Here is a 144,179-nt window from a genome sequence, read left to right on the forward strand (position 1 = left end):
CTCTCTAACGCCCCTTTTCCTCCATGCTATTGGTTATGCTCCACAAATAAGTGAAACCATATGATAATTGACTCTCTCTGCTTGACTTATTTCACTCAGCATAATCTCCTCCAGTCCCGTCCATTTTGCTACAAAAGTTGGATATTCGTCCTTTCTGATGGAGGCATAATACTCCATAGTGTATATGGACCACATCTTCCTTATCCATTCATCCGTTGAAGGGCATCTTGATTCTTTCCATAGTTTGGCGACCGTGGACATTGCTGCTATAAACATTGGGGTACAGATGGCCCTTCTTTTCACGACATCTGTATCTTGGGCGTAAATACCCAGGAGTGCAATTGCAGGGTCGTAGGGAAGCTCTATTTTTAATTTCTTGAGGAATCTCCACACTGTTCTCCAAAGAGGCTGCACCAACTTGCATTCCCACCAACAGTGGAAGAGGGTTCCCCTTTCTCCACATCCTCTCCAACACATGTTGTTTCCTGTTTTGTTAATTTTGGCCATTCTAACTGGTGTAAGGTGATATCTCAATGTGGTTTTAATTTGAATCTCCCTGAGGGATAATGATGATGAGCATTTTTTCATGTGTCTGATAGCCATTTGTATTTCTTGATTGGAGAAGTGTCTGTTCATATCTTCTGCCCATTTTTTGATGTGTTTGTCTGTTTCGTGTCGGTTGAGTTTGAGGAGTTCATTATAGATCCTGGATATCAACCTTTTGTCTGTACTGTCATTTGCAAATATCTTCTCCCATTCCGTGGGTTGCCTCTTTGTTTTTTTGACTGTTTCCTTTGCTGTGCAGAAGCTTTTGATTTTGATGAAGTCCCAGAAGTTTATTTTTGCTTTTGTTTCCTTTGCCTTTGGAGACGTATCTTGAAAGAAGTTGCTGTGGCTGATATCAAAGAGATTACTGCCTATGTTCTCCTCTAAGATTCTGATAGATTCCTGTCTCACGTAGAGGTCTTTTATCCATTTTGAGTTGATCTTTGTGTACGGTGTAAGATAATGGTCGATTTTCATTCTTCTACATATAGCTGTCCAGTTTTCCCAGCACCATTTATTGAAGAGACTGTCTTTTTTCCACTGTATATTTTTTCCTGTTTTGTCGAAGATTAATTGACCATAGAGTTGAGGGTCCATATCAGGGCTCTCTACTCTGTTCCACTGGTCTATGTGTCTGTTTTTATGCCAGTACCATGCTGTCTTGGTGATCACAGCTTTGTAATAAAGCTTGAAATCAGGTAAGGTGATGCCGCCAGCTTTATTTTTGTTTTTCAACATTTCCTTAGCGATTCGGGGTCTCTTCTGATTCCATACAAATTTTAGGATTATTTGCTCCAGCTCTTTGAAGAATGCCGGTGGAATTTTGATCGGAATGGCATTAAAAGTATAGATTGCTCTAGGCAGTATAGACATTTTAACAATGTTTATTCTTCCGATCCAAGAGCATGGATGGTCTTCCATCTTTTTGTGTCTTCTTCAATTTCTTTCATGAGTGTTCCATAGTTCCTCAAGTACAGATCCTTTACCTCTTTAGTTAGGTTTATTCCAAGGTATCTTATGGTTCTTGGTGCTATAGTAAATGGAATCGATTCTCTAATTTCCCTTTCTGTATTTTCATTGTTAGTGTATAAGAAAGCCACTGATTTCTCCACATTGACTTTGTATCCTGCCACGTTGCTGAATTGCTGTATCAGTTCTAGTATTTTGGGGTTGGAGTGTTTTGGGTTTTCCACGTAAAGAATCATGTCATCTTCGAAGAGAGAGAGTTTGACTTCTTCATTACCAATTTGGATAACTTTTATTTCTCTCTGTTGTCTGATTGCTGTTGCTAGGACTTCTAATACTATGTTGAACAAGAGTGGTGAAAGTGGGCATCCTTGTCTTGTTCCTGATCTCAATGGGAAGGCTGCAAGCTTTTTCCCATTGAGGATGATATTTGCTGTGGATCTTTCATAGATAGATTTGATGAGGTTCAGGAATGTTCCCTCTATCCCTATACTTTGAAGCGTTTTAATCAGGAACGGATGTTGGATTTTGTCAAATGCTTTTTCTGCATCAATTGAGAGGACCATGTGGTTCTTCTCTCTTCTCTTATTAATTTGTTGTATCACATTGATTGATTTGCGAATGTTGAACCATCCTTGTAGCCCAGGGATGAATCCCACCTGATGATGGTGGATAATCTTTTTAATGTGCTGTTGGATCCTGTTGGCTAGGATCTTGTTGGGAATCCTAGCATCCATATTCATCAGTGGTATTGGTCTGAAATTCTCCTTTTTGGTAGGGTCCTTGCCTGGTTTCGGATCAGGGTAATGCTGGCTTCATAGAAAGAGTCTGGAAGTTTTCCTTCTGCTTCAATTTTTTGAAACAGCTTCAGGAGAGCAGGTGTTATTTCTTCTTTGAAGGTTTGGTAGCATTCCCCAGGGATTCCGTCAGGTCCTGGGCTCTTGTTTTTTTGGGAGGTTTTTGTCACTGATTCAATCTCGTTATTAGATATCGGTCTATTCAGGTTGTCGATTTCTTCCTGGTTCAATTTTGGTAGTTTATATTTTTCCAGGAATGCAACCATTTCATCTAGGATGCTAAGCTTATTGGCATATAACTGTTCGTAATAACTTCTGAGGATTGTTTCTACTTCCTTGGCGTTAGTTGTGATCTCTCCCTTTTCATTCATAATTTTATGAATTAGGGATTTCTCTCTTTTCTTTCGGATTAGTGTAGCCAGTGGCTTATCGATCTTATTGATTCTTTCAAAAAACCAGCTTCTAGTTTCATTGATACGTTCTACTGTATCTCTGGTTTCTCCCTCATTGATCTCAGCTCTAATCTTGATGATTTCCCTTCTTATGTGTGGAGTTGGTTTGATTTGTTGTTGATCCTCCAGTTTTTTAAGGTGTAGAGACAGCTGGTGTGTTCCGGATTTTTCAATTTTTTTGAGCAAGGCTTGGATGGCTATATATTTTCCCCTTAGGACCGCCTTTGAGTATCCCATAGGTTTTGGACCAAAGTGTCTTCATTCTAATTGGTTTCCATGAATTGTTTCAGTTCTTCTTTGATCTCCTGGTTGATCCAAGCATTCTTAAGCAAGGTGGTCTTTAGCTTCCAGGTGTTTGAGTTCCTTCGGAACTTTTCCTTGTGATTGAGCTCCAGTTTCAAAGCATTGTGATCTGAGAATATGCAGGGAATAATCTCAGTCTTTTGGTATCGGCTGAGTCCTGATTTGTGACCCAGTATGTGGTCTATTCTGGAGAAGGCTCCATGTGCACTTGAGAAGAATGAATATTCTGCTGTTTTAGGGTGGAATGTTCTGTATATATCTCTGAGGTCCATCTGGTCCAATGTGTCATTCAATGCTCTTGTTTCTTTGTTGAGTTTCTGCTTCGATGATCTGTCTAATTCTGAAAGAGGCGTGTTAAGATCACCTACGATTAGTGTATTCATATCAATATGACTCTTTATCTTGATTAACAGTTTTCTTAAGTAATTGGCTGCTCCCATATTGGGAGCATAGATATTTACAATTGTTAGATCATCTTGGTGGATAGTCCCTTTAAGGATTATGTAGTGTCCTTCTGTATCTCTGACTAGAGTCTTTAGTTTGAAGTCTAATTTATCTGATATGAGAATCGCTACCCCAGCCTTCTTTTGAGTCCCATTGGCATGAAAGATGCTTCTCCACCCCTTCCCTTTCAGTCTGCGTGTATGTTTAGGTTCAAAATGGGTCTCTTGTAGACAGCATATGGATGGGTCCTGTCGTTTTATCCAATCTGCAACCCTGTGCCGTTTTATGGGTGCATTTAGGCCATTCACATTGAGAGTGATTATTGATAGATACGTTTTTATTGACATCGAGTTACCTTTGAAGTCTTTCTTTCTGTAGACTGTCTCTATATTTCTGTTCAATGCTATTCTTGGGATTTTTCCTCTTTTCTAGATCCCCCTTTAATATTTCCTGCAGTATCGGCTTGGTGGTTGAATAGTCTATTAAGCCTTGCCGGTCTTGGAAACTCTTTATCTATCCATCCATTTTAAATGTCAGTCTTGCTGGATAAAGTATTCTTGGCTGCATGTTCTTCTCATTTAGTGCCCTGAATATATCTTGCCAGCCTATTCTGGCTTGCCAGGTCTCTGTGGACAGGTCTGACGTTATTCTGATGGGCTTCCCTCTGTAAGTAAGGAGCCTCTTTGCCCTGGCGGCTTTCAAGAGATTATACCTACAGTTATAATTTCTCAATTTGACTATCAGGTGTCGTGATGTTTTTTTGGAGTGTATAATCTTGGGTGGAGACCGTTCCGCCTCTAGTACATGAACGCTGATTTCATTCGCGAGATTCGGAAAATTTTCATGAAGGACTTGTTCCACGATATCTTCTAGACTTCTTTCTTTCTCCTCCCCTTAAGGAATTCCAATAATTCTGACGTTGGAACGCTTCATGGCATCATTTATTTCCCTGATTCTGCTTTCGTGGGATCTAAGCTGTTTGTTCCATGCTTCCTCCTGATCCTTTCCCTCTATCTGTTTGTCTTCCAAATCACTAATTCTATCTTCTGTCTCAGTTACTCTAGCTTTGAGAGAGTTTAGATTAGATTGGAACTCATTGAGAGCATTGTGGACCTCCTCCCTGGTAGCTTTAAGCTCCGCCCTAACATTGTGAACATCGTGTCTGGTCGCTTTCAGTTAGGCCCTAATCAATTCTGTTTGGTCATCCATGGCTTTCTCCATCCTAGCTATTGCCGGGATAATTGTTAGCCTGAATTCTCTTTCCGACATATTGTCTATGTTGATAGCCGTTAGCTCTGTTGCAAAAGGTCCATCCTCTGTATTTTTCTTCTGTTGGGCATTCCTCCTCCTAGTCCTTTTGGTGGGAGAAGACTGAACAGATGTAGCTGGATGTATCAACTCTGGTGCAGCCAAGGTGCACCCTGGAACACTTCTGAGCAATCAGGATTCCCCACGCAAATGAGAGACAAAAGAAAAGAAAAAGAAAAAGAAAAAAAGGAAAAGAAGAAAAAGATGAAGAAAAAAAGATAAAAGAGAGAGAGAGAGACAGGGAAGATGAAAGAGAAGATTCAGCCCAGATGGGCCCTAAGGTAAGATTTATGAAGTAGACAAACAAAAAGAGATAGAAAGACTGATACAATTATATGGCAAGAGAAAGAAAAAAAGAAAAAAATATATATATATATGCAAATAAAGAAAGAACCTCGTCAAAAAGAACCACAAGTGTAAAATTTATATGCTATCAGGACAAACTTAAAAAACACAGAAACACTGGTGGTAGAAGATGGGAGAGTTCTTATAAATTCTCAGTGTGTGCGAGGAAGGTTGTTTTTATTCTTCCTGGATGTATCTTGATATCTTTGTTAAAGGACTCAAATTTTCTAAGATAAAGGGGATTAAAAATTGGTTTACCTATAGGGGTAGTATTCATTGGGGAAAGGAGATTACTTTGAAGTTAACTCTATATGAATATTAGAGGATAAAAAAAATAGGAATATACCAGACTAAACTAAACTAAAATTTTAAAAAAAGGAATTCAAAAAATAAAAATGCAAAAGAAAAACATAGGTGTATGTATCAAAAAGTTCAGGTTAGAAAGGTATTATGGAATTTGATGTACTGTGCAGCTCGCTGTGGTGGTAAATAGGTTAAAAAAATTACCTATGTGTAATATATATATATATATATATATATATATATATATATATATATGAACCGGAATAGTGGAAACAAGTGAATAATACAAGTTTTCCTATGAAGTAGTGGTGGTTCTCTTGTAGTCCTTTTTTTTTTCCTTTCTTGGTTTGTTTTCTGGGGGAGGGGCCTGCCACGTGGGTTGTCTGTCAATGATGTTTCCTGAGATGAGTCCCCCCGCCCCCCTCAAGGGCTGGGCTCTGGGGAAACTGGTTTTTTTCAGGCTTTTGTTCTCTGGCGGGTTTTTTTTTTTTTTTTTGCTTCTTCACTTTTTTTCCTCTCACCTTGACCGCCTTTGATGGTTTTTGTAGTATTAAAAGAAATCAAACCGCACCCTGATTTCCGTCTCAGAGAGAAGCCTCCGTCTGGGTGCAGAAGCTGAATAAATTCCCCCTTGGATGCTGGCAGCGCAGGTTCCAAGTTGCAGACCCTGGGGGCGCAGGATCTTTTGCTCGTCCCCAAAGCCAAGGCAGTGGCGGCTGTCTGTGAGCTCCTGACCGCCAGAGAGGTTCCAAGCAGCAATCGCACACTGAGATTTTGCCACGGGCCCAGGCTGGGAGTGCCCGGCTTGCGCGCACCTGTTTTCAAGGGCGGCTGTGTGTCGGGCGCGCGTCTGGGGCACTGAGAACGGGGCGCTGGTCCATAAGCTGCAGGCTGGGCTTTTGCGCGCCTCCGTCGGGGGAAGAGTTTCGCGCGCGCGGCTTAGACTTTGAAACAATGGCGCAGGTCAAGAAACGCCCCCGGGCCTTAGTAACCCAGGAGAGCTCGAGGGACGTGCGCGCGCATCTCAAGCTTTGTGGTAGGGCTAGAGCGCATTCTGCAGACCAGCGCAGCTCCCATCCCCTCACAGGAGACGGAACCCACGAGCTCTGGGGTGCGCTGGTGGCTTAGGGACCAGGAGCTGGTTTCTCCGCCGCACTCTCTCTGCCTCCATGCTGGGGAGGCCGTCTGGGACTGGGGAATTAAGCCCCTGTCCCTAGCCGCCCCGATTCCCACAATTTCCCCCCACAATCCTTTGCTCTTTTGGAGTGCTTTCAACCAGTATCCAAGTTAATGCTGGTCCCCAGACGCAGGGCACTCTCGCTCGTATTGGGGTATCACTTTCGCACCGGTCCCCTCTGGTGGCTCCCTCCCCCTTTTTTTATCTTCTGATATCAGTCCGCCGTTCCCATTCTGCGTTACCTGCTCACTGGCGTCTTCTGCCCCTGTAGAGATCCAGACGTGTATAATTCTGATCTCAGGCTGATTTCATGGGTGATTGGAGTTCTTTGGAAGGTAATCAGCTCACTTTGGGGTACCAGCTGAAAAGACGCCTCTTCCTAGTACCCCGCCATCTTGTCCCCCCCATAACCCTACTTCTAACCCTAATCCTAACTCCAAACCCAAACCTTTCCCCTAAACCTAACCCTGACACTGAACCGAATATTGACCCTAAATCAAATCCTGACCCTGACCATAAACCAGACCCCGGCCCAGACTTTCACCCAACTCTGACCCTAAACCTAACCCTGACAATAGCACTGACCCAAAACTAACGCTGTCCTTGAGCTGAACGTGGACCCTAACCCCAAACCAGATCCTGACCCTAAACCTGACACTGGCCCTGAACTTCACCCTGACCGTGACCCAGACCCTGACCATAAACCTAAACCTGACCCTAACGGTGACCCTACCCTGAAGCTGACTGTGATTCTGACCCTCAATGTAACCTTAAACGTAACCCTGACCCTGACCCTGACATGGACCATGACACAAAACATAACAATGACCCTAACCCTACAACTAACCCCTAAACCTAACGCTGACCCTGACCCTAAACCGGTCCAACCCTAATCCTCAAACTAACTCCAATACTCACCCTAACCACATACTTTAAACCTAACCCTGAACCTATCCCTGGATCTGACCTGAACCTAAAACTGAACTTTGCCAAAACTTGACACTTATCCAAACCTTGACCCTAAACAGAACCCTGGCCCTGACCGTAAACAGAACCCTGGCCCTGACCTAAACCTGACCCTAATACTTTCACTGACACTGACCCTAAACCTAACTCTAATCCAGATCGTGAGCGTGTCCAGAACACTAACCCTAATGCTAAATTAGTCCTGACCCTAATCATAAACCAGAATCTAAAAATAAAGTAGACCTTACCCTAACCTTAACACTAACCTTGACCTTGAACCTGACCCTAACACTGAACCTGACACCAAACCTATCCCTGACCCTGACCCTTATTCTGACACTAACCCTAACCCTGACACTGACTGTGAGCCTGACCATAATCCTATCACTGAACCTAAACCAAACCCTGACGCCTACCCTACGCCTAATGATAATCCTGAACCTAACAATGTCTATTTCTAACCCTCAACCTAACTCTAATCCTAACCTTAACCCAGAGCCTAAAACTAAATGAAAACCCTGACCCTGACTCTGACAGTGAGCCTGACCATATCCTAACCCTAACCCTAACCCTAACTCTAACCCGAACCTTAACCCTAACCCTAACCCTAACCCTTACCATGACTGTGAGCCTGACCATAACCCTAACCCGAATGTAACCCTAAATGCTGACCCTAGTATGGACCCAGAACCTAAAACTAATGCAGACCCCGAGTAAAACCAAACACTACCCTAACCCAAAATCTAACCCTGACGCTACCACAGTCTAACACTAACCCTAACCGTAACCGTATTTCTAACCCTAACCCTAAAACCAAACCCTAACCTTTCCCCTGAACCTAACCCTATCACTGACCCTAACCCTAACCCTAAACCTGACCAAACCTAACTCTGACACTGACCCGAACCTTGCCAATAAAACAAATCCTGAATATGACCCTAAATCTACCCTGTCCATGAACTTCACCCTGAACCTAACACTGACGCTGACCCTAAACCTAACGCTCACCCTAACACTGACCCAGACCCTGACGCTCACACTAACACTGAACCTGCCTATGCGTCTGACACTAAACCTAACCATAAACTTAAACCTGAACCTGACCCTACCAGGGGCCATGACCCGAAACCAAATGCTGACCCTAACCCTAACACTAACCCCTAACCCTAACCCTGACCCAACCCAAACCCTGTCTAAACGTAACCCTCAACCTAACTCTAACCCTAACCCTAACCCTCCCATGAGGTTTGCCTGCAGGATGAGAGCTCCTAATAATCTTGGGGAGAGCTACCCACCCTTTCCCATGTGGGGACATGACCTCTGACATCACCAGACAGCAAGAGGCTTATGTGTTTGAGCACTCGCATGAACACACACACACACACACACACACACACACACATCTCTGCCCAGCGAGGGGTCAGAGGTGGACAGCAAGGGAAAATGGTGGGTAAAAAGGGTGAAAGAAGAAAGAGGTTGGAGACAGCTCGGCCATGGGGACAGCTGCCCATCAGGACTCCTGGCCAGGACCAAAATCCAAAGGCGGGGGAGGGGAGACAGGATGGGATGATGGTCAAGGGGTCCCCAAGGGGACCAGGGACTCAGTAAGGGCACTGGGTAGGGACAGTGTTTGGGGTCTGTTGTCCATCACCACCCTAGACTACTGGAGTTTGGAAGAGGTACCCAACCTGTGTGAACAAAGCAACAACACTGAAGGCCTCCCCTTACACTTTTATCAATGGGGGCATAGCTACAGGGTGTCCCTAGTCTCCCACAGGCTTGTAGAAGAGCATGTAGGCCTTGAATCTCTATCCGAGACCCACTGTGCTCCCAGTCTTGGGTAAATGCTTTCTAATCCCTCGAGGTCCTTCTGAGCAGAAGACAGGCTGGAGGATAGGGGGGTTCACATTGTGAGCTTGCAGAATGATGCAGAGCATTAAGCCCCTGGCCTGGGGACCAAGGTCAGGACCCTCCTTGTTGCAGCTTCAGGGTTCCGTTTGGGAAGAGGTTCCAGAGTCCATGCTCCGCTCAGGGTGAGAAGGCCTTACTAAGCACGGAACCAAGCGCCAACACAGGAGAGGGCAACAGGGACAATGGAGAGTCCAACGGAATGGAACGCCCGCATCCAGGCACCCACATTCCAGAGACAACCACCCTGCCCAGCTCATTTCTGGGAAGAGCCTGAAGGAAACGACAGGTTCTTCTGATGTCTACCGAATCCCAGAATGTGCAGGCAGAGGAAAGCTTGCCCGCCAGACAAGTTCCCTCACTGGGCAGGTCATGTCAGACTTCCCCGGAGCCTCTGGCCCTTTTCGCAGAATAATCGCGAGGTGACACTGAGGGGCTCAGATTCAGAGAATCCCACACCTTCTGATTGACCCGTGTAGCCCTAGGACTCCTCCCCGAGTGTGTGTGTGTGTGTGTGTGTGTGTGTGTGTGAGTGTGTGTGTGTGTGTGTGTGTGTGTGTGTGTAAAGAGAGATCATCGGGGGTGGAGATGCCCTGAGCAGGAGCAGGCTTATGAGGGGACTGATGCCTGGTTGGCAGGTCATGTTCACGCCCCAGGTTAGGGCAGAATACTGGGAGTGAATGTGTGGGCTGCACACTTTTGCCCAGGGTTTATCATGAGACCCTACAGGGACGGGTCAATGACCCAATTGAGGCGCTAAGCCTAATACTAACCCCTGACCCTGACCCTCACCCTGACCCTGACTGTGAGCCAGACCCAAAACTTAAACCTAGCCGTGACCTACTCTGACCCTTACCGAGATACTGACCCAAACCCTAATCATAAATCTAAGCCTGATGCTGACCCTGATCCAGACCCTGAACCTAAACCTAACCTGACCTTACTCTAACCCTGACTCATCCATCATCGTGACCCTCACTCTGACCCTAATCATAACCCTGACCGTAACCAAATCCTGACCCTAATCCTAACACTGACCAAACTTTGAGCCTAACCTTAACCGTAACCATAAAGGTAATCCTAACCCTGACCCTAATAGGACCCTGAACCTCAAACTAATGCTGACCCTAACCCTAACACTAACCCCTACCCAATCCAACCCCTGACCCTGACACTATGCTGTCTAACCCTAAAACTAAACATAACCCTACTGCTAACCCTAACCCTAAGCAAAAACTCAAACGGCTCCCCTGGAACTAATCCTGAACCTGAACCGAAATTTGACCCTAAAACAAAGCCTGACCCTGACCCTAAACTGACTCTGGCCCTGGCCTTCACTTTGAACCTGACCCTGCCCTGACACTAAACCTAACCCTGACCCTAACACTGACCCAAAACTAACCCTGCCCCCGTCCCGAACCTGGACCCTAAACCAAAGCCTCACCCTGATCCTTTATGTGACCCTGACACTGACCTTCACAGTGACCCTGACCCTGACCCTAATTCAAAGCCTGACACAGTCCTAAGCTTGACCCTAACCCTAACCCTGACCGTGAATGTGTTCCCAACCCTAACCGTAATCCTAAAGGTAACCCTATCCCTGATCTAATACCGACCATGAACCTAAACCTAAGGCTGAGGCTAACCCTAACACTAAACCCTACCCTAACCCAAACCCTATCCCAGACCTTTACGCTGTCTAACTCTAACCATAACCCTAATCCTAACTCCAAACCCAAACCTTTCCCCTAAACCTAACCCTGACACTGAACCGAACATTGACCCTAAACCAAATCCTGACCCTGACCATAAACCAGACCCCGGCCCAGACCTTCACCTGACCCTGACCCTAAACCTAACCCTGACAATAGCACTGACCCAAAACTATCCCTCTCCATGAGCTGAACGTGGACCCTAAACCAAAACCAGATCCTGACCCTAAACCTGACACTGGCCCTGAACTTCACCCTGACCCTGACCCAGACCCTGACCATAAACCTAAACCTGACCCTAATGGTGACACTGACACTGACCCAAACACTAACCCTGAAGCTGACTGTGATTCTGACCCTAACTGTAACCCTAAACGTAATCCTGACCCTCACCCTGACATGGACCATGACATGAAACATAACAATGACCCTAGCCCTACCACTAACCCCTAAACCTAACGCTGACCCTGACACTAACCCAGTCTTACCCTAACCCTCAAAGTAACTCTAATTCTCACCCTACCCCCATAATTTAACCCTAACCCTGTCCCTATTTCTGATTCTGATCTAACCTTAACCCTTAACTTTGCTTTAAATTGACCCTGAATGAACCCTGAAACTAAACAGAATCCTGGACCTCACCCTAAACCTAACCCTGGACCTGAACCTAAACCTGACCCTAACACTGACACTGACGCTAACTTTAAACCTAACTCTGACCCAGTCCGTGAGGCTGACCAGAACCCTAAACCTAATGCTAACCTGGTCCTGACCCTAATCATAACCCAGAATCTAAATGTAAAGCTGACCTTATCCTAACCATGACTCTAACACTGACCCTGACCCTTACACTGAACCTGACCCGAATCCTAACCCTGACCCTGACCATTATTCTGACACTAACCCTAAACCTGACACCGACTGTGAGCCTGACCATAAATCTAAACCTGAACCTAACACTAACCCTGACCCCTACCCTAAGCCTAACGTAACCCTCACCCTAACAATGTCTAACCCTAAACCTGACCCTAACTCTACACCTAACCTTAACCCTAAGCCAAAAACTAACCGAAAACCTTGACCCTAACTCTGACTATGTGTTTGACCCAAACCACAAGCAGCCCTGACACTGACCATGAACCAGACCGAACCCTAACCTAAACCAAAGCCTAACGCTGACCCTGATTCGGACCCTGAACATAAACCTAACCCTGACCCTACACTAACCTGACTCAGACCCTAACCGAAAGCGTGACCCTGACCTAACCTTGAATCTACCCCTAACCCTGACCATGACTGTGAGCCTAACGCTAACCATAACCCTAAATGTAACCGTAAATGCTGACCCTAGTACGGACCCAAAAACTAAAACTAATGCTGACCTAATGGTGAAACGAAACCCTACCCTAACCCAAACCCTAACCCTGACCCTAACACAGTCTAACCCTAACCCTACCCTTAACTGTACTTCTAACACTAACCCTAAAACCAAACCTTAACCTTTCCCCTGAACCTAACCCTCTCCCTGACCCTAACCCTAACCCTGACCCAAACCAAACCCTGACCCTGAACCGAAACTTGCTCCTAAACCATACTTGACACTGAACCTAAATCAGACCCCATCCTTGACCGTCACCCTGACCCTGAAAAAAAAAACCTGACCCCAAACCTAACATGCACCCTAATACTGACCCAGGACCTGACACTCACACCAACCCTGACCCTGACTGTGAGCCTGATTCTAAACCTAACCATACACGTAAACCTGACCCTGACCCTAACACGGGCCATGACCCGAAAGCTAACGTTTACACTAACCCTAACACTAAACCCTAACCCTAACCCTGACCCAAACCCTGTCTAAACCTAACCCTCAACTAACTCTAACCCTAACCCTAATCCTCCCATGAGGTTTGCATGGAGGATGAGTGCTTCTCAGATCCTTGGGGAGAGCTACCCACCCCATCCCATGTGGGGACATGACTTCAGACATCCCCAGATAGCTAGAGGCATATGTGTTTGAGCACTCGCATGCAAGACACACATACACACACACACACACCCCGCTCTGCCCAGCTAGGGGTCAGAGGTGGACACTAAGGGAAAATGGTGGGTAAAAAGGGTGAAATAAGAAAGAGGTGGGAGACAGCTAAACCATGGGGTCCGGGACATCAGGACTCCTAACCAGGACCGAGATCCAAAGCATGGGGCGGGAGACAGGACGGGCTGATGCTCAAGGGGTCCCCAAGGGGACCATGGGCTTTGCAAGGGCACTGGGTGGGGACAGTGTCTAGGGTCTGGTGTCCATCACCACCCTGGACTATTGGAAGTAGGAAGAGGTAACCACCCTGTGTGGACAGAGCTACAACACCGAATCCTCCCCTTACTCTTCTATCAATGGGGCCATAGAGACAGGGTGTCCCTAGTCTCCCACAGGCTTGTAGAAGAGCCTGTTGGCCTTGAATCTCTATCCGAGACCCACTGTGCTCCCAGTCTTGGGTACATGCTTTCTACTCCCTCTAGGTCCTTCTGAGCAGAAGACAGCCTGGAGGCTTGGGGGACTGACATTGTGAGCTTGCAGAATGTGGCAGAGCACTAGGCCCCTGCCCTGGGGACCAAGGTCAGGAACCTCCTTGTGGCAACCTCAGGGTCCCCATTGGGAAGAGTTTCCAGAGTCCGTGCTCTGCTCAGGGTGAGAAGGCCTTACTTTGCAAGGAACCAATCACCAGCACAGGAGAGGGAAACAGGGACAAGGGAGACACCGGCGGTTTCGCCCATCAGCCCTGTAGCCAACAGATCCTACTCCTGTGAGACACACATGAACAGAGACAGACGCAGACACAGAGACAAAGAGACGCAGACACAGAGACAAAGACAAAGACAGAGACAGAGACAGACACTGAACACAGGAGAGAGGGAACCAGCAGAACTGCCAGACTTTCCTCCATCAGCTTGGAAATCACAGCCAAACATTTTGTCCCCTTATCAGTCCCACGGGCCATCCATCCTCGGAGGACGGATCCAGGAATGCCCGTGGACCACTGTGGGGGCTGGCCAGTACATGGGAGCAGACGAGGCCCTTGGACCTCAACCTAATGGAAGTCCCGGGAAGTCTGTGTCCACAAGGACAGAAGCCATGCACTGCAACCTTGTCACGGTGGATGGGATTCAGGCAGGAGGAGGGTGGTTTTGCTGGATCCCAGAGCAGATCCAGGACTCTCTGGGCTATGTTACATTCCCCCGCTCATCCCCAGGCACACCCGTGCCTTGGCAAGTGTGTGCACCAGACTCCTGTGAGAACGGGGATGGAATTCATGGAGAGGACCTACCCCTGATGGCATCCCCAGAAGAAGAAGCCAGAACACCTGCCATGTCCAGTCAGGGAGGCTGAGGAGGCCCTGAGAGCCACAGGGTGTGTGCGGGTTCACAGTCCTGGGCAGGAGCAGGAGCCTGGCCTGAACCCAGCTCTGTGCCCTCCCAGCGGGGACAAAAGCTGCACCCAGGCCTCCCAGGGATTGGGGGCAGTCTGTGTTGGTATCACTGCATGGACAGGCATGGGGTAGAGTGTTTGCCTTGAGCAGCTGGGGGAGGGGAGCCCTCAGGGAATTGTGGTGAAAGCAGGAAGTCCGTTAAGGAGCCCCCAGGCATTCGGCTCAGGTCATGATCCCAGCGTCCTAGGATCGAGTCCCGCATCGGGCTCCTTGCTCAGCAGGGAGCCTGCTTCTCCCCCTGCCTCTGCCAGCCATTCTGTCTGCCTCTGCTCGCTCTCTCCCTCTCTCTCTCTGATAAATAAATAAAATCTTTAAAAAAAAAAGGAGCCCCCAGGCAGTGGTGAACTCACTTTCCTGACGACAGAGCCCAACAGAATTGGAACCCACATATCCAGGTACCCACATTCCAGAGAAAACACCCCAGCGCAGCTCATTTCTGGGCACATCCTGAAGGAAGCGACATGTCCTTGTGCTGTCTACCGAAGCCTAAGAGAATGCTAGCAGAGGAGAGCTCACCCGCCAGACACGCCCCCTCACTGGGCAGGTCATGTCAGACTTTTCCCCATGCCTCTGCCCTTTGGCTAAAAGAAACAAAAGGTGACACCGGGGGGCTCAGAGTCAGAGAGTCCCACACCTTCTGATCTACCCGTGTAGTCCTAGGTCTTCTCCCAGTGTGTGTGAGTGTGTGTGTGTGTGTGTGTGTGTGTAGAGAGTTCATCGGGGATGGAGTCACCCCGAGCAGGATTAGGCTGATGAGGGTTCAGATGCCTGGTGGGCAGGTCATGTTCACACCGCAGCTTAAAGCTGGCTAGGTGGGATCGGGTGTGGGGGCTGCACTCTTCTGCCTAGGGTTTATCCTAAGACCCTGCACGGACGGGTCAATGACCCAGGTGTGGGGCTAACCCTAACACTAAGCCCTAACCCTGACACTGACACTGACTGTGAGCCTAACCCAAAACCTAACCCTAGGCCTGACCCTGACCTTGACGCTGACCGAGATCCTGACCTGGACCCTAATCCTAAATCTAAGCCTGATGCTGACCCTGATCCGGACCTGAACCTAAACATAACCCTGACCTTACCCTAACCCTGACTCATCCGTAACCGTGACCCTGACCGTGGCCCTAATCCTAACCCTGACCCTGACCTAACCCTGATCTTAACCCTAAACCTGACCATGACTGTGAGCCTGACCCTAACACTAACCTTAAAGGTAAGCCTAACCCTGACCCTATTACGGAATCTGAAACTAAACCTAACGCTGATCCAAACCTTAACACTAACCCCTACCCTAAACCAAACCCTAACCCTGTCCCTAATGCTATCTAATCCTAACCCTAAACATAACCCTACTTCTAATTTTACACCTAACCCCAAGCCCAAATCATTCCCCTGAACCTAACCTTGACCATGACCCTAACACAAACCTAACCCTGAACCAAACCTAACCATGACCCTGACCTGAACCTTGCCCGAACCAAAACCTGACCCTGACCCTAAATCTGAACCTGGCCCTAAAATTCATCCTGACCCTGACCCTGACACTAAACTGAACCCTGACCCTAACACTGACCCTAACAATGACCCTGACCCTAACCTTAAACCTAAACCGAACCCTGGCCCTGACCCTAACACTAACCCTGGCCCTGACCCTGACCTTGTCTCTGAACATAACCCTGGCCCTAACCCTAACTCTAACCTTAACCCTGACCGTGAACCTGACCCTCACCCTAACCCAAACCCCTAAGACAAACCCTAACCTTCCCTGTCCTCCTTCCCACCCACTGACTCAAGCCAGGGCTAAATCTAAGGACAGGCTGGACCTCTGTCTCAGGGAACAACCAGGAAGACCAAGCAGGGGGAGAGAGAAGTGGAAGGGGCCCACTGATTTCCCTGCCCTGACTTGGCCTCCACTGATGTCTCCAAGTCCTCTGGTTCAACCCCATCTTGAGCGGGACCCTGGGAGGGATTCTGAATTCTAGGCCAGCTGGGTGGGGAGTACTCGATGACCTTTGCATCCCCAGATGTCCAACCCGCCTGGCCATGTACCCTGAGCCTTGCTTCCCAGAATAGGCATGGTTTCGGTGCTCAGCAGACTATGGGGCCACAGACCACCTGGCAGTGGTGAGGGACCATGGGGAATCAATCGGGAACAGTGCCATGGTTGCATACACATCCACCACAAGGCTGGGTAATGTTACAGGTGCTGTGTACATGTCTCCTGTGCACACCTGGCCCTCTCGGAATGGAGGTCTTTGAGCCTGGTGCACCAGTTAGGGGTCAGAGGCAGAGACATCCTGGGAAAACGGTGGGTAACAAGGGGGAAAGAAGAAAGAGGTTGGAAATAGCTCGGCCATGGGGTCAGGGGCATCAAGACTCCTGGCCAGGACCAAGATCCAAAGCATGGGGAGGGGAGACGGGAGGGGCTGATGGTCAAGGGATCCCCAAGGGGCCCAGGGGCTTTGCAGGGCACTGGGTGGGGACAGTGTCTGGGGCATGGTGTCCATCACCACCCTGGACTACTGGAAGTAGGAAGAGGTAACCACCCAGTGTGGACAGGGCTACAACACTGAAGGCCTCCCCTAACACTTCTATCAATGGGGCCATAGAGACAGGGTGTCCCTAGTCTCCCAAAGGCTTGTAGAAGAGCCTATTGCCCTGAATCTCTATCTGATACCCACTGTGCTAGCAGGCTTGGGAAAATGTTTTCTACTCACTCAAGGTCCTTCTGAGCAGAAGACAGCCTGGAGGTTCGGTGGGCTGATATTGTGGGCTTGCAGAATGTGCAGAGCACTAGGCCCCTGGCCTGGGGACCAAGGTCAGGACCCTCCTTGTGGCAGCCTCAGGATCCCCATTGGGAAGAGGTTCCAGAGTCAGTTTTCTGCTCAGGGTGAGAAGGCCTTACATAGCAAGGAACCAAGCACCAGCACAGGAGAGGGAAACAGGGACAAGGGAGACTTCGGAGGTTTCTCCCATCAGCCCTGGAGCCCACAGATCCTGCTCCTGTGAGACACACAAAAACAGAGACAGACGCAGACACAGAGACAAAGACAAAGACAAAGACAAAGAGAGACACTGAACACAGGAGAGAGGGAACCAGCAGAAGTCCCAGACTTTCCTCCATCAGCATAGAAATGACAATCAAACATTTTTTCCCCTTCTCAGTCCCACGGGCCATTCACACTGGGAGGATGGATTCGGGAATGCCCGGGGACCACTGTGGGAGCTGGCCAGCACATGGGTGCAGACAACGCGCTTGGACCGCAACCTAATGGAAGCCCCGGGAAGTCTGTGTGACCAAGGTCAGAGGCCATGCACTTGCAACCTTGCCACGGGGCAGGAGGAGGGTGGCTTTGCCTAGATCCCAGAGCAGATCCAGGCCTCTTTGGGCTATGTTCCATTCCCCCGCCCAGCCCCAGGCTCTCAGGTGCCTTGCCAACTGTGTGTACATGCCTCCTGGGAGAGCGGGGATAGAACGTATGGAGAGGTCCTACCCCTGATGACATCCCCAGAAGAAGAAGCCAGAATACCCCCAATGTGCAGACAGGGAGATTGGGGAGGCCCTGAGAGCCACAGGGTGTGTGCGGGATCACAGTCCTGGGCAGGAGCAGGAGCCCGGTCTGAACCCAGGTCTGTGCCCTCCTAGCAGGGACAACAGCTGCACCGAGGCCTCTCAGGGACTGAGGGGAGGATGTGTGGGGGTCACTGGATAGGCAGGGCATGAGGTGGAGGGTGAGCCTTGAGCAGCTGGGGGAGGGGCGCCCTCAGAGAGTTCGGGTGGGAACAGGAAGTCCGGTAAGGAGCCCCCAGACAGTGGTGACCTCACTTCCCTTTCGACAGAGCCCAACAGAATTGGAACCCACGTATACAGGCATCCACATTCCAGAGAAAACCACGCTGCCCAGCTCATTTCTGGGAACATCCTGAAGAAGCGACATGTTCTTGTGCTGTCTACCGAAGCCCAGAGGATGCAGGCAGAGGAGAGCTTGCCCGCCAGACACGCCCCCTCACTGGGCAGGTCATGTCAGGCTTCCCCGACGCCTCTGGCCCTTTGGCAAAAAAAATCAAAAGGTGATACCGGGGGGCTCAGAGTCAGAGAGTCCCAAACCTTCTGATCGACCTGTGTGGGCTTCGGTCTTCTCGCCGTGTTTGTGTGTGTGTGTGTGTGTGTGTGTGTGTGTGTAAAGAGAGCTCATCTAGTTGGAGACGACCCAAGCAGAAGCAGGCTGATAAGGGGTCAGGTGAAGGCTGGCTAGGTGGGATATGGTGGGGGGGCCACACTCTTCTGCCCAGGTTTATCAAGAGACCCTGCAGTGATGGGTCAATGACCAGGTGCGGGGCTAACCAAAACACTAACACCTAACCATGACCTTGACCCTGACTGTGAGCCTGACTCAAACCCTAACCCTAGCCGTGACCCTGACCCTGTCCCTGACAGTGATCCTGAACTGAACCCTAAGACTAAACCTAAGCCTGACGCTGACCATTATCCGGACCCTAAACCAAACCTAACCCTGACCTTACCCTAACCCTGCTCATCCTTAACTCTGACCCTGACCCTGACCCTAATCCTAAACCTGACCCTGACCTAACCATGACTCTAACCCTAACCCTGACCGTGACTGTGAGCATGAAACTAACACTAACCCTAAAGGTAACTCTAAACCTGACCCTAATACGAAACCTGACCTAAATCTATGCTGACTTACCACTTACCACTAACGCCTACGCTAACTCCAACTCCAACCCTAACACTTACCCTAACACTGTATTAGCCTAACCCTAACCATAATCCTACTTCTAACCCTAAACCTAACCAAACCTTTCCTCTGAAACTATCCCTGACCCTGATATGAAACTTGACCCTAAACCAAACCTGACCATGACCCTAAACCTGAACCTGACACTGGCCTTTCCCTGACCCTGACCCTGAACCTGAACCTAACCCTGACCCTAACAGTGACCCTGACCCTGACACTAACCCTGACCGTGACTGCGAGCCTGACCCTAACCCTAACCCTAAATATAACCCTGACCGTGACCCTAACACGGGACCTGACCCAAAACCTAACGATGACACTAACCCTAACACAAACCCCTAACCCTAACCCTGACCCTGACCCTAACCCGGTCTAACCCTAACCCTCAACCTAACTCTAACTCTAACCCCAAACCCAAAATTTACCACTAACTCTGACCCTATCCTTGACCCTGACCATAAACCTAACCCTGAACTTTGCCTAAACCTGATGCTGATCTTAACCCTGAATCTGACCCTAATCCTAACCATAACCCTTTCTCTGACACTAACCCTGACACTGAATGTGAGCCTGACCTTAAACCTAACCCTGAACCTGACCCTAATCCTAACCTAACCCTAACACTAATCCCTAACCCTAACCCTGACCACCACCCTAACCCTGTCTAATCCGAAACCTCAAGCTAACTCTATCCCTGACCCTAACGCCAAACTTTAACCCTAACTGTGACCCTATTCCTGACCCTGACCATAAACCTAACCCTGAACTTTGTCTACACCTAACCCTGACCCGAACCTTGACCCTAAACAGAACCCTGACCTTAACCCTAAATAGAACCCTGGCCCTGACCCTAACCGTGACCCTAACACGGACCCTGACTGTAAACCAAACTCTGACCCAGACCCTGAGCCTGACCTGAACACTAACCGTAATGCTAACCCTGATCCTGACCCTAATCCTAACCCAGAACCTAAACGTAAAGCTGACCTTACCCTAACCATGACACTAACAATGACCCTGACCCTAATCCTAACACTGAACCAGACCCTAATCCTAACCCTGACCATTACTCTGAAACTAACCCTAACCCTGACAGTGATGTGAGCCTGACACTAAACCTAACCCTGAACCTAACCCTATCCCTGACCACACCCTAAACCTATTGCTAACCCTGACCCTAACGATGTCTAACCCTAACCCTGACCCTAACTCTAACCCTAAACTTAACCCTAACCCTAACACTAACACCTAACCCAGACCCTGAACCTGAGTGTGAGCCTGACCCATATCCAAATCCTAGGACTGACCCTGACCCTGACAGTGAGCCTGAAACTAACCCTAACCCTAACACTAACCCTAACCTTGACCCAGACTGTGAACCTGACCCAAACCCTAACCATAAACCTAACCCGGATCCTGAACCTAATCCTAACCCAGAACCTAAACCTAACCCTGACTTACCCTAACCATGACCCTAACCCTGACCCTGAGCGGACCCTAACACTGAACCGGACCCTAATCTTAACCCTGAACTTAACCCTGACACTGACCCTAACCCTATGCTAACCCTGACCATAATGACGTCTAACCCTAACCATGACTCTAACTCTAAGCCAAACCCTAACCCTAACCCTAACACTAACACCTAACCCAGACATGGACCCTGACTGTTAGCCTGATCCAAACCCTAATCCTAGCCCTGACCCTGACCCTGAACGAGATCCTGACCTAAACCCTAACCCTAAACCCAAGCCAGACGCTGACCCTGATCCAGACACTAACCTAAACCTAACACTGACCTTACCCTAACCCTGACTCATCCCTAACCATGACCCTGACCGTAACCCTAATCTAAACCTGACGCTGACCTAAACATGACCATAACCCTAAACCTGACTGTGACTGTGAGCCTGAACCTAACACTAACCTTAAAGGTTTCCCAAATCATGACCCTAATATAGACCCTGAAACTAAACCTAAAGCTGACCCCAACCCCAAAAATGACCCCTACCCTAACCCAAACCCTAACCCTGAACGTAACGCTGTCTAACCCTAACCCTAACCATAACCCTACTTCTAACCCTAACCCTAACCAAAACACAAATCGTTCCCCTAACCTAACCCAGACACTGAACTGAAACTTGACCCTAAACCAAAGCCTGACCCTGACCCTAAACCTAACTCTGATCCTAACACTGACCCAAATCAAAACCTCTCCCTGACCCGAACCTGGACCCTAAACCAAAGCCTGACCCTGACCGTCAACCTGACCCTGGCCCTGACCTTCACCCTGAACCTGACCCTGACCCTGACCCTAAACCTAACCCTGACCCTAACAGTGACTCTGACCCCAACTCTACCCTAACGCTAACCATAACCCTAATGACGTCTAACCCTGACCCTGACCCTAACTCTAACCCTATACCTACCCCTAACCCTAACACTAACACCTAACCCTGACCTTGACACTGACGGTGAGCCTGACCCAAACCCTAAACCTAGACTTGACCCTGACCCTGACCATGACCCTGACCGTGATCCTGATCCGAACCATAGCCTTACCTAAGCCTGACACTGACCCTGATCTGGACCCTGAACCTAAACCTAACCCTGAACTTACCCTAACCCTGACTCATCCTGAACCGTAACCCTGATCCTGATTCTAATCCTAGCCCTGACCATGACCTAATCCTGACTCTAACCCTAACACTGACCGTGACTATGAGCCCGACCCTAACACTAACCCTAAATGTAACACTAAACCTGACCCTAATACGGACCCTGAACCTAAACCTAATGCTGACACTAACCCTAACACTAACCCCTACACTAACTCAAACCCTAACCCTTACCCTAACACTGTCTAACCCTAACCCTAAACATAATCCTACTTCTAACCCTAACTCTAACCCCAAACCTAAACCTTTCCCCTGAACCTAACCCTGACCCTGAACCAAACCTCGACCCTAACAAAATCCTGAGCCTGACCCTAAACCTGACCCTGGCACTGACCTTCACCCTTACCCTGACCCTAAACCAAACCCTGACCTTAACAGTGACCCTGACCCTGACCCTAAAACTAAACCTGACCCTGACTGTGAGCCTGACCCTAAACCTAACCCTAAATGTAACCCTGACCCTGAACCTAACAGGGGCACTGACCCGAAAACTAACACTGACACTAACGCTAACATTAACCCCTAACACTAACCATGACCCTGAACCGAAACTTGACCCTAAACCAAAGCCTGACCCTGACCCTAAACCTAACTGTGACACTAACACGGACCCAAATCTAACCCTGTCCCTGACCCGAACCTGGACCTTAACCAAAGCCTGACCCTGACCCTCAACATTAGCCTGGCCCTGTCTTTCACCATGACTCTGAACCTGACCCCAAACCTAACCCTGACCCTAATATTGACCGTAACCCTGACTCTAACAGTAACCTTGACCCTGACTGTGATCATCACTCTAACCCTAACTCTAAACATAACCCTGACCCAGACCCTAACACGGGCCCTGACCCATAACCTAACGCTTACCCTAACCCTAACACTAACCCCTAACCCTAACCCTGACCCTGACCCTAACCCAGTCTATCCCTAACCCTCAACCTAACTCTAACATTGACCTTAACCCCAAAATTTATCCCCAACCGCTACCCTATCCCTAACTCTGACCATAAACCTAACTCTTAACTTTGCCTAAACCTGACCCTGACCCTAAACAGAACCCTGGCCCTGACCCTACCGCTGACCCGAACGCTGATTCTGATGATGACTGTTAACCTCACTCTGAACCAGAACTTGAGCCGGACCAGAACCCTAACCCTAAAGCTAACCCTGATCCTGACCCTAATCCTAACCCAGAACCTAAACATAAAGCTGACCTTACCTTAACCATGACCCACACCCTGACCCTGACCCTGATCCCAACATTGAACCAGACCCTAATCCTAACCCTGATCCTTACTCTGACACTAACCCTAACCCTGACACTGATGTGAACCAGACCCTAAACCTAACCCTGAACCTAACCCTATCCCTGACCCCAAACCATAACCCTAGCCTTGACAATGACCTTGGCCATGACCCTGACCATTATCCTGACCCGAATGCTAACCCTAAATCTAAGCCTGATGCTGAACCTGATCCGGACCCTGAACCTAAACCTAACCCTAACCTTACCCTAACCATGACTCATCCCTAACTGTGGTCCTGACCCTGACCCTAACCATAACCCTGACCCTGACCTAACCCTGACCCAAACACTAAACTTGACCCTGACTGTGAGACTGACCCTAACACTAACCCTAAATGTAACCCTGACCCTGACCTTAACTCGGGCCGGACCCGAAACCTAAAGCTAACCCTAACCCTAACACTAACCCTTAACCCTAAACCTGACCCTGACCCTAACCCGGTCTAACCCTAACCCTCAACCTAACTCTAACCCTAATCTGACCCTAATCCTAAACCTGACACTAATCCTAAACCATAAATCCATAACCCTACTTCTAACCCAACCCTAACCCCAAACCCAAAACTTTCCCCTGAACCTAACCCGGACCCTGACCCTAATCCTAATACTGACACTGACCCTTACTCTGACACTGCCCTAACCCTGACACTGAAGGTGAACCTGACCATAAACCTAACCCTGAACCTGACACTAATTCTAACCCAGAACCTAAATGTAAAGCTGACCTTACCCTAACCATGACCCTAATCCTGACCCGGACCATGACCCTGACCCTAACACTGATCCTGACGCTAATCCTAACCCTGACCCTGACCTTACTCTGACACTAACCCTAACACTGCCACTGACTGTGAGCCTGACCCTAAACGTAACCCAGAACCTAACCCTCACACTGACCCCTACCTTAACCCGAAGGCTAACCCTGACCCTAACAACGTCTAATCCTAACCCTGACCCTTACTCTAACCCTAACCTTAATTCTAACCCTAAAACTAACCCCTAACCCTGACGTGGATCTTGAATGTGGGCCTGACCCACACCCTAATCATAGCTGGGACACTACCATGACCCTGGCCATGAGCCAGACCCGAACCATAACCCTAAACCTAAGCCTGGGGCTGACCCTGATCTGGACCCTGAACCTAAACCTAAACCTACCTTACCCTAACCCTGACCCAGACCCTAGCCGTGACCCTGAACCGGACCTAACCCTGACCCAAAACCTAACCCTGACCATACTGTGAGCCTGACCCTAACCCTAACCCTAAAGGTAACCCTTACCCTGACCCTAATAGGGACCCAGAACGTAAACATAACGCTGACCCTCTCGGTAACACTAAACCCTACCCTAACCCAAACCCTAACCCTGACCCTAACGCTGTCTAACCCTAACCCTAACCATAACCGTACTACTAACCCTAACCCTAACATCAAACCCAAACCTTTCCCCTGAACTTAACCCTGAAACTGAACCGAAACTTGACCTAAACCAAAGCCTGACCCTGACACTAAAACCAAACCTGGCCCTGACCTTCAACCTGACCCTGACCCTGAACCTAAACCTAACCCTGACCCTAACACTGACCCAAATCTAACCCTGTCCCTGACCCGAACCTGGACCCTAAACCAAAGCCTGACCTTGACCATAAAACTGAACCTGGCCCTGACCTACACACTGTCGCTGACACTGACCCTGACCCTAAACTTAACCCTGAACCTAACAGTGACCCTGAACCTGACCCTAGAACTAACCTTGACCCTAGCACTAACCCTGACCCTGTGAGCCTGACCCTAACCCTAACACTAAAAGTAACGCTAACCCTGACCCTATCACGGGTCTTGAAACAAAACCTAAAGCTAACACTAACACTAACACTAACCCCTAACCAAAACCCTGACCCTGACCTTAACACGGTCTAAGCCTATCCCTCAACATAACTCTAACCCTAACCCTAACCCAAAACTTACATGCTAACTCTGACCCTATACCTGACACTAACCATAACCCAAACCACGAACTTTGCCCAAACCTGACCCTGATCCTAAACTTGACCCTAAACAGAACCCTGACCCTAACCCAAAACTGAACCCTGGCTCTGACCTAGCCCTAAACCTAACACTGACCCTGAAGCTGGCCATAAACCTAAATCTGACCCAGACCGTGAGCCTGACCAGAACCTTAACCCTAAAACTAAACTTGATCCTGACCCTGATTCTAACCCAGAACCTAAACTAAAGCTGACCTTACCCTAAACTTGACCCTAACCCTGACGTTGACACTGACCCTAACACTGAACCTGACCCTAAAACTAACCCTGACACTGACCTTTAATCTGACACAAACCCTTACCCAGACACTGACTGTGAGCCTGACCCTAAACCTTACCCTGAACCTAACCCTAACCCTGACCCCTACCCTAACCCTAACCTTAACCCTGACCCTAAAGATGTCTAACCCTAACCCTCACCCTAACTCTAACCCTAACCTTACCCTAACCCTAACACTAACCCCTAACTCTGACCCTGACTGTGAACCTGACCCAAACCCTAATCCTAGCCCTGACCCTGACCCTCACCCACTAAATCAGCCTGATATCAGAATTACACACGTCTGGATCTGTACTGGAGCAGACGACGCCAGTGGGCAGGTAAAGCAGAGTGGGAAAGTCAGACTGATATCGGAAGATAAACAAACAGGCGAGGGAGCCACCAGAGGTGACCCGTTGGAAAGTAATATCCCAATACGAGAGTGCCCTGCGCCTGGGGACCAGTATTAACTTGGGAGTCTGGTAGAAAGCACTCAAAAAGAGCAAAGGATCACCGGGGGGGAAATTGCGGGAATCGGGGTGTTAGGGTCGGGGCTTAAGTCCCCAGACACAGGACAGCCACCCCTGGCACAGAGCCAGAGAGAGTGTGACAGAGAAACCAGGTCTCGGTCCCTGAACCACCAGCGTGCCTGAGAGTGCATGGCGCCTGGCTCCCTTGAAGGGCTGGGAGCCTCGCCAGCCAACAGAAGCACAGCCTTTTTGCAGTCCCCACGCAAGCACCCTGCCGTGTCATCAGAGTCCGAGTCCTGCCTGGCGCCCTCCCGAGAGAGGTGCACAGAAACGCCAGTCGGGTGCTCTCCGGAAAGACGAGGCACTCCCAGCCCAGGCCAGCGGGAAAATCTCAGTGTGCGATCACTGCTTGGAACTTCTCTGGCGGTCTAGAGCTGCCCAGACAGCTGCCGCTGCCACTGCCATGATATTGGGTACAAGCAAAAAATCCTGAGTCCCTGGTGACCGCGACAGGGAACCTGCTCTGCCAGCTGCCAAGGGGGGATTTATATGGGCTCTGCAGCCAGACTGAGGCTTCTCTCTGAGAGGGAGGTCCGGGTGCAGTTTGCTTTCCTCTAAACCTACAAAAACCATCAAAAGCAGTCAAGGCGAGAGATAAAAACAAAAGTGAACAAATATAAAAACCTCCAGAGAACAAAACCCTGAAAAAACCAGTTTCCTCAGATCCCACCCCCTTGAGGGGGGTGGGAAGACTTAGCTGAGAGAACTTCAGGGACTGAAAACCCATGTGGCAGGTCCCTCCCCCAGAAAACCAACTGGGAAAGGAAAAAAAAATGACAAGAGAACAACCACCACTACTTCATAATTTTTATTATTAATTCGATCCCACTATTCTGGTTCATTTTTTTATATGGTTAATTTTTTATTATTATATAGATAATTTTTTAACCTATTTACCATCACAGTGAGATGTGCAGTACATCAAATTCCATAATAACCTTCTCACCTGAACTTTTTGATACATACACCTGTGTTTTCCTTTTGCATTTCTATTTAAAAATTTTTTTTAATTTTAGTTTAAGTTTAGTTTATTCTTTTTTAATTTTTATTTTCTAATATTCATATAGAGTTAAACTTCAAGGTAATCCCATTTCCCCAATCAATGCCACCCCTATAGGTAAACCAACTCCTAATTCCCCCTTATCTTAGGAAAGTTGAGTCCTTTAACAAAGATATCAAGATACATCCAGGACGAATCAAAACAAACTTCCTCACTCACACTGAGAATTTACAACCACTCTCCCATCTTTTTCTTCCACCATTACTTCTGGGGTTTTGTGTTTGTCCTGATAGTATATAAATCTTACACTCTTCTTTTTGACGAGGTTCTTCCTTTATTTGCATATATATTTTTTTTTTCTCTTGTCATATACTTTTATCAGTCTTTTTGTTTGTCTGTGTCTGTTTGTATACTTTGTAAATCTTACCTTGGGGACCATTTGGGCGAAACCTTCTCTTTTATCTCACTTTTCTTTCCTGTCTCTCTCCCTCTCTCTTTTTTTCTTTTCCTTTTCTTTTTCCTCTCATTTGAGTGGGGAACCCTGATTGCTCAGAAGCATTCCACGGTGCACCTTGACTGCACAACAGTTGATACACCCAGCTACACCCGTTCAGGCATCTCTCACCAAAATAACTAGGAGGAGGAATGCCCAACAGAAGAAAAATAGAGAGGATGGACTTTCTGAAACAGAGCTAATGGCTATCAACATATACAATATATTGGAAAGAGAGTTCAGGCTAACAATTACCCAAGCAATAGCTAGGTTGGAGAAAGCCATGGATGACCAAACGGAATTGATTACGGCCGAACTGAAAACGACCAGAGATCATGTTTTCAATATTAGGGAAGAGCTGGAAGCTAGCAGAGATGAACTTCACAATGCTCTCAATGAGTTCCAATCTAATCTAAATTCTCTCAACACTAGAGTAACTGAGACAGAAGATAGAATTAGTGATCTGGAGGACAAACAGATACAGAGAAAGGATCGGGAGGAAGCCTGGAACAAACATCTTAGAAGCCACGGAAACAGAATCAGGGAGATAAATGATGCCATGAAACTTTCCAATGTCAGAATTATTGGAATCCCTGAAGGGGAGGAGAAAGAAAGAAGTCTAGAAGATATAGTGGAATGAGCTCTTTATGAAAATTTTCCCAATCTCGTGAATGGAATCAGAGTTTATGTACTAGAGGCAGAAAGGTTTCCCCCCATGATTACAGATTCTCGAAAGTCCTCGAGACACCTAATAGTAAGGATGAAGAATTATAATTGTAGGCAGAACCTCCTGAAAGCAGCTAGGACAAAGAAGATCCTTAGGTACAGAGGAAAGCCCATCAGAATAATGTCAGACCTGTCCACAGAGACCTGGAAAGCCAGAACGGGCTGGAAAGATATATTCAGGGCACTGAATGAGAAGAACATGCAGCCAAGAATACTTTATTCAGCAAGACTGAACATTCAAAATGGATGGAGAGATAAAGAGTTTCCAAGACCGGCAAGGCTAATAAGACTATGCAACCAGCAAGGCGATACTGCAGGAAATATTAAGGGGGCTTCTTTAAAGGAGGAAAAAGCCCAAGAATAGCATTGAACAGAAATATAGAGACAATCTACACAAAGAAAGACTTCAAAGGTAACACGATGTCAATAAAAACCTATCTATCAATAATCACCCTCAATGTGAGTGGCCTAAATGCACCCATAAAAAGGCACAGGGTTGCAGATTGGATAAAACGACAGGACCCATCCATATGTTGTCTACAAGAGACCCATTTTGAACCTCAAGATACACCCAGACTGAAAGTGAAGGGATGGAGAAGCATCTTGGATCAACCAGATCAAAGAAGAGCTGAAGTAATTCATAGAAACCAATGAGAATAAAGACACTTCAATCCAAAACCTATGGGATACAGCAAAGGCAGTCCTAAGGGAGAAATACATAGCCATCCAAGCCTCCCTCAAAAAAATTGAAAAATCCAGAGCACAGCAGCTGTCTCTACACCCTAAAGAACTGTGGAATCAACAACAAATCAAACTAACTACACACATAAGAAGGGAAATAATCAAGATTAGAACTGAAATCGATGAGGTAGAAACCAGAGATGCAGTAGAACGTATCAATGAAACTAGAATCTGGTTTTTTCAAAGAATCAATAAGATAGATAAACCACTGGTGACACTAATTCAAAAGAAAAGAGAGAAAGATCAAACACATAAAATTATGAATGAAAAAGGAGGGATCACAACAAACACCAAGGAAGTAGAAACAATCATCAGAAGTTATTATCAACAGTTATATGCCAATAAGCTAAGCAACCTAGAGGAAATGGAAGCATTCCTGGAAAACTATAAACTCCCAAAATTGAACCAGGAAGAAATTGACAACCTGATTAGACCAATACCTAGTAACTAGATTGAAGCGGTGATCAAAAACATCCCAAAAAACAAGAGCCCAGGACCTGATGGATTCCCTGGGGAATTCTACCAAACTTTCAAAGGAGAAATAACACCTATTCTCCTGAAGCTGTTTCAAAAAATTGAAGCAGAAGGAAAACTTCCTGAATATTTCTATGAAGCCAGCATTACCCTGAACCCCAAACCAGGCAAAGACCCTACCAAAAAGGAGAATTTCAGAACAATATCACTGATGAATATGGCTGCTAAGATTCTCAACAAGATCATAGAAAACAAGATCCAACAGCACATTAAAAAGATTATCCACTATGACCAGGTGGGATTCATCCCTGGGCTACAAGGATGGTTCAACATTCCCAAATCAATCAATGTGATACAACAAATTAATAAGAGAAGAGAGAAGAACCACATAGTCCTCTTAATTGATGCAGAAAAAGCTTTTGACAAAATCCAACATCTGTTCCTGATTAAAAGCTTCAAAGTATAGGGATAGAGGGAACATTCCTGAACTTCATCCAATCCCTCTATAAAAGACCCACAGCAAATATCATCCTCAATGGGAAAAAGCTTGCAGCCTTCCCATTGAGATCAGGAACACGACAAGGATGCCCACTCTCACCACTCTTGTTCAACATAGTATTAGAAGTCCTAGCAACAGCAATCAGACAACAAAGAGAAATAAAAGGTATCCAAATTGGTAATGAAGAAGTCAAACTCTCTCTCTTTGCAGACGACATGATTCTTTATATGGAAAACCCAAAAGATTTCTCCCCCAAACTACTAGAACTCATACAGCAATTCAGCAACGTGGCAGGATACAAAGTCAATATACAGAAATCAGTGGCTTTCTTGTACACTGACAATGAAAATACAGAAAGAAAAATTAGAGAATCGATTCCATTTACTATAGCACCGAGAACCATAAGATACCTGGGAATAAACGTAACCAAAGAGGTAAAGAATCTGTACTTGAGGCACTACAGAACACTTATGAAAGAAATTGAAGAAGACACAAAAAGATGGAAGACCATTCCATGCTCTTGGATCGGAAGAATAAACACTGTTAAAATGTCTATACTGCCTAGAGCAATCTATACTTTTAATGCTATTCCGATCAAAATTCCACCAGTATTCTTCAAAGAGCTGGAAGAAATAATCCTAAAATTTGTATGGAATCAGAAGAGACCCCGAATCGCTAAGGAAATGTTGAAAAAAAAAATAAAAAGGGGGCATCACGTTACTTAATTTCAAGCTTTACTACAAAGCTGTGATCACCAAGACAGCATGGTACTGTTATAAAAACAGACACATAGACCAGTGAAACAGAGTAGAGAGCCCAGATATGGACCCTCAACACTACAGTCAAATAATCTTTGACAAAACAGGAAAAAATATACAGTGGAGAAAAGACAGTCTCTTCAATATATGGTGCTGGGAAAGCTGGGAAGCAATATGTAGAAGAATGAAACTCGACCACTCTCTTACACCGTACACAAAGTTAAACTCAAAATGGATAAAAGACCTCAACATGAGACAGGAATCCATCAGAATCCTAGAGGAGAAAGCAGACAGTAATCTTTCGATATCAGCCACAGCAACTTCTTTCCCAAGATTTGTCTCCAAAGGCAAAGGAAAAAAAAGTGAAGATGAACTTTTGGGAGTTCATCAAAATCAAAATCTTCTGCACAGCAAAGTAAACAGTCAATAAAACAAAGAGGCACCCGATGGAATGGGAGAAGATACTTGCAAATGACAGTACAGAAAAAAAGGTTGATATCCAGGATCTATAATGAACTCCTCAAACTCAACACACACAAAACAGACAATCATATCAAAAAAATGGGCAGAAGATATGGACAGACACTTCTCCAATGAAGACATACAAATGGCTATCAGACACATGAAAAAATGTTCATCATCACTAGCCATAAGGGAGATTCAAGTTAGAACTACATTGAGATATCACCTTACACCAGTTAGAATGGCCCAAATCAGCAAGACAGGAAACAACATGTGTTGGAGAGGATGTGGAGAAAGGGGACCCCTCTTACATTGTTGGTGGGAATGCAAATTGGTGCAGCCACTTTGGAGAACAGTGTGGAGATTCCTCAAGAAATTAAAAATAGAACTTCCCTATGACCCTATTTACCCCAAAGATACAGATGTAGTGAAAAAAAGTGCCATCTGTACCCCAATGTTTATAGCAGCAACGGCCATGGTCGCCAAACTGTGGAAAGAACCAAGATGTCCTTCAATGGACAACTGGATAAGGAAGATGTGGTCCATATACACTATGGGGTATTATGCCTCCATCATAAAGGACGAAACCCAACTTTTGTAGCAACTTGGACTGAACTGGAAGAGATTATGCTGAGTGAAATAAGTCAAGCAGAGAGTCAATTATCATATGGTTTCACTTATTTGTGGATCATAACAAATAGCATGGAGGACATGGGGAGATAGAGAGGAGAAGGGAATTGGGTGAAATTGGAAGGGAGGTGAACCATGAGATACTATGGACTCTGAAAAACAATCTGAGGGTTTTGAAGGGGCTGGGGGTGGGAGGTCGGGGTTCCAGGTGGTGGGTTTTATAGAGCGCAAAGATTGCATGGAGCACTGGGTGTGGTGCAAAAATAATGAATACTGTTATGCTGAAAATAAAAAATAAATTAAAATAAAACATGGGAAAAAAGAAATATGTTTTCATTCATCTATCCTGATTCGTCAGTGATATGGAATTCCTACAGGAGATGTGCACTCTATTTCCTCATGTCTTCTCTACTCTATGTGAGTGACCTTCTTACTGACTCTCTTGATTTTGGCTGAGATGATGATCCCAGCATTGTGCGATCAATCCCTGTGTCATGCTCTACAAAGTGTGTGACACCTGCCCAGTGTCTCCCTCTCTCTCTCACACCTCCCCCTCAAAATAGATAAATAAATAAATAAATAAATGAAGCATGTCCACTCAGAGATCCATTTGTAAAAATGCCCAATATTCTTTACTCTAGTTTACTGGCCCTAAAAAGAATGTGTTGACAGAAAACACTATTTTGGAGAGAATGTCCATTTATACGATAACCCTGCAATAACTCAGGATTCTGCTAACAGAAGCCACCTGAAGTTCAGATGTTTTGTTTGGAGCAGGGACTTGCAGAACCTTCTCCATATGTGCCACTAAGTAGTTTTCCCCAAGCAACAAACTCTAGATATTCTGGCTAAGGGTACATTTTCAATTTAATAAAAAAGAAGAGGGTATCTTTGCCTCCAGAAGAAAGATAGAAGCCAGCAAAAGAGGCACCCAAGTCAAGCCCTGGACCTCAACCCAGGCGGAAGTTTCAGAACCAGGACAACTTACTGCTGTAATGCACATCCATCAGGGAGAAGACAGGGGTCACACTCCTGTATGTGTTGCACTTGAATCTACACTGAAGAGACAGAGGCCGGATACATTGGATGCTGCCAAGGAGGCCAAGTGTCCTGATCCTTGAGGCACCACCAGTAAAAACAGAGATAGCATTTAGCTGTGGTGTCAGGACCCATACTCGGGAAGACACAATGTCATACAAAACTGAAAGCATGCTCCTCCCTTACAACAGAGAGCACAAGCTCAAAGAGGCCAAAACCACAGGAACCTGAAATTGTTGAAAGACTTAGCATTGCTGCTGGTAGACCTTCAAATAATACATGCATGGTAAATTGGCTACCAGGAGTTCCATGATATCTATTCCAGTCCCAAGCAGGAGGATGTTTGCGAGGTGATGGCCCAGAGGTCACTCACCATTTGCAACTAGTGACGAGAGTCTAAGTAAAGTTCCTGCTGCACCAAGAACCCGAACAGGAGATCTGTAGAAACCTTATTTCAACTGCATTTTGCATGATCATCCTAGGGTTTCTTACTTCTCTTTGAAAGTTCTTTCACTTTTGACAAGCATTCTCATTAATCTACCCTGTAACTTCAGTGACACAGAACTCCCATAGGAGATGTGCATATACTCTACCTTCTCAGTGTCCTTTCTACTCTACATTAGTGACTCTGTTAGTTAGTCTGTCTTTCTTTCTTTTTTCACAACTCTATTTGTCTGAAATGAGCCTCTGGTCTTTCATTTCTAAGACACGCCTCTCATGGACCCTGGATCTCAAAAGAAGAAATAAAAAAACCAACAACTAATCACCATCCAAAATGAATGTAAAGTATACCTTGGAGATTGAAGATTGTTTCACTCCTAACCAGCGACTATTCTACTGACCCAAAGGGCAAGCCCTCCAACAACCAGCTTCTAGAGGATTCTGGGACGATTTGGGGTATAGTTCTTATAGGATTTTCCCAAACAGAATACACTGCCAGCCTCCAAGGTGAGGTCCCCAAACCTGATTGTGAATTAAATAGATTCAGATCTTCACAGGACACATTGTGTGGCACAGAAATGCCTGGCAGTGGTGACAGTGGGTACCAGTCAACATAGGTGATGGATTTCAATTCAACGGATTTGGGATGGTTTCTTAGATGCCAGAAGGCAGCCGCAAGCACACATGGGTTCTTATCATCTATTCTAACTAAGCCTGGCAGGCATAGTGATGGACCATTCCATACAGATTTTGAAAACCTGTGTTGCTGGAACTTTTCATGAGGAATCTCTAGAGTGAAATTTCAGTAGTGTGTCTAAGCCAAAGCCAACCAAGATACTCCCATCAGACTTGACTGCAATACCTGTCAATTTGGGTTGATTCCTCTTCTTGAGGTCCCCCAAATATCCTGAGGTTCCTATACCTGCCAACAAGTAACTTTCCCTACTTATCTGGCAAGGTTCCTGGGCGCTGTGTCATCGAGGTGTGAAGCCTCTATTTCCAAGGGGCTCCACAAAGCCACCCTTAATTCCTGAAAATTGTCTGGTCATTATCTGAGTCTAATACACGTTACTCTCAAATTGGACATTTCACGCAATCCTTTGGTAAAATCACCAGTGTTTCCTGCGGTGTCCTGTTACAAGAAAAAGGTACTTGTGCTGAACCTACGCCAATAATCCTAAGAACCTTGGAAGAAAGAATTCTCCCTGAGAGTTTCTGAATGATGGAGGGTTCAGAGAGGGAGAGAAGTTAAATGCTCCCATTTGCTCACAAAGAAATATTTCATCACATTTCTGTAGATCATGGATACTTTCTGATACAGTTTCCCTCAATCTGGAAGAATAAAGATGAAAGAACCAGCAATGTTTCAAACAAGAGACACAAAGGTAGGCTCATCTTCCTCAACTCACTCAGTCCCCCCCCCTTATTAATTCTTGTTTGGCTTGAATGCAGCTTTTCCATGAGTTCTGCAAATCTGTACCCAGTTGAGTTTGAGGATTTTCATGACCAGACACTAAGACACCATGAGACACATCACGGTGTAAAGTCACAATCATTTAGTGGTAGAGTAGGAATGAAAGGCCTGTGGACACACGCATAATGAGATATATTTTCACCAAACATTGAAGGCAAGACATCAGCATGGAAGCAGAGAGGCCACAAGACCTGCATCTCAGTCCCTAGGGCATGGCCTGTCCATGAGTTTCCATATCTTCAAGCCAAACACACTCATATCTTCTGAGCTAAGGGTTCTGCTTCTAGAATTTTCTCCCAAGGAGAAAACCAGAGGGTTTGTAAAGGATTTGCAACAGTGTTCATGGAGGCTTCCTGGATGATGGTGACACCATGCCTAGCCCGAGGCCCACAAAACTGTTTAGCACCCACTTTGTATCCACCATGGTCAGGCAGGTCTAGCCCTTTCTCCCCTGGATGCACAGCACACCCTCTCCTGGAGTCCACCAGGCCACTCAGCCTCTGTGTTCCATGTCCTTGATGGATCTCTTTGGAAGATGGTAACCTGCATAGGCGTGGAAGGAGCAAATATACTCCTTCTCAACCTTACTCCCTCCTTGCACCCATCCAAGGTTTGTGCAGAGGGAGCAGAGCTGCAGGAACATGCAGATGGGATTCTTCTTCTGCGGAGCTTCCAAGAATCCCCTTGCACAGAGCCTGAGCCTTAATGCTTAGCAGGATATTTTGGTCTATAACCCCACCACCCACCCAAGCCACAAGGCAACATTCCACCTGCCAGCCTCCATAGAAAGAACTCCTGCACCCTAGCTAGCTTCCCTTGATCGAACGCCCAAGTGCTGACTGAAGCATTTGAAAGGAGACTGGATTAGGAGACACACACACTGTACCCAGGTGCCTGACTGTGCTCCACACCACACCTTCTACTTCAGGGTTGTGGTGATGGCAGAATTCCCGCTGTATGCTTATTGCCCTGAGACATGCCAACCCTCCATGTGTCACAGAGTGCAGAGCCGGGCTTCAGCCCCCCTGTGATCTGGCTGTCTGATGTGGCTGCCTGGGCCTGACCACCTCCCCCCCTGAATATGAGCATATGCCTGGGCCCTGAAACTCTGGCTCTCTCCTGGTGCCCCAGGCACTGGCTGCAGGCCGTCAACAGGCAGTTGAGGATCCACAGACTCTGGCTTGCTGGACCTGTTCTCCCATAAACCCAACCATCATGGTGACCAATGTGGACCCAAGTGACAGATAGGACTGCAGCCCCCACCTTCATGCTCAACCTCAGGGGGCACTTCTAAAGCAAGGCACATCAGACCCAAATACCTGCTCCCAGCCCCCTCCCCAGCAGCCAAATACCCCTAGGGACAGATGTATAGGGAAGCCAACACAATCTACAATCCAGGCTTTGCATATCACTCAGCCTCTCATGGTACACAGTTGAATCAGAGAAGGATTCAGCACAACAGCACAAACAACACTTGAGTTGTGAGCAAATGTGTTTCTCCCAGGGTGGCAACATTTCCAGATACCCTGCAGTCAGACTGGTTGTCAGCCTACCTGTGCTACAGTAAGAGCCCTGCTCTGACATTGATGAGCAAGCCACAGACCAAGAGTAACTCTGCAGGTAAATAGGCCCAAATGTATCCTGGATCTTTTCATTTTGTTGTTTTGATTTTACTCCAAAGTCCAGGGAGATATCTCTGGGCATGGATAGGGCTCTCCATTCAAGAGCACAGGAGGTAAATAAGCCATATGTTCCCCTCAACACCACTCCTGTGTTAGGCCAGGTCAAGCTACTACCTGTGTGCTACCCTGTGACATCAGCAGGGCCAATGCACAGCCTACTCCCTGGATGTGGAGAGAACAGGGATGCAGTCCTTGAACCACACATTCTGAAGCCAGAACTCTAAGGGATCAAGGCATTTGGGCAGGTTGTAGCACAGAAACTGGCAGGCATCATGCTGTTTTGAAAGCCACCCAGGCTCCTGTCAGCCTCAGAGAGGGGGTCCAGTGCCTGCTCTGCACTCCAGACTGCCCCTGCTCTTTCCTGACTCAGACCTAAGCTGGAACCCCTGTGGTCCCTCCAAGGTCAGGTGGCATAAAAAGGACCTAGAGTGTTTGGGGTGGCCCTGGGAAGGGAACCCACTGATGCAGATCCCAGAATGAGGATGGAGGACATGGCAGGGGCTCACTGATATGGGAATCCACAGCAGATTGCTGTGGGAAGAGGGAGCCCAGTGTCTGTGGAGGGTGTTCACATCACTGCCTCAACAGCTGTGTCCCTGGTAAATGACTGAATCTGTCTGTGCCCCACATCTTCTATAGAATTGGGCCTCACAGCCTTTTGTCCCCCATAATTTGGTGAGGAGAAACCAAGACAATGAGCAATAAGCACTTCACCAGTGCTTGCAAAAGAAGCGGCATCCATGAAGACATCTCTCCCTAGCATCGCTTGGTAGAAAACGTGTTTTAGAACCCCTGGCTCAGCTGGTCATGTCGTTTTGAACATCAGAGAAAAAGCACCTGGCTTCAGGAAGCCTCCCTCCAACATGGTGACTCAGAGCCACCCTGATCCAGTTAGACAACCTCCTCTCCAGGGACATTCCTACCAGTCTGGTAAATATCACGCTGTATAGTCACACTACCCTGCAAGCTCTGCCCCAGGAATCTGTGGATCCAGCAAGTTTGTGGCTCCCAATTGGGCCCAGCTGTCCACCCCGTGTCACCAGGACAGTGGACCTGGGCCTGTGGCCATACCTCGCTTGTCAGTGGTGATGATGGTGGCCTCTAGGGGCTCCCCAAGCCCTGCCTCATCTTGTTCAACAGTCTAAAGATGTACACTGACTCTGGAACCAGCTCAGTGGCCGTGAATCGCCCCACCATGGCACCCATCTCCACTGTGGTGGACATGCTGTATTTGCTGTTGGCCAGGCAGTAGATGATCTGATATCCTGTGGGTGGGACAGGAGGACCATGTATCAGTCTCATCATCCCCTTGAACCCCACATTCCCACCACCCTGCCACCACCACTCTGCCGTGTTTCTGCCATGTCCTCCTCCTCTGCCAGCATCTGAGAAGAATGGCACAGCCAAATTGGCAAATGGAGCCTCTTTGTTCTGGGCCTCCGTGACTCTCATTCCCCTTCATCCAACCCACCACCAAGATGTGGAAACAGTTTCATCTTTAGTGATTCAATACTTACATCAAACACCAGTACTTATCATAGCAATTTAAAATATCCCAAAAAACCAAGTTCCAGAAACAGATGCATTTCGTGCTAAATTCTACCATTCAGGGAAAAATTCATAGCAGTCATTTGCCCACTTCTACAAAAACTAGAAGAGAAAGCTTCCAAACTCATTTTCTGAGGCCAACATAACCCTAATGCAAAAATAAACGAATGTAAAAATAAACGAGGACCCCCCAAGAAAAGAGTCTTACAGTCCAATATCCCTGATGACCATATATGCAAAAATGTTCAACAAAATACTAGCAACTCAAGTTCACCAATATGCTGAGAAAATCATATACTATGATCAAGTGGGATCTTGCAGGAATGCAATGATGCTTTACAGGTACACACTGACCAAAGTGATACAGCACATTAAGAAAATAAAGAATAAAAATGATGTGATCAACTTGAGATCCAGGAAAGCATTTGACATAACTTAATATCCGTTTGCAATCAAAATTCTCAACAGTGTGTAGACCAGGAACATACCACAACACCGAAAAGGGCATATATGGGGTGCTTGGGTGGCTCAGGGGGTCAAAGCCTCTCCCTTAAGCTCAGGTAATTATCCCAGGTTCCTGGGATCAAGCCCCGCATCAGGTTCTCTGCTCAGCAGGGAGCCTGCTCCTTCCTCTCTCTGCCTACTTGTGATCTCTCTCTCAAATCAATCAATCAAATCAAATCAAATCAATAATGAATAAATAAAAGAAATAAAAATTAATTAAATAAATAGAATAAAATAAAATAAAATAAATATTTTTTTAAAAAGGCCATATATGACAACCACACTGATTACATCACATCCAATAGTGAAAAGTTTTAGCTGTTTCTATTTCCTCTAAGATCACCTCCATTAGGAACATCGCCTATCTTTCCTTGCCACTTTTGTTGAACACAATATTGAAAATCCAAGGCAGAACAATTATGCAAGAAGATAATCAGAAGGCATCAAAACTGGAAAAAAAGAAGTAAAATGGTCACTACTTGCAGATGATATAGAGTATAAGGAAAACCTAAAAGAAGCCATTGAAAAATTGTTCAAACTATGACTAAATTCAGTAAGGGGGCAGGATAAAATATCACTACCCAAAAATCTGCTGTGTTTCTATATGCTAATAACAAATCATCAGAAAATTAGGAAGATAATACCACCTGAAGTTACATGAAAAAGAATGAAACACCCAGGAATATATTTCACCAAGAGGTAAAGTCTTGTATGATGAAAACGACAAGATGGGAAGGAAAGAAACTGAAGGCAACACACATAAACCAAGAGACACCCATATTCATGGGTGAGAAAAACTAATAATGGTAAAATGTCCATACTTCTCTAAGCCATCTACAGTTTCATTGCAATTCCTGTCAAAATTCTAAGGACATTTTTCACAGAAAGAGAGGAAAGTTTCTAAAAATTTGTATGATGCCACAAAAGACTCTGAATACCAGAGCAATCTAGAGAAAGAAGAACCACACTAGAGGCATCGTGCTTGCTCATTTCAGACGAATGACAAAGCTAGAGTAATCTAAACAATCTAGCATTGTCATAACGACAGACACACACATCACCAGGAGACAGGAGAGGGCCCAGAAGTAAACACACACATCTATGGTCCGGGAACTTATAACAAAGGAGCTAAGAATAAACAAAGGGGAAAAAGAGTCTCTTTTATCAATGGTGCTGGGAAGACTGGAAAGCCACATGCAAAAGAACAAAACAACACCATACTCTTCCAACATACACAAAAATTAACTCAAAATGGGTCAAACAATTGAATATAAGTCCTGGAACTATAAAACCTGTAGTAGAAAACACAGGGTTTGGAAGGCCCTTGATGAAAGGTCTTGGTAGTGCTGCTTTTAAGTGGATACAAAAGTAAAAATAAACGAAGAAGCAAAGTGTGGGCCTACATCCAATTATACAACATCCAAACAAGAAAGGAAACCATCAACAAAATAAAATGGTAACCTAAGGTAAAACATTTGTAAATTATATATCGAGTCAGGGGTTAATATTCAAAATATAAATAACTCATGCAACTCAACAACAAAACAAAATAAAACACACAAAAGCACCAAAACCCCCACAAGTTATCTAGTGTATCACCCCACAAGTTATCTAGTGTATTAGGAGAAGTTCCAAATAGACATTTTCCTAAAGAAGACATACAGATGTTCTACTTGAACATGAAAAGATGCTCATCATTAATCATCAGGGAAATGCAAATCAAACCAGAATGAGGCCCTACTTCATACCTGTCAGAAGGGCCATTATCAAAAACAGGAGAAATAGCAAGTTTTGGTAAAGATGTGGAGTAGAGGAAAACTCTAAGCCATCATTACGGGGAGTATAAATGGGTGCGGCCATTATGGAAAACAGTATGGAAGTTCCTCAAAAAAATGAGAAATAGAGCAACCAAAGGAACAAGGAGTTCCCTTTCTGAGTATTTATCTGAAGGGAATGAAAACACTAATTCACAAAGGTATATTCACCCCTGTGTACACTGCAGGATTATTTACAACAGTGAAAATAAAGAAACAACCTAAATGCCATCAGTGGATGAATGAATAAAGAAATTGTGGTTGATAAACACAGTGGAATTCTACTCAGCCATAATAAAGGATGAAATCTTTTGATTTACAACATCATTGCCCTTGAAAGCATTATGCTAAATAAAACAGGCCAGACAGAAAGACAAATACTAGAAATCACTTACATGTAGAACCTTAGAACAAAACCAAAACAAAAATGTGAGCTCACAGACAGAACGGATGGGGTCTGGCAGAAGTTTGGGGTTGGAGCTGGGAGAAATGGGTGAAGTTGTCAAAAGGGAAAAAGAAAACAAACCCAAATATAGGATCTTTTTTTTCAATTAAGTAATCTGTACCCCCAACATGACTCAAACTCATAACCTGGAGATCAAAAGTCAAACACTCCACCGACCCTGCCAGCCAGGGTCCTGGAATTGTCGCATCTTTCGATACTCAGGGTATGGAGAAAGGGGGAACTAATTTAATTTATGGTATTTTGAGTGCTAGGTATTTTTTGGTAAATGTACAAATGAAAGAACACGTTCTTGAGGATCACACACTCAGGACTGTATCTAGTTCTAATATTTATCATGACACTGAGAAAGTAACTTGCCTTTTTAATTTAATTATTTATTTGAGAGACAGAGAAGGGGGGACATAAGCAGGGGAAGGGACAGAGGAAGAAGAAGACTCCCCACTGAGCAGGGAGTCTGAACTGGGGTTTGATCCCAGGAACCTGGGATTATGTCCTGAGCCAAAGGCAAGCTTCAACAACTGAACCACCCCAGTGTCCCTTCTTAACCTCTTTACTGCCTGTTTCCCCATCTCTGAGGATATTACGAATATTTGATTTTAGAAAAGCTTCTATTTTTAATTTAATAATAGTTTTTAGATTTGAATGAAATAGAGGTCACTTAGAATAATACGTATGAGAGTAGGCTCTCAAAAATGTTTTTAAAAATCTTATTCTGGGGGTATCTGGGTGGCACAGTCAGTTAAACAGCTGACTCTTGATTTAGGTTCAAATCAGGTTCCCAACTTCTGGGAGAGAGCCCCACACCAGGCTCCACACTCAGCGGGGACTGTGCTGGAGGATTCCCTCTCTCCCTCTGACCCTCCCCTCTCTAGCATATGCTTGTACATGCAATCTCTTTCTGTCTATACAATAAATAAATATGTCTTAAAAATCTAATCTTGAACATTTGGTGGTTGTATAATCATTTGCATTATTGGGCAGTATCTCCTAGTTTACAAAGCACTTTTATACATACTTTCTTAATGGAGTCAGGATATGGTCCTGGGAGAAGAATTTATTGTGTTTATTTATATAGGAAAATAAAGAAAACCAGACTTAGAGGAGGGCTGTGCTTTGCTCATGACTGCAGAGCTAAAAGATGATCTTCTGATTTTCAGTCCAATGGAGAAAGAAAAAAAAAATCCAGACACTGTAACAAGAGCCAATGAAGGGCACTAGAAACTGAAAATGGAATTAATGCAGTAAGATGATGCAATAACTATAAATATTTACCCACCCAGCAGTGGAGCAACTAAATATGGAGAGCATATACGAACAGACCTAAGAGAAGCAATCAACACTAATACCATAGGGAACTTTAATACCTCACTCTTCTCTCAATGATACACCATCCAGACAAAGATCACAAAGGAAACATCAGCCTCAGACAACCCGTTACTTAGATGGACTTGACAGATACACACAGAACCCTCCATCCAAAAGCAGCACATGGAATTCACTTCTCTCAAGTGCACCTAGAACATTCTCTAGCATAGGTCATATGTGAGGCCACAAGACAAGTCAATAAACTCCAGAAGCCTAGGATTTCCCCAAATGATGAGTGAAACAAAATCGACCGTCTTTTCCAAACACAGTGGTATAGAACTAGAAATCAATTACAAGAAGAAAACTGGAAATTCATAAACACAGAGACTAAACAACATGCTACTGAACAACCAATTGAATTCATGGGCAAACTGAAATAGGAATACAGGAATACTTTGATACGAATGAAAAAATAATACAATCTAACAAAAGTTATGGAATGCAGTAAAATGGGTTCTAAAATGGGGCACCCGATTAGTCAGTGTAACACTGTGACTCTTTATCTTGTGGTTTTGGGTTTCAACCCCACGCTGGGCATAGAGATCACTTTAATTTTTTGAAGATGTCATTTATTTATTTGACACAGAGGGAGAGAGAGAGAGACTGAGCAAAGTGGAAGGAGCAGCAGGCAGTAGAAGAGGGTGAAAGTGGCTCCCCATGCTAACCAGAGAGCTGATGCAGTGCTCAATTCCAGGACCCTAAATACATGACCTGAGCCAAAGTCCAATGCCTAACAGAACGAGCCCCACAGGTAACCCTTAGAGCTAACTTTTAAAAAAAGTGGTTCTAAGAAGGAAGTTTATAGTGATACAGGCCTAACTCAAGAAACAAGAAACATCTCAAATAAACAACCTAACTAGATATACGTCGAGGAAACAGAAAAAGAACAAATGAAGTCCAACATTAGTAGAACAAAGGAAGAAACACATCGGAACTGAAATAAGTGAAATACAGACTAAAAAAACAACAGAAAGATTTAAAAAATAAATAAATAAAACAACAAGAACAGCAGATCAACAAAGAGCTGGGTCTTTGAAAAGAACAAAGCTTATAGAGTCTCAACCAGACTCAAGCTAACAAAAAAGAAAGAGGACTCATCCTCAGAAATGAAAGAGATGTTCCCTGATACCATAGATATGCAAAGGCTCATAAGAAAGTCCTATGAACAATCACACCCCAACAAGATGGATAATCCCAAAGAAAGGATACATTCCCAGAAACATACAACCTGCCAAGATTGAATCCTGAAGAAACAGAAATTCTGAACAGACCAATGCCCATTAGGGAGATTAAATAAGAAACCAAAAACTTCCAACAAGCAAAAGTCCAGAACCCCATGGTTTCACTGGTGAATTCTATGAATCATCCACAGGGAAAAAAATGAATACCAAACCTTCTCCAACTCTGCCAGAAAAACAAGAGGAAGGAATGCTCCCCACCTCATTTTATGAGGTTAGCATGGCCCTTATCGAAACCTCCCAATGTGCCCCAAGAAAATGTCAGACTAGTATGTGTCATAAATATAAACATAAAAATTGTCCCACAAATCAAAGTAATGTGCCGCATTCACAAAACGAAGGATCAACATCATAGAACCATTTCAACATATGCAGAAAAAGCATTTGATAGCGCTGCTATCAAATCACTGCCCCCCCATCTGAGCTTCTGCTGCCTGGCTGGTCCCCACACACCATACCACGGCCACCCCACTGTGCCATCCCCCCACTGCCACCCTGCTGCACCCCACACACCCGCCTCTGTCCCTTCCACCCCCCACTGCTGACAGGACGCTGCCACCAGTGCTGCCACCCTCCACCCTGCTACTCCACAGCAGTGCCCCTTTGTCCCACAACAGCTAACCCTTGCCATAGCTGCCCTGCTGCCCTGTGTGTTGCAACAGATGCCCTGCTCTGTCACCCCAAGTGGCCCTACCACTCCCTTGTGCACTCCCAGGACTCTGCCACCCTGCTGCGCCACACTCCAGTGCTTCTACTGGCCTGTGCCTGTGTTTCCAACAACACCACCACTGCTACCATGGTCACCCTGCTGCTCCTGCCCGTCTCCACCGCCCCACCCTGCCCCCAAGCCATGCCATGCCACTGTCAGGCAGCTGCTGCCCCGCTGGTCCCTCCCAACCACATCCGGGCAAATCCCTCCCCGCTTCGCCTCCAGGTCTGCTGCCATCCAACTGCACTTCCTTAAGTCACTGCCTTTCTCAAGTCACTGTTGCCTGAGCCCATCATTGCCATTTCTTCACTGCATACTGTCCCCTTGCTGCCGCAGCTGTGCAGGGCACCTGCCCTGCCCACACAGATATTAACCTGATGCTCTTGCCCTGCTGGTCCCAACAAACACCACCGAAATGCTACCGCCTGTCGTGCCCCCATCCCTGCTCCAGTGCCTCCAGATTCCCTCCCCGTTGACCTGCTGCTGCCGCCCCACTCGTTCCAGCTTTCTCCCAATGCTGCTCCATCCTGGGTGCCCCCGCCTCGTGACCAGGCCGTCTGCAGCACACCCCTCATTGTGTCCACATTACCACCACTGCTGTTGCTAAGCTTCTACCCTGTGCCCCAGGCCACTGCTGACCTTCACTGTCCAGTCCCCACTGACATGCATTAAGGCCCTACCCCGCCCTTCATGCCCTTCCTGTGCAGTTTCTGTGCCACTGTCTCCCAGCTGGTTCTGTCCCCCCCTTCACCCCATGCCACCATCCACCTGCCACCCCACATGCACCCGTGCAGTCCTGCTTTCCCACCCCGCCCACCACCATGCTCATTACTGTCCTGCTGCCCCCACCACATTGCTGCCACCATCCCTCTATGCTCTCCCCGCACCTCTACCCTGCTGGGTGCCCCACACCCCCACTACCAATCCCCTGCCCTCACTGTCATTGCCCCCTTACCACCACCCTGCTTCAGATCTGCTGCCGCCCTGTGTCTCAGTCTTGCCCTATGTCCTGCTGCCGCCCTGTCTTCCGTTGCTGCTGGTCTTCATAGTTCAGCCCTATGCAGCCCTGCCCTGTTGACTTGCATGGCTGCCCCACCTGCCACGCTGCCCCCATGCTGTTCCAGCCACCCCTCCCCGCAGTTACCATTTAGTGCTACCCCGGTACCCCACTCCGGAGCCTTCCTGATTTTCTACCCCTGTTGCCACGCTGCTGCCACCCCACGAGTCCTACTCCACCTTTCCCGCACTTGTACCAACAAGCTGCCCCCACAACATGAACCGCTCCCATCGCGCTGCACCGCCGTTCACAGTGCCCCCACTTACAACCACCATTGCCTCTCTGCTGCTATCCTGGGTCCCCGGTGCTTCTGCTATCAGTGGTGCCGCCCTGTAGACATGCACCAAGCCCAGCAAATCCAGGCCCTTGCTTCGCTGCCTGACCCACCACACCACTGCCCCACATTGTTGGCAGGCACTATTAGCAGGCCCAGTAAGTCAGCCAGGCTGTCACTGTGCGGCTGCCTCAGGCTGGTCCCACACTCCCTACCCTGCCCTGCCGCCTATATTCCATCCCAACAGGTGCCACACAGCTGCCCCACTCGGGTGTCACGCAGCTTCCCCTTACCTCAAGAAGCTTCCCCTCCCTGTACCAGTGCTGCCTGGTGACACCCCCAGTCCCTCCCCCGCTGGCCCCGCCAGTTAGAACAGACTGTTGTAACCTCTCTGCCACCTCCTCACCCCCATGGAGCTTAGCAGCCTTGCCTGCCACACCATGACACTGACGCCTCGCTAATGCCAGGCTGGTCCCTCCCCTCCACCCACCATGACTGAGTACCTATTTTCCCCTCCACTGCTCCACTGCCTCACCGCGGACAAGCGCATTACTGCTTCGCACGCACGCCCCCCTGCCCCCCTCATGCTGCCACCATCTTTCTGCCCCCCTCATGTACCCTTGCCACCCTGCTGTGCCCCCCCACATACCTCTTTACCACTGCTGCCGCCACTCCACTGTTGCCCTGTGTCCCAGCCTCTACTGTGCTTAGGTGCCCCACCACCTTGACTTAAACAAAGGGCCCGCCCCCCACGCCTGCCCCACTGATGCTGCCCCGTCCACTTTACATGTACTATGGGCCCACCGCCCATGCCTGCCCCACTGATGCTTCCCCACCCTCTTTACGTGTACTATGGGCCCACCCCCCATGCCTGCCCCACTGGTGCTGCCCGTCCCCTTGATATGTATGATGGACCCGCATACCCCGCCCTCCTAACTACTGTTACCCCGAACCCATTGACGTGCACGCTGGGCCCGCCAACCACGCCCTCCTCACTGTTGCTGCCCCACCTCCTTGACCTGCACGATGGCCCCGCCCACCACACCCACCCCGCCGCTGCTGCCCCACCCCCTAGCCGTGCACAATGCGCCCGCCCACCACGCCATCCTAACTGCTGCTGCACTGCTGCCTGGGGCTGCTCCCACCCTCTCACCGCCTCTGCGGCCGCCTAGATTCCACCCATGCTCCACAGGTGCCACACAGCTCCCACTGCTCCCAGGGCCACTACTGTCTGCCCCCATCCCTGCTTCTGGTGACCCCTGCTCCCTCCCCTGTGATCCCGTCCCCCTTCCTCAGTGTTGTCTGCTGCCTGCCAACTCCTCAGGCCCATGCAGCCCTGCCAACCGTGCCATGACCTTGACGTCCCACTGACGCCCGGCTGGTCCGCCTCCCCCCCCACAAGCCACGACTGCCTAACGGATTCCCCCTCCCCCTGCTCCATTGCCTCCCCGCTGCCAGGTGCATTACCACGCTACTTCCACCCTGAATATCTGCCCCCCTACCCACGCAGCTCACATTGCTACTGCCACATGCACCCCTGCCACCCTGCTGTGTCCCTCACACTGCCCGCCTTACCTCAGCTTCAGGGCCTCTGTGGCTACCCTGTGCCCCTGGTCTCTGCCAAGCTTCGGCGCCCCACCCCCTTCACATGCAGGATGATCCCACCCACCACGCCCTCCTAACTGCTCCTGCCCCGCACCCATGACATGCACAATGGCCCCGCCCACCACGCTCACCTAACTGTTGCTGCCCCTCCCCTATGACGTGCACAATGGGCCCGCCCTCCACGCTCACATAACTGTTGCTACCCCGCCCCCATGACGTGCACAATGGGCCCGCCCTGCACGCTCACATAACTGTTGCTGCCCCGCCCCCATGACATGCATAATCGGCCCAACCACCACGCTCACCTAACTGTTGCTGCCCCTCCCCCATCATGTGCACAGGGGCCCGCCCACCATTCTCTAATTACCGTTGCAGCCCAGCCCCTTTGATGTGTGCTGTGGGCCCGCCCACTATGCCCGCCTAAGTGCTGCTGCCCCGCCCCCATGACTTACACAATGGGCCCGCCCACCACGCCATCCTAACTGCTGCTGCCCCACCCCCATGACGTGCACTCTGGGCCCGCCCACCACACCAGCCCCGCTGCTACTGCTGCTGAGTCTCTACCTCAGGGCTGGCCCCACCCCCACTCCCGGTTGCTGCTGCCTAGATTCCACCCACCCCAACAGTCACTGCAGGGTTGCCCCACTTGGCTTTCACACAACTGCCTCACCGTGGGACAGCCACAGCTCCCTGTGCCACGACCGCCTGGCTGTCCCATCACCTGCCTCTGGTGACCCCTGCTCTCTCCCCCATGGGTCCGCCCCCCCTACCATAGGGTCATCACCTAGCTGCCACCTCCTCCCACTTGGGCAGCCCCACGGCCCCACATACTACCCCATGCCCTGATGGCCCCATTGCCCCACTGAGTTGCCCTTGATTCCCGCTGCCACACCCTGCCCCCCACAGCTACCATACCTCAGGGTTTTGCTGTGCCACTGCACATCCCCAGATCGCCACTGCAGTCCTCCCCAACTACTCTCCACGTCACCCCTTCTTGCCACCCTGACTCCGCCCCCCTCCCCGCCACACCGCCCGCTAGCCTGGTGCTGCTGCCAGTGATTACAAGGCAACTGCCCCTTCCTTGGTTGCCCTGATGCTGCTGCCTTGCCCCACTACCATGAGACCTCCGCCCTGCTGGTCCTGCCCGCCCCCCACAATTAACCCCCTTTCCAGCACTGTCCTGCTTCACACCCCCCACTCTGCTGCTGACCCACTGTGCCCTGCCAATGCCACTGCCACCCCACTGCACCTCCCCAATGCCGCCGTGACCGTGACCCAGTGACAGTGACATTGCTTCCCCGCTCACCCCCCCTTTGCCCCTGCTGCCTCACTGCACCCCTCTGGTTTCTGCCTTCCCTCCCCACTGCTGCTTCTCACTCATCCACTGTCACGTCCCCCATGCAGACACTCAGTACCACCCTATGCTGCCCAGGAGCTGCCTGACTGTTCTGGCATTACTGGCATGCCCTGGAAATCATCAGTGGGAGACCGGCCCTAAGAGAATTTCTGCATAGGGACTGGCACCAGGTGTGTTCTGGAAGTGGGTTGGTGGTATAGGCACGGGGGTAAATCCCAAGAAGGAAAATAGCATAATTACCTGTTAAAATAGCCTAAAGAGCTAAATTTAACGTCCTTTTAATGTCTCCTTCATTTCAATACAGTGACTTTAGTCATCATATTGTGCACCTGAAAATAATATAATCTCAAGTTAGCTAAGTGGAATGAAAATCAAAACTGTAAAAAAGATAAATACAAATCTTTTAACATCATGCATCGATTGACATACAGACATTAAAGGAACAGTTTGCATAATAAAATGTGTATATGTGTCTAGGTGCTCTTTCTCAACAAAGACTAGTCAAAATCATGGAAAAGGTGAGTTTTATTTATCTTCAGAATCACTCACTGTTCTGGGCTTTCATGTATAGTGTACATACATAAAACAAGCTTTTCTCAAAAACTAAAAGAAAAAAAAAGCTCCAATAACCAGCACTAGATGTTCACTGTAGAATTGCATGAACAGAAATGCCCTCATTAGCATTGTAGTATGAGAAGACCTTGGGTTATACTCATTAGAGAAATAAGTGTCAAGTGAAATACATCTCTGCCTCACGGAGGGCTCCTTGGTGGGTTTTGTGAGCGAGCTCTTGGAATGCCGGGGCAGGCCCTGGGGGGCGGCCCTGCAGATGTGTGACTCCCAAAGCGAGTTCGCAAGGCGTTTTCCGGCCAATTCTCACGAGCGTTCTGCCCAAACCGGGATCAGTTTGGGCAGAACGCTCGTGAGAATTGGCCGGCGGTGGGCAGCCCTGCGGACCGCGCTGCTCTCCATGCCCAGGGCCGTTTCTCGCCCGGATAATGGCCAGCCGTCCGGAAAATTGGCAAAAACGTCGCAGCACACCAGGAGGCCCCGGTGCTGGGGAGCGTTCCTGGAGCAGAGTTGATGGACGGGTGGCGGCCGGGCCTACGCTTCTGACTTTAGGGAGGATTGGGCGCCCAAGGATGGGGCTGACCTCAGTGGGGGCACGTAGGTTTCTCTCGCTCTGAGGTTGTCTGAAGCGCTGAAAGGCACTGTTGGCGCCAGTGTGGGAGGGGGAGGCGTGGCCAGGGGACTCAGGTTTCCCCAGATGGAGGCACCGAGGGACAGGAACCCAGAAGCAGACGGCTGGGTAGCAGGCGAAACTGCGAGCCGGGGCTTCATGACGGGTCAGGCCCCATGGAACAGCACCAGGGAGTGGACCCCCGCAGGAGGATTAGCTGTAGGCGTCGGCCTCGCCACAGCCTGTTTCGCCGAGGGCTTCCTGGCGGGGTTGGAGCGCGATGGCTCCCAATGGCACTCCAGGCCCGGGGTGGGGGGGGCAGCCATGCAGAAGTGTGGCGCCTGAAGCGAGTTCGCCGGGCGTTTTCTGGCCAATTATCACGAGCGTACTGCCCAAACCAGGATCGGTTTGGGCAGAACACTCGTGAGAATTGGCCGGCGTTGGGCGGTCCTATGGACCGCCCTGCTCTCCGTGGCCCAGGGCCCCTTCTCTCCCAGGGCATGCTGCGCCCCCGGAAAATGCATGGAAAGGACCAGGCCCACCAGGGGGCGCCGGCGCAGGGGAGCGTTCCCAGAGCAGAGTTGACAGACGAGTGGCGGAAGGGCTTTCACCTCCGTCTTTTCCGGCTGATGAGGCACCCAAGGATGCGGCTGTCCACAGTTGGGTCATGCAGGTTTCTCGTTCTCCGAGGCTTGTCCAAAGCGCCAGTATGCACCATTGGGGCCGGGGTGGGAGGGGGAGGCGAGGCTGCGGGACTCAGGATTCCCCAGATGGAGGCACAGAGGGACAGGACCCAGGAAGCCGAAGACTGGGAAGCGAGTGAAATATCGAGCCCGAGTTTCGGGGCAGACCGGGCCCCATGGGATGGCGCTAAGTAGAGGATACCATGGCCGAGGAGCAGGAAGCGTCGGACTCACCGCAGCCTGCCTCCTGGAAGGCTTCCTGGCGAGGTTCCTGCACGAACGCTCGCGATGCCAGGCCAGGCCCGGGGGGCGGCCGTGCAGACGTGCTGCACCCGAAGCGAGTTCGCCAGGCGTTTTCCGGCCAATTCTCACGAGCGTTCTGCCAAAACCGGGATCGGTTTGGCCAGAATGCGCGTGAGAATTCACCGGCGTTTGGTAGCCCTGCGGACCGCCCTGCTCTCCATAGCCCAGGGCTGTTTCTCGCCCAGAGCATGGGGTGGCCGCCCGGAAAATGCGCGAAAACGTCTCGGCCCACCCAGAAGCCCCGGTGCTGGGGAGCGTTCCCGGAGCAGAGATGAACGACGGGTGGCGGCCGGGCCTACACTTCCGACTTGAAGGAGGATCGGGCGCCCAAGGATGGGGCTGACCTCAGTGGGGGCATGCAGGTTTCTCTCGCTCTGAGGTTGTCCGAAGCGCCGAAAGGCACCGTTGGCGCCGGAGAGGGAGGGGGAGGTGTGGCCGCGGGACGCAGGGATCCCCAGATGGAGGCACCGAGGGACAGGAACCCAGAAGCAGACGGCTGGGTACCAGGCGAAACTGCGAGCCCCGGCTTCGTGGCAGGCCAGGCCCCATGGAACAGCGCCAGGGAGAGGACCCCCGCAGGAGGATTAGCAGGAGATGTCGGCCTCGCCACAGCCTGCCTTGCGGAGGGCTTCCTGGCGGGATTGGAGCGAGATGGCTCGTAATGGCACGCCAGGCCCGGGGTGCGGCCTGTCATAAGTGCGGAGCCTGAAGCGATTAAGCCAGGTGTTTTCCTGCCAATTGTCACGAGCGTTCTGCCCAAACAAGGATCTGTTTGGGCAGAACGCTCGTGAGAATAGGCCGGTGTTGAGCAGTCCTGCGGACCACCCTGCTCTCCGTTCTCAGGGCCCCTTCTCTCCCAGGGCATGCTGCGGCCCCCAGAAAATGCCGGCATCGCCGGGGCCAACCAGGGGGCGCCAGTACAGGGGAGCGTTCCCAAAGCAGAGTTGACGGACGAGTGGCGGCAGGGCATGCACCTCCGTCTTTTCGGGCTGATGGGGCACCCAAGGATGGGGCTGTCCGCAGTTGGATCATGCAGGTTTCTCTCTCTCCGAGGCTTGTCCGAAGCGCCGATATGCACCATTGGGGCCGGGATGGGAGGGGGAGGCGAGGACGCGGGACTCAGGATTCCCCCGATGGAGGCACAGAGGGACACGACCCCGGATGCCGAATGCTGGAAAGAAGGTGAAATATCGTGGCCGGCATTTCGCAGCCCTGCGGACTGCCCTTCTCTCCATGGCCCAGGGCCGTTTCTCGCACGGAGCATGGGGCGGCCGACCGGAAAGCGCGAAAACGTCGCGGCCGACCAGGAGGCCCCGGCACTGGGGAGCGTTCCCGGAGCACAGTTGAAGGACGGGTGGCTGCCGGGACTATGCTTCTGACTTTAGGGAGGATCGGGCGCCCAAGGATGGGGCTGACCTCAGTGGGGGCACGCAGGTTTCTCTCGCTCTGAGGTTGTCCGAAGCGCCGAAAGGCACCATTGGCGCCGGTGTGGGAGGGGGAGCGTGGCCGCGGGACTCAGGGTTCCCCAGATGGAGGCACCGAGGGACAGGAACCCAGAACAGATGGCTGGGTAGCAGGCGAAACTGCGAGCCCGGGCTTCGTGGCGGGCCAGGCCCCATGGTACAGCGCCAGGGAGAGGACCCCCGCAGGAGGATTAGCAGAAGGCGTTGGCCGCGCCACCACCTGCCTCGAGGAGGGCTTCCTGGCGGGGTTGGAGCGCGATGGCTTGCAATGGCACACCAGGCCCGGGTGGGCCGCCTTGCAGGGTCGTTTTCCTGACAATTCTCACGTGCATTCTGCCCAAACAAGGATCGGTTTGGGCAGAACGCTCGTGAGAATTGGCCGGCGTTGGGCAGTCCTGCGGACCTCCCTGCTCTCCGTGGCCCAGGGCCCCTTCGCTCCCAGGGCATGCTGCGGCCCCCGGAAAATGCTGGAATCGCCGGGGCCCAGCAGTGGGCACCGGCGTATGTGAGCGTTCCCAGATCAGAGTTGACGGACGAGTGGTGGCAGGGCATGCGCCTCTGTCTTTTCGGGCTGATGGGGCACCCAAGGATGGGGCTGTCCGCTGTTGGGTCATGCAGGTTTCTCTCTCTCCGAGGCTTGTCCGAAGCGCCGATATGCACCATTGGGGCCGGGATGGGAGGGGGAGGCATGGCCGCGGGACTCAGGATTCCCCCGATGGAGGCACAGAGGGACACGACCACGGAAACCGAAGCCTGGGAAGCATGTGAAATATCAAGCCCGAGTCTCGGGGCTGCCCTGGCCCCATGGGACGGCGCTAAGTATGGGACATCAGCGCCGAGGAGCAGGGGGCGTCGGCCTTGCCTCAGCCTGCCTTGTGGAGGACTTCCTGGCAAGGTTCTTGTGCGAGGGCTCGCGATGCCAGGACAAGCCCCGGGGGGCTGACCTGCGCAAGAGCTGCGCCCAAAGCGAGTTGGCCGCGCATTCTCCGGCCAATCCTCACGAGGGTTCTGACCAAACAGGGATTGGTTTGGGCAGAACGCTCGTGAGAATTGGCCGGCGTTTGGCAGTCCTGAGGACCGTCCAGCTCTCCGTGGCCCAGGAACCATTCTTGACCAGGGCATGCTGCGGCTGCCTGAAAACCCGAGGAAACGACGCGGCCCACCAGGGGGCACCCGTGCACGGGAGCGGTCCCGGAGCAGAGTTGAGCTGTGGGTTGCGGCAGGGCTTGCGCCTCCGTCTTTTCTGGCTGATGTGTAGCCCAAGGATGGTTCTGTCCTCAGTTGGGTCATGCAGGTTTCTCTCGCTTCGAAGCTTCTCCGAAGCGCCGAAATGGACCATTGGCGCTGGGGTGAGGCAGAGGCGTTGCCATGGAACTCACGATTCCCAAGATGGAGGCACAGAGGGACACGACCCCGGAAGCGGAAGGCTGAGAAGCCGGTGTATTTCGAGCCCGAGTCTCGGGGCAGCCCTGGCCCCATGGGACTTCGCCAAGTAGGGGACCCCCGCCGGCCGAGAAGCAGGAGGCATCGGCCCCGCCAGAGTCTGCCTCTCGGAGGGCTCCTTGGCGGGGTTCGTGAGCGAGCTCTCGCGATGCCGGGCCAGGCCCTGGGTGGCGGCCTTCAGACCTGTGACACCGAAGCGAGTTCACAAGGCGTTTTCCGGCCAATTCTCAAGAGCGTTCTGCCCAAACGGGGATCGGTTTGGGCAGAACGCTCGTGAGAATTGGCCGGTGTTTCGCAGCCCTGCGGTCTGCCCTGCTCTCCATGGCCCAGGGCCGTTTGACGACCGGAGCATGGAGCGGCCACCCGGAAAGTGCGTGAAAACGTCGCGGCCCACCCAGAGACCCCGGCGCTGGGGAGCGTTCCCGGACCAGACATGAAGGACGGGTGGCGGCCGGGCCTACGCTTCCCACTTTAAGGAGGATCAGGCGCCCAAGGATTGGGCTGACCTCAGTGGGGGCACGCAGGCTTCTCTCACTCTGAGGTTGTCCGAAGCGCCGAAAGGCACCATTGGCGCCGGTGTGGGAGGCGGAGGTGTGGGCACGGGACACAGGGATCCGCAGATGGAGGCACGGAGGGACAGGAACCCAGAAGCAGACGGCTGTGTAGCAGGCGAAACTGCGCACCCGGGTCTTATGGTGGGCCTGGCCCCATGGAACAGCGCCAGGGAGAGGACCCCCACAAGAGGATTAGCAGGAGGCGTCAGCCTCGCCACACTCTGCCTCGCGGAGGGCTTCCTGGCAGGATTGGAGCGTGATGGTTCGCAATGGCACGCCAGGCCCGGGGGGGGGGCGGGCAGCGGTCAGAAATGCGGAGCCCGAAGTGAGTTCTCCGGGCGTTTTCCGGCCAATTTTCATGAGCGTTCTGCCCAAACCAGGATCGGTTTGGGCAGAACGCTCGTGAGAAAAGGCCAGGGTTGGGCAGTCCTGCGGACCACTCTGCTCCCCTTGGCCCAGGGCCCCTTCTCTCCAGGGCATGCTGAGGTCCCCAGAAAATGCCGGCATCGCCGGGGCCTACAGGGGGCGCCGGCGCATGGGAGCGTTCCCAGAGCAGAGTTGGCTGACGAGTGGCGGCAGAGCATGCGCCTCCGTCTTTTCGGGCTGATGGGGCACCCAAGGATGGGGTTCTGCGCAGGTGTGTCATGCAGGTTTCTCTCTCTCCGAGGCTTGTCCGAAGCAACGAAATGCACCTTTGCGCCGGGGCTTGAGGCAGAGGCGTTGCCACTGAACTCAGGATTCCCAAGATGGAGGCACAGAGGGACACGACCCCAGAAGCGGAAGGCTGGGAAGCCGGCGAAATTTCGAGCCAGAGTCTCGGGGCAGCCCTGGCCCCATGGGACGGCACAGAGTAGGGGACACCAGCGCCGAGGAGCAGGAGGTGTCGACTTCGCCTAAGCCTGCCTTGCAGAGGGCTTCCTGGCGAGGTTTGTGCGCGAGCGCTTGTGATGCCAGGACAAGCCCGGGGGGCTGACCTGCGGACGAACTATCCTGAAGCGAGTTCACCGCGTGTTTTCCGGCCAATTCTCACGAGCGTTCTGCCCAAACCGTGGTTGGTTTGGGCAGAACGCTCGTGAGAATTGGCCAGCGATGGGCAGCCCTGTGGACCTCCCTGCTCTCCGTGGCCCAGGGCCCCTTCTCTCCCAGGGCATGCTGCGGCCCCCGGAAAATGCCGGAATCGCCGGGGCCGACCAGGGGGCGCCGGCACAGGGGAACGATCCCAGAGAAGAGCTGACGGACGAGTAGCGGCAGGGCATGCGCCTCCGTCTTTTCGGGCTAATGGGGCACCCAAGGTTGTGGCTGTCCGCATTTTGTTCATTTAAATTTCTCTCTCTCCGAGGCTTGACCGAAGCGCTGATATGCACCTTTGGGGCCGGGATGGGAGGGGTAGGCGTGGACGAGGGACTCAGGATTCCCCAGATGGAGGCACAGAGTGACACGACCCCGGAAGCCGAAGGCTGGGACGCAGGTGAAATATCAAGCCCGAGTCTCGGGGAAGCCCTGGCCCCATGGGACGGCGCTAAGTATGGGACACCAGCGCCGAGGAGCAGGTCGGCCTCGAATCAGCCTGCCTCGCGGGGTCCTTCCTTGCGAGGTTCGTGCGCGAGCGCTCGAGATGCCAGGATAAGTCCCGGGGGGCTGACCTGCGAAAGAGCTGCGCCCGAAGCGAGTTCGCTGCGCATTTTCCGGCCAATCCTCACGAGGGTTCTGACCAAACCAGGATTGATTTGAGCAGAACGCTCGTGAGAATAGGCCGGGGTTTCGCAGTCCTGCGCACCGCCCGGCTCTCCGAGGCCCAGGGCCCCTTCATGCCCAGTCCATGCGGCGACAGCCTGGAAAATGGGAGGAAACGGTGCGGCCCACCAAGGGGCGCGGGCGCACCGGAGAGTTCCCGGAGCAGAGTTGAGCGGCGGGTGGGGGCAGGGCGTGCACCTCCATCTTTTCAGGCTGATGGGGCGCCCAAGGCTGAGACTGTCTTCAGTTGGGTCATGCAGGTTTCTCTCGCTCCGAGGCTTGTGCGAAGCACCGAAATGCACCATTGGCGCTGGGGCGTGAGGCCTAGGTGATGCCATGGGACTCAGGATTCCCAAGATGGAGGCACAGAGAGACACGACCCCGGAAGCGGAAGGCCAGGAAGCCGGTGAAATTTCGAGCCCGAGTCCCGGGGCAGCCCTGGCCCCATGGGACTGCGCCAAGTAGGGGACCCCCGCCGGCCGAGAAGCAGGAGACATCGGCTTCGCCGCAGTCTGCTTCGCGGAGGGCTCCTTGTCGGGGTTCGTGAGTGAGCTCTAGCAATGCCAGGCCAGGCCCTGGGGGGCGGCTCTCCAGACCTGTGACACCCGAAGCGAGGTTGCAAGGCGTTTTCCGGCCAATTCTCACGAATTGGCTGGCGTTTTGCAGCCCTCCGGACAGCCCTGCTCTCCATGGCCCAGGGCTGTTTCTCGCCCTGAGCATGGGGCGGCCGCCCAGAATGCGCGAATATGTCGCGGCCCACCTGGAGGACCCGGCGCTGGGGAGCGTTCCCTGAGCAGAGTTGAATGACGGGTTGCGGCCGGGCCTACGGTTCCGACTTTAGAGAGGATCGGGCGCCCAAGGATGGGGCTGACCTCAGTGGGGGCACGCAGGATTCTCTCACTCTGAAGTTGTCCGAAGCGCCGAAAGGCACCGTTGGCGCCGGTGTGGGAGGGCGAGCGAGGCCGCGGGAGTCAAGGTTTCCCAGATGGAGGCACCGAGGGACAGGAACCCAGAAGCAGACGGCTGGGTAGCAGGCGAAACTGCGAGCCCGGGCTTCGTGGCGGGCCAGGCCCCATGGAACAGCGCAAGGGAGAGGAAACCCGCAGGAGGATTAGCAGGAGGCGTCGGCCTAGCCACAGCCAGCCTCGCGGAAGGCTCCAGGCGGGGTTGGAGCGCGATGGTTCGCCTGTTACGCCAGGCCCGGGGGGGCGGCCATGCAGAAGTGCGGCGCCTGAAGCAAGTTCGCCAGGCCTTTTCCTGCCAGTTCTCACGAGCGTTCTGCCCAAACCAGGATCGGTTTGGGCAGAACGCTCGTTTGAATTGGCCGGTGTTGGGCAGTCTTGCAGACCTCCCTGCTCTCCGTGGCCCAGGGCCCCTTCTCTCCCAGGGCATGCTGCGGCCCCTGGAAAATGCCTGAAACGCAGGGCCCACCAGTGGGCGCCGGCGCAGGGGAGCGTCCCAGAGCAGAGTTGACTTACGAGTGGCGGCAGAGCATGCGCCTCTGTCTTTTCGGGCAGATGGGGCACCCAAGGATGGGGCTGTCCGCAGTTGGGTCATGCAGGTTTCTCTCTCTCCAAGGCTTGTCCGAAGCACCGATATGCACCATTGGGGCCGGGATGGGAGGGTGAGGCATGGCCGTGGGACTCAGGATTCCCCAGATGGAGGCACAGAGGGACAGGTCCCCGGAAGCTGAAGGCTGGGAAGCAGGTGAAATATCGAGCCTGAGTCTCGGGGCAGCCCTGGCCCCATGGGATGGCGCAGAGTAGGGGACACCAGCGCCGAGGAGCAGGAGGCGTCGGCCTCGCCTAAGCCTGCCTCGCGCAGGGCTTCCTGGCGAAGGTTGTGCGCGAGCTCTCGCGATGCCCGGACAAGCCCGGGGGGGGGCGGACTTGCGGAGAAGCTAGCCTGAAGCGAGTTCGCCGCGCGTTTTCCGGCCAATTCTCACAAGCGTTCTGCCCAAACTGTGGTTGGTTTGGGCAGAACGCTCGTGAGAATTGGCCAGCGATGGGCAGAACTGCGGACTGCCCGGCTCTCCGTGGCTCAGGGCCTCTTCTCACCCAGTGCATACTGCGGCCGCCTGGAAAATGCAAGGTAACGACGTGGCCCATCACCTGGCGCTGGCACCCGGGAGCGTTCTTGGAGCAGAGTTGAGCGGCGGGTGGGGACAGGGCATACGCCTCCGACTTTTCGGGTTGATGGGGCGCCCAAGATGGGCCTGTCCTCAGTTGGGTCATGCAGGTTTTTCTCGCTTCGAGGCTTGCCCGAAGCGCCGAAATGCACCGTTTGCGCCGGGGCGTGAGGCAGATGCGTTGCCACAGAACTCAGATCGAGGCACCGAGGGATAGGACGCCGGAAGCGGAAGGCTGGGAAGCCGGCTAAATTTTGTGCCCGAGTCTCGGGACAGCCCTGGCCCCATGGGACTGCGCCACGTAGGGGACCCCCGCCAGTCGAGAAGCAGTAGGCATCGGCCTCGCCGATGTCTGCCGCACGTAGGGCTCCTTGGCGGGGTTTGTGCGCGAGCGCTCGCGATGCCAGGACAAGCCCTGGTGGGCGGACCTGCTGACGAGCTAGCCCAAAGCGAGTTCGCCGCGCGTTTTCCGGCCAATACTCACGAGCGTTCTGCCCAAACCGTGGCTCAGGGCCCCTTCTCTCCCAGTGCATATTGCGGCCGCCTGGAAAACGCGAGGAAACGACGTGGCCCATCAGGTGGCGCCGGCGCCCATGAGCGTTCTTGGAGCAGAGTTGAGCGGCAGGTTGGGACAGGGCATGCGCCTCCGACTTTCGGGTTGATGGGGCGCCCAAGATGGGGCTGTCCTCAGTTGGGTCATGCATGTTTCTCTCGCTTCGAGGCTTGTCCGAAGCGCCGAAATGCAACATTGGGGCCGGGATGGGAGGGGGAGGCGTGGCCACGGGACTCAGGATTCCCCAGATGGAGGCACAGAGGGAAAAGACACCTGAAGCCGAATGCTGGGAAGCAGGTGAAATATCGAGCCCGAGTCTCGGGGAAGCCCTGGCCCCATGGGACACCAGCGCCGAGGAGCAGGAGGCATCGGCCTCGCCTCAGCCTGCCTCGCGGAGGGCTTCCTGGCCGGGTTGGAGCGCGATGGCTCGCAATGGCACGCCAGGCCCGGGGTGGGGGGCGGCCGTGCAGAAGTGCGGCGCCCGAAGCGAGTTCGCCGGGCGTTTTCCTGCCAATTCTCACGAGCGTTCTGCCCAAACAGGATCGGTTTGGACAGAACGCTCGTGAGAATTGGCCGGCGTTGGGCAGTCCTGCGGACCTCCCTGATCTCAGTGGCCCAGGGCCCCTTCTCTCCCAGGGCATGCTGTGGCCCCCGTTAAATGGCGGAATCGCCAGGGCCACCAGGGGGGACCGGCGCAGGGGAACGATACCAGAGCAGAGTTGACGGACAATTGGCGGCAGGGCATGCGCTCTGTCTTTTCAGGCTGATGGGGCACCCAAGGATGTGGCTGTCCGCATTTTGTTCATTGAGGTTTCTTTCTCTCCGAGGCTTGACGGAAGCGCCGATATGCACCATTGGGGCCGGGATGGGAGGCCTAGTCGTGGCCAAGGAACTCAGGATTCCCCAGATGGAGGCACAGAGGGACACGACCCCGGAAGCCAAAGGCTGGGACGCAGGTGAAATATCAAGCCCGAGTCTCGGGGCAGCCCTGGCCCCATGGGACGGCGCTAAGTAGGGGACACCAGCGCCGAGGAGCAGGAGGCGTCGGCCTCGCCTCAGCCTGCCTCGTGGAGGGCTTCCTGGAGAGGTTCGTGCGCGAGCGCTCGAGATGCCAGGACAAGTCCCGGGGGGCTGACCTGCGAAAGAGCTGCGCCCGAATTGAGTTCGCCGGGCGTTTTCCGGCCAATCCTCACGAGGGTTCTGACCAAACCGGGATTGATTTGGGCAGAACGCTCGTGAGAATTGGCCGGGGTTGGGCAGTCCTGCGGACCACCCGGCTCTCCGTGGCCCAGGGCCCCTTCTTGCCCAGTCCATGCAGCGACTGCCTGGAAAACGGGAGGAAACGATGCGGCGGACCAGGGGGCGCCGGCACGCGGGAGCGTTCCCGGAGTAGAGTTGAGCGGTGGGTGGGGCAGGGCGTGCACCTCCATCTTTTCTGGCTGATGGGGGGCCCAAGGTTGAGGCTGTCCTCAGTTGGTTCATGCAGGTTTCCCTCGCTCTGAGACTTGTGCGAAGCGCCGAAATCCACATTAGGCGCCGGGGCGTTAGTTGGAGGCGATGCCACGGGTCTCAGGAGTCCCAAGATGGAGGCACAGATGGACAGGACCCCGGAAGCGGAAGGCTGGGAAGCCGGCGAAAATTCGAGCCCGAGTCTCGGGGCAGCCCGGGCCCCATGGGACTGCGCCAAGTAGGGGACCCCCGCCGGCCGAGAAGCAGGAGGCATCGGCCTCGTCGCAGACTGCCTCACAGAGGGCTCCTTGGCGGGGTTTGTGAGCGAGTTCTCGCGATGCTGTTGGCCTTGCCCTGGGTGGCGGCCCTGCAGACGTGTGACGCCGGAAGCAAATTCGCAAGGCGTTTTCTGGCCAATTCTCACGAGCGTTCTGCATAAACCTGTATCGGTTTGGGCAGAACGCTCGTGAGAATTGGCCGGTGTTTCACAGCCCTGCGGACTGCCCTGTTCTCCATGGCCCAGGGCCGGTTCTCGCCCGGAGCATGGGGCGGTCGCCCAGAATGTGCGAAAAATTCGCGGCCCACCAGGAGGCCCCGGCACTGGGGAGCGTTCCCGGAGCAGAGTTGAAAGACAAGTGGCGGCTGGGCCTACGCTTCTGACTTTAGGGAGGATCGGGCGCCCAAGGACGGGTTTGACCTCAGTGGGGGCACGCGTGTTTCTCTCACTCTGAGGTTGTCCGAAGCGCAGAAATGCACCGTTGGTGGCAATGTGGGAGGGGAGGCGTGGCCCCGGGACTCAGGGTTCCCCCGATGGAGGCACTGAGGGACAGGAACCTAGAAGCAGACGGCCGGGTAGCAGGCGAGACTGCGAGGCTGGGCTTTGTGGCGGGCCAGTCCTCATGGAACAGAGCCAGGGAGAGGACCCCCGCAGGAGGATTAGCAGGAGGCGTCGGCCTCGCCACAGCCTGCCTCGCAGAGGGCTTCCTGGCGGGGTTGGAGCGCGATGGCTCGAAATGGCACGCCAGGCACGGGGGGGCGGCCGTGTAGAAGTTCGGGGCCCTAAGCGAGTTTGTCGGGCTTTCTCCTGCCAATTCTCACGATCGTTCTGCCAGGATCGTTTTGGGCAGAACGCTCGTGAGAATAGGCCGGCGTTCGGCAGTCCTGCGGACCTCCCTTCTCTCCGTGGCCCGGGGCCCCTTCTCTCCCAGGGCATGCTGCGACCCCCGGAAAATGCCGGAATCGCCGGGGCCCAGCAAGGGGTGCTGGTGCAGGGGAGCGATCCCAGAGCAGAGTTAACGGACGAGTGACGGCAGGGCATGCGCCTCCATCTTTTCGGGCTGATGGGGCACCCAAGGATGGGGTTGTCCCCATTTGGTTCATTTAGGTTTCTCTCTCTCCGAGGCTTGTCCGAAGCGCCGATATGCACCATTGGGGCCGGGATGGGAGGGGGAAGCGTGGCCGAGGGACTCAGGATTCCCCAGATGGAGGCACAGAGGGACACGACCCCGGAAGCTGAAGGCTGGGAAGCAGGTGAAATATCAAGCCCGAGTCACGGGGCAGCCCTGGCCCCATGGGATGGCGCTAAGTAGGTGACACCAGCGCCGAGGAGCAGGAGGCATCGACCTCGCCTCAGCCAGCCTCGCGAAGGGCTTCCTGGCGAGGTTCGTGTGCGAGTGTTCGCCATGCCAGTATAAGTCCTGGGGGGCTGATCTGCAGACGAGCTGCGCCTGAAACGAGTTTGCCGCGCTTTTTCCGGCCAATCCTCACGAGGGTTCTGACTAAACCGGGATTAGTTTGGGCAGAACGCTAGTGAGAATTGGCTGGCATTGGGCAGCCCTGCGAACCGCCCGGCTCTCCGTGGCCCAGGGACCCTTCTTGCCCAGGGCATGCTGCGGCCGCCGAAAATCGCGAGGAAACGACGCGGCCCACCAGGGTGGGCCGGCGCATGGGAGGGTTCCCGGATCATAGTTGAGCGGCGGGTGGGGGCAGGGCGTGCGCCTCCCTCTTTTCAGGCTGATGGGGTGCACAAGGATGAGGCTGTCCTCAGTTGGGTCATGCAGGTTTCTCTCGCTCCGAGGCTTGTCCAAAGCGCCGAAATGCACTGTAGGCACCGGGGTGTGAGGCGGAGAGTTGCCACGGGACTCAGGATTTCCAAGATGGAGGCACAGAGGGACAGGACCTGGCAGCGGAAGGCTGGGAAGCCGGCGAAATTTCGAGCCCGAGTCTCGGGGCAGCCCTGGCCCCATGGGACTGCGCCAACTAGGGGACCTCCACCAGCCGAGAAGCAGGAGGCACTGGCCTCGCCGCATTCTGCCTCGCGGACGGCTTCTTGGTGGGGTTCATGAGCGAGTTCTCGTGATGGCGGGCCAGGCCCTGGGGGGCGGCCCTGCAGACCTGTGACACCCGAAGCGCGTTTGCAAGGCGTTTTCCAGCCAATTCTCACGAGCGTTCTGCCCAAACCAGGATCGGTTTGGGCAGAACGCTCGTGAGAATTGGCCAGCTATGGGCAGCCCTGCGGACCACCCTGATCTCCATGGCCCAGGGCTGTTTCTCTCCCGGAGCTTGGGGCGGCCACCCGGAAAATGCGCAAAAACGTCGCGGCACACCCGGAGGCCCCGGCGCTGGGAAGCGTTCCCGGACCAGAGTTGAAGGACGGGTGGCGGCCGGACCTACGTTTCCGACTTTAGGGAGGATCGTGTGCACAATGATGGGGCTGACCTCAGTGGGGGCACACAGGTTTCTCTCGTGCTGAGGTTGGCCGAAGCGCCGAAAGGCACCGTTGGTGGCAATGTAGGAGGGGGAGGCGTGGCCACAGGACTCAGGGTTCCTCAGATGGAGGCACCGAGGGACAGGAACCCAGAAGCAGACGGCTGGGTAGCAGGCGAAACTGCGAGCCCGGGCTTCATGTCGGGCCAGGCCCCATGGAACAGGGCCAGGGAGAGCACCCCTGCAGGCGGATTATCAGGAGGCATTGGCCTCGCAACAGCCTGCCTCACAGAGGGCTTCCTGGCGGGATTGGAGTGGGATGGCTCGTAATGGCACGCCAGGCCCGGGGGGGCGGCCGTGCAGAAGTGCGGCACCTGAAGCGAGTTCGCTGGGCTTTTTCCGGCCAATTCTCACGAGCGTTCTGCCCAAACCAGGAACGGCTTGGGAATTGGCCTGCGTGGGTGGTCCTGCGGACCACACTGCTCTCAGTGGCCCAGGGCCCCTTCTCTCCCAGGGCATGCTGAGCCCCTGAAATTGCATGGAATTTACCGGGCCCTCATCTGGGCGCTGGCGCAGGGGAGCGTTCCCGGAGCAGAGTTGATGGACGAGTGGTGGAAGGGCGTTCGCCTACGTCTATTTGGACTTATGAGGCACCCAAGGATGCGGCTGTCCGCCGTTGGGCCATGCAGGTTTCTCTCTCTCCAGTTGAGGCATAGGCGTTGCCACGGGACTCCGGATTTCCAAGATGGAGGCACAGAGGGACAGGACCCGGAAGCGGAAGGCTGGGAAGCCGGCGAAATTTCGAACCCGAGTCTCGGGGCAGCCCTGGCCCCATGGGATTGCGCCAACTAGGGGACCCCCGCTAGTCGCGAAGCAGGAGGCATCGTCCTCGCCGCAGTGTGCCACGCGGAGGGCTTCTTGGTGTGGTTCGTGAGCGAGCTCTCACGATGCTGGGCCAGGCCCTGGGGGGCGGCCCTGCAGACCTGTGACACCCGAAGTGAGTTCGCAAGGCGTTTTCCAGCCAATTCTCACGAGCGTTCTGCCCAAACCGGGATCAGGGCAGAAAGAGAATTGGCCGGCTGTGGGCTGCCCTGCAGACCGCTCTGATCTCCATGGCCCAGGGCCGTTTCTCGCCCGGAGCTTGGGGCGGCCGCCTGGAAAATGCGCGAAAACGTCGCGGCCCACCTGGAGGTCCCGGTGCTGGGAAGCGTTCCCAGACCAGCGTTGAAGGATGGGTGGCGGCCGGGCCTTCACTTCCGACTTTAGGGAGGATCGGGTGCCCAAGGATGGGGCTGACCTCAGTGGGGGCACACAGGTTTCTCTCGTTCTGAGGTTGGCCGAAGTGCCGAACGGCACCGTTGGTGGCAATGTAGGAGGGGGAGGCGTGGCCACGGGACTCAGGGTTCCCCAGATGGAGGCACCAAGGGACAGGAACCCAGAAGCAGACGGCTGGGTAGCGGGGAAACTGCGATCCCGGGCTTCATGTCGGGCCAGGCCCCATGGAACAGGGCCAGGGAGAGGACCCCCGCAGGAGGATTAGCAGGAGGCGTTGGCCTTGCCACAGCCTGCCTCGCGGAGGGCTTCCTGGCGGGATTGGAGCGGGATGGCTCGCAATGGCATGCCAGGCCCGGGGGTCGGCCATGCAGAAGTGCAGCGCCCGAAGCGAGTTCGCCGGGCGTTTTCCTGCCAGTTCTCACGAGCGTACTGCCCAAACCAGGATCGTTTTGGGCAGAACGCTCGTGAGAATTGTCCGGCGTTGGGTAGTCCTGCGGACCTCGCTTCTCTCCGTGGCCCAGGGCCCCTTCTCTCCCAGGGCATGCTGCGGCCCCCGGAAAATGCCGGAATCGCCGGGGCCCACCAAGGGGCCCCAGCGCAAGGGAGCGATCCCAGAGCAGAGTTGACGGACGAGTGTCGGCAGAGCATGTGCCTCCGTCTTTTCGGGCTGATGGGGCACCCAAGGATGTGGCTGTCCCCATTTGGTTCATTTAGGTTTCTCTCTCTCCGAGGCTTGTCCGAAGCGCCGAAATGCACCATTGGGGCTGGAATGGGAGGTGGAAGCGTGGCCGAGGGACTCAGGATTCCCCAGATGGAGGCACAGAGGGACACGACCCCGGAAGCCGAAGGCTGGGACGCAGGTGAAATATCAAGCCCGAGTCTTGGGGCAGCCCTGGCCCCATGGGACGGCGCTAAGTAGGGGACACCAGCGCCGAGGAGTAGGAGGCGTCGGCCTCGCCGCATCGTGCCTCACGGTGGGCTTCTTGTTAAGGTTCATGCCTGAGCGCTGGTGATGCCAAGCCAGGCCCCAGGGGGCGGGCCTGCAGATGTGCTGCGCCCATAGCGAGGTCGCCGGGCGTTTTCCGGCCAATTCTCACGAGCGTTCTGCCCAAACCAGGATCGGTTTTGGCAGAACTATCGTGATAAATGGCCGGCGTTGGGGAGCCCTGCGGACCGCCTGGCTCTCCGTGGCCCAGAGACCCTTCTTCCCCAGTGCATGCTGCGGCCGCCTGAAAACCTGAGGAAACGACGCGGTCCACCAGGGGGCGCCGGCGCACGGGAGCGTTCCCGGAGCAGAGTTGCAGGGCGGGTGGCGGCAGGGCGTGCGCCTTTGTCTTTTCCGGCTGATGGGTATCCCATGATGTGCCTGTCCTCAGTTGAGCCATGCAGGTTTCTCTCGCTCCGAGGCTTGTCCGATGCTCCGAAATGCACCGTTGGCGCCGGGCGTGAGGTGGAGGCATTGCCACGGAACTCAGGATTCCCAAGTTGGAGGCACAGACGGACAGGAACCCGGAAGCGGAAGGCTGGGAAGCTGGGGAAATTTTGAGCCCGAGTCTCGGGGCAGCCCCGGCCCCATGGGACTGCGCCAAGTAGGGGACCCCCGCCGGCCGAGACGCAGGAGGCATGGGCCTCGCCTCAGTCTGCCCCGCGGAGGACTCCTTTGTGGGGTTCATGAGCGAGCTCTCTTGAAGCCGGGCCAGGACCTTGGGGGGGGGGGCAGCAGACGTGTGACACCCGAAGCGAGATCGCTAGGCGTTTTCCGGCCAATTCTCACGAGCGTCCTGGTTTGGGCAGAACGCTTGTGAGAACTGACCGGCGTTTGGCATCCCTGCGGACCGCCCTGCTCTCCGTGGCCCAGGGCCGTTTCTCGCCGGAGCATGAGTCGGCCGCCCGGAAAACGTGCGAAAACGTCGTGGCCCACCTGGAGGCCCCGGCGCTGGGGAGCGTTCCCAGAGCAGAGTTGAAGGACGGGTGGTGGCCGGGCCTACGCTTCCGACTTTAGGGAGGATCAGGCGTTCAAGGATGGGGCTGACCTCAGTGGGGGCATGCAGGTTTCTCTTGCTGTGAGGTTGTCCCAAGAGCCGAAAGGCACCGTTGGCGCCAGTGTGGGAGGGGGAGGCGTGGCCGCGGGACTCAGGGCTCCCCAGATGGAGGCACCGAGGAACAGGAACCCAGAAGCAGATGGCTGGGTAGCAGGCGATACTGCGAGCCCGGGCTTCGTTGCGGGCCAGGCCCCATGGAACAGCGCCAGGGAGAGGACCCCCGCAGGAGGATTAGCAGGAGGCGTGGGCCTCGCCACAGCCTGCCTCGTGGAGGGCTTCCTGGCGGGGTTGGGCGCGATGGCTGCCAATGGCACGCCAGGCCCGGGTAGGGGGAAGGAGGCGGCCGTGCAGAAGTGCGGCGCCTGAAGCGATTTCGCCGGGCGTTTTCCTGCCAATTCTCACAAGCGTTCTGCCCAAATCTGGATCAGTTTGGACAGAGCGCTCATGAGAATTGGCCGAAGTTGGGCAGTCCTGCGGACCGCCCTGCTCTCTGTGGCCCAGGGCCCCTTCTCTCCCAGGGCATGCTTCTGCCCCCGGAAAAAACACGGAATCCACCGGGCCCACCAGGGTGCGCCAGCGCACCGGAGCGTTCCCGGAGCAGAGCTGACCGACGAGTGGCGGCAACGCATGCGCCTCTGTCTTTTCGGGCTGATGGGGCGCCCTAGGATGGGGCTGTCCTCAGTTGGGCCATGCAGGTTTCTCTCGCTCCGAGGCTTGTCCGAAGCGCCGAAATGCACCGTTACTGCCGGGGCAGGAGGCGGAGGCGGAGGCATTGCCACGGGACTCGGGATTCCCCAGATGGAGGCACAGAGGGACAGGACCCCGGAAGCGGAAGGCTGGGAAGCAGGCAAAATTTCGAGCCCGAGTCTCGGAGCAGCCCTGGCCCCATGGGATGGCGCCAATTAGGGTACCCCCGCAGGCCGAGAAGCAGGAGGCATCGGCCTCGCCACAGTCTGCCTAGCGGATGGTTCATTGGCGGGGTTCGTGAGGGAGCTCTCGCGATGTCGGGGCAGGCCCCGGGGGGCGGCCCTGCAGATGTGTCACTCCCGAAGCGAGTTCGCAAGGCATTTTCCGGCCAATTCTCCCGAGCGTTCTGCCCAAACCGATCCCGGTTTGGGCAGAACGCTCGGGAGAATTGGCCGGCGTTGGGCAGCCCTGTGAACCGCCTTGCTCTCCGTGGCCTAGGGCCCTTTCTCACCCAGGGCATGCTGCGGCCAGCCGGTAAACGCATGGAAATGACGCGGCCCATCTAGGGGCGCCGGCTCACGGGAGCTTTCCCGGAGCAGAGTTGAAGGACACGTGGCAGCAGGGCGTGTGCCTCCGGCTTTTCGGGCTGATGAGGCACCCAAGGATGGGGTTGTCCTCAGTTGGGTCATTCAGATTTCTCTCGTTCCGAGACTTTTCCGAAGCACCGAAATGCATCGTTGGCGAAGTGGTGGGAGGGGGAGGCGTGGTCGGGTATCAGGATTCCCCAGATGAAGGCACAGAGGGACAGGACCCCGGAAGAAGGAGGCTGGGCAGCAGGCGAAATTTCGAGCCCGAGTCTCGGGGCATCCCTGGCCCCAAGGGACGGCCCCAAGGACGGGACACCTGCAGGCCGAGGAGCTGGAGGTGTCGGCCTCGCCGCAGCCTGCCTCGCGGAGGTCTTCCGGCGAGGTTTGTGCGCCAGCGCTCTTGATGCCGGGCCAGGTCCAGTGGGGCAGCCCGGCAGACGTGCTGCGCCCGAAGCGAGTTCGCCAGGCTTTTTCCGGCCAATTCTCACGAGCGTTCTGCCCAAACCAGGATCGGATCGGCTGTTCTTCTTGCTCCTTGACAGTGAAGAGAGAAGGAGCCGTGGAGCATGATCTAGAGGCTAGTCATGCAGGCTGCCCACACGTTGGTGCTGAAGCATGAGAAGGGAGAGATAGAAGTAACAAAGTGCTGCCAGAAGGCAGAGAAAGAATTCCTGGTTTTAGAGCTGATCAACTCCAACAGAGGAGCAGACACCATGTTTTCCTATCAGCAAGAGAGTGTAAGGGGTTAAGTAGTCCAAGTAGGGCCAGAGAAGACAGGGAAACCTCCCTGAAACAAATGGTGTTTCGGCAGCTGCTTGGGAATATTCCCTATGGTCTCTGTCCCGAGTTAGACCAACCCCAGTTGGCTCCAGTTATAGCCATTTACACAGGAAATGAGCTCCATGGCTAATTCAGATGGGCTGGGTACACAGACCTAGGCTCAGGGGACACACAACACAAAAACACAACTCGCTGGTGCGCTTCAGGCGGCTCCGTGGCTAATCGAATGGGCTGGGTAATCAGACCTAGATGCACTTCCAGCTGCCCCGAGGCTACCCAGATGGGCTGAGTAAACAGCCCCAGACAGGGGTCCGGAAGACGTCTCCCACCGGCCTACTGGCAGCCTTATATTGCGTCTGCCAGGAATATTTGCAAGTTCCAACCTCAGACTTCCGGAAACAGATTCAGATTATGGATCCAAGAATGACAGACAATACAGAGACAGAGAAGGAGACAGAGGCAGAGACAGAGCCGGCTCACTTACTGATCGGTTTTCAGCAACCCGTTGACTAGGCATCTGATGGGTCTGGGGGCGGCTATCCCATATGCTATGCCCAAATTCTGAGACCCCCCAAAGACGTCCACCAGAGTCCAGAGTCAAAGCCAAACAGCAAGGGTCGTTTATTACGAGTTTGAACCCGGACCTCAGCGCACTCGTTGCCGGTGACGCTAAGACGTCCCGAGCTCAGGATCACAACACCTTTTATACACTATTTTTGGGGAGGCAGAGACAGCATACATCATAGTATCTTGTAACAAATCACCACATACCACGGGAAAATCAAAAAGGAACACTATAATATGACTGGCACGCTACAGAGCGGGAAAAGACTGGGAACAGATTATTGGTTAGGTCAAAGGGCTGTCATTCTTCAAACTGCTTAGTTGGCACCACTAAGGTATGTGTCACCTCAGGATTGGCCGGGGTCTTCCTGTCAAGCCATGGGGTGCCAGATGGTTCTTATCTCTTGCACCCAGAGCTGGGTGGGGGGTCCGAGAGCAGTCATTTTGTCACGTCCAATTCTGGGTGGGTGTTTCTCTGGCGCCCGATGGCTGTTATCTCTCGGCCCAGAGCCGGGTGGGGGTCTGGGAGCAGCCACTCTGCCAGGTTCAATTCTGGGCGGGGGTTGTGTGGTTACAGAGTGCCTATAGAAAGTCTGCTGGTATTTTTCCACCTCCTCATGGGTTAGCAAGTGAAGGCACAGAAGCAGAAATAGCGGTAATGGTCATAATTTTATTCCCTAAGCATCTCATATACAAAACACAAAAATTACATGGTGGGCAAATACAGGGAAGGAGAATACATCCATAGGGTTCCAGCCAGTATAAACTGCTGCTTGGGGTTTGAGGCTGGTTATTCCACCGAAACTGCTGCTGCATTGAGCCCTTCAGGAACCACAGGAGTATGGGCAAGACCCCGCTGGACTACCAGGTCTGGCAAAGGGGCTGAAATCTCAGGAGAGTGAAGTAGAGCCCTGACTACCACCTGCCCAGGGGAGGTGGTGTTACTGTTCTTGCTGAGGGATGAGCTCCAGCACCACGGATGGGATGGGCCAGCTTTTTCTCTGATGATACTGCAGACGCCACATTGAGAGTGGACCGAGTTCCTGAGGTCATTCAGGATCCTGCTTTGGGCCTAGTTTATGGTTCCATGAATATACAGTATCATCAGCATGATTGACTTCCCATGTACCTTCCAAATAAAGGAAAGTTTTCCCACCATTCCATTCTGGCTGTGTCCAAGAACGAGTCCCTTGGAGTTCTCCCTGACTAAAGACCATGGGGGCAGGCATGTGAGACTACTCATTCCTTTCAGCCCAACTGCACTTTATGGAGGCTTGCTCAGTGTGGCCCACCCAGTCTACTCCACAGGTCTACATCAGTCAGCCCAGCCCTTCTCACTGCCAGCCTCTTGCTCTGTGGGCTCAAGCTGATGCAGCTATAAGAGCAGAAGCTGGGCATTGTGCTCCAAATCTGAGGCTGGCATATTGAGCCCCAGGTATAGCAGAAACATATTCAGGCTGGGAAATTCTGGGGGCTGGACCAAATCCTTAGGCTATTGTTCTTGCCATGTGTTCAAGAAGGCCAAGATGGCCATGGGGATAGACAGTTGGACAGAGGAGTCAAAGGACTGGGAACCATCCCAAACCAATATCCCAGGGAACCCCTGTGCGATCCTGGGTCCCTGGGCTTCCAGATCCTGTCAGAGACCAGTCCTAGTCCTTGTCCACTTGTGATCTGGCAGTAATGCCTGAAACAGGCCTGGTCTCAGATAACAGGTTGGCAAAAAACCTTTATGAGTGTAAGTCCTTGATCAACAGTGTGATCATTTCTGTCCTTCTCGGGGGAGCTGGACACACACTTCAGTCTGTCTCCTTGCCCACTTGCCACTTGAATTCAACTGCATAGACCCAGCGAGGGGTGGTGTCTGGCCCCTTAATTTCCCTCACTTCTCACACCACTGCTCTGTGAGGATCCAACCTAGGAAAGAACAAAGGGACTCTGTCTCTAGCCAAGCCTTCCCAATACCCTCCCAATACCTCAAGCATTAGCTCCTGTGCCCAACTGCTGCCTCTTTCACTAGGTACCACGAGTAAGTCTCCTTCCACTGACACTAGTCTCCCACAGGGTGTGCAACGTTTGGTCTCCTGACCACCTTGTGAGTACCCAGTGTACAGGGTCTAACAGATTGAGTGTATGGTTCCCACAGCCTCTCTTCTGGGTCCTAGGATTGAAAGAGAGTTAAGGATTGGAGTGGAATGCATTCTGAATGACTCAGTTAGGGGCTAAAGCTGTCCCACAACCCCATATGCTCTGGCACAGTGCCCAAACCCACAGCTCCCCTGGGCCCTTTCCTTTATCCAGAAGAAACTCTTGGACGTTTATCCTTAAGGAGGAATCACAGATTTGTGGGATGAGGGTCCAAGTGTCCTTCCAACTCCCAGTCCCCTGGCTGCTCTGGAGGAGGGAGGAGGTCTACATCAGCTGAAGCTCACTCACATATGCCATTGCTCTTGCAATCTGCTGACCCCATCATAACTGAATAAAATGCAAGCATATCTAGAGGAGGCCAGGGAGCATCACATGAAATGTCCTGTGGTTGCTACCTGTCATTGTGTCCAGTGTCACTGTCTGACCCCTGACTAGTCTGGAGCCCAGGGTGCTGTCTTCCCTGTGCAGGGTTCACAGTCAGCAATCAGAGGCTACCCTGTGCTGAGTGGGGCTTCCTGAATGCTTGCTAAATGAAACGGCCCTACCTAGCCCATCACAGATATCTTTGTGGACCTGGACCTACTGCTTACCCCTGGGAGCCCCTGCTGTCATTTCTCCTAGGCACAGACCCCAGATAGAGTCTCAAATATCCTTTTAAATGGCCAAACAGCCAGGATCAACACCATGATGATAGTGAGCCATAAGGCAGTAGCTTCATTATGACAAGCAGAGCAATGTTAAATGAGTACAAATGAGCGCACAGCCCCAGGAGCCCATCTGAATTTTCCCTTCAAAAGCCCAGTGAGTCCTTAAAATAACTCTGTCCCAGTCTAAGGAGAAAACTGATGCTTAGGAAATTTTGGGACATTTCCAAACTCACAATGAGGCCGTGGCAAAATCCCACTGGGCAGTTAGGGACAGAGTGCTCACCTTGAAAACAGGAGGCCCAGCACATCTTAGGTGGTGGCAAAGTCTCAGTATGAAACCAGGAACATTTCAACATAGCTGAGTTCTTTTATGACTGGTACCAGATGAGTTGTTTGCTGCTCCAGCAGGTTGGCCCCATTGGTTTGTAGCACATGGGTCTCACTCCTCTTCATTGATGAGCCATTTTTCCCCTTTGTCGGGGCTGCCTCCGGCTGGGAAAGTCCCCGCCATTACAAGATGGCGCTTGGCTCACTGCCAGCAAAATACGCTGCAAGTAAACAACGAACGTTCTGGTGAAGCTCGCCTAAAGGAGAACATAGTCATTGGCTGTTTCAAATTTAATCAGCATAGTAACAGGACTCTCATTGGCTCTCCCCCATTGCTTGGCCCCTTATTGGTCACCTTGCTCGCTGATTGGTCATGTAAACGTATATAAGTGTGTAAACTTGCGGAAATAAAGAGAGAAGATACATCAGAACCGGGGCTTCTTATCCTTGCGGGTTGAGGGCGACAAGTGGTGCCGAGACCCAGGAATAGTTAACGAGTAAGTAAACCTTGCAAGGAGAAAAACTGCAGATAAGCGTGGAAGGGACCACGACTAAAGTGGTGGGAATCTTGTACAAGACCGCAACAAGAAGCGGGGCGGCCATAGAGCCGGGATTTCACAAGACCGCAATAAGAAGCGGGGCGGCCATAGAGCCGGGATTTTCTTATCGAAACCGCAGGTAAGTGGGGACATTAGCCACGTTCAATAGTTGAAATTCCGCCGTAAAGTGGGGAGTAAAGGCCACGTTCAAATGTGGGAATTCCGTGGTAAAGCGGGGAGTAAAGGTCAACTGAAGTATATGCGTGTAAAAAGTTAATGTGCTAATTAGTGTATTTAACGTCTGCGTCTGTTGTCTGTGTGTTCATAATGGGATCTGAAGTATCTTAACTGCGGTTGGAAGGGTCTTTAAAAGACCTGCTGAAAGCCAATGGAACTCCACTAAAAGCAAAAATTGCTCTGGCCTTTTTGAATACAGTGGAAAAGGCGGCTCCATGGTTCCTAGATGACCCATGTTCCTATCCCAGTTTCCATTCCAGAGGACAAGTTACCGGTGGTGCTATCCAGAAAGAAGAGAGATTTTGGTATCACAGCCACCATTGTGACAGCATTGGCTATATCTACAGCAGCTGCCATGGCAGCAGCAGTCTTGCTTGCTGCAACTATACCCACTGTGGAAGCTGTGAACACCCTTGCAGAAGGAACGGCAGCTGCCCTTCAAACACAGACTCAGATCAATGCACATCTGCAAGCAGGAATCCTGATAGTCAACCAGAGAGTGGATTTGGCTCAAGACAAGTGGACATATTGGGGGCCCTATTGGGACTGAGATGTATAGCACCCTTCCCGGCAATTTGTGTAACTCCCATAGCCTATACTAATATGAGTGACTTACAGAATGTCTCCCAACAGCTCTCCCAGTATTTGCAGGGTGCTTGGTCTGACAATTTTCAAAATTTCGCACGAATCCTTCTGGCTGAGATAACTCGAGTAAATAGTACGCGTGTGCAACCAGCTTCCCTCCCAGAGCTATTTCAAACATTCAGCAATATGTTCCAGTTCACCAAACAATGGGCTGGCACAATTTGTCTTCTTGTCCTCATTCTTATTGGCATTCTGCTTCTATTCAGAAAAGTTTGCCAATGGAGAACACAGCAGCGAGAGCAGAGCCAAGCTATAGTACAAGCCCTTATGTCAACAGAGGCTGGGACATCTCCCCAGATATGGCTAAGCATGCTAGATTTGTAGTCAAAGACGGGTAAGATCAGTAGAGAAACATACCAACCTAAGACAGGACAGAGATCATGGATATCTTGTGTCTGATGATGGGTAAGGATGTTTTTTGCTACTGACGACCTAAGACAGGCACGATCTCTGCCATAAAACAAAAAAGGGGGAGATGTCGGGGCCGCCTCCAGCCGGGAAAGTCCCCACCATTACAAGATGGCGCTTGGCTCACTGCCAGCAAAATACGCTGCAAGTAAACAACGAACGTTCTGGTGAAGCTCACCTAAAGGAGAACATAGTCATTGGCTGTTTCAAATTTAATCAGCATAGTAACAGGACTCTCATTGGCTCTCCCCAATTGCTTGGCCCCTTATTGGTCACCTTGCTCGCTGATTGGTCATGTAAACGTATATAAGTATGTAGACTTGCAGAAATAAAGAGAGAAGATACATCTGAACTGGGGCTTCTTGTCATCCTTGCGGGTCAAGGGCAACACCCCTTAGGTGAAAAGGAGGAACCATGAGGCAGTGCTATAACTCCCATGAGGTTTAGGAGTTGAAGCCCAGACCAACCCCCCATGATCCCAGTGACTTATGGCAAGAGGTGTAACAAGAGGGCCCACAGACATTAAAATATTCATGTGACTGTGTGGTTCCTTGGCTGAATCCCAAGAGTCATGGTTTTGCATTGGGCTGCATACATAAGGCACAGTCTGCTTGAAGATTCTGTCTCTCTTATCAGGTGGAGACAAGATGGCAGAGAAGTAGAAGGTGCTGTTTCAACAGGTCCCCTAAAGTGAGCTGATGATCTACCAAAGAACTCTAATCACCCATGAAATCAGCCTGAGATTAGTATTATACACTTCTGGATCTCTAAGGAGGGATAAGATGCCAGTGGACAGGTAAAGTGGAGTGGAAATTTCAGGCAGATATTGGGAGAAAAACAAAAGTGGGAGGGATCCTCCAGAAGTGATCCATTAGAAAGTAATACCCCAATACGAGAGTGCCTGTGATTGGGGACCAGAATTAACTTGGAATCCGGTTGCAAGCACTCAAAAAGAGGAAAAGGTCTTAAGGGGAATTTGGTGGATTCAGGCAGTTAGGAACAGGGACTTAATCCCTGTTAGGAACAGGGACTCAGGATGACCACCACTGGTGCTGAGCCAGAGAGAGTGTAGCGAAGAAGCCAGGCCTTGGTCCCTGAGCTGCTGGTGCACATGAGTATGTGTGGGTGGTGGAGCATGTGAAAGAGTCTTTGTGGATGCCAGCTACTGCTCTCTAGAACCATAGCCCTTTGAACTCTGCACGCACACAGTAGCTCCAGCAACAAAATCCTCTCCCCTAAGAGAGGTATGCACAGGCACTAAACAGTGCTCTCTAGGACCCAGAGATTCTGAACACTCCCAGTTCAGACCAGAGTGAAAAACTCAGTGTGCTATCTCTGGTTGAGACCTCTCTGGAGGTCTGGACCTGCCAGAGAGTAGTGGTGGAGGCAGCTGCTGGAAGCCAGCTCTCTGGACTAGTACTTTTCGTGCTTTTGGGTAAAATTGGGAGTCCATCTGACCCCTGAGACCGTGGCTTGGGACATGCCCTATGGCAGCAGAGGGGAAATTTATGTGCTCTGGAGCACCTAGAGGGAAATAGACTGAGGCTTCTCTCTGAGACAGAGGTGTGGGTGCAGTTTGATTTTCTCTAAACCTCCAAAGAACCGCCAAAAGCCACCAAAGAGAGAAAAAAAATCAAAACAAAAAGCCCCAAAACTCCAGAGAACAAAAGCCTAAAAAACCTGTTTCCACAGAGCTCAGACACTTGATGGGGGTAGGAGGATTCAACACTAGCAAGACTGACAGTAAAATCAAGAGGCAGGCCCCTCCCTCAGAAAGCCAACCAAAAAACAAAAATAAAAACAAAAACAAGAAGACAAACACCACTACTTCATAGATACAACATTTATTTTTAATTCATTCCCACTATTCTCATTCAATTTTTAAAATATTTTAACCTATTTACCATCACAATGAGAGGTTAAGTACAAGTTCCATAATAACTTCTTAAATTGAACTTCTTTGATACATTACCTGTGTTTTTCTTGTTCTTTCCGATTTTTTTTTATTTTATTTATTTATTTTTTTAACATTCATATAGAGATATGCTTCAAGGTAATCTCCTTTCCCCAATCAATGCAACAATATATATAATTCAGCTTAATTCACCTTTATCTCAGGAAAGTTGAGTCCTTTAACAAAGATATCAAGATAAAGAGAATTTATAACCACCCTCCCATCTTTTCTTCCTTCACTCTTTCTGTGTATTTGTTTTTTGCTCTGGTAGTATATAAATCTTATACTCGGGGTTCGTTTTGGCTGTGAGTTTTTTTTTTTCCCTTGTCATTTTTTTTTCTTTCTGTTTGTCTGTTTCGGGTGTGTACTTTATAAATCTTACCTTTGGGGCCCATTCAGGCTGGCTCTACTCTTTTTTTTATTTTTTTCCCTCTCTCACTCTCCCTCCTTTTTCTTTTTCTTTATTTTTGGTGCAGACACCCTAATACCTCAGAAATGTTCCACAGTGCACATTGCCTGCACCAAGGTTGATATATTCAGTTACACATCCCTTCAGCCAATTCTCATCAAAATACTAGGAGGAGGAATGCCCAACAGAGGAACAATTCGGAGACTGTGCCCTCTCCATCAGAGCTATTGGATATGGACATAAACAGTATGTGAAAAGGGAATTTGGGCTAACAATTATTCAGGTAATGGCTAGGTTGGAGAAAGCCTTGGATGACAAAATGGAATTGATTAGGGCAGAAGTGAACGCAACCAGGGATGATGTTAACAATGCTCTCAATGAGTTCCAATCTAATCTAAATTCTGTAACAGCAAGGGTATTTGAGGAAGAAGATATAATTAGTGATCTAGAGGACAAACTGATAGAGGAAAAGGATCAGGAAGAAGCCTGGAACAAACAGCTTAGAAGCCATGAAAACAGAATTATGGAAATAAAGGATGACATGAAACATTCCAACATCAGAATTATTGGAATCCTTGAGGAGGAGGAGGAGAAAGAAAGAAGACTAGGGATATAGTTGAACAAATTCACTATGAAAATTATCCCAACCTGGTGAATGGAACTAGCGTTCATGTCCTAGAGGCAGAAAGTACTCCCCCACCATGATCATAGAATCTAGAAAGACCTCGAGGCAGCTTATTGTGAAAATGATAAATCATAATCGTAGACAGGAGCTCTTGAAAGCTGCTAGGGGAAGAGATTATTACATTCTTACAAGAGAGTAACACCCATTAGAATAACATCAGAACTGTCCAGAGAAACCTGGTGACCCAGAAATGTATGTATTTTTTTTCAATTTATTTATTTTCAGAAAGGGCTGGCAAGATGTATTCAGGGCACTAAATGAGAAGAACATGCAGTGCAGAATGCTTTAACCAGCGAGACTGACATTCAAAATGGATGGAGAGATAAAGAGCTTCCATGAACGGCATAGTTCAAAAGAGTGTGTGACCACCAAGCTGGCACTAAAAGGAATATTAAGGGGGGTTCTATAAGAAAGTAAAAATCCTAAGAATATCTTTGAACAGAAATATATGGAGACAATCTACAGAAACAAAGACTTCACAGATAACATGATGTCAATAAAAACGTATCTTTCAATAATCACTCTCAATGTGAATGGCCTAAATGAACCCATAAAATGGCACAGACTTGGAGATTAGATAAAACAACAGGACCAAAAAAAAAAAAAAAAACCAGGACCCATCTACATGTTATGTACAAGAGACCCATTTTGTACTTAAGAATACGTCCAGACTGAAAGTGAAGGGATGAAGAAGCATCTTTCATGCCAATGGGCATCAAAAGAAGGTTGGGGTAATTATTCTCATATCAGATAATTTAGATTTTAAACTAAAGACTTTTGTCAGAGATACAGAAGGACACTACATCATTCTTAAATGGTCTATCCACCAAGAAGAACTAATAATTGTAAATATTTATGCCCCCAATATGGGAACAGCCAACTACATAAGACAACTGTTAATCAAGATAAAAAAGTCATACTAATATAAATACATTAATAGTAGGAGATCTTAACATGCCACTCTCAGTAATAGATCATCCAAGCAGATAATCAATAAAGAAACAAGAGCAGTGAATAACATATTGGATCCAATGGACCTCATAGATATATACACAATATTCCACCCTCAAACAACAGCATACATATTCTTCTCAAGTGCACTTGGAACCTTCTCCAGAACAGATCACATTATGTGTCAGAAATCAGGACTCAACCAATACGAAAAGATTGAGATTATCCCTGCATATTCTCAGACCACAATGTTTTGAAACTGGAGCTCAACCATAAGGAAAAGTTGTAGGAATTCAACCACCTGGAAACTGAAGACCACCTTGCTTAAGAATGCTTGGATCAACCAGGAAATCAAAGAAGAACCAACTTTTCAGCATCCCATAGGTTCTGACCAATGTGTTTTCATTTTGATTACTTGGAAAGAAATGTTTAAGTTCTTATTTAATTTCCTGTCTCATGCAATCATTCCCTGGCAGGATGCTCTTGATCTCCAAATGTTTAAATTTCTTCCAAAATTCTTTTTTTCTTTTTTGACAACATTGCATGTATTTTTTTTTCAATTTATTTATTTTCAGAAAAACAGTATTCATTATTTTTTCACCACACCCAGTGCTCCATGCAATCCGTGCCCTCTATAATACCCACCACCTGGTACCCCAACCTCCCAACGCCCCGCCACTTCAAACCCCTCAGATTGTTTTTCAGAGTCCATAGTCTCTCGTGATTCACCTCCCCTTCCCATTTACCCCTCTCTAACAGGGGTAAGAGGGGTACTTCTCCTCTCTAACACCCCTTGTCCTCCATGATATTTGTTATGCTCCACAAATAAGTGAAACCATATGATAATTGACTCTCTCTGCTTGACTTATTTCGCTCAGCATAATCTCTTCCAGTCCCATCCATGTTGCTACAAAAGTTGGGTATTTACCCCAAGGATACAGATGTCGTGAAAAGAAGGGCCATCTGTACCCCAATGTTTATACCAGCAATGGCCACGGTCGCCAAACCATGGAAAGAACCAAGATGCCCTTCAACGGACGAATGGATAAGGAAGATGTGGTCCATATACACTATGGAGTATTGTGCCTCCATCAGAAAGGATGAATACCCAAAATTCCTTTATTTTATTTTATTTTTTATTTTTTTTTCAATTTATTTATTTTCAGAAAAACATTATTCATTATTTTTTCACCACACCCAGTGCTCCATGCAAGCCATGCCCTCTATAATACCCACCACCTGGTACCCCAACCTCCCACCCCCCCGCCACTTCAAACCCCTCAGATTGTTTTTCAGAGTCCATAGTCTCTCGTGGTTCACCTCCCCTTCCAATTTACCCAAATTCCCTACTCCTCTCTAACGCCCCTTGTCCTCCATGCTATTTGTTATGCTCCACAAATAAGTGAAACCATATGATAATTGACTCTCTCTGCTTGACTTATTTCACTCAGCATAATCTCTTCCAGTCCCGTCCATGTTGCTACAAAAGTTGGGTATTCATCCTTTCTGATGGAGGCATAATACTCTATGGTGTATATGGACCACATCTTCCTTATCCATTCATCCGTTGAAGGGCATCTTGGTTCTTCCCTTAGTTTGGCGACTGTGGACATTGCTGCTATAAACATTGGGGTACAGATGGCCCTTCTTTTCACGACATCTGTATCTTTGGGGTAAATACCCAGGAGTGCAATTGCAGGGTCATAGGGAAGCTCTATTTTTAATTTCTTGAGGAATCTCCACACTGTTCTCCAAAGAGGCTGCACCAACTTGCATTTCCACCAACAGTGTAAGAGGGTTCCCCTTTCTCCACATCCTCTTCAACACATGTTGTTTCCTGTTTTGTTAACAAAATTCCTTTTTTTGATGGGGTTCCAGTTTCAAAAAATTATTGTCTGAAAAATGCAGGGGAAACTCTCAGAATATTGGTATTGGTTGAGACCTGATTGGATCTCTGTATGTGATTCTTTAAAAAAAAATCTGATTATGTAATGTTAATCACCATACAGCACATCATTAGTTTTTGACGTAGAGTTCTTAGACTCATGGTTTAAGTATAACAATGTTATATACATTATATATATGTCCATTCAGTAATGCCCTCCTTAATAACCACCACCAGCCTCATCAATCTCCCCAACGCCTTCCCCTCTAAAACCATGGTTTTTTGAGTTTACATTCTCTTGTGGTTCATCTCCCAATCCAATTCCCTTAACTTCCATTTTCCCTTTTTTCTCCTAATGTGCTCCATGTTATTCCTTATTTTCTACAACTATGTAAAATCATATGATAATTGACTTTCTCTGCTTGACACCTTATAATCAGAATAATTTCCTCCAGTCCCTTCCATGTTGATTCAAAAGTGGGATATTCCTCCTTTCTGATAGATCAGTAATATTTCATTGTATAATTCCATTGTGTATAAGGACCACATCGTTTTTAACGATTTGTCTGTTTAAGGGCACCCTGAACCCTTCCACAGTTTGGCTATTGTGACCATTACTGCTATGAATATTGGGGTACAGGTGACCCTTCTTTTCAATACATCTGTATCTTTGGTGTAAATACCCAGTAGTGTAATTGTTGTGTCATAGGTAGCTCTATGTTTAACTTTCTGAGGACTCTTCTGAAATGCCTCTGGCTTCTGTGAATCTATAAATCTATGTCTCTACCTCCCTTCTTACCTGTAGTAGTGATCTACCTGTCATCACACCGCTAAATAAAGAAATCCACGTCATGGGAGTTCCAAATGTCCCTAAAGACATGCAGTCTTGAGGCAGAAGGGAAGAAGGAATGGTGGAAAATGGCCCTTTTCCCGGCCTTTTGAATATTTTCTCCCCAAAGCAAAATATCAGATTTGGGAAGGTAGTGTGTGAGATAACTCTTCCATATCCAGCCTTTGCTGTGCCTTTGGGCTATAGGGCATCACAGGATAGCATCTGCCAAGACCAGCACCAGACCCATCCTGCCTTCTCCACTGTTGTTTGACACCCACAAATTAGGGTTCTGGGGTCTGCCTCTAGACTGCGTCTGTCCCTGCCCTTGTATCCTCTCCCCAAACCTGCCTTCTCCTGCCTCCTGCTCACACAATCACCTCCTACAAATGTTGCCCTCATTTTCAGAATAAAAGAATGGGAACTGAAGGGGTGAGCAACTCTGGTGTGCCAGTCAGTGAAGGGGCTTGATGTTTGTGGAACCGTCAGTACAGGGAGCATGGTTTGATCAGGCAATCACAGGAGTTTCTGAGTGCTAGGAGCACAAAAGCAACCCATGATCCCTTTGCACTTAAGTGACCTGGACTCTTCCAGACTCTACATTGGCTCCTAGAAGCAGCACCCTCAAATTAGCTCAGACATCATCCATCTTATGTTTGTATGCCGCCCATTTTCCAAGTTCCCTTGAAGTTTATCTTGACCCCCAGAGGAAACTTCCTCATAGTTCCCATCTGTGTACTCCCAGGTGCTATGGGCACACTCTTATTACTGAGCTCAGCCCAGGAGCTACAGCTCTAGGCACTTCCCCTACAATCTCAGTTGGAGTCAAATGTAGACACCAGATGACTGGCATTTGCACCACATCTACACTCCCACTCCACATCCCTGCAGCTAAGATGGACCATAGCCCAGAAGGGGCCATCCAGGAATCTCACCTCCCAACTCCATTTTGACCCCAGTGTCCAATTTATCAGAAGATCAGTACTGACTTCTGGAAGTGGCCCTATTCTTCATACCCATACAGACCCTAGTGTCTCCAAGGTGCACCTGTTACCACCTCTCTCCCACTGCACCTTACTCTGTGCATACACCCATGCAACTAATGCAAACAGTGTGAATCCCACATTTCTCCCCAATTCCTGCAGTGCTTCTTTGGTCAGAATGAATCCTGCAGCCTGGCCACTCATGCCATTCTGTCTCCTGCTCTGACCCCAAATCTACTCACCCAGATAAAGAAAATCTTACCCTGCCTCTGGAGTCGTTCTACCCTTCTTGCATGGTCTTGTCACGTTTGTTCTTCCAAGGACTGCATCACAGATGAATCTGTCCTTGATAAACAGCTGTTTTCCTGGCCACGGTCTGAAGCCATAACATCAGGAGCCAAACTCAAATTTAGCAAAAATCTGAAAAATTGTAATCTGCCAATGCTTTATGCAGAAATACTTGTGATCAGACACATAGATTGTTTATTCCTTCTAAGCAGAAGGTGCTGAACTCTGGTTCCCTGCTTTGGTTCTAAAGATTAGTATGTCTGAACAAGTTGTTGAGGACAGGTATGTTATACTCAATGCCAACTCTTCATGCTTAACCAACATATTTTCAGAGCCATGGAGACCCTAACCTCAGGAAAATATTAAGGATTATAAGGGATAGTAGTGGTTCTAAAACAGCCTTCCCTTTGCAATCACCCAGGGGTTGTTTTTTGTAAACCAGTTATTTAGAAATAATAACGTTTGTGTTTTTTTTTTAATTTTTTATTTTAAAAGCTTTATTTGGCTATTTTTCAAATTCATACTGTCCCATCAATCGGGGAGATGTACACCTATTCCCCAACTACCCTTCTATGCCATAGTGGGTGGGTGCATAAACATTAACACTTGGGCACTGCGTGTAAGGCAGAAATAACCAGGAAGGCCCTCATTTGAATGAAGAATGTCTCCACCTCATGGATCTAAGCCTGCCTCTCAGTGCATTTCTTCACTTCCTTCTTTAAGGCCTCCACCTCTCCTTTGAGGATGTAACACTTCTCCTTCAGCTGGAAGATTTCAACCCCAATGACTCCACAGTATTCATGGTCTGGGTCTCCTCCACAATTTCCTCCCATCACCCCTCTTCATTTCATGCCATAAGTTTGAAAAAAAGTCTTCCAACCATTGGCCTGTTTCAATTCCTAGGGCATGATGTAGTTTTATTCTCAGGAGGAGAATTCCCCCAAATTGAATATTACACAGATAGGAGGCCCAAAAGACCGCAGGCTGAAGGACATAAAAAATAAAAAGAGACTCAAATGCTTACTTTTCTGCAGAGGTGAAAAGCATACCACCATAGATTTTGGGGGCAAGTTGGTATCCCAGTAGCTTCTTAGTCCCATGCTGTCCTGGGATGGAGGGCTCATAGTTTGGAGGCTCCCAGGTCTTCATGGCCGCATCGGACAAATTGGTGCAGTGATGAGCAGGTTTGGAGGTCTCATAATCTGACACCAGCTGGAAAGCCGAATGTTTGTGCTGTACTCTGGGAAGAAGGAAGGATGTGTGTCCAAGGAAACATGCTGAACTTGCTGTCCATTTGCCTTCTTGGCCTAGTGCAGATCTTCATTGTTGGCCTCGAGGTCCAAGGGCACACAGTGAAATTGCTGTCCAGGTGCCTGGTAGGCCTGTCAGACAGCTCAGTTATTGGTCTCCAGATCCAAGGACATATGGTCAACCCACATTCACAATACCCGCTTGGTCTAGCACACAGCTGATTTTTTGGTCTACTGGACCAAGTGCCCATGGTAAGCCTGTATCAACATTACTAGCTGCTTGAACACAGAGTTTAGTTGATGGTTTTGAGGTCCAAGAGCCCATGGTGCACCTGCTTACCAGGTGCCTACGTGGCATATCAGACAGCTGGGTTTGTCTCAAGGTCCAAGGGCACATGGTGATCTTGCTGCCCAGCTGTCTGATTGGCCTATCAGACAGCTCAATTTTTGGTCTACTGGCCAATGGGCACATGGTGAGCCCACTACCTATTTGTCTGCTTGGCCTGGGGCAGAATTGTGTGTTTCTTATTGCCATTAAAGAACACAGTGTGAGCCTGCTATCCGGGTGCCTTCTTGGCCTAGCAATGTGCTGTGTTGTTTCTGATAAAAGGGTACATGGTGATCCCACTTTCAAGGTATGTGCTTGGCCTTACTGAGGGTTCCTTATTGGTCACCAAGTCCAAGGTCTCATGGTAAGCCTGCTGTCCAAGTGGCTGCTTGACCTAATATTGAGCTGTGTTGTTGGTCTTGAGGTCCTGCCAACATGCCAGCATAGCCCATCACAATGCAGTTGTCATTCTCCAGGTCCAAGAACACATGTGAAGCCTGTTGTCAAGGTGTCCAGTTTGCCAAGAAAAGAGCTGAGTTGTGGGTCTTAGGTCCAGGATCACATGATGAGCCTCCTGTCTAGATGTCTGCTTGTCCTTCCAAGCTCTCCTTTCTTGGCCTCAACTTCCAAGGTCACTGGTTTAGCCCACTATCAAGGTGCCTGCTTAACCCACCAGACAGTTCAGTTATTGGCCTCCTGGTCCAAGGGCACTTGGTGAGCCTTTTGTCAAGGTGCCTCCTTGGCCAGGCAAATAGCTGAGTTGTTGGTCTAAATGTCCTAGGGCACATGGTAAGCCACATGTCTTTATGTCTGTTTGGATTATTGGTCCCTTTTCGGTCTCCAGGTCTAAGGGCACATTGTGCAGCAGCAGTCAAGGTCGTTCTTGGCCTAGTAGAGACCTGATTTTTTGGTTTCCAGGTCCATGGACCCATGTTGAGCCAGTTTGAAGTCACCTGCTTGGCTTATCACAGAGCTGCATTGTTGGTCTCCAGGTCCAAGGGCACATGGTTAGCCCACTGTCAACATGCCTGCTTTACCCATGAGGCAGCTCAGCTTTTGGTCTCCAGATCCAAGGGCACATGGTAAGCCAAATGTCATGGTGCCAGCTTGGCCAAGCAAAGAGCTGAGTTGTTGGTTTCTAGGTCTAAGGGCACATGGTGAGGCTTGAGTCCAGTTATCTGCTTGGCCTAGCCTGGAGCTCGTTTCTTGGGCTCAATATCCAAGGGACCATGGTGAGCCCACTGTCATGGTGACTGCTTAGCTTACTAGACAGCTCACTTATCAGTCTCCAGGCCCAAGAGCACATGGTGGTCCTGATGCCCAGGTGCCTGCTTAGTGTAATAGAGAGATTTGTTAGTCTCCATATCAATGGGAACGTGGTGAGATGGCTCTTCCAGGTGCCTGCATGACATAGAAGACATCTGAGTTGTTGGTCTCCTGGTCCAAGGGCACATGGTGAGTCTAGTGTCCAGATGTCTGCTTCGCCTAGAGGAAAGCTGAGTATTTGTCCACTGGGTACAAAGGCCCATGGTAATGCTTCTGTTGCATTGAATCATTTTGCCAATACCAGCTGGGATGCAGGACCCATTGTTTCGTGGAATTTAGCAAGCCTGTTCTCTGGAATTCCCTGCCTTGTGCTGCACTGGGCTGGCCAGCAGCTTGTGGTATGTAGGTTCCTTGTCCACCCAGCTTCTGTGTGACTCATCTGCCCAGTGTCAAATGGAATCCCAAACCTCCCAGTCTTTGGGTTCCTGGGAGGTGCTCTGTCTTGAGTTCTGAATGTCTCTTTGCTAGGCTGTGTTTGAGGATTGATGGTCTGTGGGCTCTGGGTTAGCCAGGTTTCTGGGGAATTATTTTTTCCACTGCTGAGTTGTTTCTGACAGTCCATGGACTGCGGGCCAGTGTTCCAAGGATTAACACTGCATACAGAGATGTGGTGATTCTTTTTCCTAGTACCTACTTGTTTGTTAAATGTCCTCTCTGCCTGATATCTCCAGATATTCCACACATTGTGCACATCTGAGTTGGCTGGAGTTCAGAGTACTCATGTGCCCTGTGCTGAGCCAGGTTGGAGGGTTTCAGAGTAGTAATGTTCCCAATATTCCCTCAGAACATGGACTCAGCTTTCCTGTACTGAAGACACATATGAGCCCAGGGGTGTGGGGCCCAACTGGCAGAGAATCCATGGTACTCTGATAGCCCAACTTGTTGTGGCCCAAAGCCGTCATCTCTACTCAACCTGGATATTCAAGCATCTTTCCCAGATTTTAGCTCAAATCCCTGACTGCGGAGGAACGTGAAGCACAAGAGTACTCCTTCTTCCTGAGGCTGGAAGCCTGGCTGTTGAGATAGGTGTCCAACCTTCAGAGTGGGAACCAGCTGCATGGCCCATGAGACCACTGCCATTCATGGGAGCCACTCTGGGAACAAACTTGCATTGTTACACTCAGCGAGATGCTGCTTTCAAACAAAACCCTTCGGTAGCTGGACCAGGAGCCTGGAGAGCACATGTACCACCCTAGGGCCAAACACTCACCCTCCTAGGTGTTTTCCAGGAGCCCGCACCCAGAGCCTGTCTCTGGTATCCCTCTTTTGGGGGTTCCCTGAGACAGAAAACTGCATTGTTCCCCTCTCCCAGAGACAACAAACTCTTGCGAGCTGAGCAGAATCCTCAGAACCGAAGTATCTCCCATTGCCCATGAAGCCAACCACACATTTGGCGAAAGTCCAGGATAGCAATGCAGACAGAAAAGCCTGCACTACCGCCTCCATGATACCTTAACTTCAGTACAGTATGAGCTACCAACAGGGCCTGCAGATCAGGCCTGTGATCACCTCAGCCCTCAATCTAACCCTCGCTCGCGTTTGCAGATTTCTTTTTTTTTTTTTTTACAATTTATTTATTTTCAGGAAAACAGTATTCATTATTTTTTCACCACACCCAGTGCTCCATGCAAGCCGTGCCCTCTATAATACCCACCACCTGCGTTTGCAGATTTCTGTCCCAAAGCCCTGGCCCACATGCCCATCAGGATGGGGCCTCTGGAGCCACAACAGACGACTTTGCCTACACACCCGAAGGAAACTCTGCCCTTCACAGTTGCCCAACCCTGAAGATTAGGAGCAAAGTACAAAGCCCGTGAGACCACCTCAATTCCGACAAAAATTCTGGACCCAAGGGCGCATTCTGCCACACAATGAGCCCCTGCCTCCAGGCAGACATCCAAGTCAAAGGCCCTGAGCCAGAACATTGAACCTGACACGCCTCTAGGACTTTTATCAATACCCTAGCTTAGATTTTCATGTGCCTGTCCCCAGTGGCCCGTTCTTCAATACCAACTTATATTTCAACATGTGGTCCCTGAGCCACACAACAGAACCCATCCTGTCGCTTAAGGATATCTAGCTCTTGGTAGCTGTGTCCAAGACTCAGTGTAAGAGAATCCTGCATGGCCCCTGAACGCCCCAACATTCTAACGTCTCCATGGATACAAACCAGCATTGTGATCCAACAGCATGAAACTCCATGACATGAAACTCCACGTCAACACCAGTGACTTTGAACTTCAACCCAGTGTCACCAGTATGAAACTGCCATTTCTTCATCTGCAACGGGCACTGGAGGTGGGCTTTTCAGGCATCCATGCAGGAGTGCTCTGCTCCCCAAACTTTCCACATGGGGGACCCTGGAGCCTACAAACGAGGTTCCACCAGTCCATTAGAAGGAAACCTTGATGTTTCGAGCATCTCAAGCCCCAGGGTGGGAAATCCTCCAAGGCTTCATGACGCCTCCCCTCCATTTGCTGGTCATCATAGACACAATCTCCAGTATGAGCAAACATCTGACATCCGCCCTTACTCAGGTGCTGGATGTCTCAAATCAGCTGCTGCACAATGGAAGTCCTTCTGCTTGTCACTGAATTTAACCATAGCTTGTGTTAACAATTCCATCCTTAACTTCTTGGTCCCCAAGCCCTCGTGATAGGGAATTCTGGAGCCACAATGCAACATTCTGCCTGCCCCACAGAAAGAAAAAGTGCCTGGTGAGTCTGCCCAGAAACCCCACATCATGTCCCTTGACAGCACCATAATATCATGGGCTCTAAGACTCTGTCTCACACAGCCAGAGCCACGAACTCTAGGCAACAGAGTGGGCCCATTATCCTGCAGGTGGACCTGCCATGGCCCGAAACCATCATATCTACAGAACCTGGATATTGAGGCATCTGTCCCCAGACCGTAGCTCAAATCCCTGCCTATGGGGGAACCTGAAGCACAGGATTATTCCTCCTTCCCGATGGCAGAAACCTGGCTGTTGAGATGGGTGTCTTATCCTCAGAGTGGGAACCAGCTGCATGGCCCATGAGACTCGGTCCACTCATGGGAGACGCCCTGGGCACAAACAGGCATTGTGACCCTCAGCATGAGCCTCCTATCAAACAAACACCCTCAGTAGCTAGACCAGGAGTCCACAGACTGGGCCTGCCAGGTCCCTAGGGCCAAATCCTCACCCTCGTTTGTGCTTTCCAGGTGCCCAGACCCAGAACCTGTCTCTCAAATCCCTATTTTGGGGGTCCCCTGAGACGAAAAACATCAGCCTTCCCTTCTCCGAGAGACACCAAACACTGGGAGCTGTGCAGAATCTCCAGAGAAGAATATCACGTGGCCTCAGGAAGCCACCCCTACCTTTTAGGACCATCCTGGACACACAATCCTGATAGAAAAGCCTGAGCTACCACCCCCATGACACCTTAATTTCAATACACTATGAGCTGCCCTCAGGGCCTGCTGATCGTTCTTGTGAGCACCTCGGCCCTCACCCTAACACTGGTTCGCGTTTGCAACTTCTGTTCCGAAAGTCCTGGCCCACATGCCCTCCAGAATGGGGCCTCCAGTCCCACACCGGACGAGTGTGCCTACACTCCTGAAGGAAACTGCCCTTCACTGTTGCCCAAACCCTGAATATGAGAAGCAAAGTACAAAGCCTCTGAGCCCACCTCATTTTCGAAGAACGCTCTGGACCCAAATACGCATTCGGACATACAAATACACCCCTGCCTCCAGGCAGACATCCAAGTCAAAGGCCCTGAGTCAGAAGTTTGAACCTGACATGACTATAGGACTTCATCGATACCCTAGTTTGGATGTTTAGACTCCTGTCTGCAGAGGCTTTTTATTCAATACCAACTTATATTCCAGCATGTGTTCCTTGAACCACACAACAGAACCCCTGCTGTCCCCAGAAGGATACCTTTCTCTTGGTAGCTGTGTCCGTGTATCAGTGTAGGAGAATCCTGCATGGCCCCTGACCACCAAAACATTCTAACTTCTCCCTGGATACAAACCAGCACTGTGATCCAAAAGCATGAAACTCCATGTCAACTCAGCCCTCTTAGAACTTTGTCCCAGAGTTACCAGATCGACCCTGCCATGTTCCTGAGCTGCAATGGTCAATGGATGTGTGCTTTCCAGTCATCTATGCGGGAGAGCACTGCTACCCAAACTTTCCATATGGGGCACACTGGAGCAAACAAACCAAACTCTCCCTGTCCAGTAGAAGGAAACCTTGCTCTTTGGAGCATCTCACAAGCCGCAGAGTGGGAAATCTTCCATGGCCTCTTGACTCCACACTACCATTGTCTGTCATCATAGGCACAAAGTCCAGTGTAAGCAAACATCTGACATCTGCCCTTACACAGGTGCTGGATGTCTCAAATCAGCTGCTGCACACTGGAACAGCCTTCCGTTTGGCACTGAATCTAACCATAGCTTATGTTTAAAATTCCATCCTCACCCTCCTGGTCCACAAGACCTCTTGATAGGGAATTCTGGAGCCACATCAAAGCATTCTGCCTGCCCCATAGAAAGAAGAAGGGCCTGGTGAGTCTGCCCAAAAACCCCACATGTGAATCAATCTGCTCGGCCCCCAAGGGAACCCTGATTTATAGGCTGCCCTGGCCACTACTGCTGTGTCTGACAGAGCCTGAGCCCCGACCTAGTGTTACCCACTCAGAGAGCGGGCCCCATATCCAGCATCTGACACCGGCCATGGCCCAAGGCCATCATTTCTACCCATCCTTGGTATTCAGTCACCTGTCCCTAGACTTTTGATGGAATCCCTGCCAATGGGGGAACCGGAAGCATAATAGAGAATCCCTCCCTCCCCATGACAGAAAATCTTGTGTTGGGATGGTTGTCCATCCCTCAGAGTGGGAGCCAGCAACATGGCCAATGAGACTACGCCCACTCCGGAGGGCCACCCTGGGCACAAACAGGCATTGTGACCATTACCCTGAGTATGCTTTCAAACAAGCACTCTCAGTGGCACCAGCAGAATCCTGCATTGCAGGCCAGGTATGCCCCTATGCCGACATCCTAAGCCTTTTTGGGATTTTCCAGGCGCCCAGACCAAGATCCCATCTCTGGAATCCCTGTTATGGGGAAGCCATATGATGGAATACAGCTCTCTTCCCTTCCCCGAAAAAGCCACTAAACTATGGGGAGCTGCCAGGATCCTTAGAGAGGAAAAAACTCCCATTGACCTATGAGGCCACAGCTGCATTCTGAGGCCATCCTGGACACACATTCCAGATTGAAAAGCCTGTGCTACTGCCTTCCAGTCACCCTAATTTCAGTTCCTGACAAGCTGCTCTCCAGGTTTATGTATTTGGCCTGCAATCCCCTCGCCACTAATCCTAACCCAAATTTGTGTTTGCAGACTTCTCTCCCGAAACCATGGCTCTCATGCCATCCAGGAAGGTGTCTCTGGACCACACCAAGGACTGTGCCTGCCATCCCCAAGGAAAATGCCCATCATAGTTGCCCAAACCTCTCAAATTAGGAGATACCTGCTAGGTCCCTTAGCCCACCCCAAACCTGGCAGCCGCTCTGGATGCAAATGAACAGTCTGAAACACCCTTATCACCTACATCCAGGCAGACAGCCAACTAATTGCTCCTGAGTCAGAAGATAGAACCTGACATGCCCCTAGGGCCTCATTGGAACCCTAGATTAGGTTTTCAGGCAACTGTCCTCAGAGGCCTGTTCTGGAAGACCAACTTATGATACAACATGTGGGCCCTGGGACACACAACAGAACTTCTTCTGTCCCCAGAACCATACTGTGCTCTTCAACCTGTGCCAAACCCTCAGGGTAGGAGAAACCTGCCGGACACCTTAGCCACAAGCACATTCTAAAATCTTCCTGGTAACAAACCAGCATTGTGACCCATCTGCAAGAGAGTCCATGTCAACTCAAGGCCTTGATACTTCACCCAAGAGCCACTAGAATGAACCTTCTATGTACCTCACCTACAAAAGTCAATGGAGATTTGCTTTCCAGGCATCGATGATGGAGAGCTCTTCTACCCAAACTTTTCACATGGGAGACACTGAAACAAACAAACAAACAAACAAACCAGACTCCACTGTTTGGAGCATCTCACAAGCCTCAGCGTGGGACATCCTCCATGGCCTCTTGAAGCCAAACCTCCATTTGTTGGCCTTATAGACACAAACTCTAGTGTGAGCAAACATCTGACATTTGACACCTTACGCAGGTGCTGGATATATCGAAAAAGACACTTCACATTGGAAATGTGTTCCGTTTGGCACTGAATTGTATAGTAGCTTGTGTTTTCAATTCCATTCTCACCCTACTGCTCCCCAAGGCCTCTTGAAATTGAATTCTGGAGCTGCAATACAGCATTCTGCCTCCCCCATAGAAAGAAGAAGTGGCTGGTTAGTCTGCCCAGAATCCCCACATGAGGATCAGTCTGCTCGGCCCTGGAGGGAACCCCGATTTATAGACTTCCCTGGACACTAGTGTTGTGTCTGACAGAGCCTGAACTCCGACCTAGTGTCAGTCACCAAGAGAGCAGGCCCCATATCTAGCATGTAGGACTGGTCATGGCCCAAGTCCATCATCTTTACCCATACTTGGTATTCTGGAACCTTTCCCCAGACTTTGCTGAAATTCTTCAAATGGGGGAACCTGAAGCACTATAGAGTACTACTCCTTCCCCATGAAAGGAAACCTGGCTGTTGGGATGGGTGTCCAGCCCTCAAAGTGGGAGCAAGGTACATGGCCAATGTGACCACGCCAACTCCTTAGGGCTGCCCGGGGCACAAACAGGCATTGTGACCCTCACCTGAGTATGCTTTCAAACAAACCCTCTCAGTTCCACCACAAGGTTCCCGCATTGCAGGCCTGATACGCCCCTAGGCCCAAATCCTAACCTTTGGTGAGATTTTCCACGTGCCCAGACCCAGATCCCGTCTCTGGAATCCCTGTTTTGGGACACCTCTAAGATGGAAAACAACACTCTTCCTTCCCCAAAAAAGCCACCAGACTAAGGGGAGCTGCCAGGATCCTTAGAGAGGAAGTCTCCCATGGACCTATGAGACCTCAACTACATCCCGAGGTCATTCTGGACACACAACCAAGATAGAAATGTCTCTGCTACCGTCTTCCAGTCACCCTAATTACAGTTTCTGACGAGCTGCCCCCCAGGTCTATGCATTGGGCCTGCTATCGCATCGTAACTAACCCGAACCCGAAACCAAATTTGTGTTTGCAGACTTCTTTCCCAAAACCATGGCTCACATGCCCTCCAGGAAGGGGTAACTCGATGTGCACCACAGGACTGTGGCTGCATTCCCTAAAGAAATTGTGCCTATCACAGTTGCCCAAACCTTACAGACTAAGAGACACCTGCAAGGCCCCTGAGCCCACCCCAATTTTGGCGACGCTCTGGATGCAAATGCGCAGTCTGAAACAACCTGATCAGCTACATTCAGGTAGACAGTCGTGTCAATGGTCCTGAGTCAGAAGATTGAACCTGACATGCCCTTAGACCTCATTGGAACCTTTGATTAGATTTTCAGGCATCTGTCCTCAGGGGCCTATTCTGGAATACCAACTTTTGATACAACATGTGGTCCCTGAGCCACACAACAGAACATTTCCTGTACCCAAGGTAACCATGCTCTTCGACTTGTGCCAAACTCTCAGAAGAGGAGAATCCTGCATCGCACCTTAGCCACCAGCACATTCTAAGATCTCCCTGGTAACAAACCAGCAGTGTGGCCCATCTGAAAGAGATTCCATGTTAACTCATGACCCTTGGTACTTCGCACCAGCCACCAGAATGAATCTACCACGTTCCCCAGCTGCAATGGAGAATGGAGGTGTGCTTTCCAGGCATCCATGTCGGAGAGCTTTGCTACCTAGAATTTCCACATGGGGGACCCTGGAGCAAACAGATCAGATTCCACCTATCCAGTACAAGGAAACTTACTGTATGGAGCATCTCACAAGCCTCAGTGTGGGAAATCCTTTACGGCCTCTTGACGCCACCCTTCCATTTGTCATTCATCATAGACACAAATTCCAGTGTGCACAAACATTGGACAACCACCCTGACTCAGGTGCTGGATCTCTAGAATCACCCACTGCACATTGGAACTGCCTTCTACTTGGCACTGTATTTAACCATAGCTTGTGTTTACAATTCCATCTTCACTCTACTTGTCCCCAAGCCCTATTAGTAGGGAATTCTGGGGGCACAATGCAGCGTTTTGCCTGCCCCGTAGAAAGAAAAAGTGCCTGGTGAGTCTGCCCAGATCCTCCTCATGAGGATCCACCTGCATGGCCCTCGACAATGCCCTAATATCATAGGCCACCATGGGCACAAAGGCTCTGTCTGACATAGCCTGATCCACGATCTCCAGTCAGCCACCAAGACATTGGGCCCCATATCCTGCAGGCCCCATATCCTGTCGTGGCCCGAAAGCATCATCTCTGCTCAACCTGGTTATTCATGCATCTGTCCCCAGAACTTAGCTCAAATCCCTTTTTATGGAGGAACTTGAGGCACAAGTGTTCTCCTCCTTGCCGAAGGCAGGAAATCTGGCCTGTGAAACGGGTGTCCAACCCTCAGAGTGGGAACCAGCTGCATGGGCCTTCAGATCATGGTCAATCATGGGAGACGCCCTGGGCACAAACAGGCATTGTGACCCTCAGAGTGAGCCTGCTTTCAAACAAACCCCCTCAGTAGCTCCACCAGGAGTCCACAGAGCAGGCCTACCAGGTTGCTACTGCCAAATATTCGCCCTCGTTGGTGTTTTCCAGGCACCCAGACCCAGAAACTGTCTCCGGAATCTCTCTTTTCCGCTTCCCCTGAGACTGAAAACAGCAGTCTTCCCTTCCCCCAGAGATACCAAACTCTTGGGAGGTGGGCGGAATACCCAGAGAGGAAGAATATCCCATGGCCCCATGAAGCCAACCCTACCTTTTGTGACCGTCTTGGACACAGAATCCAGACAAAATAGCCTGCACAACCCCTCCATGACACCTTAAGTTCAGTACACTATGAGCTCCCCTCAGGGCCTGCAGATCGGGACTGTGATCACCCCGGCCCTCACCCTAACCCTAGTTCGCATTTGCAGATCTGTCCCCATAGCCCTGGCCCACATGCCCTCCAGGATGGGGCCTCTGGTGCAACACCAGATGATTGTGCCAACCCTCCTGAAGGAGAGTCTACACTTCACTGTTGCTCAAACCCTGAAGATTAAGAGCAAAGTAAATGCCCCTGAGCCCATGTCAATTTCGAAGGACGCACTGGACAGAAATATGCATTCTGACACACAATGAGCACCTGCCTCCAGGAAGACATCCAAGTCAAAGTCCATGAGTCAGAAGATTTGACCTGACATGCCCCTAGGACTTCGTCGATAGGCTAAATTAGATTTTCAGGTGCCAGCCCCAGAGGTCTGTTCTCCCATACCAACTTATATACCAACACGTGGTCCCTGAGCCACACTACAGAACCTCTCCTGTCCCCAGAAGGATACCTTGCTCTTGGTAGCTTTGTTCAAGACTCATGTAGGAGAACCCTGCATGGCCCCTGACCACCCCAACATTCTAACATCTCCCTGGATACAAACCAGCATTGTGATCCAACAGCATGAAACTCCATGTCAACTCAGGCCAGAAGGAACTTTTCCCCAGAGCCACCAGATCGAACCTGCCATGTTCCTCATCTGCAGTGGTCAATGGAGGTGTGCTTTCCAGGCATCCAAGCGGGAGACCTCTGTTACTCAAACTTTCCATATGGAGAATGGTGAAGCAAAAAAACCAGTCTCGCCCTGTCCAGTAGAAGGAATCATTGCTGTTTGAAGCATCTCACAAGCCCCAGCGTGGGAAATCCTCCATGGCCTCGTGATGCCACCCCTCCATTTGGTGGTCATCATAAACACATTCTCCAGTATGAGCAAACATCTGACATCTGCCTTACTCAGGTGCTGGATATCTCAAATCAGCCAGTACACACTGGAACTGCCTTTTGCTTGGCACTGAATTTAACTGTAACTTGTGTTTACAATTCCATCCTCACCCTCCTGGTCACCAAGCCCTCTTGATAGGGAATTCTGGAGTCATAACACACCATTCTTCATGCGCCACAGAAAGAAGAAGTGCCTGGTGAGACTTCCCAGAAACCCGACATGAGGATCCACCTGTCTTGCCCTTGACGGCACCCTAATATCATAGGCCACCAGGAGTACTCAGTCTCTGTCTGACACAGCCTGAGCCATGACCTCTAGTCTGGCATGCATACAGTGGGCCCGATAAACTGCTGGTGCGACCTGCCTTGGCCCAAAACCATCACATCTGCTCAACCTGGATATTCAGGCATCTCTCCCCAGACTATAGCTCAAATCCCTGACTAAAGGGGAACCTGATGCACAAGAGTACTCCTCATTCCAGATGGCAGGAAACCTGGCTGTTGAGATCGGTGTCCAACCCTCAAAGTGGGAAATAGCTGCAAGGCCCATGAGTCCACAGACACTCTTGTTAGTCACCCTGAGCACAAACAGGCATTGTGACCCTCAACGTAGCCTGCTTTGTAACAAACGCCCTTGGTAGCTAGACCAGGAGCCGGCCGAGCGTGCCTGCCAGGTCACTAGTACCAAATGCTTACCCTAGTTCGTGTTTCATTGTGCCCAGGCACAGAACCTGTCTCTGGAATCCCACATTTGGGTGTTCCCTGAGACGGAAAACAGCAGTCTTCCCTTCCCCCAAGACACCAAACTCTTAGGATCTGGGCAGAATCCCCAGAGACGAAGAATCTCCCATGACCTCATGAAGCCACCCCTACCATTTGCAACCATCCTGGGCACACAATCCCGACAGAAAACCCTGTGCTAATGCCTCCAAGACACCTTAATTCCAGTACATGATGCATTGTCCTCAGGGCCTGCATATTGGGCTTGTGATCACCTCGGCTGTCACCCTAACCATCGTTCGTGTTTGCAGATTTCTGGCCCCAAAGCCCTGGCCCACATGCCCTCCAGGATGGGGCCTCTGGAACCACACCAGAGGAAACTCTGCCCTTCATTGTTGCCCAAACCCTGAAGATTAGGAGCAATATACAAAGTATCTGAGCCCACCTCAATTGCGAGGGAAACTCTGGACTGAAATGTGCATTCTGGCACAGCATGAGCACCTGCCTCCAGGCAGACATCCATGTCAAATGCCCTGAGTCAGAAGATTGATCCTGACATGCCCCTAGGACTCCTTCGATACCATAGATTAGATTTTTAGGTGCCTGTCCCCAGAGGCTTTTTCTCCAATAACAACTTAAATTCCAACATGTGGTCCATGAGCCACACAACAGAATCCCTCCTGTCTCCAGTAGGATAGCTTGCTCTTGGTAGCTATGTCCAAGACTCAGTGTAGGAGAATCCTGCATGGCCCCTGACCACCAAAACATTCTAACTTCTCCCTGGATACAAACCAGCATTGTGATCCAACAGCATGAAACTCCATGTCTACTCAAGCCACTTGGAACTTCACCCCAGAGTCACCAGAAGGAACTTGCCATGTTCCTCAGCTGCAATGGTCAATGGAGGTGTCCTTTCCAGGCATCCATTTTAGAGAGCTCTGCTACCCAAACTTTCCATATGGGGTACGGTGGAGCAAACAAACCAGACTCGCCCTGTCCAGTACAAGGAATCCTTGCTGTTTGGAACATCTCACAAGCCCCAGTGTGGGAAATCCTCCATGGCCTCGTGACGCCACCCCTCCATTTGGTGGCCAACATAGACACAAAGTCCAGAGTAAGCAAACATCTTACATCAGCCCTTACTCAGGTGCTGGTATCTCGAAAGAGCTGTTGCACACTGGAACTGCCTTTTACTTGGCACTTAATTTAACAGTAGCTTGTTTTTACAATTTTTTCCTCACCCTCCTCATCACCAAGCCTTCTTGACAGGGAATTCTGGAGACAAAATGCAGCATTCTGCCTACCCCACAGACAGAAGAAGTGCCTGGTGAGTCTGCCCAGAAGCCCCACATGTAGATCCACCTGCACAGCCCTCAATGTCACCCTAATATCATAGGCCACCATGGGCACTCAGGCTCAGTATGACACAGCCTTAGCCACGACCTCTAGTCAGCCACACAGACAGTTTGCTCCATATCCTGCAGGTGGTACCTGTTGTGGCCCGAAGCCTTCACATCTACTCAACCTGGTTACTCAGGCATCTCTCCCCAGACCATAGCTCAAATCCCTGCCTATGGGGGAAACTGAAGCACAGGAGTACTCCTCCTACCTGATTGCAGGAATCCTGGCTGTTTCGATGGGTGTCCAACCCTCAGCGTGGGAACCAGCTGCATGGCCCATGAGACCACAGTCACTCATGGGAGCCGCCTAGGGCACAAACAGGCATTGTGACTCTCAGTGTGAGTATGCTTTCGAACAAACCACCTTGGTAGCTGGACCAGGAGCACACAGGGCAAGCCTGCCAAGACCCTAGGGCCAAAACCTCACCCTCGATGTTTTCCAGATGCCCAGTCCCAGTACCTGTCTCTGGAATCCCTCTTTTGGGGGTCCTCTGAGACAGAAAACAGCAGTCTTCCCTTCCCCCCAGACACACCAAACTCTAGGGAGCTGGGCAGAATCCCCAGAGTCAAAGAATCTCCCATGGCCCCATGAAGAATTCTTTACATTTTGCGACTGTCCTAGACACAGAGTCCAGACAGAAAAGCAAGTGCTACGGCCTCCATGACACCTTAATTTCAGTACACTATGAGGTGCACTCACGCCATGCAGATTTGGCTTGGGATCACACCAGCCCTCACCCTAACCCTAGTTTGCGTTTGCAGATTTCTGTCCCCAAAACCCTGGCCCACATACCCTCCAAGATGGGACTTCTGGTGCCACACCAGATGAATGTGCTTACACTCCCAAAGAAAACTCTGCCCTTCACGTTTGCCAAAACCATGAATCTTAGGAGCAAAATACAAAGCACCTGAGCCCAGCTCAATTTCAAAGAACGCTCTGGACCCAAGTGCATATTCTGATACACAATGAGCACCTGCCTCCAGACAGACATCCAAGTAAAAGGCCTTGAGTCAGAAGATTGAACCGAACATGCCTCTAGGAATTCATCAATACCCTAGCTTGGGTTTTCGGTCTCCTGTACCCAGAGGCCTGTTCTCCAATACCAACTTGTATTTCAACATGTGGTCCCTCAGCCACACAACAGAACCCCTCTTGTCCCCAGAAGGATACCTTGCTCTTGGTAGCTGTGCCAAGATTCAATGCAGGAGAATCCTGTTTGACCCCGTGACAACCGTGACAACCCCAGGATTCTAACATCTCCCATAACTACCCACATTGTGACCCAACAGCATATAACTCCACGTCAACTCTGGCCTCTTGGAACTTCGCCTCAGAGGCCCCAGATCAAACCTGCCATGTTCCTCAGCTGCAATGGTCAATGGAGTTGTGCTTTCAGGCATCCATGAGGGAGAACTCTACTACACAAACTTTCCATAATGTGGACCCTCTAACAAACAAACCAGACACCACCTGTCCACTAGAAGGAAACATTGCTATTTGGAGCATCTCACAAGTCACAGTGGGGGAGATCCTCCATGGTCTCATGACGCCAGCCTTCCATTTGGCAGTCATCATAGACACAAACTCCAGTGTGAGAAAACATCTGATATCCACCCTTACTCACGTGCTGGATATCTCGTATCAGCCGCTGCACCCTGGAACTGCCTTCTGCTTGTCACTGCATTTAACAGTAGCTTGTGTTTACAATTCCATCCTCACCCTCCTTGTGCCCATGTCCTCTTGATACAGAATTCTTTTTTTTTAAGATTTTATTTGACAGAGAGAGAGAAATCACAAGTAGGCAGAGAGAGAGGTGAGGAAGCAGGATTCCTGCGGATGAGAGAGCAAGATGCGGGGCTCGATCCCAGGACCTGAGATCATGACCTGAGCTGAAGGCAGAGGCTTTTACCCACTGAGCCACCCAGGCACCCCTTGATACAGAATTCTTTAGCCACAATGCAGCATTCTGCCTCCCCCACAGAAAGAAGTGGTGTCTGGTGAGTCTTGCAAGAAACCCCACATTAAGATACACCAGCATGGCCCTCGATGGGACCATAATATCTTAGGCTGCCATGGGCACTCAGGCTCTGTCTGACACAGCCTGAGCTATGACCTTCAGTCAGCCACGCACACAGTGGACCTCATATACTGCATGTGGGACCTGCTGTGGCAAGAAGCCGTCACATTTACTCAACTTGGTTATTCAGGCATCTCTACCCAGACCATAGCTCAAATCCCTGCCTATGGGGGAAATTGAAGTACAGGAGTACTCTTCCTTCCCGATGGTAGGAATCCTGGATTTTGAGATAGGTGTCCAACCCTCAGAGTGGGAACCAGCTGCATGGCCCATGAGACCACAGTCACTCATGGGAGCCGCCCTGGGCATAAACAGGCATTGTGACCTTCAGTGTGAGCCTGATTTCAAACACACCCATTGGATAGCTGGACCAGGAGCCTGCAGAGCAGGCCAGCCAGGTCCCTAGGGCAAAAACCTCATACTTGTTCATGTTTTCCAGGTGCCTAGACCCAGAAACTGTCTCTGGAATCCCTCTTTTGGTGATCCCCTGAGACGGAAAACAGCAATCTTCACTTCCCCCAGAGACACCAAACTCTTGGGAGCTGGGTAGAATCCCCAGAGACGAAGAATCTCCCATGGCCCCATGAAGACTCCAATACATTTTGTGACCATGCTGGACACACTATCCAGACAGAAAATTCTGTGCTACTGCCTCCATGACTCCTTAATTTCAGTACACTATGAGCTGCCCTCAGGGCCTACAGATGGGTCCTGCAGATCACTTCGGCCCTCACTCTAACCCTAGTTTGCGGTTGCAGATTTCTGTCCCCAAAGCCCAGGCCCAAATGCCCTCCAGGGTGGGGTCTCTGGAGCCCCGGACAAATGTGCATACGTGTCCGAAGGAAACTCTGCCCTTCACTGTTGCCAAAACCCTGAAGATTAGGAGCAAAGTACAAAGCCCCTGAGCCCACCTCAATTTAAAGGAAAACTCTGGACCCAAGTGCATCTTCTGACACACAATGAGGAGCTATCTTCAGGTAGACATCCAAGTCAAAGGCCCTGAGTCAGAAGATTGAACCTGACATGCTTCTCGGTCTTCATCTATACCTGAACTTATGTTTTCAGGTGCCTGTCGCCAGAGACCTGTTCTCCAATACCAACTTATATTCCAACATGTGGTCCTTGAGCCACACAACAGAACTACTCCTGTTCCCAGAAGGATACATTGCTTTTGGTAGCTGTGTCCAAGACTCAGTGTAGGAGGATCCTGCATGGGCCCCTGACCACCCCAACATTTTAACGTCTCCTTGGATGCAAACCAGCACTGTGATCCAACAGCATGAAACTCCATGTCAACTCAGGCCCCTTGGAACTTCGCCCCAGAAGCACGAGATCAAACCTGCCATGTTTCTCAGCTGCAAAGGTCAATGGAGTTGTGCTTTCCTGGCATCCATGCGAGATTGCTCTGCTACCCAAACTTTCCATATGAGGGACCCTGGAGCAAAGAACGCAGAGTCCCCCTGTCCAGTAGAAGGAAACCTTGCTGTTTGGAGCATCTCACAAGCCCCAGCTTGGGAAATCCTCCATGGTCTCAGGATGCCACCACGCCATTTGTCAGTCTTCATAGACACAAACTCCAGCGTGAGAAAGCATCTGACATCCGCCCTTAGTCAGGTGCTGGATATCTCAAATCAGCCACTGCACACTGGAGCTGCCTACCGTCTGAGACTGATTGAACCGTAGCTTGTGTTTACAATTCCATCATCAACCTCCTGGTCCACAAACCCACTTGATACGGAATTCTGGAGCCACAACGCAGCATTCTGCCTACCCCACAGAAAGAAGTCCTACCTGGTGATTCTGCCCAGAAACCCCACATGAGAATCCACCTGCATGGCCCTCGATGGCACTCTAATATCATAGGATGCAATGGGCACTCAGGCTCTGTCTGACACATCCTGAGCCACAACCTCCAGAGAGCCATGCAGACAGTGGTCCCCGTATTCTGCAGGTGGGAAATGCCGTGACCCGAAACCGTCATCTCTACTAAACCTGGGTATTCAGGCCTCTCTCCCAAGACCGTAGCTCAAATCCCTGCCTATAGGGGAACCTGAAGCACAGAAGTACTCCTCCTTCCTGATGGCAGGAAACCTGGCTGTTGAGATGGGTGTCCAACACTCAGAGTGGGAACCAGCTACATGGCCCATGAGACCATGGCCACACGTGGGAGCCTCCTTGGGCACAAAGAGGCATTGTGACTCTCAGTGTGAGCCTACTTTCAAACAAACTCCTTCGGTAGCTGGACCAGCCTGCAGAGCGGACCTGCCAGGTTCCTAGGTCCAAATCCTCAACTTCATTCGTGTTTTCCATGTTCCCAGAACAAGGATCTGTCTCTGGAATCCCTCTTGTGGGTGTCCCCTGAGACGGTAAACAGCAGTCTTCCCTTGCCCCAGAGACACCAAACTCTTGGGAACTGGGCAGAATCCCCAGAGATGAGGAATCTCCCATGGCACCATGAAACACTCCTACATTTTGCAATTGTCCTGGACACACAAACCAGACAGAAAAGTCTGTGCTACTGCCTCTATGACACCTTAATTTCAGTACAATATGAGATGCACTCAGGGCCTGCAGATCGGGCCTGTGATCACCTCGGCCCTCACCCTAACCCTAGTTCGCGTTTCCAGATTTCTGGCCCCAAAGCCATGGCCCACATGCCCTCAGGACGGGGCCTCTGGAGCCACACCAGACGGCTGTGCCTACTCTCCCGAAGGAAACTCTATCCTCACTGTTGCCAAACTCCTGAATATTAGGAGCAAAGTAAAAAGCACCTGAGCAGAGTACATTTTGAAGAATGCTCTGGACCCAAATGTGCATTCTGACACAAAATGAGACCCTGCCTCCAGGCAGACATCCAAGTCAAAGGCCTTGAGTCAGAAGATTGAACCTGACATGCCTCTAGGACTTCATCGATACCAGAGCTTAGATTTTCAGGTGCCTATCCCCAGGGGCCTGTTACCCAATACCAACTTATATTCCAACATATGGTCACTGAGCCACACTACAGAACCCCTCCTGTCCCCAGAAGTATACCTTGCTTTTGGTAGCTGTGTCCAAGTCACAGTGTAGGAGAATCCTTCATGGCCCTCTGACCACACCAACATTCTAACTTCTCCATGGATTCCAACTAGCATTGGGATCCAACAGCATGAAACTCCATGTCAACTCAGGCTGCTTGGAACCTATCCCCAAAGCCACCAGATCGAACCTGCCATTGCCTCAACTGCAATGGACCATGGGGGTGTGCTTTCTAGGAATCGACGTGGGAGAGCTCTGCTACCCAAACTTTCCATATGGGGGACCCCAGAACAAGCAAACAAAAATCCCCCTGTCCAGTAAAAGGAAACCTTGCTGTTTGGAGCATCTCACAAGTCACATCATGGGAAATCCTCCATGGCCTCTTGTGCAACCCCTCCATTTGTCGGTCATCATAGACACAAACTACAGTGTGAGCAAACATCTGACATCCACCCTTACTCAAGTGCTGGATAGTTAGAATCAGCCTTCTGACTGGCACTTGATTGAACTGTAGTTTGTGTTTACCATTCCATCCTCACCCTCCTGGTCCCCAAGGACCCTTGATAGGAAATTCTGTTGCCATGATGCAGCGGCATTCTGCCTCTCCCACAGAAAGAAGTACTTGGTGAGTCTGCCAAGAAAACCCACATGAGGATCCATCTTCATGACCCTTGACGGAACCCCAATATCATAGGCCACCGTGGGCACTCAGGCTCTGTCTGACACAGCCTGAGCCACGACCTCCATTCAGCCACGCAGACAGTGGGCCCCATATTCTGCAGGTGGGACCTGTTGTGGCCCAAAGCCATCACATCTGCTAAACCTGGATATTCAGGCATCTCTCCACAGACCATAGCTCAAATCCCTGCCTATGGGGGAAACTGATGCCCAGGAGTACTCCTCCTTCCCGATGGCAGGAAACCTGGCTATTGGGATGGTTGTTCAACCCTCAGAGTGGGAACCAGCTGCGTGGCCTATGAGGCCACAGTCACTCACGGGAGCCATCCTGGGCACAAAGAGACTGATGTGCCCATCAGCCTGAGCATGCTTTCAAACAAGCCCTCTCAGTTGCACCACCAGGATCCCGCACTGAAGGCCTGGTATGCCCCTAGTACCAAATACTAACCCTTGTTGGGATATTTCAGGGACACAGACCCAGATCCTGTTTCTGGAATCCCTGTTTTTGGTCACCCCTAAGATAGATAACAGCACTCTTCACTTCCCCAAAAAAGCCACTAAACTATTGGGAGCCGCTAGGATCCTAAGAGAGGAAAAATCTCCGTGTACCCGTGAGAAAACATCTGCATTCCGAGGCCATCTGGGACAAGAGTCCAGATATAAAAACTTGTGCTACTGCCTCACATCACCCTAATTACAGTTCCTGAAGAACTGCCCTCCAGGTCTATGCAATGGGCCTGTGATCACATCGCCACTAACCCTAAACCTAGTTTGTGTTTGTAGATGTCTCTCTCTACCATGGATCACATTCCCTCCAGGATGGTGTCTCTGGAGCCACACCACAGGACTTTGTCTGCCATACCCATGGAAACTTTGCCCAACCCACTTGCCCAAACCCTCCAGATTAGAAAAACCTGCAAGGCCCCTGAGGCCACCCCAATATTGGAGGCTGCTCTAGACACAAATGCGCAGTCTGAAACACCCTTAGTCCCTACATCTAGGCAGACAATCAAGTCAATGGTCCGGAGTCAGAAGATTGAAACACACAGGCCCTAGGACCTCATTGGAACCCCAATTAGGTTTTCATGTATCTGTCCTCAGAGGCCTGTTCTGGAATACCCACTTGTGATACAACATGTGGTCCCTAAGCTACACAGCAGAAAAACTACTGTCCCCAGAAGGAAAACGTGCTCTTGGACCTGTGTCAAATCCTGAAGTTAGGAGACTCCTGAATGGCACTTTAGCCACCAGCACAGTCTAAGATCTCCCTGGTAACAAATAAGCATTGTAACCCCTGTGCAAGACATTCCATGTCAACTCAAGGCCTTGGTAATTCATGCCAGAGCCACCAGAACGAAACTGCTATGATCCTCAGCTGCATGGTCCATTGAGATACGCTTTCTGGGCATCCATGCAAGAGAGCTCTGTTACCCAAATTTCCATATGGGGGACCCTGGAGCTAAAACGCCAAACTCCAACTGTCCGGTAGAAAGAAACCTTGCTGTTTGGAGCGTCTCACAAGCCTCAGCGTGGGAAATCCTCCATGGCCTCTGGATGCCAACCCTCCAATTGTTGGTTGTCATAGACACAAACTCCAGTGTGAGCAAACATCTGACATACACCCTTACTCACATGCTGGATATCTCGCATAAGAAGCAGCCCTTTGAAACTGCTTCTGCCTGGCACTGAATTTAACTGTAGCTTGTGTTTACAATTCCATCCTTACCCTACTGGTCCCCAAGCCCTCTTGATAGGGAATTCTGGAGCCACAACGTAGCATTCTACCTTCCTCATAAAAAGAAGAAGTGCCTGGTGAGTCTGCCCAGGAACCCCACATGAGGATCAATCTACTCCTGCCTTGAGGGAACCCTGATTAATAGACTGCCCTGGCCACTAGTGCTGTGTCTGACAGAGCCTGAGCCCCGACCTCATGTCAGCCTTCCAGAGAGCGGGGCCCGATTCCAGCATGTAAGACCGTCCATGGCCCAAGGCCATCATCTCTACCCATCCTTGGTATTCAGGCATTTGTCAACAGAGCTTTTCTGGAATCCCTGCCAATGGGGGAACCGGAAGCACAATGGAGAACTCCTCCTTTCCCATGGCAGGAAACCTGGTTGTTGGAATGGGTGTCCAACCCTCAAAGTGGGCGCCAGCTGCATGGCCAATGAGACCACACCCACTCCTGAGAGCCGCCCTCGGTACAAACTGGCATTGTGACCCTCAGCCTGAGCATGCTTTCAAACAAGCCCTCTCAGTTACACCAAGTATACCGCATTGCAGGCCTTGGACACCCCTAGGCCCAGATCATAACCCTTGATTGGATTATCCAGGCGCCCAGACACAGAGCCTGTCTCTGGAATCCCTGTTTGGGGACACCTTTAAGATGGAAAACAGCACTCTTCCCTTTCTGGAAAAAGCCACCAAACTATCGGGAACTACCAGGATTCTTTGAGATGAAATATCTCTCATGGATTCATGAGACAACACCTGCATTCTGAGGCCTTTGTGGACACACAATCCAGATATAAAAGCCTGTGCGACCACCTAGAGTCACCCTAATTACAATTCCTGACAATCTGTCCTCCAGGTCTATGCACTGGGCTTGTGATCACATCGCCACTAACCCTAACCCAAGTTTGTGTTTGCAGACTTCTCTCTCAAAACCATGGCTCACATGCCCCCCAGGATCTGGTCTCTGGAGCCACACCACAGGACTGTGTCTCCATCCCCAAGGAAACTTTAGCCGTCACAGTTGCCCAAACCCTAGAGATTAGGAGAAAATTAGGAGTAAATGTGAGTCTGAAACACCGTGATCACCTCCATCGAGGCAGACACCAAGTCAATGGTCCTGAGTCAGAAGATTGAAACTGACATGCCCCTAGGACATCACTGGAGCCCTAGACTAGGTTCTCAGGCATCTGTCCTCAGAGGCCTGTTCTGGAATACCAACTTAGGATACAACATGTGTTCCCTGAGCCACACAATAGAACATCTCCTCTCCCTAGAAGGAAACTGTGCCCTTCGACCTGTGTCAAACCCTCAAGGTGTGAGAATCCTGCATGACCCCTTATCCACCAGCACATTCTAAGATCTCCTTGGTAACAAACTAGCATTAAGACCCATCAGCAAGAAATATGAAGTCTTCATGTGAAGTCAAGTGAATTCTCCAACCACATCATAGCATTCTGCCATCCCCATAGAAAGAAGAAGTGCCTGGTGAGTCTGTCCCGAATCCCCACTTGAGGATCAATCTGCTTGGCCCTCGAGAGAACCCCAATTTATAGGCTGTTTGGCCACTAGTTCTTTGTCTGAGAGCCTGAGCCCCGACCTAGTGACCTCCTCCCAGAGAGCGGGGCCCATACCTAGCATGTGAGACCGGTCATGGCTCAAGTCCACCATCTCTACCCATCCTTGTTATTCAGGCATCTCTCCCCAGTCCTTTCCTGGAATCTCTGCAAATTGGGGTGTTAGGATCCATAATCAAAGGAGCAGGACTGATACAGAGTGAAGGTCAAGCAAAGCTATATTTCATGCCAAGCATCGAGAATCACAATAACTGATCAGGGCCGTCTCTTGCAAAGAGGTGACCCCTCCCAGGCTCACAGACTAACTTTTATAGAGGTAGTTTAGCCAAGCTATACACAGGTGGCCAATGAGATTTCAGTACACAGAGAATACTGCACATGCATGGTATGTCTGCCTCACACAGAAAAAAAAAAAAAAAGTTAAGTAAAACACGTGTGCCCAACTGAATTTCAAGATATATATGCGTGACCCACTGATTGGATGTCTTCATCTGGCCTGACCCGCCCTTGTATCTAGGCTCTGTAATTAAGTTCTTCTGGGAGGGGCAGGGTCAACCTAAATTTAGTGCATAGGGTCAATCTAAGTTCACTATATAAACACAAAATGACGCCCTCTGGCCAACCAGGCCCTTACATTCCCTCTTTTCTTCGGAGATTAGTCAAATCCTTGACTTTTCAGCCAGTTCTATGTTCTCTGCTTGTAAGGGGCTATATTGAGCATGTAAGTCTATCATTTTTATAGCTCTGGTTTTCTTTTGTCCAAATGACACTAGTGCACAGTAGGCTGATGAGTTAGCCATTTACCACTTCATCTAATTTCCTACCTATACTTTACATAAACAGGTAACAATAAGAGCAACAATAAACTCATAGTCTTTTGAGTCTTAGCTTTAGTCTGTGGTCAGCAGGGTCCATTGGCTGAGGCTTCCACCTCTGGGGGGCATCTTCATCCTCAGCTCGTTTGATGTGACCCTCGTGAATCCAGGCCCTGATGCCTTCTACTTTTATTGCTGTGGGGGTGGTCATGATAACAGTAAATGGTTCCTTTCAGCGAGGCTCCAAGTTCCCCACTTGATAGTGACGTATGCAATCCAAGTCCTTGGGTTGGTAAGGATGTGGTTCCATCTCCAACTCCATCCAAGTGTGGGGAGCCCAGATCCTGGCATGGGCTTTTTTTTTCTTTTTTTAAGACAGACTGTAATGCCTACAGTGACTGGAGTACAGACTGATCAGTAATTTCTGCTAGGGCAACCTCTTGTAGTTGAGGACAGAGCAGGGGGGTGGTCTCCCAAACATTATTTCAAATGGGGTCACCTTGTTTAAATAGGGTGTACATCGTGCACTGAGGAGGGCGAAGGAAGGAGATCCAGCCATCCACTGCCAGTCTCCAGAATTGTTTTTGTCAAGGTCTCTTTAAGAGTCCGGTTCATTCTCTCTACTTGCCCGGAACTCTGGGGCCCATAGGCACAACATAGTTTCCAATTTGTTCCCACGGCCTTGGCCAATGTCTGTGAGACTGAGCTAAAAAATGCAGGGCCATTGTCTGACCAAATCACGAAAGGCAGCCCAAACCTAGGAATTATTTCTTCTAGTAACATTTTTTTGCCTATCACTCCTACTGTCTCACGTTTGGTACTTGGAATTGCTTGCTTATAAGTTTCTTGAGTTTGTATATCCCCAAATAAGTACCCTGATGTGTCTGGTCTATTATCTTCTTACCTAGTCTTCGAAGAAGAATTAAATTTCTCTTTTAGTCTTAGCCCAGTCTCCTTCATATTCTAATTTATCCCATTTTGGTAAATACTTTAAATCTTCCTCTGAATAGTCCAGTTTTTCTGGTAGGGCTAGAGCCGGGAGTGTAATCAGCTTTTGCACTGTTTCACAGGCTGCTTGCTTTGCAGCTTGATCTGCTAAGTGGTTTCCTTTTGAAATCAGATCAGTCCCCTTTTGGTGTCCTGGGCAATGTGGAAGGGCTTGGTAACATCTAGGATGGCCAATGCTGGGGCACTCATTAAGGCTGTTTGTAATTCCTAAAATGATCCTTCTGCCTCAGCTGTCCACTCTATCATAGTGAGCCCTCCTTTTGCCAGTTCGTAGAGAGGTCAGGCAAGCTCTTCAAACCACGGAATTCACAGCTTACAGCAGCACACTGTCCCAAGAAACACCTTCAATTTTCAGGATATGGTGGGGTGGGTGTATCGCTAAACCTAACCCTAACACTAACCCTAAAGCTAACCCTGGCCGGCACGTGGGCACAGAAGAGGCACATTGACCTCATCCTAATGGTAGCCCCAGGAAGTCTGTGTCACCAGGTCAGAAGCCATGCATTTCAACCTTGCCACAGGGGATGGGACAGAGGCAGGAGGAAGGACGCTTTGCCTCGATCCCAGAGCAGATCCAGGCCTCTTTGGGCTGTATTACATTCCCCTGCCCAGCCCTAGGCACACTCGTGTCTTGCCAGGTGTGTGCACCAGCCTCCTGGGAGAGCGGGGATGGAATGCATGGCGAGGGCCTACCCCTGATGGCATATGTAGAATTGGAAGCTAGAACACCCCCAATGTGCAGATGGGGAGACTCGGGAGGCCCTGAGAGCCACAGGGTGTGTGCGGGCTCACAGTCCTGGGTAGGAGCAGGAGCCCAGTCTGAACCCAGGTCTGTGCCGTCCCAGCGGGGACAACAGCTGCACCCAGGCCTCCCAGGGGCTGGGGGGAGGCTGTGCAGGGGTCAGTGGATCGACAGGGCATGGGGTGGAGGGTGAGTCTTGAGCAGCTGGGGGAGGGGCGCACTCAGGGTACTCTGGTGGGAGCAGGAAGTACGGTAAGGAGCCCCCAGGCAGTGGTGACCTCACTTCCCGGAAGACAGAGCCCAACGGAATTGGAACCCATTATTCAGGCACCCACATTCCAGACAAAACCACCCTGCCCAGCTCATTTCTGGGCACATCCTGAAGGAAGCGACATGATCTTGTGCTGTTTACCGAAGCCCAGAGGATGCAGGCAGAGGAGAGCTCGCCTGCCAGACACGACCCTCACTGGGCAGGTCATGTCAGGCTTCCCCAATGCCTCTGGCCCTTTTGGCAAAAAGAATCAAAAGGTGACACCGGGGGGCTCAGAGTCAGAGAGTACCACACCTTCTGATCGACACGTGTATCCCTAGGTCTCCTCCCCGTGTGGTGTGTGTGTGTGTGTGTGTGTGTGTGTGTGTGTATGTGAGAGTGTGTTTGTAAAGAGAGCTCATTGGGGGTGGAGACGCCCCAAGCAGGAGCAAGCTGATGAGGGGTCAGCAAGCTGATGAGGGGTCAGATGCCTGGTGGGCAGGTCATGTTCACGCCACAGGTTAAGGCTGGATAGGTGGGATCCGGTGTGGCGGCTACACCCTTCTGTCCAGGGCTTATCCTGAGACTCAGCAGGGATGGATCAATGACCCAGGTGGGAGACTAATCCTAACACTAACCCCTAACACTGACACTGACCCTGACTGTGAGCCTGACCAAAATGCTAATCGTAGCCTTGACTCTGACCCTGACCCAGACCATGATCATGACCCAAACACTAGCCCTAAAACTAAGCCTGACGCTGAACTTAATCCAGACCCTGAACCTAAACCTAACCCTGACATTACCTTAAAACTGACTCATCCCTAACTGTGACCCTAACCCTGACACTAATCCTAACCCTGATCCTGACCTAACCCTGACCCTAACCCTAAACCTGACCCCTACCTTAACCCTAATGCTAACCCTGACCCTAACGAAGTCTAACCCTAAACCTGACCCTAAACCTAACTCTAAACTTAACCCTAACCCTAACACTAACCCCTAACCCTGACCAGGACCCTGACTGTGAGCCTGACCTTAACCCTAATCCTAGCCCTGACCCTGACCGTGATCCTGACCAGAACTCAAAACCTAACCCTAAGCCTGATGCTTACCCTGATCTGGACCCTGAACCTAACCCTAATGCTGGCCTTACCCTAACCGTGACCCAGACACTAACCCAGACCCTGACCCTGACCCTGACCCTGACCTAATCCTGACCCTAACCCTAACCCTGAACAGTGAGCCTGACCCTAACCCTATCCCTAATGGTAACCCTAACCCTGACCCTAATACGGAACCACAACCTAAACCTAACGCTGAACCTACCGTAACACTAACCCCTACCCTACCCAAACCCTAACCCTGACCCTAACGCTGTCTAACCATAACGCTAAACATAACCCTACTTCTAACCATAACACTAACACCAAACCCAAACCTTTCCCCTGAACCTATCCCTGACCCTAACCCTAACCCCAACCCTAACCCTGAATGAAACCTGACCCTGACCCTGACACGAACCTTGCCCCTAAACCAAAACCTGACACTGACCCTAAATCTGAAACTGGACCTGACCTTCTCCCTGACCCTGACCCTGAACAAGACCCTAAACCTAACCCTCACCCTAACACTGACCATGACCATAACACTAACCCTGACTCCGACTGTGAGCCTGACCCTAAACATAACCCTAAACGTAAACCTGACCCTGACCCTAACACGAGACATGACCCGAAAACTAATACTGACACTAACCCCAACACTAACCCCTAACCCTAACCCTGACACTGACCCAAACTCTGTCTAATGCTAACCCTCAACCTAACTCTAACCCTAACCCTAAACCCTAACTTTAACCCTATCCTTGACACTATCCCTCACCCTGAACCTATCCCAAGCCTGAACTTTGCCTAACCCTGACCCGGACCCTAACCTTGAAACTAAACCAAACACTGATCCCGACCCTAAACTGAACACTGGCCCTGACCTTAAACCTGATCGTGGCCCTGACCCTAAACCTAAACCTGACCCTATCTCTAACTCTAACCCAAAACCTGACACTGACACTGACCTTAACCCTATCTGTAACCCTCACCCGAACCCAAACCCCTAAACAAAACCCTAACATTCCTTTTCCTTCTTCCCAACAAATGACTTAAGCCAGGGCTAAATCCAAGGAGTCTGGACCTCTGTCACGGGGAACAACCAGGAAGACCAAGCAGAGGGAGAGAGAAGTTGAAGGGGCTCACTGATTTCGTGCCCTGACTTGGCCTCCACTGATGTCTCCAAGTCTTTTGGCTCAACTCCACCTTGAGCAGGACCCTGGGAGGGATTCTGAATTCCAGGCCAGCTGGGTGGGGGGTACTCGATGACCTTTGAATCCCCAGATGTCTAACCCGCCTGGCCATGCACCCTGAGCCTTGTTTCCCAGGATAGGCACGGTTCCTGTGCTCAGCAGACTTTGGGGACACAGAGCAACTGGCAGTGATGAGGGAACATGGGGGACCATTCGGGGACAGGGCCATGGTCCTGTACACATCCACCACAAGGCTGGGTCATGGTACAGGTGCTGTGTGCAGGTCTCCAGTGCACACCATGCCCTCTCAGAATGGAGGTCTTTGTGCCTGGTGCACCTTTCCTCCGCCTCCACCTAAACCTGGAGGAACAGCCAGGTTCAAACATTTCCATGTCCTTCCCTCAGGGACAGTTGTTAATTGGAAGTCAAGAGAGGCAGGGACTGGCCCAGGACAAAAGAAGGGAACAGAGTCCAAGGAGCAGAGCTTCCCTCCAGTCCTAGGCAAGCCCGGACCCTCCCATGAGGTTGGCTAGGAGGGTGAGAGCTTCTCAGATCCTTGGGGAGAGCTACCCACCCCATCCCATGTGGGGACATGACCTCGGACATCCCGAGAGAGCTAGAGGCATATGTGTTTGAGCACTCACATGCACACACACACACACACACACACACACACACACACCACTCTGCCCAGCTAGGGGTCAGAGGTGGACACCAAGGGAAAATGGTGGGTAAAAAGGGTGAAAGAAGAAAGAGGTTGGAGACAGCTCGGCCATGGGGTATGGGCATCAAGACTGCTGGCCAGGACCGAGATCCAAAGCATGGGGAGTGGAGACAGGACGAGCTGATGGTCAAGGGGTCCTCAAGGGGCCCAGGGGCTTTGCAAGGGCACTGGGCGGGAACAGTGTCTGGGGCCTGGTGTACAGAATCACCCTGGACTACTGGAAGTAGGAAGAGGTAACCACCCTGTGTGGACAGAGCTACAACACCAAAGGCCTCCCCTTACTCTTCTATCAATGGGGCCATAGAGACAGGGTATCCCTAGACTCCCACAGTCTTGTAGAAGAGCCTGTTGGCCTTGAATCTGTATCCGAGACCGACTGTGCTCTGTCTTGGGTAAATGCTTTCTACTCCCTCGAGGTCCTTCTGAGCAGAAGACAGCCTGGAGGCTCGGGGGACTGACAATGTGAGCTTGCAGAATGTGGCAGAGCACTAGTCCCCTGGCCTGGGGACCAAGGTCAGGACCCTCCTTGTTGCAGCCTCAGGGTCCGCTTTGGGAAGAGGTTCCAGAGTCCGTGCACTGCTCAGGGTGAGAAGGCTTTACATAGCAAGGAACCAAGCACCAGCACAGGAGAGGAAAACAGGGACAAGGAAGACACTGGAGATTTCGCCCATCAGCCCTGGAGCCCACAGATCCTGCTCCTGTGAGACACACAAAAACAGAGACAGACGCAGACGCAGACACGGAGAGAAAGACAAAGACAGAGACAGACACTGAACACAGGAGACAGGGAACCAGCTGATGTGCCAGACTTTCCTCAATCAGCTTGGAAATGACAGCCAAACATTTTGTCCCCTTCTCAGTCCCATGGGCCATCCACCCTGGGAGGACGGATTCAGGAATGCCCGGGGACCACTGTGGGGACTGGCCAGCACATGGGCGCAGACAAGGCCCTTGGACCTCAACTTATGGAAGCCCTGGGAAGTCTGTGTCACCAAGGTAGAAGCCATGCACTGCAACCTTGCCATGGGGATGGGACACAGGCAGGAGGAGGGTGGTTTTGCCTAGATCCCAGAGCAGATCCAGGCCTCTTTGGGCTGTGTTCCATTCTGCTGCCCAGCCCCAGGCTCACCCTGCCTTGCCAAGTGTGTGCACCAGCCTCCTGGTAGAGGGGGATGGAATGTATGGAGAGGTTCTACCCCTGATGGCATCCCTAGAAGTAGAAGCCAGAAAACCCCCAAAGTGCAGATGGGGAGACTGTGGAGGCCCTGAGAGCCACAGGGTGTGTGTGGGCTCACAGTCCTGGGCAGGAGCAGGAGCCCGGTCTGAACCCAACTCTGTGCCCTCCCAGTGGGGATAACAGCTGCACCCAAGCCTCCCAGGGGCTGGGGGGAGGCTGTGTGTGGGTCACTGGATGGACAGGGCATGGGATAGAGTGTGAGCCTTGAGAAGCTGGGGGAGGGGCATCCTCAGGGAGCTCTGGTGGGAGCAGGAAGACACTAACACTAATCCTGATCCTGATTGCGTGCCTGATCCTAAACTTAACCCTAAATGTAAACCTGACCCTGACCAACCACGGGCCATGACATGAAATTTAATGCTGACCCTAACCCTAATACTAATCCCTAACCATAACCCTGACGCAAACACTGTCTAAACCTAACCCTCAACCCAACTTTAACCCTAACCCTAACCACTAAATTTAACCTTATCCCTGACCCCATTCCTCACCCTGATCCTATCCCTAGCCCTGAACTTTGACTAACACTGAACCTGAACCTAACATTGAACCTAAACCGAAACATGACCCTGACCCTAAACCCATCCCTGACCCTAACCCTGACCCTTACCCTAACTCTAACCCTAACCCTGACTCTGAACCTGACCCTGACCCTAACAGTAACCGTCACCCTAAACCAAACCCCTAAACCACACCCTAACCTTCCCTGCCTCCTTCTGACCCACTGACTCATGCCAGGGCTAAATCCAAGGACAGGCTGGACCTCTGTCCCAGGGAACAACCAGGAAGACCAAGCAAAGGGAGGGAGAAGTTGAAGTGGCCCACTGATTTCTCTGCCCTGACTTGTCTTCCACTGATGTATCCAAGTCCTCTGGCTCAACCCCACCTTGAGCAGGACCCTGGGAGGGATTCTGAATTCCAGGCTAGCTGGGTGGGGGGTACTCGATGACCTTTGCATCCCCAGATGTCCAACTCGCCTGGCCACGTACCCTGAGCCTTGCTTCCCAGGATAGGTATGGTTCCGGTGATCAGCAGAGTTTGGGGTCACAGAGCACCTGACAGAGGTGAGGAAACATGAGAGACCCATCAATTACAGCTCCATAATCATGTACACATCCACCACAAGGCTGGGTTATGGTACAGGTGCTGTGTGCCTTGTCTCCTGTGCACACCTGGCCCTCTCGGAATGGAGGTCTTTGTGCCTGGTGCACCTATTCTCCACCTCCACCTACCCATGGAGGAACGCCCAGGTTCAAGCATTTCCATGTCCATCGCTCAGGGACAGTTGAGAATCAGCAGTCAAAAGAGGCAGCTACTGTCCCAGGATAAAAGACGGGTACAGAGTCCAAGGAGCAGAGCTTCTCTCCAGTCCTAGGCAATCCCTGACTCTCCCATGAGGTTTGACTGGACGGTGAGAGCTCCTCAGATGCTTGGGGAGAGATACCACCCCATCACATGTGGGGACATGGCCTCAGGCATCCCCAGACAACCAGAGGCATATGTGTTTGAGCGAATGCATACACACACACAAACACACACACACACACACACACACACACACACACACACACCCATCAGCCCAGCTAGGGGTTAAAGGTGGAGAAACCCGGGGCCAATGGTGGGTAACAAGGGGGAAAGAAGAAAGAGGTAGGAGACATCTCGGCCATGGGGTCAAAGGCATCAGGACTCCTTGCCAAGATTGAGTTCCAAAGCATGGGGAGGGGAGACAGGACGGGCTGATGGTCAAGGGGTCCCCAGGCGGCACAGGGGCTTTGCAAGGGCACTGGGTGGGGACAGTGTCTGGGGTCTGGGGTCAATCACCACCCTGGACTACTGGAAGTAGGAAGAGGTAACCACCCTGTGTGGACAGAGCTACAACAGCAAAGGCCTCCCCTTACTTTTCTATCAATGTGGCCATAGAGACAGGGTGTGCCTAGTCTTCCACAAGGTTGTAGAAGAATCTGTTGGCCCTGAATCTCTATCCCTGACCCACGGTGCTCCAAGTCTTGGGAAAAAGATTTCTACTCCCTCTAGGTCCTTCTGAGCAGAAGACAGCCAGGAGGCTCGGGGGGCTGATATTGTGAGCCTGCAGAATGTGGCAGAGCACTAGGCCCCTGGCCTGGGGACCAAGGTCAGGACCCTCCTTGTTTCAGCCTCAGGGTCCCCATTGGGAAGAGGTTCCAGAGTCAGTGCTCTGCTCAGGGTGAGAAGGCCTTACTTAGCAAGGAACCAAGCACCAGCACAGAAGAGGGAAACAGGGACAAGGGAGACACCGGAGGTTTCGCCCTTCAGCCCTGGAGCCCACAGACCCTGCTCCTGTGACACACACAAAAACAGAGACAGACGCAGACGCAGACACAGAGACAAAGACAAAGACAGAGACAGAGACAGACACTGAACACAGGAGAGAGGGAATCAGCAGAAGTGCCAGACATTCCTTCATCAGCTTGGAAATTACAGCCAAATATTTTGTCCCCTTCTCAGGCCCACGGGCCATTCAACCTGGGAGGACGGATTCGGGAATGACCGGGGACCTCTGTGGGGCCTGGCCAGCACATGGGCGAAGACGAGGCCCTTGGACCTCAACCTAACGGAAGCCCTGGGAATTCTGTGTCACCAAGGTCAGAAGCCATGCACTGCAACCTTGCCACGGGGGATGGGACACAAGCAGGAGGAGGGTGGCTTTGCCTGGATCCCAGAGCAGATCCAGGCCTCTCTGGGCTGTGTTCCATTCCCCAGCCCAGCCCCAGGCACACCCGTGTCTTGCCAAGTGATGCACCAGCCTCCTGGGAGAGCGGGATGGAACGCATGGAGAGTGCCTACCCCTGATGGCATCCCTAGAAGTAGAAGTCAGAACACACCCAATGTGCAGACGGGGAGACTGGGGAAGTCCTGAGAACCACAGGGTGTGTGCGGGCTCACAGTCCTTGCAGGAGCAGGAGCCCGGTCTGAACCCAAATCTGTGCCCTCCCTGCAGGGAAAACAGATGCACCCAGGACTCCCAGGGGGTGGGGGAGGCTGTGTGGGTGTCACTGGATGGAAAGGGCATGGTGTGGAGGGTGAGACTTGAGCAGCTGGAGGAGGGGCGACCTCAGGGAGCTCTGAATGGGAGCAGGAAGTACGGAAAGGAGCCCCCAGGCAGTGGTGACCTAACTTCCCTGAAGACAGAGCCCAATGGAATTGGAACCCACATATCCAGGCACCCACATTCCAGAGAAAACCACCCTGCCCAGCTCATTTCTGGCCACATCCTGAAGGAAGCTACATGTTCTTGTGCTGTCTACTGAAGCCCAGATAATGCAGTCAGAGGAGAGCTCGCCCAACAGACACGTCCCCTCACTCGGCAGGTCATGCCAGGCTTCCCTGATGCCTCTGGCCCTTTGGCAAATTGAACCAAAATGTGAAACCAGGGTGCTCAGAGTCAGAGAGTCCCAAACCTTCTGATCGACCTGAGTAGCCCTAGGTCTCCTCCCCGTGTGTGTGTGAGTGTGTGTGTGTGTGTGTGTGTGTGTGTGTGCGCGTGTGTTTAAAGGGAGCTCATCAGGGGTGGAGACGCCCCAAGCAATATCAGGCTGATGAGGGTTCAGATGCCTGGTGGGCAGATCATGTTCACACCCAGGTTAAGGCTGGCTAGGAGGGAGCTGGTGTGGGGGCTGCACCCTTCTGCCCAGGGTTTATCCTGAGACCCTGCACGGATGGGTCATTGACCCAGGTGGTGGGCTAAACCTAACAATAACGCTTAATCCTAACACTGACCCTGAATGTGAGCCTGACCCAAACCCTAACCCAGTCGTGACCCTGATCATGACCGTGATCCTGACCCGAACCCTAACCCTAAACCTAAGCCTGACGCTGACCCTGATCCGGATCATGAACCTAAACCTAACCCTGACCTTACTCTAAACCTGACTCATCCCTAACCGTGACCCTGACCCTGACGCTAATCCTAACCCTGACTTGACCTAACCTTTACCATAACCCTATTCCCTTACTGTGACTGTGAGCCTGACCCAAACCCTAACCTTATGTAACCTTATCCCTGACACTAATACGAACCCAGAAACTAAACCTAGTACTGGCCCTAACAATAACACTACCCCCTACCCTAACCCAAACCCTAACCCTGATCTTAACGCTGTCTAACCATAACTGTAAGCATATCCCTACTTCTAACCCTAACCCGAACCCCAAACCAAAACTTTCCCCTGAATCTAACCCTGACCCTGACCCGAACCTGGACCCTAAACCGAAGCCTGACCCTGAGCATAAAAGTGACACTGACCCTGACCCTCACCTGACCTTGACCCTGTCACTGACCCTAAATGTAACCCTGACCTTAACAGTGATCCTGACCCTGATCCTCACACTAACACTGACCGTGACTCTGAGCCTGACCCTAATCCTAACCCTAAAAGTAACCCTGTCCCAGACCCTAACAGGGGCCCTGACGTGAAACCCAACGCTGACCTTAACCCTAACACTAACCCCTAACCATAACCCTGACCCTGAACCTAACCCGGTCTAACCCTAACCCTCAACCTAACTCTAATACTAACCCTAATCCCAAATTTTAACCCTGAACCTATCCCTGACCCTGACCATAACCCTAATACTGAACTTTGCCTAAACCTGGCCCTAAACCTAACACTGACCATAAAACTGACCCTGACACTGAATGTAAACCTAACTCTGACCCAGACAGTGAGCCTGACCAGAACCCTAACCCTAATGCTAACCCTGATCCTGACCCTAATCATATCCCAGAATATAAAGGTAAAGCTGACCTTACCCTAGCCATGACCCTAAAACTGTCCCTGACCCTGACCCTTACTCTGACACTAACCCTAACCCTGACACTGAATGTGAGTCGGACCATAAACCTAACCCTGAACCTAAACTTGACCCTGACCCCGACCATAAGCTTAACGATAACCCTGACGCTAACAATGTCTAACCCTAACCCTGACCCTAAATCTAACCCTAACCTTAACCCTAACCCTAAAACTAACCAAAAACCCTGACCCTGACCAGGAATGTGAGCCTGACCCAAACCCTAACCAGCCCTGACCCTGACTCTGACCCTGACCATGAGCCTGACCTGAACCCTAACCCTAAACTAAAGCCTAAAGCTGACCATGATACAGACCCTGAACATAAACCTAACCCTGACCTTACACTAACCCTGACTCAGACCCTAACCTAGACCCTGACCTGACCTAACCTTGACCCTAACCCTAACCCTGACCATGACTGTGAGCCTGAACCTAACCCTAACCCTAAATGTAACCCTAAACGCTGACCCTAATACGGACCCAGAACCTAAAACTAATGATGACCCTAACGGTAAAACTAATCACTACCCTAAGCCAAATCCTACCCCTAACCCTAACTGAGTCTAACCCTAACCATAACCATATTCCTACTTCTAACCCTAAACATAACACCAAACCCTAACCTTTCCCCTGAACCTAACCCTGACCCTGACCCTAACCCTAACAATAACCCTAACCCAAACCTAACCCTGACCCTGAACCCAACGATGCCTCTAAACCAAAACCTGACACTGACGCTAAATTTGACCCTGTCCCTGACCTTCACCCTGACCCTGACACTAAACGTACCCTCACCCTAACACTGACCCAGATCCTGACCCTAACACTAAGCCTGACCATGACTGTGAGCCTGAACCTGACTGTGATCCTGATCCTAAACATAACCATAAACGTAAACCTGACCCTGGCCCTAACACGGGCCATGACCCGAAACCTAACGCAGAACATACCCCTAACACTAACCCCTTACCCTAAACCTGACCCTGACCCAAACCCTGTCTAAACCTAACCATCAACCTAACTCTAACCCTAACCCTATCCTGCCATGAGGTTTGCCTGGAGGGTGAGAGCTCCTCAGATCCTTGGAGAGAGCTACCTGCCCCATCCCATGTGGGGACATGACCTCGGACATCACCAGACAGCTAGAGGCATATTGTTTGAGCACTCGCATACACAGACACAGACACACAGACACACAGACACACACACATACACCCCGCTCTGCCCAGCTAGGGGTCAGAGGTGGATACCAAGGAAAAATGGTGGGTAAAAAGGGTGAAAGAAGAAAGAGGTTGGAGACAGCTCGGACATGGGGTATGGGCATCAGGACTCCTGGCAAGGACCGAGATCCAAAGCATGGGGAGTGGAGACAGGACGAGCTGATGGTCAAGGGGTCCCCAAGGGGTCCAGGGGCTTTGCAAGGGCACTGGGTGGGGACAGTGTCTGGGGTCTGGTGTCCATCACCACCCTGGACTACTAGAAGAAGGAAAAGGCAACCACCCTGTGTGGACAGAGCTACAACACCGAAAGCCTCCCCTTCATCTTCTATCAATGGAGCCATAGAGACAGGGTGTCTCTAGTGTCCCACAGGCTTGTAGGAGAGCCTTTTGGCCTTGAATCTCTATCTGAGACCCACTGTGCTCTCAGTCTTGTGTAAATGCTGTCTACTCCCTCGAGGTCCATCTGAGCAGAAGATAGCCTGGAGGTTAGGGGGGCTGACATTGTGAGAGTGCTGAATGTGGCAGAGCACTAGGCCCCTGGCCTGGGGACCAAGGTCAGGACCCTCCTTGTTGCAGCCCCAGGGTCCGCATTGGGAGGAGGTTCCAGAATCAGTGCTCTGCTCAGGGTGAGAAGGCCTTACTTAGCAAGGAACCAAGCACCAGCACAGGAGAGGGAAACAGGAACAAGGGAGACACTGGGGGTTTCGCCCTCAGCCCTGGACCCCACAGATCCTGCTCCTGTGAGACACACAAAAACAGAGATAGACACAGACACAGACACAGAGACAAAGACAGAGACAGAGACAAACACTGAACACAGGAGAGAGGCAACCAGCAGAAGTGCCCGATTTTCCTCCATCAGCTTGGAAATGACAGCCAAACAATTTGTACCCTTATCAGTCCCACGGGCCATCCATCCTAGGAGGATGGATGCGGGAATGCCCGCGGATAACTATGCGAGCTGGCCAGTACATGGGCCCAGACGAGGCCCTTGGACTTCAAACTAATGAAAGTCACGGGAAGTCTGTGTCCTAAAGGTCAGAAGCCATGCACTGCAACCTTGCCACGGTGGATGGGATTCAGGCAAGAGGAAGTGGTTTTGCTGGATCTCAGAGCAGATCCAGGCCGCTCTGGGCTATGTTCCATTCCCCCGCCCATCCCCAGGCACACTCATGCCTTGCCAAGTGTGTGCACCAGACTCCTGGGAGAGCAGGGATGGAACGCATGGAGAGGGCCTACCCCTGATGGCATCCCCAGGAGAAGAAGCCAGAACACCCCCAATGTGCAGACGGGGAGACTGAGGAGGACCTGAGAGACACAGGATGTGTGCAGGCTCACAGTCCAGGGCAGGAGCAGGAGCCCGGTCTGAACCTAGCTCTGTTCCCTCCCAGCGGAGAAAAAAGCAGCGCCCAGGCCTCCCAGGAGTTGTGGGGAGGCTGTGTGAGGTTCACTGGATGGACAGGGCATGGGGTGGAGTGTGAGCCTTGAGAAGCTGGGGGAGGGGCGCCCTCAGGGTGCTCTGGATGGGAGCAGGAAGTCCAGTAAAGAGCCCCCCAGGCAGTGGTGACCTTACTTCCCTGACGACAGAGCCCCATGGAATTGGAACCCACCGATCCAGGCACACACATTCCAGAGAAAACCACCCTGCCCAGCTCATTTCTGGGCACAGCCTGAAGGAAACAACATGTTCTTGTGCTGTCTACCTAAGCCCAGAGAATGCAGGCAGAGGAGACCTCGCCCGCCGGACAAGTCCCCTCACTGGGCAGGTCATGTCAGGCTTCGCCGATGCCTCTGGCCCTTTTGGCAAAAAGAATCGCAATGTGACACCGGGGGGCTCAGAGTCAGAGATTCCCACACCTTCTTATTGACCTGTGTACCCATAGGTCTCCTCCCCGTGTGTATGTGTTTGTGTGTCTGTGTGTGTGTGTCTGTGTGGTTGTGTGTTTGTGTGTGTGTGTGTGTGTGTGTGTGTGTGTGTGTTTAAGAGAGCTCATCGGGGATGGAGATACCCTGAGCAGGAGCAGGCTTATGAGGGGTCCGATGTCTGGTTGGCAGGTCATGTTCACACCCCAGGTTAAGGCAGGCTATGTGAGAGCAGGTATGGGGGCTGCTCCCTTTTGCCCAGGGTTTATCCTGAGACCCTGCAGTGATGGGTCAATAACGCAGGTACGGGCATAACACTAAGACTAAACACTGAAGCTGACCCTGACCCTGACCCTGACTGTGAGCCTGACCCAAAACCTAACCCTAGCCTTGACCCTGAACCTGACTGAGATCCTGACCCGACACCTAACACTAAATCTAAGCCTGATGCTGACCCTGATCCGGACCCTGACCCTAAACCTAACCTGACCTTACTCTAACCCTTACTCATCCCCAAAAGTGATTCTGACTCTGACCGCAATCATTACACTGACCCTAGCCAAATCCAAACACTAACCCTAACACTGACTGATCTTTGAGCCTGACCCTAACTGTAACCCTAAAGGAAACCCTAACCCTGCCCCTAATAAGGACACTGAACCTAAACCTAACGCTGACCCTAACCCTAACACTAACCCCTACCCTAACTCAAACATTAACCCTGACCCTACGCTGTCTAAGCCTAACACTAAACATAACACTAATGCTACTTAACCCTAACCAAAAACTCAAACCATTCCCCTGAAACTAGCCTGACCCTGAACCGAAACTTGACCCTAAAAAACAGCCTGACCCTGACCCTAAACTGACTCTTGCCCTGACCTTCACCCTGACGCTGACCCTGACACTGACCCTAATCCTAAGCCTGACCCTAACACTGACCCAAATCTAACCCTGCCCCTGACCTGAACCTGGACCCTAAACCAAGGCCTCAACCTGACCCTAAATCTGACCCTGGCCCTGACCTTCACCGTGACCCTGCCCCTGACCCTGATAAGCCTGACCCTGACCTAAGCCTGACCCTAACCCTAACCCTGAACGTGACTGTGAGCCTGACCCTAACCGTAATCCTAAAGGTAACCCTAACCCTGACCTAATACCAACCCTGAACCTAAACCTAATGCTGATGCTAACCCTAACACTAACCCCTACCCTAACCCAAACCCTAAATCTGTCCTTAACACTGTCTAACCCCTAACCCTAACCATAACTCTACTTCTAACCCTAATCCTAACCCCAAACACAAACCTTTCCCCTAAACCTCACCCTGACATTGAACCGAACATTGACCCTAAACCAAATCCTGACCCTGACCATAAACCGGACCCTGGACCAGACCTTCACCTGACCCCGACCCTAAACCTAACCCTGACAATAGCACTGACCCAAAACTAACCCTGTCCCTGACCTGAACGTGGACCCTAAACCAAAACCATATCCTGACCCTAAACCTGACACTGGCTCTGACCTTCACCCTGATCCTGACCCAGACTCTGACCATAAACCGAAAGCTGACCCTAATAGTGACCCTGACCCTGACCTTAACACTAACCCTGCACCTGACTGTTAGTCTGACCCTAATTCTAACCCTAAATGTAACCCTAACCCTGACGCTAACACGGGCCATGATACAAAAAATAACGATGACCCTAAACTACAACTAACCCCTAACCCTAACGCTGACCCAGACCCTAAACCGGTTTAACCCTAACGCTCAAACTAACTCTAATTCTCACGCTAACCCTATCCTTTAACCCAAACCTGACCCTATCCCTGACCCTGACCATAATACTAACCCTGAACTTTGCCAAAACTTGACTGTGATCCTAACCTTGACCCTAAACCGAACCCTGACCCTGACCCTAAACTGAACCCTGGCGCTGACCCTAACCCTGACCCTAACACTGACACTGACGATGACCATAATCTTAACTCTGACTCAGACTGTGAGCCTGACCAGGACCCTAATCCTAACCCTAAAGCTAAGCCTGATCCTGACCCTAAACATAACCCAAAAACTAAACGTAAAGCTGACCTTAACCTAACCATGACAGTAACCATGACCCTGACCCTTGACCATAACACTGAACCTGACCCTAATCCTAACCTTGACCCTGACCCTTACTCTGACACTAACTCTAACCCTGACACTGCCTGTAAGCCTGACCAAACACCTAACCCTGAGCCTAACCCTAAACCTGACCCCTACCCTAAGCCTAACGATAACCCTGACCATAAAAATGTCTAACTGTAACTGTGACCCTACTCTAACCCTAACCTTAACCCTAACCCTAAAACCAACCAAAAACTCTGACCCTGACCCTGACTTTGAGCCTGACCCAAACCCTAACCAGCCCTGACATAGACCCTGAACCTGACCATGAGCATGACCTGAACCGTAAGCCTAAACCAAAGCCTAACACTGACCCTGATTTGGATCCTGAACCTAAACCTAACCCTGACATTACACTAACCCTGGCTCAGACCCTAACCGAGACCCTGACCCTGACCTAAACTTGACACTAACCCAAACCCTAACCATGAGTGTGAGCCTGACCGTAACTCTAACCCTAAATGTAACCCTACACACTGACCTTAATACGGACCCAGAACCTAAAACTAACGCTGGCTCTAAGGTAAAACTAAACACTAACCTAACCCAAACCCTAACCCTGACCCTAACACAGTCTAACCCTAATCCTAACAATAACCTTATTTCTAACCCTAACCCTAACATCAAACCCTAACCTTTACCCTGAACCTAACCCTGACTATGACCCTAACCCTATCCCTGACCCAAACCTAACCCTGACCCTGACCCGAACCTTGCCCTTACACCAAAATGTGACGCTGACCCTAAATCTGACCCTGTCCCTGATCGTCACCCTGACCCTGACACGGACCCTGACCCTGACCCAAAACTTAACCCTCAACCTAACACTGACCCATTCCTTACCCTAACACTAACCCTGACCCTGACATAAGCCAGACCCTAAACCTAACCATCAACGTAAACCTGACCCTGACCCTATCATGGGCCATGACCCAAACTAACGCTGACCCTAACCATAACATTAACCCCTAACCCTAACCCTGACCCTGACCCAAACCCTGACTAAACCTAACCCTCAAGCTAACTGAACCCTAACCCTACCCTGTCATGTGGTTTGCCGGGAGGATGAGAGCTCCTCAGTCCCATGGGAGATCTATCCACCGCATCCATGTGGGAACATGACCTCGGAAATCCTCAGACAGCTAGACTCATATGTGTTTGAGCACTCGCATGCACACACACACACACACACACAGACATACACACACATACTGACACACACCCCGCTCTACACAGCTAGGGGTCAGACGTGGACACCTAGGGAAAATGGTGGGTAAAAAGGGTGAAAGAAGAAAGAGGTTGGAGACAGCTCGGCCATGGGGTCAGGGGCATCAGGACTCCTGGCCAGGACCGAGATCCATAGCATGGGGAGGGGAGACAGGATGGGCTGATGGTCAAGGGGTCCCCAAGGGGCCCAGGGGCTTTGCAAGGGCACTGGTGGGGACAGTGTCTGGGGTCTGGTGTCCATCACCACCCTGGACTACTGGAAGAAGGAAGAGGTAACCACCCTATCAATGGGGCCATAGAGACAGGGTGTCCCTAGTCTCCCACAGGCTTATAGAAGAGCCTGTTGGCCTTGAATCTCTATCTGACACCCACTGTGCTCCCAGGCTTGGGTACATGCTTTCTACTCCCTCGAGGTCCTTCTGAGCAGAAGATAGCCTGGAGGCTTGGGGGCTGAAATTGTGAGCTTGCAGAATGTGGCAGAGCACTAGGCCCCTGGCCTGGGGACCAAGGTCAGGACCCTCCTTGTTGCAGCCTCAGGGTCCTCATTGGGAAGAGATTCCAGAGTCAGTACTCTTCTCAGGGTGAGAAGGCCTTAAATAGCATGGAACCAAGCACCAGCGCAGGAGAGGGAAATAGGGACAAGGGAGACACCGGGGGTTTCGCCCATCAGCCCTGGACCCCACAGATCCTGCTCCTGTGAGACACACAAAAACAGAGACAGACGCAGACACAGAGACAAAGCAAAGACAGAGACAGAGAGAGACACTGAACACAGGAGAGAGGGAACCATCAGAAGTGCCAGATTTTCCTCCATTAGCTTGGAAATGACAGCCAAACATTTTGTCCCCTTATAAGTCCCACGGGCCATCCATCCTAGGAGGATGGATGCGGGAATGCCCGCGGACCACTGTGGGGGCTGGCCAGTGAATGGGCGCAGACGAGGCCCTTGGATTTCAACCAAATGGAACTCCCGGGATGTCTGTGTCCACAAGGTCAGAAGCCATGCGCTCCAACCTTGCCACGGGGGATGGGATTCAGGCAGGAGGATGATGGTTTTGCTGGATCCCAGAGCAGATCCAGGCCTCTCGGGGCTATATTCCATTCTCCCGCCCATCCTCAGGCACACCCTTGCCTTGCCAAGTGTGTGCACCAGACTCCTGGCAGAGCGGGGATGGAACACATGGAGAAAGCCTACCTCTGATGGCATCCCCAGAAGAAGAAGCCAGAACACCCCCAATGTGCAGACGGGGAGACTGAGGAGGCCCTGAGAGCCACAGAATGTTTGCGGGCTCACAGTCCTGGGCAGGAGCAGGAACCCGGTCTGAACCCAGCTCTGTGCCCTCCCAGCAGAGACAACAACTGCACCCAGGCCTCCCAGGTCTTGGGGGGAGGCTGTGTGTGAGTCACTGGATGGACAGGGAATGGGGTGGAGGGTGAGCCTTGAGCAGCTGGGGGAGGGGCGCCCTCAGGGAGCTCTGGATGGGAGCAGAAAGTCCGGTAAGGAGCCCCCAGGCAGTGGTGACCTTACAATCCTGACGACAGAACCCAGCGGAATTGGAAGCCACGTATCCAGGTACCCACATGCCATAGAAAACCACCCTACGCAACTCATTTCTGAGCACAGCATGAAGGAAACGACATGTTCTTGTGCTGTCTACCGAAGGCCAGAGAATGCAGGCCGTGGAGATCTCGCCCCCCAGACAAGGCCCTCACTGGGCAGGTCATGTCAGGTATCCCTGACTTCTCTGGCCCTTTTGGCAAAAAGTATTGCAGGTGACACCGGGGAGCTCAGAGTCAGAGAGTTCCACAACTTCTGATTGACCCGTGTACCCATAGGTCTCCTCCACATGAGTATGTGATGTGTGTGTGTGTGTGTAAAAAGAGCTCATCAGGGGTGGAGATGCCCCGAGCAGGAGCAGGCTTATGAGGGGTCCGATGTCTGGTTGGCAGGTCATGTTCAAGCCCCAGGTTAAGGCAGGCTATGTGGGAGCGGGTGTGGGGGCTGCTCCTTTTGCCAGGGTTTACCTGAGACCCTGCAGTGACGGGTCAATGACCCAGGTGTAGGCATAACACTAAGACTAAACACTGACCCTGACACTTACCCTGACCCTGACTGTAAGCCTGACCCAAAACCTAACCCTAACACTGACCCTGACCCTGACTGAGATCCTGACCCGACACCTAACACTAAATCTAAGCCTGATGCTGACCCTGATCCGGACCCTGACCCTAAACCTATCCTGACCTTACTCTAACCCTTATTCATCCCCATATGTGACTCTGACTCTGACCATAATTATTACACTGACCCTAACCAAATTCTAACACTGACCCTAACAATGACCGATCTTTGAGCCTGACCCTAACCGTAACCCTAAAGGAAACCCTGCCCCTAATAAGGAGACTGTACCTAAACCTAACGCTGACCCTAACCCTAACACTAACCCCTACCTTAACTCAAACCCTAACCCTGATCCTATGCTGTATAACCCTAACACTAATCATAACCCTACTGCTAACCTTAACCCTAACCAAAAACTCAAACCGTTCCCCTGAAACTAAGCCTGACCCTGAACCGAAACTTGACCCTAAAACACAGCCTGACAATGACCCTATACTGACTCTGGCCCTGACCTTCACCCTTACCCTGACCCTGAAACTGACTCTAAACCTAACCCTGACACTAACACTGACCAAAAACTAACCCTGCCCCTGACCTGAAACTGGACCCTAAAACAAAGCCTCACCCTGACCATAAATCTAACCCTGGCCCAAGCCTTCACACTGACACTGACCCTGACCCTGACACTAATCCTAAGCTTGACCCTGACCTAAGCCTGACCCTAACCCTAACCCTGAACATGACTGTGAGCCTGACCCTAACCGTAATTCTAAAAGTAACACTAACCCTGACCTAATACCGACCTTGAACCTAAACCTAATGCTGATGCTAACCCTAAGACTATCCCCTACCCTAACCCAAACACTAAACCTGTCCTTAACACTGTCTAACCCTAACCCTAACCATTACCCTACTTCTAACCCTAATCCTAACCCCAAACACAAACCTTTCCCCTAAAACTAACCCTGACACTGAACCGAACATTGACGCTAAACCAAATCCTGTCCCTGACCATAAACTGGGCCCTGGCCCAGACCTGCACCTGACCCTGACCCTCATCCTAACCCTGACAATAGCACTGACCCAAAACTAACTGTCGCTGACCAGAACGTGGACCCTAAACCAAAACCAGATCCTGACCATAAACCTGAGAATGGCCCTGAACTTCACCCTGACCCTGACCCAGACTCTCAACATAAACTGAAACCTGACCCTAACAGTGACCCTGACACTGACCCTAACACTAACCCTGACACAGACTGTGAGTCTGACCCTAATTCTAACCCTAAACGTAACCCTGACCCTGACACTAAACGGGCCGTGATGCAAAAAATAACGATGACCCTAAACTACAACTAACCTCTAACCCTAACGCTGACCCTGACTCTAACCTGGTCTAACCCTAACGCTCAAACTAACTCTAAATCTCACCCTAACCCTATCCTTTAACCCTATCCCTGACCCTGACAATAACCATAACCCTGAACTTTGCCTAAACCTGTCCCAGATCCTAACCTTGACCCTAACCCAAACCCTAACCCTGACCCTAACACAGTCTAACCCTAAACTTAACCATAACCCTACTTCCAACCCTAACCTTAACACCAAACCCTAACCATTCCCCTGAACCTAACCCTGACTATGACCCTAACCGTAACCCTGACCCAAACCTAAACCTGACCCTGACCTGAAACTTGCCCTTAAACCAAAACATGATGCTGACCTTAAATCTGACCCTGTCCCTGATCTTCACCCTTACCCTGACATGTACCCTGACCCTAAAACTAACCCTCATCCTAACACTGACCCATTCCTGACCCTAACACTAACCCTGACCCTGACTGTAAGCCAGACCCTAAACCTAACCATAAACGTAAACCTGACCCTGACCCTATCATGGGCCATGACCTAAAACCTAACGCAGACCCTAACCATAACACTAACCCCTAACCCTAACACTGACCCTGACCCAAACCCTGACTAAACCTAACCCTCAACCTAACTGAACCCTAACCCTAACCCTGTCATGCGGTTTGCCTGGAGGATGAGAGCTCCTCAGATCCTTGGGAGAGCTACCCACCACATCCTGTGTGGGAACATGACCTCGGACATCCTCAGACAGCTAGACTCATGTGTTTGAGGGCTCGCATGCACAGACACGCACACCCACACACAAACACACACACACACACACACACACACACACACACACCCCGCTCTACCCAGCTAGGGGTCAGAGGCGGACACCAAGGGAAAATGGTGGGTAAAAAGGGTGAAAGAAGAAAGAGGTTGGAGACAGCTCAGCCATGGGGTGAGGGGCATCAGGGCTCGTGGCCAGGACCGAGATTCATAGCATGGGAAGGGTAGACAGGATGGATTGATGGTCAAGGGGTGCCCAAGGGGCCCAGGGGCTTTGCAAGGGCACTGGGTGAGGACAGTGTCTGGGGTCTGGTGTCCATCACCACCCTGGACTACTGGAAGTAGGAAGAGGTAACCACCCTGTGTCGACAGAGCTACAACCCCGAAGGCCTCCACTTACTCTTCTATCAATGGGGCCATAGAGACAGGTTGTCCCTAGTCTCTCACAGTCTTGTAGAAGAGCCTGTTGGCCTTGAATCTCTATCTGAGACCCACTGTGCTCCCAGTCTTGGGTAAAAGCTTTCTACTCCCTCGAGGTCCTTTTGAGCAGTAGAGAGCCTGGAGGTTCGGGTGGCTGACATTGTGAGCTTGCAGAATGTGGCAGAGCACTAGGCCCCTGGCCTGGGTACCAAGGTCAGGACCCTTCTTGTTGTAGCCTCAGAGTCCCCATTGGGAAGAGATTCGAGAGTCAGTGCTCTGCTCAGGGTGAGAAGGCCTTACTTACCAAGGAACCAAGCACCAGCACAGGAGAGGGAAACAGGGACAAGGGAAACACCGGATGGTTTGCCCATCAGCCCTGGACCCCACAGATCCTGCTCCTGTGAGACACACACAAAAAAAGACAGACGCAGACACAGACACAGAGACAAAGACAAAGAAAGAGACAGAGAGAGACACTGAACACAGGAGAGAGGGAACCAGCAGAAGTGCCAGACTTTCCTCCATCAGCATGGAAATGACAGCCAAACATTTTGTCCCTATATCAGTCCCACGGGCCATCCATCCTAGGAGGATGGATGCGGGAATGCCCGCGGACCACTGTGGGGGCTGGCCAGTGAATGGGAGCAGACGAGACCCTTGGATCTCAACCAAATGGAATTCCCATTTGGACAGAGACACATGTCTGTGTCCACAAGGTCAGAAGCCATGCACTGCAACCTTGCCACGGGGGATGGGATTCAGGCAGGAGGATGGTGGTTTTGCTGGATCCCAGAGCCGATCCAGGCTTCTCAGGGCTATGTCCAATTCCCCCGCCCATCCCCAGGCACACCCGTCCCTTGCCAAGTGTGTGCACCAGACTCCTGGCAGAGTGGGGATGGAACACATGGAGAGGGCCTACCTCTGATGGCATCCCCAGAAGAAGAAGCCAGAACACCTCCACTGTGCAGACGGGGAGACTGAGGAGGCCGTGACAGCCACAGGATGTGTGCGGGCTCACAGTCCTGGGCAGGAGCAGGAGCCCTGTCTGTACCCAGCTCTGTGCCCTCCCAGCGGAGACAATATCTGCACTCAGGCCTCCCAGGTCTTGGGGGGAGGCTGTGTGTGGGTCACTGGATGGACAGGGCATGGGGTGGAGTGTGAGCCTTGAGCAGCTGGGGGAGGGGAGCCCTCAGGGAGCGCTGGATGGGAGCAGGAAGTCCGGTAAGAAGCCCCCAGGCAGTGGCGACCTTACTTTCCTGACGACAGAGAACAACGGATTGGAACCCACGTATCCAGGCACCCACATTCCATAAAAAACCACCCTGCACAGCTCATTTCTGGGCACAGCATGAAGGAAATGACATTTTCTTGTGCTGTCTACCGAAGCCCAGAGAATGCAGGCAGAGGAGAGCTTGCCCCCTAGACATGTCCTCTCACTGTGCAGATCATGTCAGGCTTCCCTGACGTCTCTGGCCCTTTTGGCAAAAAGAACCGCAAGGTGACACCCAGGGGCTCAGAGTCAGAGACTCTCACACCTTCTGATTGACCCGTGTAGCCGTAGGTCTCCTCCACGTGTGTGTGTGTGTGTGTGTGTGTGTGTGTAAAGAGAGCTCATCAGGGGTGGAGATGCCCTGAGCAGGAGCAGGCTTATGAAGGGTCCGATGCCTGGTTGGCAGGTCATGTTCACGCCCCAGGTTAAGGCAGGCTAGGTGGAATCAGGTGTGGGGGCTGCATCATTTTGCCCAGGGCTTATCCTGAGACTCTGCAGGGACTGGTCATTGACCCAGCTGTGGGGCTAACACTAACATTAACCCCTGACCCTGACCCTGAATGTGAGCCTGACCCAAAACCTAACCCTAGCCGTGACCCTGACCCTGACCCTGACCGAGATCCTGACCCAAATTCTAACACTAAATCTAAGCCTAATGCTGACCCTGATCCAGACCCTGAACCTAAACCTAACCTGACATTACTCTAACCCTGACTCATCTCTAACCGTGACTTTGACTCTGACCCTAATCATTACCCTGACCCTAACCTAATCCTATCATTAACCCTAACACTTAGCAATCTTTGAGCCTGACCCTAACCGTAACCCTACAGGTAACCCTAACCCTGCCCCTAATAAGGACCCTAACCTAAACCTAATTCTGACCCTAACGCTAAAACTAACCCTTACCCAAATTCAAACAATAACCCTTAACCTACACTGTCTAACCCTATCACTAAACATAACCCTACTGCTAACCCTAAACCTAACCAACAACTCAAACAGTTCCCCTGAAACTAACCCTGACCCTGATCCGAAACTTGACCCTAAAACACAGCCTGACCATGACCCTAAACTGACTCTGGCCCTGACCTTCACCCTGACCATGACCCTGACCCTGATTCTAAACCTAACCCTGACCCTAACACTGACGCAAAATTAACCATGCCACTGAACGAACCTGGATCCTAAACCAAAGCCTCACCCTGACCATAAATCTGACCCTGGCCCTGACCTTCACACTGACCATGACCATGACCCTGATTCTAAACCTAACCCTGACCCTAACACTGACCCAAAACTAACCCTGCCCCTGACCCGAACCTGGACCCTAAACCAAAGCCTCACCCTGACCCTAAATCTGACCCTGGCCCTGACCTTCACCCTGAACCTGACCCTGACTCTGAACCTAATCCTAAGCCTGACCCTGACCTAAGGCTGACACTAACCCAAACCCTTACCATGACTGTGAGCCTAACCCTACCTGTAATCCTAGAGGTAACCCTAACCTTGACCTAATACCGACCGTGAACCTAAACATAATGCTGACGCTAACCCTAACACTAACCCATACCCTAACGCAAACCCTAACCCTGACCTTATCGCTGTCTAACCCTAAACCTAACCATAACCCTACTTCTAACCCTAATGCTAACCCCAAACACAAACCTTTCCCCTAAACCTAACCCTGACACTGAACCGAACATTGAGCCTAAACCAAATCCTGTCCCTGACCATAAACCAGACCTTGGCCCAGACCTTCACCTGACCCTGACCCTAAACCTAACGCTGACAACAGCACTGACCCGAAACTAACCCTGTCCCTGACCTGAACGTGGACCCTAATTCAAAACCAGATCCTACCTTAAACCTGACCATGGCCCTGGCTTTCACCCTGACACTGACCCAGACCCTGACCATAAACCTATACCTGACCCTAACAGTGAACCTGACCCTGACCCTAACACTAAACCTGAGCCTGACTGTGAGTCTGACCCTAACTCTAACCCTAAACGTAACCCTGACCCTGACCCTAACACGGGCCATGACGCGAAACATAACGATGACCCTAACCCTACAACTAACCCCTAACCCTAACGCTGACACTGACCCTAACCCTGTCTAACCCTAAACCCTCAAACTAACTCTAATTCTTACCCTAACCCTATCCATTAACACTAAACCTGACCCTATCCCTGACCCTGACCATAACCCAAACCCTGAACTTTGCCAAAACTTGACTCTGATCCTAACCTAGACCCTAAACAGAAACCTGACCCAGACCATAAACCGAACCCTAGCTCTGACCCTAACCCTGACCCTAACACTGACACTGACCATAAACCTAAGTCTGTCCCAGACCATGAGCTTGACCAGTACCCTAAACCTAACGCTAACCCTGATCTGGACCCTAATCATAACACAGAATCTAAACGTAAAGCTGACCTTATCCTAACAATGACCCTAATCCTGATGCTGACCCTGACCCTAACACTGAACATGAACCTAATCCTAACCCTGACCCTGACTTTTACTCTGACACTAACCCTAACCTTGACACAAACTATGAGCCTGACCATAAACCTAACCCTGAACCTAACCCTAACCCTGACCACTACCCTAAGCCTAATGATAACCCTGACCCTAACAATGTCTAACCCTAACCGTGACCCAAACTCGAACCCTAAACTTAACCCTAACCCTAAAACTAAACGAAAACTCTGACCCTGAACCTGACTGTGAGCCTGACCCAAAACCTAACCAGCCCTGACGCTGACCGTGACCCTGACCATGAGCCTGACTGAACTCTAAGCCTAATCCAAAGCCTAATGCTGACCCAGATTCAGACCCTGAACCTAAACCTAACCCTGAACTTACACTAACCCTGACTTAGACCCTAAACCCTGACCCTGACCCTGACCTAACCTTGACGATAACCCTAAACCTCACCATGACTGTGAGCCTGATCCTAACCCTAACCCTAAATGTAACCCTAAACACTGACCCAAATACGGACCCAAACTTAAAACTAACGCTGACACTAATGGTAAAACTAAACCCTACCGTAACTGAAACCCTAACCTGACCCAAACACAGTCTAACCCTAAACCTAATATTACCCTACTTCTAACCCTACCCCTAACACCAAACCCTAACCTTCCCCTGACCTGACCCTAAACCTAACCCTAAACCTGACCCAAACCTAACCCTGAACCTGACCTGAACCATGCCCCTAAATCAAAAACTGACACTGACCCTAAATATGACCCTGTCCCTGACCTTCACCCTGACCCTGACACTGACCCTGACCATAAACCTAACCCTCACCCTAACACTGACCCAGACACGGACCCTAACACTAACCCTGACCTTGATGGTGAGCCTGATCCTAAACCTAACCATAAACATAAACCTGATCCTGACCCTAACAAGGGCCATGACCCGAAACCTAACGCTGACCCTAATCCTAACACTAACCCCTAACCCTAAACCTGACCCTGACCCAAACCCTGTCTAAACCTAACCATCAACCTAACTCTAACGCTAACACTAAACCTCCCATAAGATTTGCGTGGAAGAGGAGGGCTTCTCAGATCCTTGGGGAGAGCTACCCACCCCAACTCATGTGGGGACATGACCTCGGACATCCCCAGACAGCTAGAGGCATATGTGTTTGATCGCTGACATGCAGACACACACACACACACACACACACACAATCACACACACACACACACAAACACACGCCCCGCTCTGCCAGCTAGGGATCAGAGGTGGACACCAAGTGAAAATGGTGGGTAAAAAGGGTGAAAGAAGAAAGAGGTTGGAGACAGCTCGGTCATGGGGTCAGGGGCATCAGGACTTCTGGACAGGATCGAGATCCAAGGCATGGGGAGGGGAGACAAGACGGGCTGATGGTCAAGGGGTCCCCAAGGGGCCCAGTGGTTTTGAAAGGGCACTGGGTGGGTAGAGTGTCTGGATTATGGTGTCCATCACCACCCTGGACTACTGGAAGTGGGAAGAGGTAAACACACTGTGTGGACAGGGTTACAACACTGAAGGCCTACCCTTACTCTTCTATCAATGGGCCCATAGAGATATGGTGTTCCTAGTCTCCCACAAGCTTGTAGAAGAGCCTGTTGGCCTTGAATCTCTATCTCTGACCAACTGTGCTCCCAGTCTTGGGTACATGTTTTCTACACCCTCGAGGTCCTTCTGAGCAGAAGACAGCCTGGAGGCTCGGGAGGCTGACATTATGAGCTTGTAGAATGTGGCAGAGTACTAGGCTCCTGGCCTGGGGACCAAAGTCAGGACCCTCCTTGTTGCAGCATCAGGGTCCCCATTGGGAAGAAGATGAAGAGTCAGTACTCTGCTCAGGGTGAGAAGGCCTTACTTAGTAAGGAACCAAGCACCAGCACAGGAGAGGGAAACAGGGACGAGGGAGACACCGGAGGATTCGCCCATCAGCCCTGGAGCCCACAGATCCTGCTCCTGTGAGACACACAAAAACAGAGACAGACGCAGACGCAGACACAGAGTCAAAGACAAAGACAGAGACAGAGACAGACACTGAACACAGGAGAGAGGGAACCAGAAGAAGTGCCAGATTTTCCTCCATCAGCTTGGAAATGACAGCCAAACATTTTGTCCCCTTATAAGTCCCACGGGCCATCCATCCTAGGAGGACGGATCCGGGAATGCCCGCGGACCACTGTGGCGGTTGGCCAGTACATGGGCGCAGACGAAGCCCTTGGATTTCAACCTAATGGAAGTACCGGGAAGTCTGTGTCCACAAGGTGGGAAGCCATGCACTGCAACCTTGCCACGGGGGATGGGATACAGGCAGAAGTAGGGTCGTTTTGATGGATCCAGGAGCAGATCCAGGCATCTCTGGGCTATGTTCCATTCCCCCGCCCATCCCCAGGCACACCCGTGCCTTGCCAAGTGTGTGCACCAGACTCCTGGGAGAGCAGGGATGGAACGCATGGAGAGGGCCAACCCCTGATGGCATCCCCAGAAGAAGAAGCCAGAACACCCCCAATGTGCAGACAGGGAGACTGAGGAGGCCCTGAGAGCCACAGGATGTGTGCGGGCTCACAGTCCTGGGCAGGAGCAGGAGCATGGTCGGAACCCAGCTCTGTGCCCTCCCAGCGGAGACAACAGCTGCACCCTAGCCTCCCAGTTCTTTGGGGGGAGGCTGTGTGTGGGTCACTGGATGGACAGGGCATGGGGTGGTGTGTGAGCCTTGAGCAGTTGGGGGAGGGGGCGCCCTCAGGGAGAGCAGATGGGATGGATGGGAGCAGAAAGTCCGGGAATGAGCCCCAAGGCAGTGGTGACCTTACTTTCCTGACGACAGAGCCCAACAGAATTGGAACCCACATATACAGGCACCCACATTCCAGTGAAAACCACCCTGACCAGCTCATTTCTGGGCACAGCCTGACGGAAACGACATGTTCTTGTGCTATCTACCGAAGCCCAGAGAATGCAGGCAGAGGAGAGATCGCCCGCCAGACAAGTCCCCTCACTGGCCAGGTCATGTCAGGCTTCCCCGACGTCTCTTGCCCTTTTGACAAAAAATCGCAAGCTGACACCGGGGGGGTTCAGAGTCAGAGAGTCCCACACTTTCTGATTGACCCATGTACCTATAGGTAACCTCCCCGTGTGTATGTGTGTGTGTGTGTGTGCATGTGTGTGTGTGTGTGTGTGTGTGTGTGTGTGTGTAAAGAGAGCTCATCGGGGGTGGAGGTGCCCCGAGCAGGAGCAGACTTATGAAGGGTCCGATGCTTGATTGGCAGGTCATGTTCACGCCCCAGGTTAAGGCAGGCTAGGTGGGAGTGTGTGTGCTGACTGCATTCTTTTGTCCAGGGTTTATCCTTAGATCGTGCAGGGACTGGTCAATGACCCAGGTGCGGCGCAAACCCTAATACTAACCCCTGACGCTAACCCTAACCCTAACCCTAACCCTAACCCTAATTCTGACCCAGACCGTGAGCCTGACCAGAACCCTAACCCTAAAGCTAACCCTGATCCTGACCTAATCATAACCCAGAATCTAAAATAAAGTTGACCTTATCCTCACCATGACCCTAACCCCGACCCTGACCCTAACACTGAATCTGACCCTAATCCTAACCATGACCCTGACCCTTACTCTGACACTAAACCTAACCATGACACTGACTGTGAGCCTGACCATAAACCTAACCCTGATCCTAACCCTAACCCTGACCCCTACCCAAAGCCTAACGATAACCCTGACCCTAACAATGTCTCACCCTAACACTGACCCTAACTCTAACCCTAACCTTAACCCGAACCCTAAAAGTAACTGAAAGCTCTGACCTTCAACCTGACTGTGAGCCTGACCTACAAGCTAACCAGCCCTGACGCTGACCCTGACCCAGACCATGAACCTGGCCCGAACGCTAACCCTAAACCAAAGCCTAATGCTGACCCTAATTCGGACCCTGAACCCAAACCTAACCCTGACTTTACACTAACCCTGACTTAGACCCTAAAAGACCCTGACTCTGATATAACCTTGACCATAACCCGAACCCTCAGCATGACGGTGAGTCTGACCCTAACTCTAACCCTAAACATAACCCTAAACCTGACCCTAACTCGGCCGATGACGCGAAACATAACGATGACCCTAACCCTACAACTAGTCCCTAACACTAACGCTGACCCTGACCCAACACGGTCTAACCCTAACCCTCAAACTAACTCTAATTCTCACCCTAACCCTATACTTTAACCCTAACCCTGACACTATTCCAGACCCTGACTATAACCCTAACCCTAAACTTTGCCTAAACTTGACCCTGATCCGAAAGTTGACCCTAAACAGAACCCTGACCCTGACCCTAAACCGAACCCTGGAACTGACCCAAAACCTTACTCTAACACTGACACTGACACTGACCATAAACCTAACTCTGACCCAGACCGTGAGGCTGACAAGAACCCTAAGCCTAAAGCTAACACTGATCCTGACCCTAATCATAACCCAGAATATAAATGTAAAGCTGACCTTATACTAACCATGACCCTAAACCTGACCCCGATTCTGACCCTAACACTGAACCTGACCCTAATCCTAACCCTGACCCTGACGCTAAATCTGACAATAACCCTAACCCTGACACAGACTATGAGCCTGACCATAAACCTAACCCTGAACCTAAACCTAACCCTGACCCCTACCCTAAGCCTAACGATATCCCTGACCCTAACAATATCTAACCCTAACCCTGACCCTAACTCTAACCCTGACATTAACTCTAACTGTAAAACAAACCGAAAAACCTGAACCTGAACCTGACTGTGAGCCTGACCCAACATAACCAACACTGACACTCACCCTGAACCTGACCATGAGGCAGACCCTAACCCTTAACTAAACAAAAGCCTAAAGCTGACCCTGACTCAGACCCTTAATTTAACCAAACCCTGACCATACACTAACCCGGACTCAGAACCTAACCGAGAGCCTGAACATGACCTAAACCCTAACCCTGACCATGACTGTGAGCCTGAACCTTAACCTAATCCTAAATGTAACCCTAAACACTGACCCTAATACGGACCCAGAACCTAAACCTAACGCTGACCCTAATGGTAAAAATAAACCCTAGCCTAACCCATACCCTAACCCTGAACCTAACACAGTCTAACCCTAATCCTAAACATAACCCTAATTCTAACCCTAACCCTAACACCAAACCCTAACGTTTCCCCTGAACCTAAACCTGACCTGACCCTAACACCAACCCTAACCATGACCCAAACCTAAACCTGACCCTGACCCGCACCTTGCCCGTAAACCCAAACCTTACCCTGACCCTATATCTGACCCTGTCCCTGATCTTCACACAGACCCTGACACTGACCCTGATCCTAATCCTAACCCTCACCCTAACACTGACCCAGACTCTGACCCTCACACTTACCCAGACCCTGACTGTGAGCCGGACCCTAAACCTAACCATAAACGTAAACCTGACCGTGACCAAAACACAGGCCATAACCCAAAACATAACGCTGACCCTAACCCTAACACAAACCCCTAACATTAACCCTGACCCTGACCCAAACCTGGACTAAACCTAACCCTCAACCTAACTCTAACCCTACCCCAACCCTCCCATGAGCATTGCCTGGAGGATGAGAGCTCCTCAGATGCTTGGGAAGAGCTACCCACCCCATCCCATGTGGGGACATGACATCGGACATCCCGAGAAAACTAGAGACATATGAGTTTGAGCTCACACATGCACACACACACACACACACACACACACACACCCCGCTCTGCCCAGCTAGGGATGAGAGGTGGACATCAAGGGAAAATGATGGGTAAAAAGGGTGAAAGAAGAAAGAAATTGGAGACAGCTCGGCCATGTGGTCAGGAGCATCAGAACTCTTGGCCAGGACCGAGATCCAAAGCAAGGGGAGTGGAGACAGGACGAGCTGATGGTCAAAGGGTCCCCAAGGGGACCACGGGCTTTGCAAAGGCACTGGGTGGGGACTGTGTCTGGGGCCTGGTATCCATCACCACCCTGGACTACTGGAAGTAGGAAGAGGTAACCACCCTGTGTGGACAGAGCTACAACACCGAAGGCCTCCCCTTACACTTCTATCAATGGGGCCATAGAGACAGGGTGTCCCTAGACTCCCACAGGCTTGTAGAAGAGCGTGTTGGCCTTGAATCTCTATCCGAGACCCACTGTGCTCCCAGTCTTGGGTACATGCTTTCTACTCCCTCAAGGTCCCTCTGAGCAGAAGACAGCCTGGAGGCTCGGGGGCTGACATTGTGAGCTTGCAGAATGTGGCAGAGCACTAGTCCCCTGGCCTGGGGACCAAGGTTAGGACCCTCCTTGTTGCAGCTTCAGGGTCCCTATTGGGAAGAGGTTCCAGAGTCAGTGCTCTGCTCAGGGTGAGAAGGCCTTACTTAGTAAGGAACCAAGCACCAGCACAGAAGAGGGAAACAGGGACAAGGGAGACACCGGCGGTTTCGTCCATCAACCCTGAGGCCCACAGATCCTGCTCCTGTGAGACAAACAAAAACAGAGACAGACACAGACAAAGAGACAAAGACAAAGACAAAGACAGAGACAGACACAGAACAAAGGAGAGAGGGAACCAGCAGAAGTGCCAGATGTTCCTCCATTAGCTTGGAAATGGCAGCCAAATATTTTGTCCCCTTATCAGTCCCACAGGCCATCCCTCCTAGGAGGACGGATGCGGAAATGCCCGGGGACCACTGTGGGTCTGGCCAGTACATGGGCGCAGACGAGGCCCTTGGACCTCAACCTAATGTATGTCCCAAGAAATCTGTGTCCACAAGGTCAGAAGCCATGCACTGCAACCTTGCCACGTGGGATGGGATACAGGCAGGAGGAGGTTGGATTTGCTGGATCTCAGAGCAGATCCAGGCCTCTCTGGACTATGTTCCATTCCCCGCCCATCCTCAGGCACACCAGTGCCTTCCCAAGTGTGTGAACCAGAGTCTGGGAGACCGGGGATGGAACTCATGGAGAGGGCCTACCGCTGATTGCATACCCTGAAGAAGAAGCCAGAACACCCCCAAAGTGCAGACGGGGAGACTGAGGAGGCCCTGAGAGCCACAGGATGTGTGCAGGCTCACAGTCCTGGGCAGGAGCAGGAGCCTGGTCAGAACCCAGCTCTGTGCCCTCCCAGCGGAGACGACAGCTTCACCCAGGCCTCCCAGCGGTGGGGGGAGGCTGTGTGTGGGTCACTGGATGGACAGGGCATGTGGTGGAGTGTGAGCCCTGAGCAGCTGTGGTAGGGACGCACTCAGGGAGCTCTGGATGGGAGCAGCAAATCCGGGAAGGAGCACTCAGGCATGGTGAACTTACCTCCATGAAGACAGAGCCCAACAGAATTGGAACCCACCTATCCAGCCACCTACATTCCAGAGAAATCCACCCTGCCCAGCTCATTTTTGGGCACAGCCTGAAGGACATGACATGTTCTTGTGCTGTCTATTGAAGCCCAGAGAATGCAGGCAGAGGAGAGCTCACCCGCCAGACAAGTCCCCTCACTGGGCAGGTCATGTCAGGCCTCCCTGACGCCTCTGGCCGTATTGGCAAAAAGAATCACAAGGTGACACCGAGGGGCTCAGGTCAGAGAGTCCCACACCTTCTCATTGACCCGTGAAGCCCTAGGTCTCTTCCCCGTGTGTGTGTGTGTGTGTGTGTGTGTGTGTGTGTGTGTGTGTAAAGAGAGGTCATCGGGGGTGGAGATGCCCAGAGCACGAGCAAGCTTATGAGGGGTCCGATGCCTGGTTGGCAGGTCATGTTCACGCCCCAGGTTAAGGCAGGCTAGGTGGGAGTGGGTGTGGGGGCGGCAACCTTTTGCCCAAGGTTTATCGTGAGACCCTGAAGGGACTGGTCAATGACCCCGTTGCGGGGCTAACCCTAACACTAACCCCTGACCCTGACCCTGACAGTGAGCATGACACAAAACCCTACCCTAGCCCTGACCCTGACTCTGACCATGACCGAGATCCTGACCCAAACCCTAATCCTAAATCTAAGCCTGATGCTCACCCTGATCCAGAACCTGATCCTAAACCTAACCTGACCTACTCTAACCATGACTCATCCCTAACCATGACCCTGACTTTGACCCTAATCATAACCCTGACCCTAACCAAATACTGACCCTAACCCTAACAATGACCGTACTTTGAGCCTGACCTTAACCGTAACCCTAAAGGTAACCCTAACCCTGACCCTAATAAGGAACCTGAACCTAAACCTAATGCTGACCCTAACCCTAACAGTAACCCCTGCCCAATCCAACCCCTAACCTTGACACTACGCTGTCTAAGCCTAAAACTAAACATAACCCTACTGCTAACCCTAACCCTAACCAAAAACTCAAACTGTTCCCCTGAAACTAAACCTGACCCTGAACCGAAATTTGACCCTAAAACAAAGCCTGACCCTGACTCTAAACTGACCCTGGCCCAGACCTTCACTTTTACCCTAAGCCTGACCCTGACTCTAAACCAACCCTGACCCTAAAAGTGACCCCAAACTAACCCTGCCCCTGATCCGAACCTGGACCCTAAACCAAAGCCTCACCCTGAACCTAAATCTGACCCTGGACTTGACCTTCACCCTGACCCTAATCCTAAGGCTGACCCTGACCTAAGCCTGTCCCTAACACTAAACCTGACCATGACTGTGAGCCCGACCCTAACCGTAATCCTAAAGTTAACCCTAACCCTGACCTAATACTGACCCTGAAACTAAACCTAATACTGATGCTAACCCAAACACTAACCCCTACCCTAAACCAAACCCTAACCCTGACCTTAACGCTGTCTAACCATAACCCTAACCATAACCCTACTTCTAACCCTAATCCTAACCCCAAACACAAACCTTTCCCCTAAACCTAACCCTGACTCTGAACTGACGATTGACCCTAAACCAAATCCTGACCCTGACCATAAACCTGACCCAGGCCCAGACCATCACCTGACCCTGACCCTAAACCTAACCCTGACAATAGCACTGACCCAAAACTAACCTTGTCCCTGAGCTGAATGTGGACCCTAAACCAAAACCAGATCCTGACGCTAAACCTGACACTGGCCCAGACTTTTACACTGACCCTGACCCAGACGCTGACCATAAACCTAAACCTGACTCTAACAGTGAACCTGACCCTGACCCTAACACTAACCCTGACCCTGACTGTGAGTCTGACCCTAACTCTAACCCTAAACGTATCATTGACCTTTCGCTAACACGGGCCATGACGCAAAACATAACGATGACCCTAACCCTACAACTAGCCCCTAACCCTAATGCTGACCCTGACCCAACCCGGTTTAACCCTAACCCTTAAACAAACTCTAATTCTCACCCTAACCCCATACTTTAACCATAACCCTGACCCTATCCCTGACACTGACCAAAACCCTCACCCTAAACTGCCTAAACTTGACCCTGATCCGAAAGTTAACCTCAAACAGAACCCTGACCCTGACGCTATACCAAACCCTGGCCCTGATCCTAAAACTTACTCTAACACTGACACTGACACTGACCAGAAACCTAACTCTGACCCAGACCGTGTTCCTGACCAGAACCCTACCCTAAAGCTAACCCTGATGCTGACTGTAATCATAACCCAGAATCTAAACGTAAAGTTGACCTTATCCTAAACATGACCCTAACCCTGACCCTGACACTGACCATAACACTGAACCTGACCCAAATCCTAACCCTGACCCTGACCCTTACTCTGACACTAACCCTAACCCTGACACTGACGGTGAGCCTGACCATAAACCTAACCTTGAACCTAACACTAACAATGACCCCTACCCTAAGTCTAACGATATTCCAGACCCTGCAATGTCTAACCGTAACCCTGACACTAACTCTAACCCTGACATTAACTCAAACCTTAAAACTAGCCGAAAACCCTGATAATAACCCTGACTGTGAGCATGACCTACTTAACCAGCACGGACACTCAAGCTGACCCCGACCATGAGCCAGACCAGAACACTAAACTAAACCAAAGCCTAACGCCGACCCTGATTTGGACCCTGCACATAAACCTAACCCTGACCTTACACTAACCGTGATTAAGACCCAAACCGAGAGCCTGACCCTGACAAAACCTTGACCCTAACCCTAAACCTGACCTTGACTGTAAGCCTGACCCTAAAAAAAAACAATAAATGTAACCCTAAACGCTGACCCTAATACGGACCCAGAAACTAAAACTAACGCTGACCCTAAAGGTAAAACTAAACCCTACCCTAACCCAAACACTAACCCTGACCCTAACACAGTCTAACACTAACCCTAACCATAATGCTACTTCTAACACTAACCCTAACACCAAACCCTAACCTTACCCTGATCCTAACACTGATCCTAACCAAAACCCTAACCCTAACCCTGACCCAAACATAACTCTCATCCTGACACGAACCTTGCCCCTTAACCAAAACGTGACCCTGACCAAAACTCTGACCCTGACCCTGACCTTCACCCTGACCCTGACCCTAATCCTAAGCCAGACCCAGTACTAAGCCTGACCCTAACCCTAACCCTACCCTAACCCTAAACCGAGCTCTGACCCTGATCGTGAGCCTGACCAGAACCTTAACCCAAAGCTAAACATGATCCTGACTATAATCATAACCCAGATTCTAAACGTAAAGCTGACCTTATCCTAACCATAACCCTAAACCTGACCTTGACCCTGACGCTAACACTGAACCTGACCCTAATCCTAACCCTGACCCTGACCCTTAATCTGACACAAACCCTAACCCTGACACTGACTGTGAGCCTGACCATAAATTTAACCCTAACCTAACCCTAACCCTGACTCCTACCTTAAGCCTAACGATAACCCTGACCCTAACAATGTCAAACCCTAACTCTGACACTCACTCTGACCCTAACATTAACCCTAACCCTAAATCTCACCGAAAAACCTGCCCCTGACCCTGACTGTGAACCTGACCCAAACCTAATCAGCCCTGATCCTCACCATGATCCTGATCATGAGCCAGACCCGAACCCGAAACTAAACCAAAGCCTAACGCTGACACTGATTCAGACCCTGAACTTAAACCTAACCCGGACCTTACACTAACCCTGACTAAGACCCTAACCGAGAGTTTGACCCTGACCTAAACGTGACCCTAACCCGAACCCTGACCTTGACTGTGAGCCTGAACCTAAACCTAACCCTAAATGTAACCCTAAACCCTGACCCTTATATGGACCCAGAACCTAAAACTAAAGCTGACCCTAACGGTAAAACTAAACCCTACCCTAACCCAAACCCTAACCCTGACACTAACTCAGTCTAATGCTAACACTAACCATAACCCTACTTCTAACACTAACACTAACACCAAACACTAACCTTACCCGGAACCTAACCTTGACCCTAACACTAACCCTAATCCTGACCCAAACATAACCTTCATCCTGACACGAACCTTGCCTCTAAACAAAAACCTGACCCTGATCCAAAATCA

Source organism: Neovison vison, chromosome 2 (assembly GCF_020171115.1).
Source record: "Neovison vison isolate M4711 chromosome 2, ASM_NN_V1, whole genome shotgun sequence".
Taxonomy (NCBI): Eukaryota; Metazoa; Chordata; class Mammalia; order Carnivora; family Mustelidae; genus Neogale; species Neogale vison.